This window comes from Pyrus communis, chromosome 7 (genome assembly GCF_041283825.1).
Source record: "Pyrus communis isolate YQ-2024b chromosome 7, ASM4128382v1, whole genome shotgun sequence".
NCBI lineage: Eukaryota > Viridiplantae > Streptophyta > Magnoliopsida > Rosales > Rosaceae > Pyrus > Pyrus communis.
The window spans coordinates 26,907,435-27,044,439 of NC_142571.1; the positions used below are offsets into that span (position 1 = coordinate 26,907,435).

At 38.0% G+C, this 137,005-nt stretch overlaps 16 protein-coding genes, 4 non-coding genes and 2 pseudogenes across 31 annotated transcripts; 15 read left to right on the top strand and 7 right to left on the bottom strand.

Annotated features, from left to right (window-relative positions):
* Window positions 1–4,841: 4,841 nt before the first annotated feature.
* On the top strand, window positions 4,842–8,558 carry PABN1 (polyadenylate-binding protein 1). Its single transcript, XM_068473880.2, has 6 exons — window positions 4,842–5,101; window positions 5,204–5,306; window positions 6,308–6,378; window positions 7,056–7,247; window positions 7,360–7,484; window positions 8,095–8,558. The coding sequence occupies exons 1-6, from the start codon at window positions 4,973–4,975 to the stop codon at window positions 8,138–8,140; spliced, it is 666 nt and encodes a 221-aa protein (XP_068329981.2). The 5' UTR covers window positions 4,842–4,972; the 3' UTR covers window positions 8,141–8,558.
* Window positions 8,559–10,118: 1,560 nt separating this feature from the next.
* On the top strand, window positions 10,119–13,290 carry MED31 (SOH1 family protein). 2 transcript variants are annotated; one of them, XM_068474263.2, is made up of 7 exons: window positions 10,119–10,277; window positions 10,466–10,563; window positions 10,671–10,767; window positions 10,882–10,960; window positions 11,057–11,331; window positions 11,458–11,519; window positions 12,891–13,290. In XM_068474263.2, the coding sequence occupies exons 1-6, from the start codon at window positions 10,231–10,233 to the stop codon at window positions 11,468–11,470; spliced, it is 609 nt and encodes a 202-aa protein (XP_068330364.1). In that variant the 5' UTR covers window positions 10,119–10,230; the 3' UTR covers window positions 11,471–11,519; window positions 12,891–13,290. The 2 variants fall into 2 exon arrangements, with proteins under 2 accessions (XP_068330364.1, XP_068330363.1); XM_068474262.2 differs by lacking the exon at window positions 11,458–11,519.
* Window positions 13,291–14,940: 1,650 nt separating this feature from the next.
* LOC137735609 (glutamate dehydrogenase 2) lies at window positions 14,941–17,654 on the top strand. The gene is made up of 8 exons (XM_068475043.2): window positions 14,941–15,202; window positions 15,346–15,459; window positions 15,900–16,196; window positions 16,305–16,421; window positions 16,514–16,764; window positions 16,882–16,957; window positions 17,041–17,127; window positions 17,227–17,654. Exons 1-8 carry the CDS (start codon window positions 15,095–15,097, stop codon window positions 17,410–17,412), a joined length of 1,236 nt encoding a protein of 411 aa, XP_068331144.2. The 5' UTR covers window positions 14,941–15,094; the 3' UTR covers window positions 17,413–17,654.
* Window positions 17,655–18,032: 378 nt separating this feature from the next.
* Window positions 18,033–19,361, top strand: LOC137734484 (light-harvesting complex-like protein 3 isotype 1, chloroplastic; annotated as a pseudogene).
* Window positions 19,362–20,363: 1,002 nt separating this feature from the next.
* Window positions 20,364–23,592, top strand: LOC137734868 (Mitochondrial import inner membrane translocase subunit Tim17/Tim22/Tim23 family protein). Its single transcript, XM_068474178.2, has 8 exons — window positions 20,364–20,889; window positions 21,202–21,341; window positions 21,453–21,552; window positions 21,666–21,764; window positions 21,901–22,248; window positions 22,583–22,675; window positions 22,756–22,962; window positions 23,135–23,592. The coding sequence occupies exons 1-8, from the start codon at window positions 20,554–20,556 to the stop codon at window positions 23,393–23,395; spliced, it is 1,584 nt and encodes a 527-aa protein (XP_068330279.2). The 5' UTR covers window positions 20,364–20,553; the 3' UTR covers window positions 23,396–23,592.
* Window positions 23,593–24,544: 952 nt separating this feature from the next.
* LOC137733205 (ankyrin repeat-containing protein BDA1-like) lies at window positions 24,545–26,338 on the top strand. Of its 2 annotated transcripts, XM_068472361.2 has the most exons (3): window positions 24,619–25,307; window positions 25,541–25,961; window positions 26,060–26,338. In XM_068472361.2, the coding sequence occupies exons 1-3, from the start codon at window positions 24,735–24,737 to the stop codon at window positions 26,194–26,196; spliced, it is 1,131 nt and encodes a 376-aa protein (XP_068328462.2). In that variant the 5' UTR covers window positions 24,619–24,734; the 3' UTR covers window positions 26,197–26,338. The 2 variants fall into 2 exon arrangements, with proteins under 2 accessions (XP_068328460.2, XP_068328462.2); XM_068472359.2 differs by having other exon boundaries at window positions 24,545–25,307; window positions 25,541–26,338.
* A 2,925-nt stretch (window positions 26,339–29,263) lies between these two features.
* Window positions 29,264–32,227, top strand: LOC137734486 (ankyrin repeat-containing protein BDA1-like). The gene is made up of 3 exons (XM_088696784.1): window positions 29,264–29,812; window positions 30,317–30,390; window positions 31,226–32,227. Exons 1-3 carry the CDS (start codon window positions 29,311–29,313, stop codon window positions 31,961–31,963), a joined length of 1,314 nt encoding a protein of 437 aa, XP_088552910.1. The 5' UTR covers window positions 29,264–29,310; the 3' UTR covers window positions 31,964–32,227.
* SRS2 (P-loop containing nucleoside triphosphate hydrolases superfamily protein) lies at window positions 31,136–40,082 on the bottom strand. 5 transcript variants are annotated; one of them, XM_088696774.1, is made up of 29 exons: window positions 39,807–40,080; window positions 39,094–39,700; window positions 38,833–38,996; window positions 38,549–38,747; window positions 38,350–38,406; window positions 38,160–38,265; window positions 37,942–38,075; window positions 37,734–37,808; window positions 37,472–37,597; window positions 37,242–37,373; window positions 37,069–37,152; window positions 36,644–36,757; window positions 36,392–36,492; window positions 36,187–36,253; window positions 35,790–35,840; window positions 35,546–35,623; window positions 35,172–35,381; window positions 34,998–35,036; window positions 34,703–34,774; window positions 34,498–34,584; window positions 34,369–34,425; window positions 34,037–34,242; window positions 33,847–33,940; window positions 33,522–33,572; window positions 33,300–33,362; window positions 33,018–33,077; window positions 32,680–32,742; window positions 32,449–32,571; window positions 31,136–32,327 (listed from the first exon to the last, which is right to left on the bottom strand). In XM_088696774.1, exons 1-28 carry the CDS (start codon window positions 39,959–39,961, stop codon window positions 32,482–32,484), a joined length of 3,342 nt encoding a protein of 1,113 aa, XP_088552900.1. In that variant the 5' UTR covers window positions 39,962–40,080; the 3' UTR covers window positions 31,136–32,327; window positions 32,449–32,481. The 5 variants fall into 5 exon arrangements, 4 of the variants coding, with proteins under 4 accessions (XP_088552900.1, XP_088552902.1, XP_088552901.1 ...); XR_015964172.1 differs by having other exon boundaries at window positions 32,309–32,571; window positions 34,696–34,774; window positions 39,807–40,082; XM_088696776.1 differs by having other exon boundaries at window positions 32,309–32,571; window positions 36,229–36,253; window positions 39,807–40,081.
* A 97-nt stretch (window positions 40,083–40,179) lies between these two features.
* Window positions 40,180–42,233, top strand: LOC137734104 (U6 snRNA phosphodiesterase-like protein). Its single transcript, XM_068473387.2, has 6 exons — window positions 40,180–40,375; window positions 40,474–40,566; window positions 40,655–40,904; window positions 41,031–41,127; window positions 41,775–41,840; window positions 41,976–42,233. The coding sequence occupies exons 1-6, from the start codon at window positions 40,213–40,215 to the stop codon at window positions 42,171–42,173; spliced, it is 867 nt and encodes a 288-aa protein (XP_068329488.2). The 5' UTR covers window positions 40,180–40,212; the 3' UTR covers window positions 42,174–42,233.
* Window positions 42,234–44,567: 2,334 nt separating this feature from the next.
* Window positions 44,568–52,247, bottom strand: LOC137733677 (disease resistance protein Roq1-like). The gene is made up of 6 exons (XM_088696778.1): window positions 51,668–52,247; window positions 51,291–51,487; window positions 46,797–47,704; window positions 46,251–46,550; window positions 45,018–46,150; window positions 44,568–44,928 (listed from the first exon to the last, which is right to left on the bottom strand). The coding sequence occupies exons 1-5, from the start codon at window positions 52,147–52,149 to the stop codon at window positions 45,065–45,067; spliced, it is 2,973 nt and encodes a 990-aa protein (XP_088552904.1). The 5' UTR covers window positions 52,150–52,247; the 3' UTR covers window positions 44,568–44,928; window positions 45,018–45,064.
* A 5,563-nt stretch (window positions 52,248–57,810) lies between these two features.
* Window positions 57,811–60,146, top strand: LOC137733287 (uncharacterized; annotated as a pseudogene). Its single transcript, XR_015964173.1, has 5 exons — window positions 57,811–58,738; window positions 58,779–58,811; window positions 58,945–59,041; window positions 59,690–59,755; window positions 59,891–60,146. The product of XR_015964173.1 is annotated as an uncharacterized LOC137733287 (transcript).
* A 749-nt stretch (window positions 60,147–60,895) lies between these two features.
* LOC137733679 (protein ORANGE-GREEN, chloroplastic) lies at window positions 60,896–87,436 on the bottom strand. 5 transcript variants are annotated; one of them, XM_088696781.1, is made up of 11 exons: window positions 87,358–87,436; window positions 87,183–87,245; window positions 72,101–72,129; window positions 63,164–63,280; window positions 62,805–62,919; window positions 62,579–62,695; window positions 62,300–62,386; window positions 62,025–62,101; window positions 61,806–61,933; window positions 61,545–61,681; window positions 60,896–61,271 (listed from the first exon to the last, which is right to left on the bottom strand). In XM_088696781.1, exons 4-11 carry the CDS (start codon window positions 63,244–63,246, stop codon window positions 61,194–61,196), a joined length of 822 nt encoding a protein of 273 aa, XP_088552907.1. In that variant the 5' UTR covers window positions 63,247–63,280; window positions 72,101–72,129; window positions 87,183–87,245; window positions 87,358–87,436; the 3' UTR covers window positions 60,896–61,193. The 5 variants fall into 5 exon arrangements, with proteins under 5 accessions (XP_088552907.1, XP_088552906.1, XP_088552905.1 ...); XM_088696780.1 differs by lacking the exons at window positions 72,101–72,129; window positions 87,183–87,245; window positions 87,358–87,436 and adding an exon at window positions 63,635–63,723 and having other exon boundaries at window positions 63,164–63,570; XM_088696779.1 differs by lacking the exons at window positions 72,101–72,129; window positions 87,183–87,245; window positions 87,358–87,436 and having other exon boundaries at window positions 61,870–61,933; window positions 63,164–63,726.
* Window positions 70,577–78,751, bottom strand: LOC137733675 (TMV resistance protein N-like). The gene is made up of 8 exons (XM_088696783.1): window positions 77,830–78,751; window positions 76,543–77,659; window positions 75,982–76,284; window positions 75,410–75,882; window positions 72,637–75,304; window positions 72,267–72,547; window positions 71,009–71,765; window positions 70,577–70,917 (listed from the first exon to the last, which is right to left on the bottom strand). Exons 1-5 carry the CDS (start codon window positions 78,306–78,308, stop codon window positions 72,637–72,639), a joined length of 5,040 nt encoding a protein of 1,679 aa, XP_088552909.1. The 5' UTR covers window positions 78,309–78,751; the 3' UTR covers window positions 70,577–70,917; window positions 71,009–71,765; window positions 72,267–72,547.
* A 5,648-nt stretch (window positions 87,437–93,084) lies between the features above and the next one.
* Window positions 93,085–95,130, top strand: LOC137735732 (cytochrome P450 77A1-like). Its single transcript, XM_068475174.2, has one exon. It carries the CDS (start codon window positions 93,246–93,248, stop codon window positions 94,857–94,859), a length of 1,614 nt encoding a protein of 537 aa, XP_068331275.2. The 5' UTR covers window positions 93,085–93,245; the 3' UTR covers window positions 94,860–95,130.
* A 2,367-nt stretch (window positions 95,131–97,497) lies between these two features.
* LOC137735831 (small nucleolar RNA Z107/R87) lies at window positions 97,498–97,603 on the top strand. Its single transcript, XR_011068733.1, has one exon. It is a non-coding gene; the product is annotated as a small nucleolar RNA Z107/R87 (small nucleolar RNA).
* Window positions 97,604–97,743: 140 nt separating this feature from the next.
* On the top strand, window positions 97,744–97,842 carry LOC137735796 (small nucleolar RNA R30/Z108). Its single transcript, XR_011068702.1, has one exon. It is a non-coding gene; the product is annotated as a small nucleolar RNA R30/Z108 (small nucleolar RNA).
* A 92-nt stretch (window positions 97,843–97,934) lies between these two features.
* LOC137735834 (small nucleolar RNA snoR31) lies at window positions 97,935–98,023 on the top strand. Its single transcript, XR_011068736.1, has one exon. It is a non-coding gene; the product is annotated as a small nucleolar RNA snoR31 (small nucleolar RNA).
* A 67-nt stretch (window positions 98,024–98,090) lies between these two features.
* On the top strand, window positions 98,091–98,187 carry LOC137735830 (small nucleolar RNA snoR31/Z110/Z27). Its single transcript, XR_011068732.2, has one exon. It is a non-coding gene; the product is annotated as a small nucleolar RNA snoR31/Z110/Z27 (small nucleolar RNA).
* A 2,676-nt stretch (window positions 98,188–100,863) lies between these two features.
* LOC148695987 (uncharacterized) lies at window positions 100,864–101,614 on the top strand. The gene has a single exon (XM_088696802.1). The coding sequence runs from the start codon at window positions 100,906–100,908 to the stop codon at window positions 101,311–101,313; it is 408 nt and encodes a 135-aa protein (XP_088552928.1). The 5' UTR covers window positions 100,864–100,905; the 3' UTR covers window positions 101,314–101,614.
* A 2,257-nt stretch (window positions 101,615–103,871) lies between these two features.
* On the bottom strand, window positions 103,872–106,161 carry LOC137735197 (cyclin-U4-1). The gene is made up of 2 exons (XM_068474598.2): window positions 105,701–106,161; window positions 103,872–104,463 (listed from the first exon to the last, which is right to left on the bottom strand). Exons 1-2 carry the CDS (start codon window positions 106,051–106,053, stop codon window positions 104,193–104,195), a joined length of 624 nt encoding a protein of 207 aa, XP_068330699.2. The 5' UTR covers window positions 106,054–106,161; the 3' UTR covers window positions 103,872–104,192.
* A 3,985-nt stretch (window positions 106,162–110,146) lies between these two features.
* On the bottom strand, window positions 110,147–112,897 carry LOC137734110 (peptide methionine sulfoxide reductase A1). The gene is made up of 2 exons (XM_068473395.2): window positions 112,318–112,897; window positions 110,147–110,681 (listed from the first exon to the last, which is right to left on the bottom strand). The coding sequence occupies exons 1-2, from the start codon at window positions 112,819–112,821 to the stop codon at window positions 110,430–110,432; spliced, it is 756 nt and encodes a 251-aa protein (XP_068329496.2). The 5' UTR covers window positions 112,822–112,897; the 3' UTR covers window positions 110,147–110,429.
* Window positions 112,898–116,690: 3,793 nt separating this feature from the next.
* LOC137733327 (Cupredoxin superfamily protein) lies at window positions 116,691–117,636 on the bottom strand. Its single transcript, XM_068472482.2, is given in 3 exon segments — window positions 116,691–116,838; window positions 116,841–117,179; window positions 117,462–117,636. Coding segments are annotated over 3 exon segments (543 nt in total). The 5' UTR covers window positions 117,628–117,636; the 3' UTR covers window positions 116,691–116,800.
* Window positions 117,637–137,005: the final 19,369 nt, after the last annotated feature.

The following is a 137,005-nucleotide window of genomic DNA, read 5'->3' on the forward strand; positions in this document are numbered from 1 at the left end:
AACAATACGAAGCGCAGCATCCATATGAGATATCCTTGGCTCGTGCATAAAACGGCTTAGAACATGCACAGAATAGGTGATATTCGGCCGAGTGATAGTGAGATATATTAACCGACCTACTAATCGTCGATACTTTTCAGGATCCTTGAGAAGTTCTCCTTTATCAGATAATTTTGTGTCATCCATAGGAAAAGCAATGGGTCGTGCTCCCAAAAAACCATAGTCCTTGAGAATCTCTAATGCATACTTGCGTTGAGAAATATAAATCCCTTGTTTGGAACGAGAAACCTCAATACCCAAAAAATATTTTAAATCACCAAGGTCTTTTATCCGAAAATGATCACGGAGAAAAGACTTCAGAGAATTAATGGCACTAGCATCATTGCCTGTAATCACAATATCATCCACATAAATGAGCAAAGTTGTGAAAGAAATACCAGACTTTTTAGTGAACAATGAATAGTCAGCTTTGGATTGTTGAAAACCGGCAGAAATGATGGCACTAGTGAATTTGGCAAACCATTGGCGAGAAGCCTGCTTAAGACCATAAAGTGACTTGTGAAGGCGACACACAAGATTCTCCCCCTGTCGCCGAAGACCAGGAGGAGGAGACATATAGATTTCTTCATGTAAGTCACCATGTAAGAAAGCATTATTAACATCAAGCTGCTGAAGAGACCAAGACTGACTAGCAACAAGAGCAAGAAGACAACGCACCGTAATCATCTTAGCAGTAGGAGAAAAAGTGTCATGATAATCAATACCTTCAGCCTGAGTGAAGCCTTTAGCAACCAAACGAGCTTTGTAGCGGTCAATAGAGCCGTCGGAATTGTGCTTGAGTTTGTACACCCACTTACAACCAATGGGAATTTTGCCAGGGGGCAAGGAAGTTAAAGTCCAAGTACCATTAGCATGTAAAGCTTGAAGCTCCTCAGTCATAGCACGTTGCCAATTGGGGTCAGTGGCAACCTCGGCAAAGGAGGAAGGCTCCACAGTCCGACTGACAGAGTTAATGTAAGAAAAATGCATGGGAGAGTAACGGTGATAAGAGAGAAAATTACAAAATGGATATCGCGTACCTTGTGTAGAACCGGGTTGCGAAGTCGAAGATGGGTGGGATGGCAAAATCACCTGCGAGCAAACGTAGTCTTTTAAATAGGATGGAGGTTTATGGGCACTGGAAGAGGTGCGGGGAAGGGGAGGATTGGTAGGTAGTGGGGGGGAGGGGTAGGGATGTCCGTGGGTAAAAGGGTGAAAGGTAAGGAAGTAGCGGGGGGCGGGGGGGGGGGGGGGGAGGGGGGAAGGAGGGGATGCCGAGAGGGCAGGGGCATGGGGAGGAACGGGTAATGGGGCAGCAAGGGAATCTGTGGGAGGCGTGGAAGGGGAGGAAGGTGGATGAGGGTGAGGCGTCGGGGCAGGAAGGGGTGGGTTATATGTAAAGTCCAGAGGGGGTGGGATGGGTAGGGTAGGCGAAGAGGATGGGATAGGAGGGTGAGAAACGGCATAAGGGAAAGTAGTTTCGTGAAAGATGACGTCTCGACTAGTGAAAATGCGGTGATTGTCGAGATCGTAAAGGGTATAGGCCTTTTGTCCATGAGGATAACCGAGAAAAATGCAACGATGAGCCCGAGGGGAAAATTTGGTGGTGAGAGTGACAGAGGTGGCATATGCCAGACAACCAAAGATGCGGAAGTGGTCATAAGATGGGGTTTTCGAAAAGAGAACCTCAAATGGGGATTTATGATGGAGAAGACGGGTAGGGAGACGATTGATGAGATAAGTAGCGGTAAGAACACATTCCCCCGAAAACTTGATAGGAAGATGGGATTGAAAACGAAGGGCGCGAGCGGTTTCAAGAAGATGACGATGTTTTCTTTCAACAACGCCATTTTGTTGGGGGGGGGTATAAATATAAGAAGTTTGTAAAAGCACCCCATGATCAGAGAAAAAACTACGAAGAGATAAAAATTCACCACCATTGTCAGTACGAATGCATTGGATGGTAGTGCGGAATTGGGTAGTGACATAAGCAAAAAAATCCTTAATTAATTGTTGAGTGTCGGATTTATGTTTCATGAGGAAGACCCACGTAAAGCGAGAAAAATCATCCACAATGGTTAAGAAATAATGAGCACCAGAAAGAGAAGATTGACGATTCGGGCCCCAAATATCACAATGAATTAAAGCAAAAGGGAAAGTTGATGAAATTGAACTCAAAAGAAAAGGTTGACGAGTTTGTTTTGCCAACGGACAAACATCACAAATATGACTAGAATCAAAAGTGCAATTAAGAGAGCTAGATGCTAAAGCTTGCAAACGAGTGGAGGAGGGATGACCAAGACGCCTATGCCAGAGGGAGGAGGGGATGGTAATGATGTTGCAGAGAGGTTGACGGGTGGGGAGAGAAGAGGTAAGGGCCACAAGGTAATACAGATCGCCACGTCGCTTACCCACACCAATCATCGCCTTCGAAACCAAGTCCTGCAAAACACACCAAGAAGGAAAGAAGGTTATGGAACAAGATAATCCATCTGTAAGTTTACCAACCGATAAAAGGTCCACTCGGAAATTAGGGACACATAAAACATCCTTCAAAGTAACTGATGAATTTAAAGGAATAGTGCCGGTAAAAGTAATGGGAGCGGAAGCACCACTAGGCAAAGAAACAGGCGGCAAATGTGAAGGAGAACGATTAACCAAACATGAAGCGGAAGAAGTAATATGATCCGTAGCACCACTGTCAAGAATCCATTGACCATGACGAAAGGTGACATGTAACAAACCTTGGGCAAAATCAGTAGTGAGAACGGCATTGGCCTGAGAAGGGGTGGTGGTGTCACGTAGAGCAGCTAGAACACGGGAGTGCTGCTCGGCAGAAAGGTCAGGCATGGCAAGCTGCAAGTCATGCAAAGTGGGCTGGGCCCCGTGCACTTGGTGGGTCGCTGGAGTAGAAGAAGAGGCGGGGGCCTGGGTGCCTTGCACGTGATGGGCCTGGGTGAAATTATGGGGCCGGGAAGCAGAAAACCGTGGCTGTCGGGGAGGACTGGAAGGTGCATGGCTGCGGGAAGAACTGGAAGCAGTGGCACGGCGCGGTGGTCGCCACGGTTGGCCATGGAGGGGATGGCCAACGGGATAGCCATGAAGTTTATGGCAGGTGTCTCGGGTATGATAATCAAAATTGCAGTAGGTGCAGTGGAGGAACTGGCTCTCTGCCCCATTGAAGGTCACCAAGTCTTTAAACTTAATGACATACGGTGGTGGTAGGGATAATTTTTAGGACACCATTGACGATACTCTTAGCTTCTCTAGAATAATACTCTTATGATATGTCCATTATATTTGTTGTACCATAGTTCGGCCTTGTTACTCGTCCATTTTGTGCATCAACAATATTTACATGTTGGTTAACTATAATAATTATTAATTAATTATTGATAACGTTGCATTGCTCTTCACTTCCCTTGAATGATTTTTCAGGTTAGAATCTTTCAATTTTTTTAAATGATTTGTTTTGAAAAGAAAAAAAAACATTAAATTATTAAGACAATTTTAGTGCATGAGCTCGCATGTCGACTTGAAAACCTAATGTTTTGAATCATAAAATACAAGGAAAACTAACAAAAAGTTAAAAAAAAAAAAAAAAAACTTTAGTTTTAATGAAAAATGACAAATAAAGGGTATTGAATAGTATCAGAAAAAGTTAAAAATGTGGTTTTTTTGTTAAAAATGAATAGTACCGGGAATGTTTCATTAAAGCTCCCTAAAATTAATTGAGAGAGGAGGGGATACGAATTCAAAACCTCGGCCTCTTCTAGTAATCTCAATATTTACCTTAACTTTCATGACTCTCATTGCCACCACCAGTTTTGCAATCTCAAAGGTCATAATCATCATTCCAAATAAGAGAAATGCTAAGAGAATATTTTTAAAAGTGAGATTTTCTATGGATTCTCTGTCACTTTACAGTTTAAAGTTAACTTTTGTACTAACATTATAAACATTTAAAATTTGAAAATGGTAACGATTATTAATAACTTAGCCATTAAAAGGTCCACACTAACCATAAAATTCTATTAAAATTCATGATAAAAGTTTTAAAAAGTTCATAAAATCTATGTAGAAGCCACTTAGAACTACATTCTAGTGGTATTCCTCTTCATTAGTAAGTCAGAGGTCTTAGGTTCAATTTTCGCCAAAGGCGAATTTGAACTACATTATTGCTAGCTCATTGTGAGGCTTAGACTGCTCTCCCACACCTTAGTGTGGATAATATCGTTTGTTCAAAAATAAAATAAAATCTATGTAGAATTCACTTAAAATTCACATTTTTATGAAAGTCAATTACGCTCTGCAAGCGGCTCTTTACCACAATGGTGAAAATAAGTTGAGCTCTTACGTGACGGCGTGAGTTCGAATTTCGTTTGTAGCTAATCTAACAAAATCAATCATTTGACACACACACACACTCAAAAAAAAAAAAAAAACTCTCTGAAATTCATGTATTGATAACTTATTCCTCTCTTCCCATACCTCATATAATTTGTACGTATTGTTTTAGGTCATGTCCAATTTGCGGGTAGCGGTTCTTAAAACGTGCCAATCGTCCCAACGACGCCGTTTAGAACACCTGCAGCAAAACGAAATAGAAGAAGCGAACTGCAGCCGCAGGATTTTCTTTCTACCACGTGGTTCAATCTCGGACGTTCATGATCTGCCGTAAAAGCCGGAATCTAACGAACTAATCAAACTATCAAAGACAAGTGGATAAACACGTAAAAACCCCAAAATACCCCCATAAATTTCCTAAAATTTCAAATTTGAGCCGCATTCTTCCTCAGCCCCAAACCCCCAAACACACCGACCGCCCGATCCCAAATATATAATATCCCCAAAACCAAAAACCTCAAAAACCAGACGCACGCGCGCTCTCCGAATCACACTGAATCCGACAAACACCGGGGGAGAGAGAGCTATGGAGGAGCAACATGAGCACGAGGTTTACGGCGCCGAGATCCCCAACGACGACGGCGAAGACGTCGACATGTCGTCCAGGGCCGACGGGGCCGAAGACGAAGACTACAACGACGACCCTAACTCCAAGGTACTCCCTCAATCGATTACACATCGAAAATCTGGTGGCCTAGCTTCTTGTTTGACCATGTTGGGCTGATTCGGGTCGGGTTCTGGTTTCCATGTGGTGTAGGAGCTGGAGGACATGAAGAAGCGGCTGAAAGAGATAGAGGAGGAAGCCGGCGCTCTCCGCGACATGCAGGCCAAGGTCGAGAAGGAGATGGGCGCTGTACAAGGTATCCAATTTTACTTTTCGTTTTTGTAATTTAATTTCTTTTGGGTGTTTTGGGCATGCTTTTTTTATCTAGGGTTAGTATGCATTGGGTTTTTTGGTGGGTTCGAATTGGAACTTAATGATGACTGTGTGGGTGATGCTGCTAGGTCATAATCCGCTATGTTGTCCCTTTGTGATGTGTGCTGGGGATATGCTGATTCACAAGAGCTTAAACGAATGGAAATATTTAATTGTTTTGAATTTTGATGCGTCTAACTGTCCCACGTAGTTAGTTATCGCTGATTGAAAGGATAGTGTACCCTAACTGGAAGGTTATTGATTTTGTACAATTGGGTTTTTGTAGTTTTGTTCTGAGTACATGTTCGCATGGTGAGATCCTGTTGTTAGTTGTTGCCGGTTGAATCGATGGGGTATCCGAATTGGGAGGTTATTGGTTTTGTACAATTGGGTTTTGGTAATTTTGTTCTGGGTACATCCACACGTGCTGTTTTGAATGGTTTACTAGGATTGTTCGTCATTGCCCTTTTATGTAAGCCAGCTTAAAGAACATGAAAGTTTTAATGATACGCGTTTACCGACCATGGTTATCCGTTGTTAAATGTATAAACTTCTTGATTCCAATGGTTATTCATTTTAATTTATTGGGTTTGTAGATTTTGTTCTGCATTTGTGTATGCGTGTCATTCTGAATGGTTTTACTAGTAGTTATTGCCCTGTTATGTAAGCTAGATTAATCCTTCTGTGTAACTATGTGCCCTTAATATGATAACTAACTGAATTCTCTTAGCTTCTGTCTAATTTTACATCTTTGGTCTTTCTCTGTTGGTCACACAGTAGGCTGACATAATGTGTACAAGTACTATTTCTGAACTGCTCATGTTTGTAATCAATGAGACATGATATCCCCTATCTAATTTTACTCTAAGGTTTAATGCTTCAAGTAATGATATCTATCAGTATAGCTAATAGTTTTTGTTTTATGTGTTTTGATTGTGAATGAAGATCCCTCGAGTGGTTCTGCGTCTCAGGCTGAGAAGGAGGAGGTGGATTCTAGATCCATCTATGTTGGTAATGTGAGGCTCAAAAACCCTCTCTCTTTTTCATTAAAGTTTGGACTTTATTATATAGTGCATATGTGTTTTAATGATCTGCTTTCTGTCTCTAATCTATTTCCATCCTGTCAAATTTATTTTGGAGGGACTCAAATCTTTCAGAATTTAAAGATATCGTAGTTTAGGATATGACTGAGTTTATCCTGGGAGAGACTTTCATTTTTGCTTTTGGCGTTCCCTAGGACAGGGTGCTATCCGCGGAGTTTGTTTGCTGTCCTTTTCTTGCACTTACTGGGTGACTGTATGTTTGTATAGACTTTTTTTTTTTTCCTTTTTTTTTTTTCCCGGTAGGCTACACATTATTGAAGGTTTTTGAGTGTGATTAAGTTCTTGTTTGAGATTTGAATTTCAAGTAGCCACCTACTGTCCACAATCTAACTAGTTTGGATAATTTCTGGTACAGATATAGTTGGGTCAGTTGACTTAAACTGAAACAAGTACTTAGTATTAGTTAATGTATAGTTCAATGTACTTATAAAATGCAGTCTCAAGTTTTAGTATGCTTTCCTAAGTCTTTGACTAAGTTCATCTGCACTAGGGAAAAATTTCTTTCTAAATTGTTACCTTGTGATATTTGCGATCCTCTCTGTAAGCATTAAGACCAAGAGTGAGAACCTATTGTTTGATTTCACCTTCAGGTTGATTATGCATGTACTCCTGAGGAAGTCCAGCAGCATTTTCAGTCTTGTGGAACCGTTAACAGAGTTACAATTTTGACCGACAAGTTTGGTCAACCAAAAGGATTTGCTTATGTTGAGTTTGTTGAAGTTGAGGCTGTTCAGAATGCTCTCCTGTTAAATGAATCAGAATTGCATGGCCGTCAATTGAAGGTACTTGATTTTTTGTTTCTTTTCTTATTTTATGTAGATAGGTCGCTCTACTTGAATATTGATTTTTTAGCTATCAATTGGGTAACAGTGATTGGTTTTGGTATATTAACAGGTCTCTGCTAAGCGGACAAACGTTCCTGGACTGAAACAGTATCGAGGAAGGCGTCCCAACCCTTTTTTTCGATCTCGGAGGCCTTTCATACCTGCTGCACCCTTCTATCCTGCGTTTGGTTATGGGTTAGTACAATGATCTCCTTTTCTACTTGTTTGCCTTGTAAGGAAGTCAAAAGAGGCATAGAATTTTGGAAAATTATATGTTGTCTCCATCAATAGGCCAGCGTATATTTGTATCCATTTAGTGAGTTTGAGTGTAGATTTTAGGTTGTTGATAGGATACAAGTAATACATGTGAAAGGATATATACTACCAAATGCGTGTGGCTGTTTAATTTATGATACTTACAGCTACATCATAACATGTGCTGCAACATTTTGGTTGTATGATATGACTTAAAGGTACTATTGTTCTTTGTATTCCTCACGCACTTTCCAAAAGAAAAAACAAATGAAAAAAGAGGAAAAAGCCGAAAATACTGAAATGTCAAAACTGGAAACTAGAATGACCTTAAGCGGCTAGGCCATTTCTCCTAGGCTGCTCTGTATGTCCTTTTAACAAGTTGTCAGTATTGCAGCTTGTTCAAGTTTATTGAAAATTTGTTTCAGTTATTTCATTAGTTGCACATCTCAAAAGTTGTAGCTTTGTTATGCTTTCTCTCGCTCACTCAGAAGCTTTGCATGAAACTCCTCATATTATGACATGCCATTGATTTGAATTTTCTTGTCTGCAGGAGGGTTCCAAGGTTCAGGCGGCCCATGAGGTATCGACCATACTAATGATGAGGTACATCACTAGCAGGTGGCCACATTGTACGAAAGGCCATGTATGACGAAGTTAAATTGCTAGGTGGCTACACTGTGTGAGGGTCATTTATGTTTTATTACAGTCGTATCTATAGTTTTGGGAACAGGAGAAAAGAAGTTGAACAAACCATTTGCATGGCAGAGGCCGACTTGATTCTTTCTCGAATTTGTAGTGCACGAAAAGAGTTTAGTTTATGTGTGGGGGGGATGAGAGAAGGCAGATGTGCAAATGCTGTATCAGAGAGGATTCCTTTTTACACATTTCTGTGCTTAGATTTGTAGTTTTAAGACCGGCGTCGATGTTTCATAACATTGAAGGATCCCCTATTCCAAGAACTGTTTCTGCATTCGATTTTATGATTTGAATAGTGAAATAGAACTATGAACTGTCTTCCTTTTGGGTCAAAACATAAGTTTTTATTGTTCTCGTGAATCGATTCGAGTATATATATCTGAACAGGGCTGTTCAACTCGGGCTGACCACGAGAATGTCTAACTTAACCAGTTAAGTTATAGTCTCGTGCAGGTTCAAAGTTGGGGAGGGGAGTTCACACTCGTGCATAGGGGGTAGTATAGTAGCTCCAGCTCGGGTCAATATGGGCTCAAAAACTAGGGAAAGAGATCCTCTCTGGATTTCTCACATCCCGAAGTCCACCAATCAATTAATCCGGGTTTTTGAAATTTTGATCCAATGATTAAAATTATTATAATTTTTAAAGAGTTTCATATTTGTAGCCGTTGAATCAAATTTAAAAACCTGGATTAATTGATTTGTGGGATTTGATGGAAAGGACTTGGAGGTGATTTCTTTCCAAAAATTAGGATCTCAAATTTGAAGAATTGTTTAATTGTACTTGATGAAACTGAGATTCTACTCAATATCAACAATATGTGAGCTCAAAAATTGGGATAAGGATCCTCTCCGGATCAAGTTATGTTGGCCGTTTGATTCAAAGCCTGCGATCAGAAATCTTTCTTCTCCTTCCTCTTCCCTTTGGAAATTGAAGACGAAGAACTCCTGGGTCTCACACAATGGGAATTCTTCGACGTCTCTGACGCCGACTCAGAGGAAAACCACCACCACTGCTCCGGCTCCGAACAAACAGATAAAGACAACCTTGTTGTGGCCGATCCGATCCCCGCCCAGTGTCATCGCCGGTGGTAGGGAGAGGAAGACGGGCATGCTGGTCGCAAGGGCGAGGGTTACAAAGTCTCCGCTGATTGTTAGTAGAAGTGATCCTTACCCGATGATTAGGAGGATCTAGAGTGAATTGATCCGGAGAGAATCCTTACCCGAAAATTGGACAATGAACATGCTATTCATACCAAGTTTTTAAACCATAATCATCATTTGAAAAATTTGTAAAACGCGTTTTTATACCACAATCATCATTTGAAAAATTTGTAAAACGCAAGAAAAAGAGAGAGAAAGACTCTTCCTATATCACAATCATCATTTAATTAACTAATTTTTCTTAATTATTAATTTATTAAATAATAAACTAAATTTAAAAATCTAATTAATTCGAATGATGTGGTTGTTCACATTAAATGCCACCTAGATGCTATAAAAATATGGTACAAAAACATGGTATGAATAATATTACTCAAAACATAATGGTTTCTTCTTTCTTTCTTTCATTTTTTTCTTCTGAGGAGTACACACAATGGTTTCTTAGAGCTAATTTGAATGTGATTTTAAAATGATTGAAAACATTTTTAGAGAAAATATTTTTAGGTTTTAAAATCATTTGTACAAATTATTGGTTCTAAAATTATTTTTACCAAAAACGCTTTCAGCCATTTCAAAAGCACATCCAAAGCTCTTAATTGTTTAGGGAAGACAAGTGCCCCAATGGGCTAAGTAGTCAGTTTGGGATTGAGCTCTGTATTGGTTTACCGGACCCGACCCATATTATTCGTTGCTTTAGTTGTTACGAACTGTTACAGAAGAAGCAATAAAAAAGGGGGACGACTCAGTCGTTAAAAATCAAGTAGAATAAAAACAGCAGAAAATTGCTCCCCAAATCTGGGTGCTCAGCGTTTGGAAGTGTTGATATTTAATGGCGTCCGGCACAGAGAGCGATGACACAGCCGATACTCCGCCGCCGTAAGCAAACCCACCTTCTTCCTTTCCCCTTTCACTTCAATTAATCGCTAAAATTTCTGCCTTTTCTCTTTGATTCCTGCACTTTCTCGACTGCCGAACACATCTTAGGTCATTTCCTAAATTTTACCCGTTTGATTGCAACAGAGAAGGAACTCGCTCAATTGATTGACTTGTGCTTGTAATTGCAGGACAAGCAGTATTTACAAGGACCCAGATGACGGGCGGCAGCGATTCTTGCTCGAATTGGAGTTCGTCCAGTGCCTCGCAAATCCCACTTACATTCACTGTATGTATACATCTCTTAGTATTTGGATTTGGATTTTTTCCCTAAAAATGTTTAGTGGGTCTTTCCGTTTGAGTCGGAGCAGCTTATATTTTGTATATGCAATGCAGATTTGGCTCAGAATCGTTACTTTGAGGATGAGGCTTTCATTGGGTACTTGAAGTATCTTCAGTATTGGCAGCGTCCTGAGTATACGAGATTTATAATGTGAGCGACAACCCGATAGCTTTGTGGTCATTTTGAGCCGATTGAATATTCTAAGCATTATTTTCTGAGGTTTTGTTTTTTTGACCCTCGAAGCATTTTCTTGTAATTGTTCAGGTATCCTCATTGCCTGTTTTTTCTTGAGCAACTTCAAAATGCAAACTTTCGCGCTGCAATGGCACATCCTGGAAACAAGGTCAGTTTCTGATGCATTTTCTTTCTCGAATATTAATGGTTTGGAACTGTATGTTGGAGCCAGCAGTATGTTCATCTGGTTTTTTGTGATTTCTAGGAATTAGCACATAGACAGCAATTCTATTTCTGGAAGAACTATAGGAACAACCGTCTGAAACATATTTTGCCGAGACCCCTTCCTGAACCTGTTCCCGCACTTCCTCCACCTGCTCCACCTCAGCAAGTTGTGCCTCCCGTTCCACCCGTTCCAGCTACAACTGTTTCTGTTACAGCTACTGCTCCAGCCCCTTCTCCTATGCAGTATTCTATGCCCCCCGGGTCTGCTCCAAAAGTTGAACCAAGGAATACTGGGGTTGATCGAAGAAAGAGGAAGTATGTTAATTAATTTTATTTATTTTACGCTAACTGTATTTTGGAAGCACAAGTTTTCCGCAATTTTTAACCAAAAAGACCAAACTAGATCAGTTTCCTGATTTATGCGTGTGGTTATTACTATAGGAAAGACGGTTAACTTGACAATATCATACATAATAACAGCAATGGAAAATAAATCAGGCGAGGTGAGTTTTAATTTCTTGGTCTTCAGACTTTTGAGAATAGCATTATGACAATCTATGGTATCCACCGCTTTTGCATTTTTCTCTTGTTTCTTTGATAGTGATTAGCTAATTCACGAAATATTTTTGCTCTATGAAATTATTGGTTAGCAGTATTACTTTATTGTGGCTTCTCGGGGTTTCCAGGGATCCTCACTGCCTGTTCGGTGGTCCCCTTTCTACATTCAATCATTTATTGAGCCTAGTGTGGAATCACCATAATTAAACATTCATTGTTGGTCTGGCTGCTGGTCTAGCGATCCCTCCGGGGTCCGGTCAGATCAACCAGCAACCGGTTTACGGCAAGACTCTCTTTCTCAAAGGCTTTGTTCATGCTAACCCCAAAGAGTCAAGTCACTTGTTCACAAATTCTTTCTTCTCTATGAAATTATTGGTTAGCAGTAGTGTTCAGTGACTTGTGTATTTCAATCTGCACATCCCATCAGATTAGACAATTTTCACTGCCAGTGGAAAAATGGGGAGGAGAACGGAAAAGAATCAAAGAAGTTTTCTTTTTCTTTTCTTTCATACTTCTGTTTTGTCTTTTTTCTTCGGGAGGGGATGGGGAGGAGAATACCACAGGGGGGTGGGAATAGTTCCTGGGGCAACTTCGAACTTCGAATTCCGACCAGGTCTTGTGAATGTCACTCCCAACTGTTCATGGTTTTTTGTTGTAGTCTTTGTTCCCCCTCCCACCTATATATGGCAATGATGATATGTGCTCTTGTTAAACTACACCTCTCAGGATGAGAACAGCTACTTTGCAGTTGTTCGTTGAGCAGATCTAATTAAAATCTGAGCCATCTGGTGGGAGTGAGTTATAAGATGTTTATTTCATTGATGTCAAAGTTGTACTAGTTTGATGTTTTCAAGTAGATGGAGCTACTCTATTGCATCCTGGTAATCTTGCCAGGCATCGTGCATATTTTTGCGCTGGCTTTTTTCTCATTTTCTGTTTCGGTTGGGAAGGATTGGTGTAGGGCACCTTAATTTTTGTCTGACCTACACGTTGGGAAAATCCTGTGTTGTAAGGGGACCTTTGTATCAATTTTTTTGCATAACTTTCGTTTAAATTAAAGTATATTCACAACTATTCTGTCACTGTATTTAAGTACAATGGTATGTTTACCCTATTGGCTGACCATTTGAGATTATGGACGGTCTGCGGTTTTCTTTACCCAGTGGCAGAATCTTGGCACTTTTAATTTTTACAGTATTATGAAATCATGGGAAGAATGGCCTTTGGCTGGGACATATAAGTTATGACAGTTAATTTTTTTGTCCATTATATTTCAGGCATTTAGTATGTGTTTTGAAAGTTGTCGTTGGTTGTAGGAAAATGGTCAAGAACTGAAGGTGCAGGACTATACATCTTTCAGAGAGATTCTGACATTATGATGTTAGAATCTAGCGCACTTATTATGAGCACGCGCGGGAGTTTGGTGAGATCGTGACATTATATCACAAAGCTTTGAGAAGAGCATTCGGTATTTTCTTTTTTAGCTTGGAAGATGGTTTTGTTTATGCCCTCTAGTAGTTTCGATTGAGTTGAAGATCCGATGAGGTGCCTTGCTAAGGGCCTAACTCAAAACTGCCCTTCAATCGGGTTGTCTATCGTTACTAGTAGTGTAAAATTTACTTTGCTTTGGTTGAGTTGGATGATTTTTCTTCGAATTCGAACTCAAGGATGATATAAAGTGTATGGCTTTACAAGGAAATCTGTTTTCATGAGTCATACAGGTGCTCTTGGTTTTTGGATAGTGCGATTCACATGCATTTTTATCTTCCACACACTATTATTAATTTTTTGTCATTGATCTTCAATTCATACAGCCGAAAGTAGAGAGATGCGTGAGAAGTAAAAATGGGTGTGGATAGCAATCATTGGCGACAAACTTGACTAGTAACTAAGGCAAACAACCAAAGCATCTCAAAAGGCAAAATGATAGATGGAACAGATCAATTTTGTTTCCGTTGGAGCCTCCAAGCTGACGCACCAAATGCCATAACATTCTAAAAATAGATGTCCTTTGAAGGGACTTGTAAATAAGTTAGTTACGAGCGTTTACCATTATACTCGAGGTCTTGAGTTTGACTCATCCTCTTTACTACCGAGTGTACAAAATGATAGATGTTCTCTAGGTGCTAGCCAAGCAAACAAAGTTTCAAGAAGAGAGAAATCGTACGTTTCGTGAATCTTCATGCTTGTGCCTATTTTGTTAAGAGGAGAATCATCAAATCTTGGATATTTACCAAGTGGTTTTTCAATCTCACATTGTAACATTAGAGCATATTATCTTCGTGTTTAGGCCGCTAAGCATGTTCTCATTCCAAATTATGTCTCGCTGAGACCGAGCTCTCGTGATCGACACCTCATTAAAGCAAGCTTATTCCAGCATTACATAACAAAATCAAGATCAAGCATGCTTAGTTTACTAAATAATACAGTGTTGGGAAAATAATATTATTCAGATGCATTGCATATCACCTCTTAAATTGGAAGCAAACAAAAAGGACAAAATCAAGCATATCTCTGTCCACCGTAACCAATACGCGGCGAAACGTCGGTACAATTTGGACAAGGATTGTCTGCCCTCCACTTCCGATGCTTTCTTGTTTTGTGTGGTCACAGTTAAGCTACGTCAACATTTTATATTGTTTTTTTTATAAAAATAATAAGATAAAAATAAATAGTAATATCAAATGTTAACATGGATTAACCGTGACCATATAAACAGAAGGCACAGAAAGAGCATGGGAAGTGGAGGCAGACAATCCTTGTCCTCAATTTAGTAACCAGGCGCGCGGACTGCCGCAGTTGGTCTCCACCTGGCAAAATCTCATTGGCTGTGGCCCATCTCCCTCCCATTCAACTCTGAGTTGTCGTGACGGGGAATCAACGGACTGGGATGCCAAATACGCGGGTGACAACTGACAAATACATGTACAAAATAAAATGGTAATTAAAAAAATAAAATTGTCATTAAAAAATATAAAATAATTCTAATTAATTAATTAATTAATTTGTTGATGCCATGCACATAAATTTCACGTCAAGATCTTGCCCCCCTTAAAATCAGCTAAATTAAGCTGGCTGCGCTTGACTGCTTACTCTACTGACCATTATGCCCTTACACCTTACGACTCGAGAAAGAACTGATTCAAGTGGCGATTTCGTAAATTCATAACTGTTAATACTAGCTAATTGCTTGACCGAGCTCTTTAATCTTATCCCTGTAATCCTGATTAGTGTATCCATCTAAGCACACAAACAGCACTAATCTGTCCCTCTCTCTCTACTTTCTCTCTCTAAAATCAGTGGCCGCCTTCGTTTTCCACCACCCCTCTCCCTATATAAGCTCACCAACCACTTCACCCTTTGCCCAACTCTATGTCTTCGTTTTTGACTGTCTCACTTACCCCATTTCACCATTGTTACCGCAGCCCATAAGTTACCTTCTTACAAATTTGGGGTTTTTCTGGTGCTTTGAGCATTCCCATAGCATCATTTTTTTCTTGTTTTCGAGTGATCAGCAACCATGAACGCCCTCGCCGCAACGAGCCGCAATTTCAAAAACGCTGCGCGTATTCTCGGACTCGATGCTAAGATTGAGAGGAGTCTCTTGATCCCCTTCAGAGAGATCAAGGTTGTTCATCAGCTGTTTTTTGTGTCTTTTTTTTTTTTTTTTTTTTTTTTTTTTTTTTAAATCTCAAATTTTGATTAAGTTGTGTTTGTTTCTCGAGAAAGTTTTGAACTTTTTTTCTTCTGTGTGTGTTGCGTTGGATTAAGGTGGAGTGCACGATTCCCAAGGACGATGGAAGCCTGGTGTCGTACGTTGGATTCAGAGTGCAGCATGATAATGCACGTGGACCAATGAAGGGAGGGATCAGATATCATCCTGAGGTAACGATGATGTCTTAATTTGGTTTTTGTTTTCGTTTTCGTTTTGTTAGTCTTATGTTTTTGTTCTTTTTCATGATCTGGTTGTTGAAATATCATTTAGGAGGGACGAGTAATCGTTAAAGATATTAGCTTTTCGAACCCAAGCGTCGAGGGAGGGGGTGGAGTAACGTGTTAGGATTATGATATGTTCAGGGTTCGATTCCCTTCAATAACGGAAAAAAAAAAAGATATGAACTTTGATTCTGAACTTTTGGGTACTAATCGAAGGTGTAATGATGCATGCATTTGCGTAACTTGTGATTGTGTTTTTGGCTTCTAATTGGTTTGGCTAAACTGTTCATATGTAATCACACAAGAAAACATCGGCATAGATTAGCGAAATGTATGTCTTTCTGTTGGTGGATTCTGTATCGAATTTGTTGTTGGTTTGTTTCTTAAAGGTTGATCCGGATGAAGTGAATGCCCTGGCTCAACTCATGACCTGGAAGACTGCCGTGGCCGACATTCCATATGGTGGAGCCAAGGGTGGAATCGGATGCACCCCAAGGGACTTAAGTTTGAGCGAGTTGGAGCGTCTGACTCGCGTCTTCGCTCAGAAAATCCACGATCTCATTGGAACTCATACTGATGTTCCCGCACCCGATATGGGCACCAATGCTCAGACCATGGCATGGATGTTGGATGAGTACTCCAAATTTCATGGTCACTCACCTGCTGTTGTCACTGGAAAGCCCATCGTAAGTATTCGACACTCAGAAAATTAAGCTAAAAATCGGTTTCCTACGGTTGGATCAAATACTTGTCACTGGAACTGTCTAAGTTTTCTCTTGTATTTGGGTTTTTAGGATCTTGGGGGATCACTAGGTAGGGAGGCTGCAACTGGACGCGGTGTCGTTTTTGGAACAGAAGCTTTACTTGCAGAATATGGGAAGTCATGCAAAGGCTTGACTTTTGTTATTCAGGTATGTATGCACATTTGATGTTGTCGTGTCTGTTAACAAGTGAAGTTTCGGTAAGCATGTAAAAATTTTGTGTTTTGGGTGAACTTTTATAGGGTTTCGGAAACGTGGGATCCTGGGCAGCAAGGCTTATACACGAGAGAGGTGGTAAGGTCATTGCTGTGAGTGACATTACTGGTGCAGTTAAGAACCCTAATGGACTCGATATTGATGAGTTGGTTAAGCACAAGGAAAGCACTGGGAGTTTGTTAAATTTCAACGGTGGAGATAACATGGACCCTGATGAGGTACTGATACACGAATGCGATGTTCTCATCCCTTCTGCTTTAGGTGGAGTTCTGAACAGGTTTGAGCTTTTTTTCGGACAAAATCGCTGCTTTCATTGTTTCTTGTACAATGTTGCATAGATTGGAGGCATAATCACTGTCACAGATTAATCTGTTCTAATCGTCTTATTGTAAAGGGAAAATGCTTCATCCGTGAGGGCGAAATTCATCGTCGAGGCAGCAAATCATCCTACCGATCCAGAAGCTGATGAGGTACTCTTACATATTAATTCTTCCGCGATTTTAAATACGAAAAAAGATGGTTGCAATTCTGAGATGATCTTTTATCGGTGCAGATTTTATCGAAGAAAGGAGTTATAATACTCCCAGACATATATGCAAATGCTGGTGGGGTGACTGTTAGCTACTTTGAATGGGTTCAGGTGACTGACAGGAGAAACTTTAGCTCGATTTTTCTGAGTAGCATTCGACGATTAGAGACATAATTTTAACATACTGAAATTCGGTTTATTTTGTCGCAGAACATTCAAGGGTTTATGTGGGATGAAGAGAAGGTGAATAACGAGCTTCAAAGGTACATGACTAAGGCGTTTCATAACATCAAGAACATGTGCAAGACCTATGATTGTAATCTCAGAATGGGTGCCTTCACATTGGGAGTAAACCGGGTTGCACGCGCCACCAACTTACGGGGTTATGAAGCATAAAGAGCTTCTTCTGTTAGCCCGTTGCATTTTTTTCCCCATAGTCATAGCTGAAGAAGGCAGATTTGAAGCCATTCTTAGTTTACCTCCAAAATTCTCGGTTCTCTTTTTCCGCAGCTGACTGTTTGCTTTCTTTTAGCAGAATCTGTATTTGACTAGAGGGATTGATTTATTAAGGAAATCAAAATCTGTTTTTCTTGCTCCAAACGTGTCTTAAATGATAAAATTAGTAGATGCTGTTCTTATACTCCTATCAGTATTGCTTATGCTAAATAGTTCCATGTGAGAAGACTCTCATAGGTGTGACTTGCGTGCCATTTTCTTCCCACGCACCCCTTTGTTTATATTTGGATTTCGATTGAATAAATCAAAGGAGACTCGAGGGACAAAAATGAGAAAATGGGAGTGCGGAAATCATTTCCCACTCCCGAGAAGTGTTTTCTTTGGCACTGTCATTTCTGGCAAAGTTCCCCAAAGCGGAGAAATTTTTCCAAGTGCCGGGAACACCATGACACATGGTGTTCCCTCACACATTAGGATTTGACATCTTGGATATCCTTCAATTTTATATTTCAATAAATAAATAAAACTAAATCCTAATGTGTGAGGGAACACCATGTGTCATGGTGTTCCCGGCACTTGAGAAAAATTTCTCCCCAAAGTGTTGGTTAAAGCAGATGCAGTAAAACTGCCTGCCCATAACTTCACTGATAAAAACAGAGGGAAGATAAGCTTTCAAATTCCCAAGCATAGGCCTTCCTCCCCACTTTCTGCAATTCTATCTACAAACTTGAAGGGAAGAAATCTAGAAGCTGAAGAACCAAATTACGAAAAACAACACAAAATAATCTGTCTCAGATAAGGCTATGGCTTCCATTGCCATTCTGCTTCACTGCAAACAGTTTGCAGCTCACATCAAGTCACAAAACAACGCCAACAGAAACCGGCAGCTCGCTCCTTGGGGACGAAAGAAGCAACCCGTATTGTTGCTCTGAATGCGGAAGCAAATGGTTTAAACGTATCTGCACAAGAGAAATCTTCTTTACGCGTTTAAAAACACGAGGCGGAGGATGCTGCTGACTCCAAATCAAAGGATGGTCTTGGGACGCAGAGTCGTCAGTCGTGAAATTCAGCGATGAGAGGTGGAAGAATGGGACATGGGATCTGAATATGTTTTCCAAAAACGGCAAGATGGATTGGGATGGCATCATTCTAGCAGGTCTGCAATTTAATCCAAAAATGTTTACAACATCGTTGGTACAACATCGTTGATTTTATGTGTGCTGGCATTGCAGAAGCAAAAAGGAGGAAGTTTCTTGAGCTTCACCGGGAAGCATCAACGAACGAAGACCCGGTAGTGTTCAGGAGCTCCATCATACCATGGTGGGCATGGATGATGAGATCTTATCTCCCGGAGGCCGAGTTGATCAACGGTTGGTTCCAATCACCCATCACTTCACATACACACACTTTCTTAGAACTACGTATCTCTTGCTGCGCGCATTGCATGGTTACTTGAACTTATACACCAGGTTCAATTTTTCGCCTTGTCTCTTTAAGGTCGAGCGGCAATGGTGGGGTTCTTCATGACATATGTTGTAGACGCTTCGACAGGGCTCGGCGTTGTAGGACAAACTGGAAACTTGATATGCAAGGCAGGAGTTTTTGTGACAGTCATTGCTATTGTACTCATTAGGCGAACCCAAGATCTCGAAAACCTTAAGAAGCTTGCGGATGAAGATACCTTCTACGACAAGCAATGGCAAGCTTCGTGGCAAGATCGAATCGATCAAAGTGGGAAGAAGATTTTGGCACAATCTAATCATTTTGCTTTTATGTTGAGGGTGGGATTTGTCCTACGTGACATTTATCGACACCATGATATAGCATTTTGGCACGCTTTATTTTTTAATTGGGCATATACTTTATTCGATATAAAAGAAATATCATAAGAGTAACACGACGAAGTACCAAAATGGTTCATCCAATTTCAGAAATAAAAATGTTATCTTAAAAAGAAGCATAGCCTGAAACCTTAACAAAGATAAAACAAAAAATAATACAAAATACACACGACATTTCAGTAAACATCACAAATCAGGCCAATTAGGTTCAAATTTAGTGGAACCGGATCGTACCCGTTCAAAAATAAAACGAGACGGGACATTTAAAAAAATGAAACGGGACCTAACCTGGCTCATTTGAAACGGGTCGGCTCCAACAGGTCTACGGGTCCATTTCCTGATCCAACCTGAAAAACTTGATGCAAAACCCAAATCAAAACCAATTCAAGTAAAACTCAACAGATCTCTTCGTAAGCTCTCGTGAAAGATCTCAAAAGATGGTGGTTAAGTCGAGGGCCATGTCTTCACATGTTTGAACCCACTCCTGCCCTGTTTTCTGTATAAAAATATATATACTCATCCTGATTCTGCCCCGACCTGCAAGTCCATGGTCCGTTTGCCCACCCCTTATTACATTGCACTAGGACTCTCATTAATAAAAAGGATTGAGATATTTTACGATCTCACATTCCGTAGTCTATAGATTAAGAAATTTGGGTCGTAAGATTTAAATTGAACAATTCAGATTTCTCGATTCGTGTAAGGTGAGCCAATAAAATAAATTAATGTAGACCGTAAAATTTAAATTGAACGGTCCAAAATTTATCGTTTCGTGAACTCCGAAGTGTGAGATCCATATTGCATCTCAATCTAATAAATAGGAGGGAAATGATCTGATGACACGAGAGATTTTTCAATATGATCAGAATACGAGATAATATATCACATATCATTATACAAATAGCGGCATATGTATGTTAAAAACTTAATAACTTTAAAAATATAATTTTCCACTAATTATATAAAAACATATGATTTGCCATCCATGTTCCGAATGAAAATTTTCTGCCATGACACCAATAAAACCCGCCATGACGATCCGGATAAACCATTTTCCCGACTTTATGACTTCTTTTTCGAAAATAGCAAATCGAATCGACACCATTTCCAATATAAAATAGTAACTGTAAACGCTCCAAACCAAATAGAATCCTCCTCCCCCTTCCCTCCTCCACCGCCGCGTCTGCGTCCTCGCAGATGCTAAACCCCCTAAACCCAACCTCTCCTCTCCGCCACGGCAATGTCTTCCTCTCTCCCCAAACCCCCTTCTTCCTCTCCCCCCTCTCCGCCTCCCCTAGACAGCTCCGATGCTGAGCGACGCCTCCGCGAGGCCGAGGACCGCCTCCGCGATGCCATCGAGGAGCTCCAGCGCCGCCAGCGCTCCGCCGCTGCCACTGGATCTCAGCACCACCCGCCTTGCGACCACGCCGCCGACGAGTCCTGCGTCGCCCACGCCATTGGTAATCTCTGCCAGAGCTTTCTCTTGTCGTATGGCGTTCGAGTCGGAATTGGCATCCTTCTTCGCGCTTTTAAGCTCGCGCGCCGGCAGTCCTACTCTTCTCTCCTCGATCTTAAGGTATGGACTGGTATAATCAGTAAAAAGATTGTGTTTTCGAATGATGATCTGAAGAATTGGAGAAATTATACGATTGAAATGATAAATTGCTCAATTAGTGATAGTGAATTTGAATTTCTCTTGCAAATTTGAGAGAGGAATAGGATACTTGTGAAGAATCGAAATTGGAAGCTTTTTTTTATGCCTCTAGGGTTTTATCGTGCACAAAATCGAAGCTTTCAACAAAATGTTGTTATCCAGCAGCTGTTGAACATTTCTAGATTGTTAAAATGGGCAATGAATTGAATTTTTTTCGATTTTATTGCTTTGCAGCAACTTGTCTCGGAAAAAGATCTCATTGTAAGAGAAGAAGCGTGCCGGATCGGTTTATTTTTTGGTGGCTTTAGTGGTTCATATCATGCTCTTAGATGTTTGTTGAGAAAATTGAGAAAGAAAGAGACACCAATGAATGCGTGAGTTTTCTTCTGTGTCTGTGTGCATGTATGTGTTTGTGTATATGATTTGAAATGTTTTGAAGCAGTTATTCCATATATATGACTTTGTTTCGGGGGATGATGGAGCAGAATTTTAGCAGGTTCAGTTGCTGGTTTGTCTATTTTAGCATTGAATGACTCAAACCGAAGGCGCACACTTTCTCTGTACTTACTGGCCAGGCTAGGCCAGGTAAATGAATGCATATTGTAATTGTATATTTATAGCTGTTCTTCAACAGGATGTGAAATGATTGGGGTTTTGTCGGTGGTTCCAACCTTTTGACCTTACTTTTCTTTCATCAGTGTGCTTATAATTCTGCGAAGTCTAAGAATAAGTTTCACTTTTGGGGAAGCCATTGGAAGCATGGAGATTCATTACTTTTCTCTCTTGCATGTGCGCAGGTAGCACCTCTCTTTGTTGATTTGTTTTGCTAGTAATTTGTCACCTTTCCCAAAAAAATTTAAATCTTTCTTGTTTTCTTTCTACTTCTCCCTCCTTGTTGTCCAAAATTCTAATTATTTGAAAATTATGTTTCAGGTTATGTATGCCTTTGTAATGCGGCCTGAGAGCTTGCCAAAATCTTATCAAGAATTTATTCAGAAGACTGGGCCAGTTGCCCAACCCGTATACAAGGCTGTAAGGGATGGCTGTAGAGGCCACCCTGTGGATATTGCCTCTCTATCTGATTATTTGTTTGAGAGAACAAAATCCAACTCTATACAGTTGGAAGAGTATCCATCCATACTTCCTTGTACAGTTATTCATCCAGACACGAATTCTTGTTTAGCTCATAATGCACGGGCAACATCAGCTACATTTAGGAAAACATTTCCGCTTTACTTTTCTTTGACGTTTGTACCATTTGTTGTTCTCCGCCTACAGAAGGTAAATTCTTCAAACTCAGCCTTTTCTTTTTCATTTTTCACTAGGATAATCCTTCTTTAGCAATGATTGTCTGAAGTGCTGCATTTACCCATTAGTTTCGCTGACCATGATAGTGGATTTATTGCCATCCATGCACATTTTCCCTCAAAAGGCAAATTGATGTTCCATTCTATAAGCTACTTTGCAACTATCTTAAGCTAAGTTCTAACTTTTTAGGAATAGGAGTCTTTTTTGTCATGATATTGTTATATTCATTGGGAGCTGAAAATATATGCTATTTTCTAAAATTCGAAGGAAAATCTTGAGACAAATTTTTAATTTTTCTTTCATTTAGTTCATGGAGGCCCCTTCTCGCACATTTTTAATTGCTCTTAAAGATGCTGTTCGCTCAACATCATTTTTGTCCGCATTTGTTGGAATCTTTCAGGTACTTTACTCCTCTGCTTCAGTATTTCGTACTTGTATAATACGTTGGCTACATTCTTAATGTTTCATTCTTTGTGTTAGGGTGTCATATGTTTGCATAGAAAAGTTGCTTCAAAAGACCACAAGCTTGTATATTGGTTTGCAGGTGCAATATCTGCTCTTTCAGTTTTACTGGAGAAAAAGCCTAGACGTGGTGAACTGGCTCTTTATGTTCTTCCACGAGCTGGAGATTCTTTGTGGTATATCTTAGTAAACCGCCACCTTCTTCCAGATATTAAGAACGCAGAGGTACTGTTTTTCTACCATGCCACTTATCCCTAAACTGTGATCATTGAGAAGGAAATCTATTTCAGCATTCTATACTTGAATCCTTTTTTCGTTCGCATTGGATCTGATCGAACAGTTGGCAATTTTATACTATTTAAAAAGTGCATTAATTTACGTTTTTGAATTGTTACAGGTGTTCATGTTCAGTTTGTGCATGGGAGGAATCATGTACTACTTGGAACATGAGCCAGACACAATGGCTCCACTCCTCCGGGGTCTGATCCGTCGGTTCCTTGCTAGCAGAATAAGCAACCCTGTGTCCTCGTCTAGTAGGAATCCTTCCTACACATACTTGCAAAATCTTGAAGCCATGAAGAAACCGAAGCCCTTAGAGAGGCGCGGTGCTGAATCACCTTCCGAAAAATATAATCTCGAATCAATACCAGGGCTCTGAAGATCGAGGCGCGTGCAGAACTCCCGACACCCGATTTTTTCCGTGGAGTTTCACTGAACTTTATATATCGAGACTGAACGTTTCGTTCGCTAATAAAAGAAAGATGATTTTTTGTTTAAAATTGAAGTTGTGCATTGATGTACTTGAATCTTGAGGAAAAAGAGTGATAATGGAAGGCAGTTGCCAATTTTTATTTAGCAGCAGATACATTTCGAAGTTGTTTCCAATTTCTAACCTTTGAGAGATTTTTTAATATGCCCCCAACACGGGCGGTACGCTATATCATATTATACAAGCAGATGGATTTTTTATTTTTTCAAGTCTCTTTATATATGATATATGACGTATATGCATGTGTTACTGATAGTGAGAAAATCTCTCCGTTTTCCCTTGTGTATATAATTCAATGGTCATCTTGAAATAATGTATATTACAATTAGGGTTATTTTTGTATATGAGAAATGCTAAGGAGAGGATGATGATCTTGTCCGGATCCTGCTTGTGAGGATCCCTCTGTGGAGTTCTTCATAAGGATAATGTTAAGGAGACCAAAATTTTAAACTAAATTTGCAAACCAAATGATGTGTCACCAGTAAAAAAACAAGTATTAACAAAAAAATAAAAATAAAAAACAATAATTAATAATCGAATCATCTACAACCATATCATTTGGTTTAAAAAATTTAGTTTGCCTACCTCTTTAACTCTCCGTTACTTCAAGTTTTTTGCACAATATTTATGTTGTCACGAGAACTGTCCCAAAAATATTTAGTGGTGAAGAGTTTATAAAAAGTTCCACTTTTGAGAGAATTTTCTTGGTATTTCTCATTTGTATACATGTAATCACTCTAATTTTGCGATGAGGAGTGTCAGCGAGATTCTCTTGCCATGGCAATTCCAGCCGGATTGATTGTTAAGTTTAATTAATTATAATTATTACTTTCAAGTCACTCTGTATGGTAAAATGTTTATTTTGTTACACAAAAAGTGTTAAGTTTAATTAATTATAATTATTACTTTCAAGTCACTCTGTATGGTAAAATGTTTATTTTGTTACACAAAAAGTTAGCGGGAAGAAGCTACCTACCCGCAACAGTGCCAATAAAGACAAATCAAAGGAAAGAGGTGGGGGTGAACACTCGAGCGAAAGCTCAACGCACCTTCCGGAAAAAGCGATAAATCGCAGTGAAGACAAGTGGAAGGAATGCGGAAGGAAGGTGGAAGAAACAGTGAGATTCGCAAGTCCACCTTTGTATGCTATCTATGTTTATTCTCTTACATAAATGAATTCAAGGGGAATCAATTCTTACAAGGAGCCTAACATAATCTGCACCAGTTGATGGATTCGAGGCTGTCTGAGGCTTCTAAAACAGGAGACATCCGGCTCTTGCACCAGTTGATGGCAGAGAATCCACTTCTGCTCCATAACCTTGCCCTAACTTCCATCGAGAACCCGCTACATGTCGCTTCGCTTGCCGGACACGTAGAATTTGTTCAGGAGATCGTGAAGTTGAGACCAGCTTTTGTGCATGAAATGAACCACGATGGGTTCGGCCCCATGCACATCGCGGCAGCCAACGGGTATTTGGAGGTTGTAAGGGAGCTGCTGAGAGTTGACCCGAGACTCTGCCGGATGAAAGGAAGAGACCAATGGACTCCTCTTCATTATGCTGCTGCTAGAGGGAGGGGTGATGTCGTCGGAGAGATGGTTTTGGCTTGCCCGGAAAGTCTCGAAGACGTTACTCTGCATGAGGAGACTTCGTTGCACCTTGCTGTTAATAACTGCCAGTTTGAAGCAGTTAAAATTTTGGTTGAGTTGGTCATCGAACTGAGGAGGGACAACGTTTTGACTATGAAGGACAAATATGGCAACTCAGTTCTTCACGTAGCAACCTGGAAGAAACAACACCAGGTTAGTACACTATGATCAACTAGTTTTCATTTGAATTTTTATGTTTTTTTTTTGTTTTACAAGTCGATATTTTAGACTACTCTACTTAACGAATAGGGTGATTATGGGTACAAGAGGGCGGGGCAGTGTGTCCGTCTCCTAACACTCAATTTCGAATTCCTATACCTGAGTAGTATAAAATATTGTTTTGCCAAAAAACAAAATATGGATTAAAAAGCTCATAATCTTCACAGGTGGTGGAATGGATAGTTGGCAATAGAACAACTCCAAGTGCATTGGAAGTAAACATTGTAAACCAGAGTGGTCTAACACCTCTTGATCTGCTACTAATCTTCCCGAGTGAAGCTGGCGATAGGGAAATTGAAGAGATCCTTCGTGGTGCCGGAGCTTCGAGAGCAAAAGACATACACCATACTTCCTCTAATTGTCCCATGGAAACAAATACCCTTCAGTTGCAGCAGCCAAAAGACCCAATGCAATACTTCAAGTTCAAAAAGGGCAGAAAATCTGACGACGATCCATACACCACGGTGCTGCTAGTTGTCGCTGTACTAGTGGCCACCACCACCTTTCAAGCCGGAATCAGCCCTCCGAACGGCGGTTTGCACTACACCACTGGATCAAATAAGAATGGGATTGGCTGTGGGAGCAATGGTTTAGTAGTTGTCTATATGTTTTTCAACACGATTGGATTTTCGGTTTCGCTTTTCATGATCGACTTCCTCACGCGCAATTTCCCTCTGCTGTTTCAGCTTCGATTTTGTATGGTGATGATGTACGGCACGTACACCGTAGCAGTTATCAGCACTGCACCGAAAAGCATGCTGCTCTGCATCACTTCGTCAACTCCATTATTTGTAGTGATTTTACAGTTGTGCTGTTGTACTAATTTTAAGGTGCCTTGGCAAAACCTAATAGGCTCTTAGGCTCTCTTACGAAGTTAGTTATTTTCAGGCATGTTATTGCTAGCTAGACAGCTTGTTTATAGGTCATTTGCTTGCCCCACAAATAAATTGTGCCTCTTATCAAAAGATTATTCTATGGAGGGGTTAAATCTATATTAGGTTCTTTTCTATGCTTTGAAGACAAGAACTTAATATTTTTCTTGCGTTGAATGCTAAAACAATGACCACAAACTGATCAGAAATGATTCAAGCCAGTTTGCAATCTTTGTTAAAAAAAAAAAAAAAAAAAAAAGAAGAAGAAGAAGAAGAAGAAGAAGTAATAACAGAAAGTAAACCGCTAGAAATAATAGTAAAAGCTGAAGGTAAACTGCTTATAAATACTCGTAAAGTGTGAACCAAAATGACAATAAATTACAGGAAAAGGTAATAACTTGAAAGTAAATGATAAATACAAGCGATTGGGCATAATTTTAACCTATTCGGGCAAGTTTGGATGCCAGGCGAGCAAAGTCTTGCAAGTACAAGACATGTTTTGAGAAGTAAACATTAATGCAAGAAATCAATACTACAAAGGAAGTAGCAGAGCTATAAATACAGAAGAATGTTTGAACTACAAAGGGAGTATGTGAAGAGTAGGTTGCAAAGCTTTTTAGAAGTCTTTTTTGTATGTTGAGTTGAGAGTCCTTTTTTTCAACCTTTCTGCTGCCTTTTATAGAACAACCCTTTTCTTCTAGAGTAAGCCCTTCCTCCTCAGTTCATTCTCTCTGCAAGTAGCTGATATGATCTATTGTCAAAGGATGAGTTCCCACTTGGATACTTGAGCTTTTGATCCCCTTAAAACATATCCTTGTTGGTGCATTCATCATAGAAGCTCCAGCTTCGTACTATCATAAACACCGTACATTTTCTATGTATTACGAAATTTTCCTTTCTTCTTTTGATTTTTCTGATCAAAAAATTAAGTTTGAACACAACAGGCTTTGTGGTTCGAAAATCTAATGGATTCTTTGAGAGAAGAGTGGGATTGTTAACTTTGGGTTAACAGAAAGTTAACGAAAATATTAATTTTGGGCTTCAATCTTAACGAACTTCACCACAATGGTTTAATTCCGATTTTTTTACCACGGGGGTAATCTTTTGATTATCCTATCACCACAGGGTCCATTAATCCAATTTAGTCACTAAATTAAATTGCATCAACCAAACGAATCCATTTTTAGGAAAACTAATGAAAAATGTTTGAAAACTTTGAGTTATAACGAAAATGACAAAAATGTGTTGTAAGTGAATAGTACCAGGATTAACTTTTTAGAGTAAAACTGTGGTTTTTCATTAAATTGAACAGTATCGGGAGCTTTTCGTTAAAGTTCCCTATATTTTTTGTATTGACGAAGATAGATATAACCGTTAATCGATGGAGAATCCTTTATCCGGTGGTTATGGATAATTACCGATGATTAATTTGCGGTTATGGATAAAGTTAGTTTTCATGGTTATTGAGATGAATATAGCATTTCCTGCCCCAAACCAAACCGTTGCCATCCCTAGCACTACCACATGTATGTTTGATCCTTATATTTGTATATGAGAAAAGTGAAGGAGACTTTCTCAAAATGAGACTCTCCTTAAACAATCTCTACTACCTCATGTTTTTGGTACAATACTTTATAATGTTGGCACGAAAATTGTGCCAAAAACATTTGATGGCAGAAAATCCATAGATAGTTCCACTTATGAAAGAGTCTTCGTAACATTTCTCATTTGTATATATGATGGGTGATGCTAGGAAGACTAAATTTGGATATAAAACTAGCAAACTAAATAATGAGTCATCAATAAAATGAGCATGTTTATCAACGATTAAGTAATAAACTAATCATTAACTTTCATGTCCCTTAATTTGTAAAATTTTATCTCCAAATTTAGTCTCCTAACATTACCTTGAATGAAATCACTCTAATTTTGAGATTAGGAGCGTCAGTAAGATTCTCTTGCCATTGCAATTCCAGCAGAATTGATTGGCAATTAACATGAATTGATTGAGTACCATTAACTTTAATTGCTTAGTGCAAAGGGTTTGTGTCACATCTCGATCAGGGCCCCATCACATTCCGAGCTCGACTCTACCGTAGCACGATATTGTCTGCTTTGGGCCCCTATCACACCCTCACGGTTTTATTTCTGGGAACTCACACGAGAACTTTCTAGTAGGTCACCCATCATGGGAGTGCTCTCGCGTGTTACTCGCTTAACTTTGGAGTTCCCATGAAACCCGAAGTCAGTGAGCTTCCAAAAAGTCTCATGCTAGGTAGAAATGAGAATATACATATAAAGATCACTATCCTAGACGATGTGGGCTTACAATGCCTATTTTGGTATTCGAAGAATATTGAGATCGGGGTTGTCAGTTTGTCAGTTTATCTTAAAAGTAGATAGTATAAAAACTCTTTCTCTCTCTTGTATTAACTAACTTTTGTAAGAATTCAGAAACAGCAAATACAGAGCTCTATAGCTTTCTTCTTGGCAAAGCTTCTTCGTTACGACTTCTGCATCCATTTCATGATTTCATTCTACACTGTTAATACTGTATACTATGTTTATTTTATTACACAAATCGAACGAAATTAACGAGCAGAAGTAACCCATAGCAACAGTGCCGATAAAAGCAAACCAAAAGAAAAGGTGGTGTAACATCCGAGCCAAAGTTATACATACCTTCCGGGAGAAGCGAAAAATCGCAGTGAAGATAAGTGAAACCGATTCGAACTGTAAAGTCAATGATGGATGAAGCCGATCCGAATTGAGGAACTTGGAGGGAAACAGGTGTAAAGGTGGAAGAAAATAGGGGGAAAAGATGGAAAAGGTGGAAGGAAACACGGGGAAAAAGTGGAAAGGTGGAAGGAAGGAGGAATCGGAGAAAAAGGAAAAAGGGGGCTCAAGCCAAAGAAAGCAGACTTAGGCCTGAGTTGGTACTGAGGTGATTTTGAAAAAAGCTGGTATCAAGTCCACCTCTCTATATACTATATATGTTTATTCTATTACATAAATGAATTCAAGGGAAATCAATTCTTACAAGAAGCTTAACATAATCTGCCAGGATGGATTCGAGGCTGTCTGAGGCTTCTAAAACAGGAGATATCCAGCTCTTGCACCAGTTGGTGGCAGAGAATCCACTTCTGTTCCATAACCTTGCCCTAACTTCCAGCGAGAACCCGCTACATGTCGCTTCACTTGCCGGACATGTCGAATTTGTTCAGGAGATCCTGAAGTTGAAACCAGCTTTTGTGCATGAAATGACCCAGGATGGGTTCAGCCCCATGCACATCGCGGCAGCCAACGGGTATTTGGAGGTTGTAAGGGAGCTGCTGATAGTTGACCCGAGACTCTGTCGGATGAAAGGAAGAGACCAATGGACTCTTCTTCATTATGCTGCTGCCAGAGGGAGGGGTGGTGTTGTCAAAGAGATGGTGTTGGCTTGCCCGGAAAGTCTCGAAGACGTGACTCTGTATGATGAGACTTCGTTGCACCTTGCTGTTAATAACTGCCAGTTTGAAGCATTTAAAACTTTGGTTGAATCGGCCATGGAACTAAGGAAGGACTGTTGTGCCTTGGCTGATTATCTTCACCAACATACAAACCCACAGTTGAATAGTTTAAAAATACAAGAAATAAAGACACCGAGAAATTTACGAGGTTCGGCAAAAACCTGCCTACGTCCTCGGAGAGATATTGCTCTTCACTATGAGAAAAACAGTACAAGTTACACATGAGTTAAATCGACATAACCCAATCCCATATCCCTTGTACACTCACTCACAGAATTTTCCCAAGAGCCTCACTCTACCCCAAGAGTTCTTTCACAAGAGACCTTTCACTCTAGCTCTCTTGATTTTTCTCTCCAACTCTCTCTACACCCGTGCCCTTCTCATCCCAAATGCTCTCACCATCTCTTTTTATGCTTTTCTTAATCCAAGCCTTCTCCCACCCGAAAGCCACAAAACATGGCTTTGAAAAGGCCACAAAACATGGCTTTGAAAAAGCCACAAAACATTGCTTTGAAAAAGCCACAAAACATGGCACTAATTTGGCCACTATCCAACAAAGACAACGTTTTGAATATGAAGGACAAAAATGGCAATTCAGTTCTTCACGTAGCAACCTGGAAGAAACAACACCAGGTTAGTACACTATGATCAACTAGGTTTCATTTGATTTTTTTTGTTTGTTTTAGAAGTCGATATTCTTAACTACTCTAGTTAACGGATAGGGTGATTCAAACTTGGGTACAAGAGGATGGAAATACTGTCTTTACCAACTAACCTAATTTGCGTTTGCGACCTTCCCTTCAAATTTGAAACAGAATATATTCAAACCTAGAAACGTTGACTTTATTATTGACATTTAGCCAAAATAGTTTTTGAGATTGATATAACTCTTTACTTGGGTTCATGAGATTTGAAATCAATAGAAGTGGTCTTTAAATTTGTCCACCATCAACCTTTTTTTTGTTTACAGTAAGGGAGAGGGATGAGCCAAAATGACAAAAATACCCTCTGTTTAATAAACAATGGGCTAAAATGATTTGACAAAAAGTAAGGGTATTTTTGTTATTTTCTTTCTCATTTAATAGTGATTTTTCATGGAATAATCAAAATGATTGATGGTGGACAAACTCAGGGACCAGTTCTTAGATTCTAAATCTCAAGAACTAAAGTGAGAACTTATGTCAATCTCAGGGACTATTTTGACTAAAAAGTCATTATTTTACTAATGACACCAATTTTATTAATCTAGGAAGAGGTGACTCACCAATTTGATCTGATCAAACCTAAAATGAAAAACAATGTAGTTTGGTCATAGCACAAAAGAAATTGTGAGGTAAATCAAATAGGTGGAGTAGTGTGTCTGTATCTTAACACTTAATTTCGAATTCCTATACCTATATATTTGAGTAATTTAGAATATTGTTTTGCCAACAAAATATATCGATTAAAAAGCTCATAATCTTCACAGGTAGTGAAATGGTTAGTTGGCAATGGAAAAACTCCAAGTGCATTGGAAGTAAACATTGTAAACCAGAGTGGTCTAACACCTCTTGATCTGCTACTAATCTTCCCGAGTGAAACCGGCGATAGGGAAATTGAAGAGATCCTTCGTGGTGCCGGAGCTTCGAGAGCACAAGACATACAATATACTCCCTCTCATGGTCCCATGGAAACAAATACCCTTCAGCTGCAGCAGCCAAACAACCCGATGGAATACTTCAAGTTCAAAATGGGCAGAGACTCTCCCAGCGATGCACGCACGGCGCTGCTAGTTGTCGCTGTACTAGTGGCCACCACCACCTTTCAAGCCGGACTCAGCCCCCTGGGCGGCGTTTCGCAGGACAGCACTGGATCAAACAAGAATGGAACTGGCAGTGGGAGCAATGAACCAGCACACTCAGCAGGGGAGTCCATCATGGGTTCTGACGACAATATTTTTTTTATCTGCTTTGTGACTTTCAACTCGATGGGATTTTTTGTTTCACTTTACATGATCTGTGTCCTCACCACCAATTTCCCTATGCAGTTGGAGCTTCTAATGTGTATTCTCGCGATGTACGGCACGTACAACACTGCAGTTATCAGCATTGCACCTGCGAACCCGATGGTGTGCGTCTCTCTGTCAATTTATGGTTTGCAAACTTTGCTTTCACTTGTTGTCCTACTTCGGCGGCTTTTCAGGATCAGGCTTAGAGAACTGCATTAAGTGGTTCATTTATATTTGTTCATAATAAGTCTATTTCCGGGATCAAATCATCGTTGCCGCATTCATCATAGAAGCTTCAGCTTCGTATCATAGAAGCTTAGGCCACCGTTTGGGAGGTTGCGGTGCTTTAGAAAAAGGAAAAAGTAAAAAAAAAAAAAAAAAAAAATCTGATTTATGATGGTGTGTTTTTTAGGTGTGTTTTTTGTACTACTTCTATTTCGTTTATGATAGTGTGTTTTTTGTTTATTTGACGGAGATTTATGATGATGTTTGTTTTATATGTCGACATCTTTACCGGCCGCAATCGATACCGTCGTTTGATACTGCAAATTAGAACCCCGTGGATGCGCAAATTCGAGCCAACCTTATGTGTTGTAGGAAGAAAGGAACAATGTTGTTGGTAGCACAAAAGTTCATAATCTTCTAGTTGGAGTAATCTAATTAAGGCTTTAATATAGGTGCAGAAAGTTTTACCAAATGATCACCTTTCAGACATGTATCACAATGGCGATCTTTGATCACAATGACTTGTACTGCTCGATCAAACGAGAAGCATGGAGGCGCGACGTAGGAGCCACAGTGCAGCCCAAACTTTGCAGATAAGAAATCTGGTAATTCACAACATGAGAAAACGAATTACCGGGTCTGAACCATCCTAGATACCAATGTGCGCACAAGAAAAGGTGTAAGGTAATCAAAAGCTGAGTCTTGCGTACCTGTTTCGGTGTTGGTTCGGATGAACCCATTGAGTTCTCAATCCGTGACTTCTGGAAATGCTCCTGAAAGCATAAATATATGTATGGATTAAAACCAACGACAAATGACCATAATTTACGGACAGTGCTTGAAGAAGATACAGATATAACCGCCTCGGCATTTCATTAACGAAAGTTCTAGATTTTGATGTATCAAATGTCCCACGTTGAGACCGCGTTAAGGAAAATGGTTCTAGAATTTGGCTCAGAACTTGAATCATAAGTTCAGACAACGAAAAGTAATAGTTTGCCACCGAAAACAATCAAAGTATGGCAAAGTGAACCATCTTAAACCTAACCTGTTTCTCCCTCATCAAATGAGCACGTTGATCTGCAGGTATTTTCTGCCATCTCAAAACCTGTTACAAAGAAATATAACATTGATGTCAAGCTGGCTAGCATATTATACCAATTATGTGCACAAACCTATTGAAATGAAGTAGATGTAGTTGCATATTACGACAGATGTTAACGAAAACAACAGAAGGCTCGCCTGTTAGAGATGCTAAATCCAGCGATCCTTTTGTTTTTGGTTTCAGAAATTTACAGAGCACAAATTGGAAAGTACCAAGAATACTTACATATTGGGCATAATGAAATGCATCTTCATCTTTCAAGCAAGATTTGAGTGAGCGCAAACCGTCCTGAGAGTTACATAGAGTCAATCAGTAATATAAAAACATAGATGCATCACACCCAAATAAAAGTATTCAAACACTGACAACTTCTTCATGTGGTGAGGCATGTTAAAATATAGGGTAGAACAATTATTGAATAGGAAGTTAGAGGACTAAATTTATGACCTTGTGTTTGTAGTTCTTGGCTCGTATGCGTTCATCTATTACAAAACCGACCTGTAACAGGTACAACAGAAAATATAAGCAGTAGTCAGAACATTAATCATCGCCATTCACATTGCCTCCAATTCAAAGTTAAAAGTCTAAAGGCTAAACAGTATGATTCTTATCTCTCAAACAAAAATGAAACTAAACCCCGGCCTCAGACATGCATAATCCTAAAGATATTGTTAAGCTTTCATATCTCAAGAGTCAAGACTGTATCACAACTCACAACTACACACCATAAATGAAATAAGTTCTACTGCCTTAACTGAGTACTCCAATTCACCTTGTCAAGTAATCTCTTAGGATCTTGAAACGCTTGCTTCTTAGCCCAGTCATTAAATAAATGCGAGATAATCGATCTCTCATCCACACTGAATCTATTGCACAGTGACACAAGCATAAAGTTAGTCATGAATATAACCAACCAAAAATGCTAATTATAATAGTATACCCATCACAATTGGAAGCTAAACCTTTTTAAGAAACCATTTCCATGGTTTTCCTCCCCAAATTCCATCAATTCTGCAGAAGCATCGTCAAATTTACTGTGATGGAGATCATTTTGCACCATAACAACTTCAGGAGGTAGGAGGTTTGGTTTGGGATCATCTGTCAATGGAATAGATTCTTTTGAAGTATCATGATGCTTTGATTGTAAGCCTTCTGTACTTACGTCAGCCTACAAAATAAAAATTTCACTCATCCACACTAGACTTAATATGATTCAAAACACTTCAGATTCTTCATTATTTGTAAGTTTGGCTAAACAGCAGAACAACCGAGGATAATGAACAGTAAAACACACCTGGACTTCTCGTAGATGATTTGGAATTTCTTTCAGAAATCGCGAAGGTTGAAGCATCTGAAGGAGTCAACTTTTCAGTCAGAGCGACAATAACAAATAAGGAGGACAGGAATTCAAGCTAAAACGAACCTGCCAACTGGAATCCATCGTAACATAAAGAATGAAAAGCTTTTTTCGAGCACGAGTCATTGCAACATATAAGAGGCGCCTTTCCTCCTATGATTAGAGTGGGATTATTGAGTTATTGACCAAAAGAAAAAAGAATGGGATTATTGAGTAAAACACTTCAAAGCTCTGTATATAACTGACAAATGTTGAACAATTTACCACACACCTCAATGGAGGTCCCATTCTCTTTTGCAATGCCATTGAATTCATGCAACAACGGAATCTCAGATTCATTTACCTGTGTTATTGGCATGAGCGTTAAAGCAAGCTAAGATGACTTTGAAGAGGTTAATATCATCATGAATATAGTGGAACAGAATACTAATTTCAAGCCATCAGTTAGGTATAGCATCAGCATGTTTAATCCATAAATCTAATGACGAAACACATCAATTCTGCACATGAATAAATAAATATAGTAACAACTAGAAAACTATTACAGGCACTGTTAAGGCAAATACCTTAATTATGAAAACTATATCCCACTCTAAACCTTTTGACTGCAAGAGAGTGAAAAAGAAAGAAAGTAAGCCAAGAATGTTTTGTAGAACTCCGAAGGAAGACAAATAGGGAAATCATCGCAAGTATAAGAATTAGGAAGGTTTGCAAAAGAAGAATATCAAAAAGATCAGAACCTGATGAATGGTAGTCAAAGTGACAGAACTTTGGTTGTGATGTCTTCGGGAGCGAAAATTTTCACTCTCCCGCTCAGATATGTAGTCGATGAAAGCTTTGAGTAAATTAACACAGCCTTTTTCTTCTGCTATGACTTCTCTCTCCCCTTCTCCCGCAACAAAATGAGTTGATAAGAAATCAGATATGTCGTCCAGTAGGTACTGAAGAACCTGCAATGAGAATAATCGCATCGCAACAAGATTTAACTGACAGCAATGATTAACTAAATAAAATAGAGCAATTATTCATTTAAAACCTTGTTGACTGAAAAAAGGGTTTTTCAAATAGTGGGTCTTTTAAGCTTATTGTATAAATGACAATCATCATAACTTACAGATCTCATGTCATTGTCTTCATTCAGCAGTTTTCCTCCATCTACATCCACGACCGCACGTTGCTCAAGAAGGTACTTCTAAAAATTGAAAGTCAAACGAGAAATTAAATAAGAAACATTGAATATAAGCATGAAACAAAGAAAATGTTATGGAATGGTGATCCTCATCCTCAAAGATGATTAAAGGCAATTTGATTAAAAAATGCCATATCAGCATTCAACAGTGGAGAAATGGAAGACAAACCTGTGGTACCATATTCGCAACTGAGGTTATGACAGCTGAAATCGATTGTTCCTGTGTGCATTGATAAGTGAGACAATCATATAGATTCAAAACTACATAAAGACAGATTCCATGGAACAAACTATATCTCCTTGGAAACAAAGATCTAACAAAGAGTATAACATTTTGGATTAACATTAATGAATCAATAATAATGCATGGGAGCAAAAAATACTCTTCCTTCTGATAACAAGAAGGCAAAAAGTATATAACCGTCCAATAAAACTAAAAAAATCACCAAGGAAACAGAATCTCACTTGAAGCTATATCCTTTTTATCTGTTGAGATTCGCAAACTACTACTAGTACATCATGCCAATAAGCAGTAAGAAGTGCTACACTGTACCAAATATATTTACCCTGAGAACAAGTTTTGAAATCATCTCTAATGTTAACAGCACCTTGCGTCCCTGGGTAAGCTGAGTCCTATTATCAAGTAAAGAGACCAATCAATATATATCCAACAGATTTTAAACACTTGTAATACCAAATAAGAATGAAACATGAGTATATTTTGAGTTAACCATGCAAAAATGTATGTTAAAACATCTTTGTTATACAGACCTCTTCAAGGTACCAGAAATTTTTGCACTAAAGATGTCACAAGCAGCTGATATGAAGCTGCATTTTCTATGAGTCAAAATTTTGTCGATATAATCGATCACCTGAAGAGAGAGAGAGGGAGTGATTTCCAGAGATGTGAGCCTAAAGGTTGAGTGTGTAAAAAAGATTAGATGGATAACAAGAACATACAACTGTAATGCTGAAAAGAACATTAAATATGATGCTCATTCATCATTGTCATCGAACGTATACCTTCTTCTTTTCCTCTTTTTCAAAAGGAAGTAAAGCCTTGAAGACTTGCCTATATGATCCATCATCACAACCAGGCAAAGTTGTTTTAATCATAGCAATAATGGCTCTAACTACCTGCCATAAGAAAAGTGCTACATCAACAAGCATTATCAGAGTGTACTAAAACCTTATGTAGCAAAATCTTAGATAGAATAGCTGGCCAAAAGGCAATGAAAAAGCAAGTACAAAAAACAATGAAAAGGACCAGTGATGCCAAAATTCAGGTGGAAAAGGCGAAAAGCTTAAGTCTATTACAGTTCTTGTGTGCCTTCTTTCTAACTTGAGTTCTACATAGCAAAAACCACCTTATGCAAAACAATATTAGCAAAATTAGGTGGATAAATCTGAGAAGATAGTTTTTCATAATCTGGACAAATGCTAACTACCTTCTTCCTATAAACGGCCACTCCATGAACATTAAATGGTATTTTCCTTTCACGCAAGGCTGTCTGGAAGACTTTTCCTGATACCTGTAGTATAAAATACAAATGAAAATATGTCAAAAATGTCTTATATGATTCACCTCATTCACATTAGTACTAGGGAAAGTAAGCTTGACCTGCCTCCGGTAAAGGATTGCTATGCTTCCATAGGAGCACCCTGCTTCTGACCGTTTAGATGCAGTCTCCAGGATCTTGTCTACAACAAAGGCGCATTGTGCATCCTCATTGTGACTTTCCTTGATAATTACCTACATTTTGCCAGTAAAACCATTTTCAAGTGTCACTAACTAAAAGGACTGAAAAATGACATCAAATGTACTTGTTGGAGCAAGGAAAGATTCAGTACCTTAGACCCAGAAGAATTGTCGGTGTCAACATTCTTTAATTGGCATCGCTTCTTATTGTTTTTTATAACAGAAGATGCAGCTTCCACAATATAGCGTGTGGACCGATAGTTTTTATTAAGCCTAATCTGAACCATAAAGTTATGTCAAATCTCACAGATCCCATAAGATAAACTGTAGTTATACAATATATTTGCTCTATATATAATAAAAAAGACACTGTGAATGACATAAGATAACATAGCAGTCAAGTGCGAATCGTACCTCTTTGTAATTTGAAAAATCTTTACGAAAGGACTCAAAACCAGAAATGTCTGCCCCATTGAAACTGAAAATGGACTGCAGCAGGATATACATTATTTAATGCAGAACAGCTAAGGGCTTGATTAGAATGAGCTGAGAGAGAAAGAGGGACAGAGAGAGAGAGAGAGAGCAATAAAATTGAACTTCGATTAATAAATCAACAACATACCTGATCATCATCACCAACAATGGTTATATGGTTATGAGATGAGAGAATCCGCAAAAGACTATATTGCATAGCACTTGTGTCTTGAAACTCATCTATTACAATAGCTTTCCATAACTCCTGGCACTCCTTCAACACTAGTTAACAGACACCATGTATCAACATTTAGCTTTACTTGTTAAATGAGATGAATCAACTAAATATACTTAGATGATACAGACCTTCAGGAAAATCACTTAGCAGCTTCACAGAGCAGCTAATTAAGTCGTGGTAGTCTAAAGCATTGCACGATTTTAAGATATCATTGTAATTCCTAAGAATTTCGCCCTGATTCAGATTGAGAGCTAAAACTCGTAAGCAATAGTATCTGAGAACTGAAAAGATATCTGAAATATCTAGTTATGAGCTTACTTCTGTCACATCACCCATTCTTCGGCATTCAGCAGGAGTCTTTCCAGAAGCTTTTGCCTGAAACATAAATAAATTTATTGCCTAATGCCACATATTCTAAGACAGAAGAACCCTTATATTGGTCATTATAGCTTGACTGTAGCTAATTTTTTTTTAATCCACTATAATCTGAACATTAAATTTGGTATTCAAGGCTAACCTGTGTCACAAACTTCAGCCATTTCTTTGATGCATCCTTAAAATGATGTGGAGACGTTACACCGTTAGATTCTTCCCCATCTATAGCAACATTAAGGTTCGTTTTACTCTTTTCGTCTTCTGATAACCGCACAGCTTCAATGATTGCTCTTCTCTGTTGCCCATGTCCATATATCAAAAATTCTGGTGTGCGTTCGAGTCTAAAACATAAGCCAACATATCAGACTCAGCTATACCACCATATGTATGCTGTTCAAAATCAAGGGAGGTGAATCTATAGCTTACTTCTCAGCATGTGATCGGCAAAGTTGCAATGAAAATGAATGAAATGTGCTGATTGTAAGTAGTTTTGCCGTTGGTTTCCCAGTCACGGCTCCAATTCGATCTCTCATCTCGGAAGCTGCTGCTGTAGTGAAAGTCATTGCTAGAATGTTTGACGCGCTAATGCCCTAAGAACACAAAAGAAAACAAATAAGACTTCGATCATAAACAGGAAATGTAGATAAACAGACATCAAAGAAAAAGTTGGAGGGAAAGTGGCAAGACCTCATTGAGCAGCATTAGAACGCGCCCAACCATCGTTGAAGTCTTTCCACTTCCAGGGCCGGCAACAATCATCAAAGGTACTGAAATATCGCTGCAAGCTGCCTCGCGCTGCCTTTCATTGAGAGATAGCAAATACTTCGAATACTCATCCGGCATGTTAGGCAATCCATGGTTAACAGAATCTGTTTGGTTTTCACTACTCAAAGGCGGCGCTGATGCGGCACTAACATCACTACCACAACTCCCAATATCATCACGCTGAATGTCCACACTCGGTTTCTGCTCGATTAAAGCGTCAATTTCCTGCAAAATACTCTCATCGAAATCATCATCGCCAAGAATTCCACGTGCAGAGAAAGAACTGAATGAAGTCGGAATATGCGGTTGTCCGATTGGAGTTGTGAAAGAATCTGATTTTGACACGCTTGATTCAATCCGGCTAATGCTTAAGCTCCCGGAACACGAAGCACTGCCATATTCACCACGCGCTGAATTGTACCGGCTTGCTGAAATCGGAGGCGGTGTGTTCATCGGTAGCTCGGCAAGAGGAGTTCTTTGAACTCTATTGAGCTGACCTGGCGTTTGGATTCCATTTCCGCCACAAATTCTGGAATTTTAAAAACACAATTGAATTGACTTAAATTGAAGCAAGAAAACAGCCGAGTACCAAAAAATAATAAGAAGATGAAATCTTTGATTCCTGAACGACTTACTTGGTATGAGGGAGGTGATGATCACGTGAAACGGCGTCGTTGCGGGGGCGTTTGCGATCAATGAGGGCCTTGGCGGCTCTGAAATTCCGAGAGATGCGGTTTCTTTGTTCCGCCGTGAGCCCTCCGCCGTACGTCTGAACGTTTTCTTTGGACATTGCTTTGAAGATTCCGACGGAGGATTTGGCCTGACGGCCTGACCAGGCAACCCTAGAAAGAAGAGGGAGCGAAGAAGACCAAATGTGTCCGTTTATTCTTCGGTTTTTTTCCCTCCTAATCGCGCTGTTCGAAATCCTTGGGCCTGGGCCTAGTGGGCCCAATTGTCAGGCCCATTATCTCCGGTCTTCTAGTTCTACTTCTAGGTACCCAAGTTAACAACGTACCGGTTCGCTTTTAGCGCGAGAGAGAAATGGAGGCCCTGATTGCCTCGTACGGAGACTCGTCGTCGGACTCAGGCTCCGAGTCGCCGGCTCCACCTCTGCCACCACCTTCAGAGCTCAAAAACTCTCAAGAACCGACCACTGCGCTGCCTCCACCTCCTCTGTCACTTCTCGACAGCCCCAATTCCTTCGGTAACCTCTGATTCCCATCAATTTTCTATCTTTTAGCTTTCTGTTGTGATGGCTTTTTCCGAGTTGCCCACCAAGTGTTTGGTGTTTTGCATCTGAAGGATTTCTGGACTTCTCCCCAACCGCCCAGCCGAGCAGAGTTCGGAACTTTGCTCACGTCGAAGGAAACTACGCAGTACATGTATACATCCCAGGTAATCAAAATTCTCGAATTTTTCAGCTCTATTAGCAAATGCCATCGCTTTGCACTTAGTTTTTGCTTGTTTAATTGTGTGGTTCCAGTTCATATACCACCAGCACCGAGGAAAGAGATGGCCTTGTTTTTGAACAAGCTAGCTTCTCTGGTGCCTGGTCTCCATGCCGTTGACGTTGACGTCCCGCTTGACGTTCTGCGTAAGGACGAGCGTAAGCTTGAACAGGTTGCTTTAGGCAGAGAGTTCCATATAAGTCTCGGAAGAACTGTTCCGATTCGGGTGCACCAGATTGATTCCTTGGTGACAATGCTGCGGCAGAAGCTTCAGATTCAGAGGCGGTATGGTTACATTTACATTCTCTTGTCTGCATTGCGTGAATTTAGTTCTGTTATTTAACATAATTCTGTAAGCCTGCAAATTTTTCGTCCATTTTCGGTTTAACACATTTTGTTATTGTGAAACAGGTATTGGATTGATTTTAGCAAGTGGGAGGTTTTTGTTAACGATGATCAGACCCGGACCTTTGTGTCTATCGAAGTCATTGCTGCTGGGTTAGCTGAGGTATGATTGCTAGCTTTCTCTCTTGGTGCAATTCTAAATTTTTTCAGTTCTTATATGGGCTTAAGATTTAGTAAGTACTTGCGGAAAGTCATGGGATTTTGAAATATTGATATCTTGCTTGCTTATTAGCTTAGATGTTTGGTCTTTGATGCACTTGTAACATGAAAAACACAAACGAAAACTAATGCATGATATGGTCATGGTTTTAACATGTGTTGTCCTGGCGTAAATCATGTTCCTAATCCTGTCATGTGAGTATAAGCCTATGAAACTTAGGGCACGTTTGGCAGGCCGGACAAGATTGGAATTGGTATTTCATACTAGTTAGGTTAGGATTGAACTGGATAGGTTAGGTTTTTTGTCTAATGATTGGTGTAGACTGTCTCAACTAGACTAGGAACGATGGGATTTAAAACGTGAAACAGATCCGCGACATCCCAACGATGACCCACCCACCCAACAACTCTGCTCGTGACTTGCAACACCACTCGTACCCTCCACACCCCTTGTGGCCCATCATACCACCCTGATATCCTGGAGGAATAAAACGTGGTTACTAGAAGCATTCCTGTTTTCGTATTAATGCACGGTTGAATCAGCTTTCATTGTCTACAAGTTTGAAATATTTCAACTTCCATTGATTTCAGATAACAAAGCAGATTCAAGCTGTGAATGAGGTGTATAAGCTTCACAATCTTCCTGAATTTTACAAGGTTAGCTTTTTCGTGCTTTTCGAACTTGAAATTACTTACTGAATATATGACAATATATTGGAGCAAATGATTGTGTCTGAATACTACTCATTGCTCAAAAAACTAAATCACTTCATGGGGTGTTGGTGATCACAGGATCCGCGCCCTCACATATCGGTAGCTTGGGCATTGGGTGACATCAGCAATTCCGTGAAGAAAGTGGTTGAAGAAGAAAGACGAAGGTCTACCATCGGAGGATCGTTACAGAAATGTATTTTTACCAGTAACTTCAATGGTATCGAATGTAGGATTGGTAATAAAACACACAAAATATGTAAATTTTCTGAAGAATAATGTAGCCATTTGACTATATTGTGAAATTCCGAGAATATATCGCTGAGCGTTGGATGAGAAGACATTTCTTCGTTGGTGTCGAACTTCATGTCGAAGGTATTGACACCAGTGTAAACGCCATCATCCATGCAGATGGTAATTACTTCCCAGCAACTAAGGGTGTCGGAACAACCTTGCACGCAGCCTCCTGTGCATTACTTAGTATTGTCTCAGTTTCTCCAAACTTGAATACTCCTGTAAACCCACTCGAGTCTTGACCTTTCCGTCATCTGTGATTACCGGAATGCCGGCTTGATGTTGTCGTTGACCAACCCAGGTTAAAATACCGACGAAATGTTGTAGTATTTCAGTGTACTTGTTTTTGTATGCGAGACCACCTCTATCGTTGTAACAGCATCTGATGCGGACTAGTCCTTCATTCCCGTTACTCTTTGCCATCTCCACTTCGAACTTGGCGTAAGGGCTCCCAGCCTTCTCTCCGGTGAAATTGAGAAACCCCGGAGCTGGCGTACCATCAAGATTTCCGTCGTGTGTGGCGAAAGTATTTGCTGTTGTGGTTTGGTTTCACCACTATAAATCTTGGCAGAGTTGGCATTTTCATTCTATTGTCTGTATATATCTTGATATAACAAGTATTTGTGTGTGCAATATGCATGCTATGTTTATGTTTATATATATACACACAAGTGGCAACACACATATATATGTGTGTTACCACTTTTGCCAACGTTTTCTCCAAAATTTTGATTTTGGTGATGTTCTAACTTTTGTGAATGCTAATAACAATTCCCTCGATAACCGTTGGGACGAGCAACAAAGCAGTTTTGATTCAAAGGCGATCCCTCGGAAGAAGTCGATTCTTCAGTTTTTTAAAACAAATTTGAAGGGAAGGAAATATTTGAATCGCATTCAGATGTTTGGTCAAGTGTCTACGGACAGATAGAGGGGGTGAATTCACCTCAACTGAATTCACTAATTTTTGCAAAGAAAATGGAATCAAGAGGCAGTTAACCACTACCTACACGCCGCAACAAAATGAAGTGGCTAAAAGGAAAAATCGAACTGCCATGAATATGGTTCGTTCTATGTTGTCTGATAAGAAGCTCCCAAAAACGTTCTGGCCAGAGGCGGTGAACTGGACTATCTATGTTCTGAATAGATGTCCCACATTATCAGTGAAGGATATCACTCCACAAGAGGCTTGGAGTGGAGTAAAACCCTCAGTCGAGCATTTCCATGTCTTTGGAAGCTTAGCACATGTTCACGTTCCAGATGTCAAGCGAGGTAAATTAGATGATAAAAGTTTTCCTTGTGTTTTATTGGGAGTTAGTGAGGAGTCCAAGGGATATAGATTGTTTGATCCTATAGCCAAGAAAATTGTTGTGAGCAGGGATGTTTTTTTTTAAGGAAGAAAAACAGTGGGATTGGGATGTGAGTTATGAGGGACAGATCATGTTAGATTTAGAATGGGGAGAAAATGAAGAAAACAGTGAGGGAGAAGGAAGGGTGAGTGAAAATGAAGATGAAAATGGCAGTGGGGCTAGAGAAGAAAGAAATGTGGGTGAGAGCAGTGAAGACACACAGGGTTAGGAGGAGATGTGGAGGATAGGAAGAGCACCAGTGGTTATGTGTTCTTGCTAAGTTCGGGTGCTGTGACATGGAGTTCAAAGAAGCAGCCTATTGTTACACTGTCTACTACAGAAGCAGAATTTGTAGCAGCTGCAGTGTGTGCATGTCAAGCAATATGGATGAAGAGGGTGCTGAAGGAGCTTGAGTACAACAATGAGGCGTGTACTCTAATTAGATGTGATAACAGTTCAACCATTAAGCTGTCAAAGAATCCGGTGATGCATGGTCGCAGTAAACATATTGACGTGAGATATCACTTTTTGAGGAATCTCACAAAGGAGGGTTCGATTGCTTTGATTCACTGTGGGAGCGAGGATCAGGTGGCAGACATAATGACCAAGCCGTTAAAGGTTGATGCTTTCCAGAAACTTCGAAATATGCTGGGGGTTTGTGAGATTGTTAGTATAAACTAACTATTTGATGACAGTAAGTTTAAGGGAGGGATTGATAAGTTTGATTGTCCTTTTCGTTGTAGGACTCTATCACTTAGGATTGTTTTGTTTTTCAATAAGTTCCTATTATGTAGGAAGACTTGTTCTACGTAGACTATTTCCTCGTGCATGTTACCACTTTCCGTTAGTGTGGATAGTGGGCTGTTTTTTAGGGTTTAGTTAACTATGTAAGGCTATATAATAGCCAACGTTTCTATTCAATAATTAAGTTATTCTCCCAGTTTGCTTGAGTCAGTTGCAGTATTGCATTTTTGTTCTGGTTCCCAACATGAATACCATGGTTTTACTGATGAATGCAGATTTTGCTGAATGATTCATACCAAAAAAATAGTCATTTAAACAAATTCAGAGCGTTCACCCACTGTAATTTACAGATATACAAACGTTAAGATAAAAGGAAATGCAAAGTACCCTTCACCCAAATTGGAGGAGCACCGGTGGCATTCGCAAGTTAGCAACGGGAATTGACATACGAATATCTTCACAGTTTCTGCACAAGCACAAATCAGAAGAATCCGGCGGTGGAGTTATGCACCTCTCCTTGGAAAATGCCACCTCTTGGGATTTCAAAATATGCGGCCGTGGCTAGCCGTCTGACCACGCCAATTCCACCAAAGCTGCCGCAACGCGGCGTAGTGTCCGATTGATTGCTTCAAACAGAGTACCCAAAACCCCTGAAAAGTATTTCTTTATTCAGATAATAAAATTTCCCAAATTTCGAATTTTAATTCCGAATCAAAAATAGGGTTTGAATTTTGATTACCTAGAAATTGGGGGTTGGGGTGGAGAGGGACAAGGGCCAAGACAGAGCTATGTATATATGATAAGGTGTGCCAAATTACAGCGTGTGTCGGGAAGATGTACAATGCTTTTGCAGTTTCTCAGACTTAAATACCGAAGCCCCATAAGCCGTTCAATCCAGGGGGAAAGCTCTTTAATAAATGTTCCATCCAAGAAAAGACTTCTTAATCCTTCCATATTTTCTTCAATGCTTGGAAACCACTCAAATTTTGTACAACCGGAAAGAAAGAGAGAGGCAAGGGACTTGAGCTGACAAATGCTGCTTGGAAGACTCTTAAGTTCCTTACAATTTTCTAGATTCAAATGAATCAATCCCGTGAGATTATTAATTGACGAGGGCAGTTCTTTAATTTTTGACCCGGATAAATCAAGAATTTGTAACCCCTCAATCACTTCTGAAATCTCTGGAAAGAACTCAAGACTCCAGCAACCACGAAGATTAAGGGTTTTGAGAGATTTCATACAAATGCTGCTTGGAAGACTCTTAAGTTCCTTGCAATCTTGTAGATTCAAATGACTCAACCTCGTAAGATTATTAATTGACGGGGACAGTTCTTTAATTTTTGAGTGTGGTAAATCAAGCCTTTCTAACCCCTCAGTCCCTTCTGAAATTGATGGAAACATCTCAAGACTCCAGCAACCATTAAGATCAAAGGTTTTCAGACATTTCATATGAATGCAGCTTGGAAGACTCTTAAGTTCCTTGCAATCATCTAGGCTGAAATGACTCAACCCCGTGAGATTATTAATTGACAGGGGCAGTTCTTTAATTTTTGAACAGGATAAATGAAGGATTTCTAACTCATCCATACCTTCTGAAATCTCTGGAAACATCTCAAGACTGAAGCAGCCAGAAATACTAAAGGTTTTGAGAGATCTCATACGAATTTTGCTGGGTAGAATCTTAAGTTCATGGCATCCATTCAAATTCAATAAAACAAGCTTTGTAAGAGTTGAAATAGACGGGTGAACCTCAACTAAACTTACACAACTTTGAAGAATTAGCCTCTCAAGATTTGGCACATTTGTGAAGTCAGGGGTTTCCTTAAGGTATCGACAACAACTTAAATTGATGAATTTCAACTTTTCCTGCTTCTGTTAAAACATTCAGGAAAACATGCATTACTTAATAAGACATCTCACTCAAAGCCCAAACATTTAAAAGAAACAAATACATGTAAATTATTGTACATACCTGGGTTCCTTCCCAAAGTCGGTCAATGAGACTATTTCGCATGTCAAGTTCAACAAGATTTTCGAATTGAAAGTTGGATGGCAAAGACTTGAGAGGGAAACCAAGCCAGGAGAGATACCTCAGGTTGAGCAACTTTAAGGACCCAAACAGGTGTTGTTTGAAGTACTCATCTTTAAAAACGAAGCCTGGACTGATCTTGAGAAGTCTTAGTTGAGTCATTCTAACAAAAGCTTCAGCATTTAAGCATGGCCAGTCTGAGTACGAGAAATCCACAATTATGCTTTCAATTGTTTTTGTAGCCTGTGCAAATCAAAGTAAAGGAAAATATAGAGAACCTTAGTTTTGATTATGAAATTAATGCTTGTTTCTTAAGAAGCCGTCTGATAATCATTTCATTTTCTGTTTAATTGTTTTCAATTTTCATTATTAAAACAATGATAACTAAAAATTGAAAACAAAAATGGTTATCAAACGAGCCTAAGAAATTGATTTTGATCAATAGTTGAACCTTTCTACTAACAATTGCATAAGAATAAGATTTCTCACCGTATTTTCAGTTAGCACCTGACGAACATCTTCATAACTCCACAACCTACTTCGTCTCCCAGGATCTTTGAAAGATTCTTGGCGGACAATTTCCCGACCCACTTCCTCTAATGAATCATGCATCTCCAGTTCCTCCTTCCATGAGATAGTAATGAGAGCTCGATCAATTAGAACTCTTATTCCTGTATGAGGATGGAAACCACAGCCGTCCAGAATTTCAATTGCTTGGTCTTTATTCATCCCTTTAAGGAAACATGCAATATCTAGAAAGATGTCCTTCTCTGTGTCATCTAGTCCATCGAAGCTTGTTTTAAGCACATCATGAATTCCCCTTTGCGGGATTTTCCTTATTTTTTCTAACTCATCTTCCCACACGCGTATAGTTTTTTTACGAAGAAAAGCCCCCAAAACTTTGAGTGCTAAAGGCAGACCTTGAGCATATTTTACGACACGATTGGAGAGATCATCATAATCTCTGGTGGGTTGGTTTTTTCCGAAGGCGTGCTGCCTAAAGAGTTTTAGAGCTCCAGAATCACTCAGAATCTTGGGATTATATATCACATCAGCTATGCTTAGTAATTGTGAATCTCTAGTTGTTATAATAATTCTGCTTCCACCACCAAAGGAATGTGGCTCTTCAAGTAAAGCTTCAATTTGTTCTAATTTATCCACATCATCAACAACAATAAGAACTTTTCTCTGACCAAGGCTTTTTAACATCACTTGAAATCCTTTACTCGATATGTGAGAACTCCCCACCTTGTTGTCTGAGATACTCAATAGAAGTTGTTCCTGCATATGTAGTTTGCCATGCTTCATGAAACCTTCCTTGACATTTTCAAGAAAGCAACAAGCTTCAAATCGACTATCGATTTTATTATAAACAGCTCTAACGATGGTTGTTTTGCCTAAACTGTTGAGAATCAATGTCAATTGTAGGTGAAGTAGGTGGATGTTGTAGGTGAAGTAAGTGTGTGGTGTAGCTTTCATTTGGTTTGCTATAAATACCCAAGTCCTCAAGCATTGTAAATCATCCAAGGAAAAACAAAGCCTAGAGCTAAATAAGAAAAGTTTTGCTAATTAGTTTGTTTTGTGAGCTTTCTTTAAGAGTGTGCTCTATTTTCTTCTTCTTGGGATCATTAGAGTTATCTTGGATACTCTTCTTATTCAACAATTGGTATCAGAGCCAAGTCGGTCAGGGATCGTTCTTGGTAGAGCATTGGTTGTAAAGTCTCTTGAAATTCCGAGTATGCTCTGTGGTTGCAGTTTTGACTGATCTTCCACATCAAAAAAAATTTCTTGAGATTATTGTTGGGGTTATCACAAACCTTGAGAGGGAGCTTCTTTGTGTCGAGAGTAGTGTATTACTCTGCACGGTAGTCACTCAAGCTTGTTCGGTGTAGTCAAAGTCTTGCCGATACGATGGGTGATCTTCAAGTTGTTGGAGGAATCAAGAAGCTCAACAACCAAAACTATAACACTTGGGCAACGTGTATAGAGTCTTACCTTCAAGGTCAAGACTTGTGGGAGGTTGTCGGTGGTAGTGAAGTTACACAACCGGCAGCGGAAGATGCTAACGACGTCTTGCGGAAGTGGAAAATTAAAGCAGGCAAATCAATGTTTGCCTTAAAGACCACAATAGAAGAAGAAATGTTGGAGCACATTCGGGATGCTAAAACGCCAAAGGAAGCATGGGACACTTTTGTTACACTCTTTTCGAAGAGGAACGATACAAAATTGCAACTTCTCGAGAATGAGCTGCTATCGATGGTACAACGCGACATGACGATTGCCCAGTACTTTCACAAGGTGAAGTCGATATGCCGCGAAATTTCAGAATTAGATCCAACAGCTTCTATTGGGGAAACCAGGATGAAGAGAATAATTATCCATGGTTTGAGACCCGAATATCGAGGCTTCGTTGCCGCTGTACAAGGATGGCCGACCCAACCATCACTTGTTGAGTTCGAGAATTTGCTTGCCGATCAAGAAGCTTTGGCAAAGCAAATGGGAGGGGTTTCGTTAAAAGGTGAGGAGGAAGCACTCTACACCACAAGTAAAGGCAGCTTTAAGCAGCGTGCTGGTGGTGGATCTAAAAGAAATGGTGACAAGGAAAAAGGTCATCAAGGAGGAGGGAGTTCTCGGCCAGGGGGAGCTCTGAAGTATCACGGCAACCGTGGTCAGTCCCAGAATAATAAAAGATTTGAGGGCAAGTGTTACAATTGTGGAAAGAAGGGTCATATGGCGAATGATTGCTGGTTCAAAAAGCCAGTAGAAAGTAATGTTGCCAACTCAGAGAAGAAAAGTGAAGATGATTGGAATGCCATAGCATATCTAGCTATGGATGAAGAAGGGGATGCTGAAGCATCTTCTTGGTGGTGCTCAGAAAAGGAGGCGTTGCCTGATTCAAGAGAGATAGAAGATAAGTTGCAGCAAAAGATAGGGGAGCAAATTGTTCGAATCCAGTCGAGACCTGATGAGTCTGAAGATTTGCTTGATGATGATGATGTTAAGCAAGCAGTGCCCCAAAACCCTTACCAAGCTAACATATATCAACAACCAGAAGAAGATAGACCTAGTGAAGTGGAAGTATCAACTCCACGATCACAACTAAGGAGGTCAACAAGAGCACGGAGACCAAATCCCAAATACGCCAATGCAACCATAATTGAAGAAACAACTGCAACAGAACCTGAGACGTTCGAAGAAGCATCGCAGAGTTCTGAGTGGATGACAGCTATGAAAGAAGAGCTTGATGCACTTCAGCAAAATCAGACTTGGGATCTCGTGCCAAAGTCAAGAGATGTGAAACCCATATCCTGCAAGTGGGTTTACAAGATAAAGCGTCGTCCAGATGGGTCAATCGAGAGGTACAAGGCACGATTGGTAGCTCGTTGTTTCTCTCAACAGTACGGACTAGACTATGATGAAACGTTTAGTCCAGTGGCGAAGCTTACAACAGTACGAGTCTTACTTGCACTTGCAGCTAACAAAGATTGGAATCTATACCAAATGGATGTGAAGAATGCTTTCTTGCATGGAGAGTTAGATCGGGAGATCTACATGATGCAGCCAATGGGCTTTAAAAGCGAAGCTCATCCTGAGTACGTGTGCAAGTTAAGGAAAGCACTCTACGGTTTGAAACAAGCACCAAGAGCGTGGTACGGTAAGATTGCAGAGTTTCTAACACAAAGTGGTTATTCAGTAACACCTGCAGATTCCAGCTTGTTTGTCAAAGCCAATGAAGGAAAGCTAGCTATTGTGCTAGTGTATGTGGATGACTTAATCATAACCGGTGATGATGAGGCAGAAATTCTTCAGACGAAGGAGAATTTATCAGTCCGTTTCCAGATGAAGGAACTTGGTCAACTCAAGCATTTCCTTGGTCTAGAGGTTGATCGCACACAAGAAGGAATATTTCTCTGTCAACAGAAGTATTCCAAAGATTTATTGAAGAGGTTCGGAATGCTCGAATGCAAGCTGATCTCTACACCGATGGAGCCAAATGTCAAAATGAGTGCACATGAAGGAAAAGATTTGGAAGATGCGACAATGTATCGACAATTGGTAGGTAGTCTGATCTACTTAACCTTGACTCGACCTGACATTTCTTATGCAGTTGGTGTGATGAGTCGGTACATGCAAAATCCAAAGAAGCCTCACTTGGAAGCAGTTCGACGAATACTGAGATATGTGAAGAGTACAATTGACTGTGGTCTTTTGTACAAGAAAGGTGAAGACTGCAAGTTAGTTGGTTACTGTGATACTGACTATGCGGGAGATCATGACACCAGGAGATCAACAACTGGGTATGTGTTTAAGCTTGGTTCTGGAACCATCTCTTGGTGTAGCAAGAGACAGCCGACGGTATCATTGTCAACCACTGAAGCAGAGTATAGAGCAGCAGCAATGGCAGCTCAAGAGAATGCATGGCTAATACAGTTGATGAGTGATCTACATCAACCAGTAGATTATCCAGTACCATTGTACTGTGATAACCAATCGGCAATTCGCTTGGCGGAAAATCCAATCTTTCATGCAAGAACTAAGCATATGGAGGTACATTACCACTTTATCAGAGAAAAGGTTCTGCAAGAAGAGATTGAGATGAGACAGGTCAAGACGAATGATCAAGTTGCGGACTTGTTCACAAAAAGTTTGAGTACAGGCAAGCTCGAAATTTTTCGCTGTTTACTCAGCACAGTGCAAAGAATGAGAGCTGACATTGAGGGGGAGTGTTGAGAATCAATGTCAATTGTAGGTGAAGTAGGTGGATGTTGTAGGTGAAGTAAGTGTGTGGTGTAGCTTTCATTTGGTTTGCTATAAATACCCAAGTCCTCAAGCATTGTAAATCATCCAAGGAAAAACAAAGCCTAGAGCTAAATAAGAAAAGTTTTGCTAATTAGTTTGTTTTGTGAGCTTTCTTTAAGAGTGTGCTCTATTTTCTTCTTCTTGGGATCATTAGAGTTATCTTGGATACTCTTCTTATTCAACATAAACCACCCATACCGCATATTCCAACAACTCGAACATTATTCGTTTCACCTCCGGGAGGATATAATAATGAAAGCATTTCATGCATGTGAGAATCCATGTCAACCAAGCCATTATCTTCGCTTGATGTTGATGAGATGTCGATCAATTTCCTATAAACATCTTCTACAATTTCCTCAATAAGCACCACATCATTCCTGTCAAATTAAAAAAAACAATATAATAACACCACCAAATAATAATTAATGGGTCTTTTTCATCTGACAGTTTTCAAAAAAATAGAAATTAAAACTAAAAACTAAATATTTATCAAATTACCACTAAACGTTACAAAAATCCCAAAAATTAATAGGAAACTAAAACAAATTAGAATTTACTCATATTTTCGCGAATCCCAGCCGGATAAACTGGTGGCAGTTGTAAGAGCGGATCTCCAGCCCTTAACCTCTTCCCTTTCAGCGTTAGAATCACGATCGTGCTGAGCAAAAGCTTCCTCGAATTTTCTCTTGAGTTTACGAACGTCAGACGGATCAACTTCATAGAAAATGGGGAGTACAATCTGGTTATTGGTATCCTTGCATTCCAAGATTTGCACGAGTTCTTTCAAGCACCAAGTGGAAGAGGCATAGTCTTGAGAGAAAACTACAATCGAAAGCCTTGACTCTCGAATCGCTGTCAGGAGCTCGGAAAGGTCGTCGCCTTTTCTGAGCTTTTCGGCATCCATGAAGGCGTTGATTGGTTTCTTAACCAGAGCGTTGTAGAGATGGCTGACGAAGCCCTTGCGAGTGTCATCCCCTCTGAAATTGATGAACACTTCGTATTTCCAACCAAGGCCAGACGAAGAACAAGCAGCATCCATTAATCGATCGCACCTGGTCAGCGATGATCGAGCAGCTAAGACTAAGAGAATTGTAAGTACAGAGATACTCAAATAAAACAAAAAATAATATGTGAGAAGGGGATGGGAATAAGAGGCAGAGAATCCTCGTTCCCGAAAGCTATCTCCGTTTCTTTGTTGAGTGGACAGCTGTCTCTTTGTCTTCTTTTGGTAGATAGCTCCTACTGGCCGGCCTATTTTCCACAGCTGGTTATAGGACTCAATTGCCATATAAGAAGTGTTACGTTGTAATTCAATATCGATGGAAATCCAACACGGATCTTTTTCGAACTTTTGTGATGATTTTAGGTATTCGTACATCGTATATTATGTGATCAGTTTTTATCAAATATTATTTATGTTTAATTTTAAATTAAAAAATATAAAATAATTTTTTACCGCACAATATACGATGAACGGATACAATTCACAGATCTCCGAAATCCTTACAAAGAGGATCCATAAAGGATCTGGATTCAATGGAAATAGGGAACTTGAACGAAAAACTACCGGTACTGTTCACTTAAAAAAAAACCCATATTTTTACACTAAAAAGTTAATCATGGTATTATTCACTTTATCCTTTATTTTGTCATTTATCGTTAAAACTTAAATTTTTCAAATCATTTCATTAGTTTTCCTATGAAAATAAGCTAATTTTGAATCAAATAACATTACTTTATTTTGTGAGTAAATGAACTTTAAATCAAACAACATTCATTTATTATGTAACTAATTAATTTTGTATGTATCATCCTATATATTAGGCACATTTTATTACACATGATTTTGTAAAAAATCTAAAAAGTTACAATATTAACAATATATCAACACTATTTATGTTAATTATAAATAGGTCAACTATATATTGTGATACTTAAATTCATTTAAAATCAACAAAAATTATAAAATTTGCCACTAAAGCTGGCACCATCTTCAACTAACACACTCTTTCTCATAAATTTTATATTTGGAATAAGTCATACGAATCAAATATTGCAATGTAATGTCTATTTCCTTATTCTATTTTTTACATTTAGATTCAGACACTGCATTGTAGTGTCCATATACTGGTTTCGTTTTTTCCATCACTCACATGCCTCCCGTATGTTCCTTTGTACATTTGGACTGAGACACTGCAATGCAGTGTCTGTTTCCTGGTTCTAGTTTTTCCTTTTGGATTTAGACACTACATTGCAGTGTATCCTAATTCTATTTTTTTCATCACCCACATGTCTCCTACATTTCACACTTCATGCGACTCCTGATTTTTACATTTAAATTCAGACACTGTAATGCAATGTCCATTTCCTAGCTTTGATTTTTACATTTAAATCTATATTAGGTTCTTTTCTATGCCTTGAAGACAAGAACTTTATATTTTTCTTGCATTGAATGCCAAAACAATGATCACAAACTAATCAGAAACGATCCAAGCCAGTTTGCAACCTTTGTTATTAAAAAAAAAAAAAAAAGTAAAAACAGAAAGTAAAGAGCTAGAAATAATAGTAAAAGCTGAAAGGTAAACTGCTATACTCGTAAAGTGTTAACCAAAATGACAATAAATTGCAAAAAAAGGTAATAACTTGAAAGTAATTGATAAATACAAGCAATCAAGCATAGTTTCAACCTATTCGGGCAAGTTTGGATGCCAGGCGAGCAAAGTTTTGCAAGTACAAGACATGTTTTGAGAAGTAAACTTTAATGCAGGAAATCAATACTACAAAGAAAGTAGCTGAGCCATAAATACAGAGGAATGTTTGAACTACAAGGGGAGTATGTGAAGAGTAGGTTGCAAAGCTTTTTAAAAGTCTTTTTTGTATGTTGAGTTGAGTGTCCTTTTTTCAACCTTTTTGTTGCCTTTTATAGAACCACCCTTTTCTTCTAGAGTAAGCCTTTCCTCCTCAGTTCATTCTCTCTGGTGCAAGTAGCTGATATGATCTGTTGTCAAAGAATGAGTTCCTACTTGAATACTTGAGCTTTGGATACCCTTCAAACGTATCATCGTTGGCGCATTCATCATAGAAACTCCAGCTTCGTACTATCATAAACACCATACATTTGCTATGTATTACGAAATTTTCCTTTCATCTTTTGCTTTTTCTCATCAAAAAATCAAGGTTGAACTCAGCAGGCTTTGTGGTTCGAAAATCTAATGGAATCTTTGAGAGAAGGGTGAGATTGTTAATTTTGGGTTAATGGAGAGTTGACAAAAATGTTAATTTTGGGCTTGAATTCTAACGAACTTCACCACAAGGATTTAAATCCGATTGTTTTTCACCACCGGGGTAATCTTTTGTTTATCCTATCATCACAGGGACCATTAATCCAATTTAGCCACTAAATTATATTGCATCAAATGAACGAATATATTTTTTTGTATTGACAATGATAGATATAACCGTTAATAGATGGAGAATCCGTTATCCGGTGGGTATGATTATGGATAATTACGATGATTAATTTGCGGTTATGGATATGATTAATTTTCATGGTAATTGGGATAGATATAATATTTTTGTCCCGAAACCGAACCGTTGCCATCCCTATCACTACCACATGTTTGTTTGATACTTTTTCAAAGTGAGACTCTCCATAAACTCTCTGCTATCTCATGTTTTTGGTACAATACTTTATAATGTTTGCATGGAAATTATGCTAAAAACATTTGATGGCAAAGAATTCATTGATAGTTCCACTTATGAAAGAGTTTCCATAACATTTCTCATTTGTATATATGATGGGTAATGCTAGGGAGACTAAATTTGAATACAAAACTAATAAACTAAATGATGTGTCACAAATAAAATGAGCACGTTTATCAACATTTAAGTAATAAATTAATCATCAATTTCTACATTCCTTAGTTTCTAAAATTTTATCTCCAAATCTAGTCTCCTAACATTACCCTGAATGAAATCTCTCTAATTTTGAGATTAGGAGTGTCAGCAAGATTCTCTCGCCATCGCAATTCCAGCAGGATTGATTGGCAACTGCCATTAACTTTAATTGATTATATCATTACACTTCTCTTTGGGCTTTTGCCCTTTTTATTTATTATTTACTTACAAAAAAAAAAAAAAAAATTAACCTCGGTATACTATGTTTATTTTATTACACAAATCGAAAGAAATTAACAAGAAGAAGCAACCCACTAGCAAAGAAAAGGTGGTGTGACCATCAGAGCCAAAGTCAATGATGGATGAAGCCGATCCGAATTGAGGAACTTGGAGGGAAACAGGGGTAAAGGTGGAAGAAAATAGGGGGAAAAGATGGAAAAGGCGGAAGATGGAAGGAAACACGGGTAAAAAGTGGAAAGTAGGTGGAAGGAAGGAGGAATCGGAGAAAGAGGAAAAAACCAAAACTCCACCTCTGTATACTATATATATGTCTACTCTATTACATAAAGGAAGGAGGGAAATCAATTCTTACAGGAGATATCCAGCTCTTGCACCAGTTGATGCTTCTAAAACAGGAGATATCCAGGTCTTGCACCAGTTGATGGCAGAGAATCCACTTCTGCTCCATAACCTTGCCCTAACTTCCATCGAGAACCCGCTACATGTTAAACACGTAGAAATATAGTTAAAGTATAAATGTGATTGTAATCCTAATTATATTGTATTCCTAACTTGTAGGGATAATATCTTGCTATGCAAGGAATGTAATTGTATATATTCTTATTCACATATCAATGAAATATACTTTTTAGCCCATATATCTTCTTCTACATGGTATACAGAGCATGTTTCAAAACCCTAGCTTTTCTTTAAATTTTTTTTTTGGCAACCTTCTTTTTGCAAACAATTCTCCCAAAACAATTCTCCCAGACCAACCTACAGCCATGGCGGTTCGTAAATCATCCCGTGCTTCCTCCAACCGTCCTCATTTCCACTGCATCTATTACAACTATGACTTTCACAACCTCGAAAATTGCCATAAACTTCACGGTTATCTTGTTGGTCATCATCTCCATGGACAACCGTGGAGGCCACCCCGTCGCTCCTCCACGTCCACTACATCTGCTGGTTTTTCACGCAGCAATGGCGCTGCCAATCCTGCTCGTAACACTAACAATGCTAGTCCTCAGCCTAACAACAGCCCTCAGGCCCGTAATTCTACAATACTTCCTTCAGCTCATCACGTGCAAGGGCAGCCCACTTTGCATGATGTGCAGGTTGCGATGTCACACCTCTCAGCTGAACAACATTCTTGTGCCCTTGCTACCCTAAGAGACACCGCAGACTCTTCTTCGTCTCTTCAGGCCATGCTGTTTTCAGTGATGACTTCCAAAGGTTTGTTACCCGTAGTTTCTCGTCATGGTCAATTGATCCTTGACAGCTGAGCTACAGATCATATTACTTATTCCGCTTCATGTTTGGTTAATACTTCTGCTTTGCATTTGCCACCTGTTTCTTTGCCTAGTGGTGCTACCGCTCCAATTACTTTAACTGGCACTCTTCGTTTAAATTCCTCAGTTAAATTGAAAGATGTTTTATGTGTCCCTAATTTTAAAGTGGACATTTTATCAGTTGGTAAGCTTACAGATGGATTATCGTGTTCCGTAACATTCCTTCATTCTTGGTGTGTTTTGTAGGACTTGGTTTCGAAGGCTATGATTGATGTGGGTAAGTGACGTGGCAATCTATATTACCTCGTGGCCCTTGCCTCCTCTATCCCCACCCCTCAACCTCTATGCAACATCATCACCATCTCGTCCTCCTTATGGCATAGGCGCCTTGGTCACTCTTCCTCTACTCGTTTGCAAGCTTTAGCTTCTAGTTTTCTTAATTGTTCTTTTGATTCTAGCCATGTTTGTGATGTTTGTCCTTTGGTGAAACAAACTCGTCAACCTTTTGGTTTAAGTTCAATTGCAACGACTTTTCCTTTTGCTTTAATTCATTGTGATATTTGGGGCCCGAGTCGTCAATTTTCCCTTTCTGAAGCTCATTATTTTTTAACCATTGTGGATGATTTTTCTTGCTTTACGTGGGTCTTTCTCATGAAACATAAATCAGATACTCAACAATTAATCAAAGATTTTTTTGCTTATGTTAATACCCAATTCCATACTAAAATCCAATGCATCGTACTGATAATGGAGGAGAATTTTTTTTTTCTCTTCATAATTTTTTCTCAGACAATAGTGTCCTTTTTCAAACATCTTGTGTTTTTACCCCTCAACAAAATTGTGTTGTTGAACGAAAACATAGGCACCTCTTTCAAACTGCTCGCGCCCTTCGATTCCAATCTCATCTTCCTCTAAAATTTTGAGGTGAATGTGTTCTTACAGCTGCGTATCTAATAAATCGTCTCCCTACCTGTTTTCTCTATAATAAATATCCTTTTGAGGTGCTTCATAACAAAACCCCAACCTACGATCACTTCCGCATCTTTGGTTGTCTAGCCTATGCCACCATTGTCATTCCCACCACTAAATTTTCCCCTCGGGCACATCGTTGCATCTTCCTTGGTTACCCTCATGAACAGAAAACATACAAATTATACGACCTGGACACTTATCGCACTCTGACCAGTAGGGATGTAATCTTCCATGAAGATTCCTTCCCTTTTGCCATTAAACACACCTCTACCCCATCCCCCATGCCTACACTGCATCTTCCCTCTCCTCTGGATTGCGAAACCAAGCCCTAAACTAACTGTAATATCATTTAACAGGAATTATGAAACTACCTTTTTGTCCCCTATCCACTACCCAATCCGGTTCCCTTTTTCGATTTCTTCCAAATTCTTTCTCTCCTTTGCTCACCACGTGGCAGCTCCCTCCACCTCCACCATTCTTTTCTTCTTTTTCTTCTTCTTCTCTCTTCTCCCCCGAGCACTCTTTGTCAACTCTCACTCTTTGATCTCTCTCATTATCCCCGAGCTACACACACCCAAAAATCGAGACATGACACGACAACAGCACCATCTCCTGCGTCGACTCTCTCTCCATCATCCTCCGTGAAGCACATAGAGCACATCAAACTTTTCTGGTGAGCCCCGTGGCTTTCGAGCCAAAATCTGGCCAACTTCGGCCACCTCACGACATGATATTGGTACGAATCTCTTCCTCTCATCCTAAGCTTCAATTTGATAGCTAGATCGCACCCTAGGGTTGAGAATCGGTGTTGAAAGGAGCTCGGGAAGCTCCAGCCTTCCTTTTTGTTGAAACCAAGTCAAAATGACCCAAACCCAGTAACCCTTAAGCCCAAACCCAACTCAGCCCAAAACCCAAGTGGAATCAGGACTTTGGGCCGGGCTGCTGAGCCCAAAACTTTTTCGAAGCCCAAGCCCAAACCCTAGTTAAACTAAACCCTTTGAACCCTAGGTCTTTGGGCCTTACAAGCTTGGGTTTTCGGCCCAAGGAACCCAAGCCCATGATGGCCTTGTTTTTGAACAAGCTAGCTTCTCTGGTGCCTGGTCTCCATGCCGTTGACGTTGACGTCCCGCTTGACATTCTGCGTAAGGACGAGCATAAACTTGAACAAGTTGCTTTAGGTAGAGAGTTCCATATAAGTCTCGGAAGAACTGTTCCGATTCGGGTGCACCAGATTGATTCCTTGGTGACATGGTTACAGAGGCGGTATGGTTACATCTTACATTTACATTCTCTTGCGGCAGAAGCTTCAGATTCAGAGGCGGTATGGTTACATCTTACATTTACATTCTCTTGTCTGCATTGCGTGAATTTAGTTCTGTTATTCAACATAATTCTGTAAGCCTGCAAATTTATTGTCCATTTTCGGTTTAACTCATTTTGTTGTTGTGAAACAGGTATTGGATTGATTTTAGCAAGTGGGAGGTTTTTGTTAACGATGATCAGACCCGGACCTTTGTGTCGATCGAAGTCATTGCTGCTGGGTCAGCTGAGGTATGATTGCTAGCTTTCTCTCTTGGTGCAATTCTAAATGTTTTCAGTTGTTATATGGGCTTAAGATTTAGTAAGTACTTGCCGAAAGTCATGGGATTTTGAAATATCGATATCTTGTTTGCTTATTAGCCTAGATTGTTTGGTCTTCGATGCACTTGTAGCATGAAAAACACAAACGAAAACTAATGCATGATATGCTCATGGTTTTAACATGTGTTGTCCTGGCGTAAATCATGTTCCTAATCCTGTCATGTGAGTATAAGCCTATGAAACTTAGGGCACGTTTGGCGGGCCGGACAAGATTGGAATTGGTATTTCAGACTAGTTAGGTTAGGGTTGAACTTGATAGGTTAGGTGTTTTGTCTAATGATTGGTGTAGACTGTCTCAACTAGACTAGGAACGATGGGATTTAAAACGTGAAACAGATCTGCGACATCCCAACGATGACCCGCCCACCCAACAACTCCGCTCGTGACTTGCAACACCACTCGTACCCTCCATGCCCCTTGCGGCCCGTCAGACCACTCTGATATCGTGGAAGAGTGAAACGTGGTTACTAGAAGCATACCTGTTTTCGTATTAATGCATGGTTGAGTTAGCTTTCATTGTCTACAAGTCTGAAATATTTCATCTTCCATTGATTTCAGATAACAAAGCAGATTCAAGCTGTGAATGATGTGTATAAGCTTCACAATCTTCCTGAATTTTACAAGGTTCGCTTTTCCGTGCTTTTCAAACTTGAAATTACTTACTGAATATATGACAATATATTGGAGCAAATGATTGTGTCTGAATACTACTCATTGCTCAAAAAACTAAATCACTTCATGGGGTGTTGGTGATCACAGGATCCGCGCCCTCACATCTCGGTAGCTTGGGCATTGGGTGACATCAACAATTCCCTGAAGAAAGTGGTTGAAGAAGAAAGACGAATATCTACCATCGGAGGATCGTTACAGAAATGTATTTTTACCAGTAAATTCAATGGTATCGAATGTAGGATTGGTAATAAAACACAAAATATGTAAATTTTCTGAAGAATAATGTACCCATTTAACTATATTGTGAAACTCCGAGAATATAGCGCTGAGCATTGGATGAGAAGACATTTCTTCGTTGGTGTCGAACTTCATGTCGAAGGTATTGACACCAGTGTAAACGCCATCATCCATGTTGATGGTAATTACTTCCCAGCAACTAAGGGTGTCGGAACAACCTTGCACGCAGCCTCCTGTGCATTACTCAGTATTGTCTCAGTTTCTCCAAACTTGAATGCTCCTGTAAACCCTTTCTTGACCTTTCCATCATCTGCGATTACAGGAAAGCCGGCTTGGATGTTGCCGTTGACCTACCAAACTTAAAATACCGACGAAATGTTGGGAGTACTTCAGTGTACTACTCGTTTTTGTATGCGAGAGCTCCACCTTCATCGTTGTAACAGCATCTGATGCGGACTAGTCCTTCATTCCCGTTACTCTTTGCCATCTCCACTTCGAACTTGGCGTAAGGGCTCCCAGCCTTCTCTCCGGTGAAATTGAGAAACCCCGGAGCTGGCGTACCATCAAGATTTCCGTCGTGTGTGGCGAAAGTATTTGCTGTTGTGGTTTGGTTTCACCACTATAAATCTTGGCAGAGTTGGCATTTTCATTCTATTGTCTGTATATATCTTGATATTACAAGTATTTGTGTGTGCAATATGCATGCTATGTTTATGTTATGTTTATGTTTATATATATAAGTGGCAACACACACATATATGTGTGTTACCACTTTTGCCAACGTTTTCTCCAAAATTTTGATTTTGGTGGTGTTCTAACTTTTGTGAATGCTAATAACAATTCCCTCGTTAACTGTTGGGACGAGCAACAAAGCAGTTTTGATTCAAAGGTGATCCCTCGGAAGAAGTCGATTCTTCAATTTTTTAAAACAAATTTGAAGGAAAGGAAATATTTGAATCGCTTTCAGATGTCTGGTCAAATTCTTGAACAGTTGATATACACAGAAGTTCCTTGTTCATGTCACGACTTATAAAAGGATGTACGTATTGCATTTGCATCAAAAGAGAGAGAGAGAGAGAGAGAGAGAGAGAGAGAGAGAGAGAGAGAGAAGATTGTAAGTGGTAAGGGAACGACTAACGATGGCGTTGCGCTTCTAATCAAAGGGGTCGATCCGAGGGTCGTGTTCACTTGCCATCGCCATTCCCGTGCAAAGGCATGTCGGGCACATTACCTGCCACATTTGCAGATGCAATGTTAGATATTTGCCATTTGGAAGTCACCTCTCAAAAATTTGCTACTAAATTATCTTAAAACTCCATTTCCAGTCAATTATTTTTCTTCCGAAATGTCTTTCACGTGCTCGACAAACACAACAGTCACCAAACATGTGAATCAGCTATTCCTCAATGTATATGATGAAACAAGTGCTTCTAAGCGGCAGGCAAGAAGAGGAATTTAGTATGCAGTAAACATTCAATTCAACGGCCATAATTATATGTCTAACCTTTCCCGCTCCTGAGCAATTTGAACATCTTTCAGTTTTTGGCAGTGAAAGGGGCTGGTTTCCGCCATCAACTGTTGAAACTGGTTCGGTAAGAACAAGGGTTCCAGTGCTGGAGCAACGAGCACAAGCAAGATATCCTGCATAAGTATCAAATACACTGGGTAGTTGACATACGAAACCAATCCAAACATCTTTCCATCGTATATATTTAAAGCTACAGTACATATGACTAAAAGTGAGAAACATAGGACATTATCACACCAGTTCCAAGACAATATTTGAATCGCTTATGCTCCTGCTGTTTCACATTGTTTATTTCAACTACCATCAATGCTGAGATCACTCCGACTGCTCCTCCAGAGAACGATGCCACTATGGGATCAACTTGACTGCAGTTTGAAAGTATATGAGATCAATAAACCAAACTGGTAACAATATAGTATTAACATTATTTAGCTTCATGTCAAGATAGTGCCATACCTCAACTGCAATGGCAGATGCATATTTACTATAAAATCTTTATACGATGTGCCTCCTATTCCCAACTTCAACTCCAACTGAAGATGTAAGGGTAATTGTAGGAAAGAGTTACAAACCGAATCCATGTTTTATAAGCAACAACTACACTTATTCGATATGTTTCCTCATTTTTCACTTGCAAATTCAGAACTGTATTGTCAGACCGGTAAATGAAAACAATGTTTGTGAATAACTGTTATAACTAATCACAACAAGTTAATGCATAAAGAACTTACGGAGGGAGCTATGAGGCCACCAAAAAGGATAAACCCCGCAATAATTGAATAACAAAAAGCATAATACAGCTTAAGGTTGTCTGAACTCTGCAAGCAATGCATTCACCCTGTGATTAATACTTTGCACAAACTCTACTTTTCACAGATTTTTTATGAATCAACAAAAGGCTACAACAAAATACAGGTAAAAACATCGGGGGTACGAAACGGCCAAGTTTACTGAAACATTTATTAACCATGGAAATACATTTCTTCACCGGGGCGGGGGCAGCAGCTTACCAGGGGAGGCAAAAAGGGAATGAATGATGGAAAACTAGGAAGTTCGTTTTCTTGATCTTCATTTACCGCTCCAATCTCTGCGCGTTTAATCCGCTGTTGTATCCTCAGCCTGCGAACCTACGCATATCGAAGCTCATTCTTAAAGAACACATTTCTAATGGCAATTGGAGAGTAATTTAAAACATGCTAAACTGAGAAAGTGGTAGCAACAAGCAATTGCTCTCACCTCCTCCATATGCAAGAAAATTTTGTTGCGCCGATTCCGAATATAATCTTGAATTTCCTGCAGCTCCATTGTGGCAAAATCCTGCACCGTTTCAGGCCCCTCTATGATACAAAATCTGCACAATTAACCATGTAAAAACTAAAAATTACAGGCTACAAAGAAATTTCCGTATAATTTTTGGGTTAATTAACATCAACAGCAGATAAATCACATGGGTTTTTCACATAAAGTTACAAACTTTCAAAGACCAGTAAGCTGTCTGCAATCTCATAAATTTCACAGTGCAAAGTAACAAGCCAAAGCTTGGAACTTTAAATTTCCATTTTCTGTTAATTTCCTAGATAGAGAGGGGGGAGTACCCGGCGGGGCTTGTATCGGCGGAGGGATTGGGATCAGAATCGACAGACGGAGCGAAAGAGGAGGAGTCGGGCTCCGAAGCCATGGCCAGGGATCGCCATCTGGAGCTGCTTGTTGATATGGGGCTTCTTGGGTAACTGAATTTGGAGCAGCCGGCGCTATGCAGTTCGTACGGACTGCACCGATTTACGGCGAAAGAAACGGCCAAGAGTCTGCTGGAGCAGAGCATCTCTCTCTCTCAAACCAGAAGGCAGAGCTTTCTGTTTCTCTTCAGGTTTCTTTCGCTGGTAAATTCCATAGAAGCAGAGAAGAAGGCTCTCTGAGAAATGGAGATGGTGCAGGTGGAGACAAAACAAACGTAAATCTTGAAGCACCGAACATGTGCAGAACACTTGTCAACTACCGAACTCTGGGAATTTTTTTTTTTTTTTCTTTTTTGGTCAACTACCGAACTCTAGGATTAGGAGAGAGACAGGGCGAGAGAGAGAGAGAGAGAGAGAGAGAGTGTGACCGACCGGAAAAAAAAAAAAAAAAATGGAGGGAAGTGGCTGATTCTTCTCTCATTTTTTTCCCCTTGTTTTTCGGATTTAAAATTTTATTATAGGATGATAAACGTCGGAAGCACAAGGTTAGGCCATCTCCAATCGAATTAGGTCTAAAATATCATGTTTAGCCCTATAGTTTCGTAATAAATTATATTTTAATAAACAATGTAGGTCATATTTTATGCTATCCCCAGCCGATGGAGCCAAAGAGCCATGGGCCAAAGATAGCCCCTTGACAAAAAACGCATCTCCAATCGAGATGGCCAAAAGGTCATAGACAAAACATAATCCCCTCAATAATTTATTATTTTAATTGAATTAATATGGTTAATTACATTAAACTAACGTATTAAAATAAGGTTTTTTGACATATTTTGAGTGTCACTTGCCACAATAACGAAGAAAGCATGGTATTGTTGCACTTGCCATAAAGTCAAGCTTGACATTCTGCCGCTGGAGGGTTGGCTGGCTGATTGGAAATGGTCAGCCCGTTGGCTTGATTTGGGGGTTTTGGCCAGATGGGGCCTAAGCCCTTTGGCCTAGCCTCCACTTGAAGACGGTTTTCATGTCATTCCAAGCTATTTTTAGCCCTATAGCCCTTTGGCTGGATCGGTTGGAGATGGTTTTAGGTGCTGTGATTATCTTTGAGATATCGAGGTTTTGTGTGATCGAATACTTCGTCCTGCTCCAGAGCCGCCACTGGCCCACTGGTGAGAGGGTTACTTGCCTCATGCAAACATTATGAGTTGCAAGTGATGAATTGTCCTGATGATGATGTTTATTTTTTAACTCATTATGTTTCGAGTTTGAACATTTTTCCCTCTTTAATGTATATATTAGTGTAAAATATTGTTCGTAATAAAAAAAATATAAAAATGATACATTCTCATTCATATATAAGATGATCAAGTGTGGAATTAATACTTTTAATGAGTGACTCAGTTAACCATTTTCATTTCTTACACGTTCAAATTAGACAAATTCTTTGCATACATTTAAAAAATATACATACATACATACATACTGTTGTGCTAGGATAGCACCAAACCACGCGGAACCAAATCAAGCTAACCCACCGAAATTTATCAAATGAAATGCAAGAACAATATAGAAAATAACACCAAGATTTTAACGAGGTTCCTCCACAGTCAGTGTAACTGGAGTACGTCCTCGGAGCAGTAGGAGCTCACCCAATAATCCACTATCAACCAAATGGGAGTTTACAAAGTGTTGGCAATCTCACAACCCAAAAGCCCAATACACCCAATAACTCTCACACACACCAAAGAAACAAATAGAGAAAGAAATATAATGAATAATTTCTTCTCTATACATATAGCTCAAAGCTATTACAACAACTACTTTGGTGGATGATTACTAACCAATTGAAGCAGCAACTTGTTCTTCTTTTTGGGCTCTCTGCAACTCTCCCCTTACTCTCTGCAAAAAGAACTTTTCTTTTCTCTCTTGTTTCTTGCCACAACCGAACTCTTTCTTCTTTCTGCTTAAAACAAAACTCTTTCTTCTCTCTATTTTTATCATCAACCGAAACAAGCTCTATCATATCTATTTCTTTTTTCAAAAGCAATGGTCTTTTCCCTTATTTTCTCCCCAAAACAAGGAAAGGTGTTTCCACCTTTGGATTGTTTAATCACCTAAAGTTTTCTTGGACATTTGTCCACTTGGCCACTTGGCCAATTATTCAACAATCTCCACCTTGGCCAAGTTCCGAAAAACGCCATGATAAGCCAAACAACACAATTAACACACAACATCACTCCCAATCACTAGCAAGAGAACAACTCATGCCGAGCCAAATGCTCCAAAACTCCTACTGCTCAACGCCTTCTTTATATAGGCAAAATGTGAGCCAAGTTCAAGCAATGAACAAACTTGGCTACACCAACAACCTTAGTCAACATATCAGCGGGGTTGTCTTTAGTTGAAATCTTCTGGAGAATGATTTCTCCTTCACCAACAACTTCACGAACAAAGTGATAACGCACATCTATGTGCTTGGTCCTCGCATGATGAACCTGATACTTAGCCAAATAAATGGCACTCTGACTATCACAATGCACCTCCACCTGCTTCTGATCAACCCCCAAATCTCTAATCAGTCCATGTATCCAAATGGCCTCCTTTATAGCTTCAGCAACTGCCATATATTCAGCCTCTGTAGTAGACAAGGCAACAGACGACTGCAAAATGGACCTCCAACAAACTGGCCCTTTAGCCATAGTAAACACATAGCCTGTAGTAGACTTCCTTCCATCCAGATCACCTGCATAATCTGAATCAACATAACCAACAGCAAAATGACCAATACCAGAGTCATCTCTCTCAAAGCATAAACCAACGTCTCGAGTACCATGGAGATATCTCAATATCCATTTAGCTGCTTGCCAATGCTCTTTACCTGGATTATGCATATATCGACTCACCATGCCAACTGCATGAGCAATATCCGGTCTAGAGCATACCATTGCATACATCAAACTACCAACCAAATTTGCATATGGTATATCTTTCATTTGCAGCTTCTCCTTATCAGTTTTAGGACACTGTAGAGAACTTAATTTAAAATGAAGAGCCAAAGGGGTACTAACCGGTTTGGTTGAATCATGAACTCCAAACTTCCGAATCAACTTCTCAAGGTATTGTCTTTGATTCAAGCATACCAAACCTTTCTCTCTATCTCTAGTGATCTCCATGCCAAGGATCTTCTTTGCTTCACCAAGATCCTTCATCTCGAACTCATTCTTCATTTGCTTCTTCAATTTATCAATCTCTTCGACATTATTTGAGGCAATCAACATATCATCAACATATATCAACAAATAAATGAAAGACCCATCTTGCAACTTCTTGAAGTACACACAATGATCATATTGACTTCTAGAATAATTTTGGCCTCTCATAAATTTATCAAACCTCAAATACCATTGTCTTGGAGATTGCTTCAAGCCATAAAGTGATTTCTTCAACTTGCAAAACAAATTCTCTTTCCCTTTCACTTTATACCCATCCGGTTAACACATATAAATCTCTTCATTCAAATCACCATGTAGGAAAGCCGTCTTCACATCAAGTTGCACAAGTTCAAGATCATATTGTGCAACAAGAGCTAACATAATGCGAATTGAGGAGTGCTTCACAACTGGAGAAAAGATTTCATTGTAGTCAATGCCCTCCTTTTGTGCATACCCTTTAGCAACTAATCTTGCTTTGAATCTGACATTGCTTTTCTCAGCAACATCTTCCTTCTTGGCATACACCCATTTGCAACCAATAGCTTTCTTACCCTTAGGCAATTTAGCTAACTCCCAAGTCTTGTTTTTCATGAGAGAACTCATCTCATCACCCATGGCATTGCACCACTTCTCCTTTTCCTCACTCTCAATGGCTTCCTCAAAATTGGATGGAATCTCATCAGTGATAATAGGAAGAGCAAAAGCAACATAGTCACTATACCGAGCTGGCTTGGTAATTTGTCTTTTTCCTCTATTCTTGGCAATAGACTCTTGAGGTGAAACTTGCTCTTCAACTTGAATAGAATCTTCAAGTTCAACTTCTTCAACATCCTCATGGTCTCCCACTTCTTCACTTGTAGTGGCTTCGACATCAGCGGAAATAGGATTTGAAGTACTAGAGGCAACTTTCTCAAGCTCCACCTGTTGGACATCTTTCACATTCTTTTCAGAGTCTCTGAACATATTTTCTTCATCAAATGTCACATCTCTGCTGATTACAAGTTTTTTCATCTTTGGGCACCACAACCTGTAACCTTTGACACCACTACTAAAACCAAGAAAGATAGCCTTTTTGGCTCTAGGATCAAGTTTATTTTCAGTTACATGAAAATAAGCAGGTGAACCAAAAATACGAATATAGTCATAATCAGAAGAAGGTTTTCCAGTCCATACCTCCATTGGCGTCTTACCCTGAACAGCAGCTGAGGGTAATCGGTTGATGATGTGACATGCATAAGTAACTGCCTCTGCCCAAAACGACTTGCTCAAACCCGACTGAGACAACATGCATCTAACCTTCTCAAGCAAGGTTCGATTCAATCTTTCTGCAACTCCATTTTGTTGTGGAGTTCCCCGGACACTAAAATGTCTCACAATCCCTTCCTCTTTGCAAACTTTAAAGAAAGGGTCGGATGTGTATTGACCACCATTATCCGATCTCAAAATCTTAATCTTTCTCCCAGTCTGGTTCTCAACCATTTTCTTCCAACCCAAGAAAATGCTCAACACCTCACTCTTGTGCTTCATAGTGTAGACCCAAGACCTTCTTGAATAATCATCAACAAAGGTCACGAACCAATGTCTACCACTCAAAGAGGGAGTCTTTGTAGGACCCCAAACATCCGAATGCACATAATCAAGAATGCCCTTTGTCTGATGTACAGCAGTACCAAACTTCACTCTAGTTTGCTTCCCCAAGACACAATGCTCACAGAAATCAAGCTTACAAGTCGTGGCACCTTTTAGAAGACCTTGTTTCACAAGCCCTTGTAGAGCTTTCTCACCGGCATGGCCTAATCTCATATGCCACAATCTAGTAGTATCAGAATCGGATGTGCCCATATTTTCTGAGACTACAGATGCTTCACCTGTCACAGTGCTTCCTTGCAATAAATACAAATGGCCACATCGAGGAGCTTTCATCACAACAAGTGCACCATAAGTCACCTTCAATGTCTGCCCATCTGAATGAAACCTGAAGCCCTTGGCTTCCAAAGTTCCCAAAGAAATAAGATTTTTCTTCAAATTCGGTACATACCGAACACCTGTCAACTCTTTAACCATGCCATCATGCAACTTCAAACGAACTGTACCAATCCCTTTTGTTGTGCAAGGATTGTCATCTCCCATGAACACAACACCGCCATCAAACTCTTTCAAGCTTGAAAACCAATCCTTGTGAGGAGTCATATGATGAGTACAACCCGTATCCAACACCCACTTAGTAGCACAATCAAATGATGAGGAAGTGGTTAAAGCGAAATCAGAAAAATCAGTTTCAACCTCAGCAACATTAGCTTCAGAGCTTTCTTTTCCTTTGGTCTTCAACCTAGGACAATCTTTCTTCCAATGGCCCTTATTACGACAAAAGGCACATTCATCCCTTTCCAAAGGTTTTCTACTTTTAGAGTTTCCTCTAGGTCGAGACTGTGATTTTTTTCTGCTAGAAGATGATCTTCTCTCCGATGATCTACCTCTAACAAATAAAGCTTCAGAGGTACTATCATGATTTTTATCTCTATGCCTCATTTCATAATTCATCAAGGCATTTGACACATCTTCAAATTTCACAGTTTCTTTACCATGCATAATAGTGGTAACAAAATGCTCATAAGAGTCCGGCAAGGAATTCAACAATATTAAGGCCTTATCTTCATCCTTAATATCCTCATCTAAATTTAACAAGTCGGCAATCAACTTATTAAAAGCATCAAGGTGTCTAATCATTTTTGTACCTTCTTTGTATTGGAAGGGGTAGAGCTTTTTCTTCAAGTGTAGCCGGTTCTCTGCACTCTTCCTCATATACTTGTCTTCCAATTTTTGCCACAACACACTTGCCAATGTCTCCCGCATCACAAAATACTTTTGAGTTTTTGCAAGGCACAACCGAATTGAAGAGCAAGCCCACAAATTTAATTTCTCCCATTCCGGCTTCGACATAGCTTCCGGCTTCTCTCCCAAAGCGGCAAGTAGATCTTGTTGAGCCAACACATCTTTGACCTCACATTGCCACATCCCAAAGTTGTTTGTGCCATCAAACTTTTCAACTTCGAACTTTGCATTTTGCACCGTAGTTCTTGCAAATCCGGAGCTACTTCCAAAAGGATTCTCATCTTGCCCGTCTGACATTTTTGCCAATTAGACAGTACCCAAGAGCAACCAGTGCTCTGATACCAATTGTTGTGCTAGGATAGCACCAAACCACGCGGAACCAAATCAAGCTAACCCACCGAAATTTATCAAATGAAATGCAAGAACAATATAGAAAATAACACCAAGATTTTAACGAGGTTCCTCCACAGTCAGTGTAACTGGAGTACGTCCTCGGAGCAGTAGGAGCTCACCCAATAATCCACTATCAACCAAATGGGAGTTTACAAAGTGTTGGCAATCTCACAACCCAAAAGCCCAATACACCCAATAACTCTCACACACCAAAGAAACAAATAGAGAAAGAAATATAATGAATAATTTCTTCTCTATACATATAGCTCAAAGCTATTACAACAACTACTTTGGTGGATGATTACTAACCAATTGAAGCAGCAACTTGTTCTTCTTTTTGGGCTCTCTGCAACTCTCCCCTTACTCTCTGCAAAAAGAACTTTTCTTTTCTCTCTTGTTTCTTGCCACAACCGAACTCTTTCTTCTTTCTGCTTAAAAGAAAACTCTTTCTTCTCTCTATTTTTATCATCAACCGAAACAAGCTCTATCATATCTATTTCTTTTTTCAAAAGCAATGGTCTTTTCCCTTATTTTCTCCCCAAAACAAGGAAAGGTGTTTCCACCTTTGGATTGTTTAATCACCTAAAGTTTTCTTGGACATTTGTCCACTTGGCCACTTGGCCACTTGGCCAATTATTCAACACACACACACACACACACACACACACACATACACACACACACACACACACACACACATACATACATACATATATTAAGGAGACTTTGAAACTATTACATTACAGGAAGGGGAATTTCGAACTCAGAACGCATGAGTAGAACCCAAACGCTTCTCCACTAGGATATTAGACTAGTGCCGGTCTTGAATTTTTTGGTGCCTGGAGCGAATAACGTGCCCTTTTCCAGTACAACAACATAAATTAAAAAGAAATATTTAAAGAGGGCTGGAACCCAGTCAAAGCTGGGGGCTAGGCCCTCACGCCCATATTATATTACTCTGAAAACCAAAAAACATACAACAGGAGAACATAGTACCAAAACCTCAACAATCAAAAGCAAAATCAAATACAACCACTCCAAGCAGTCAACATAGCCATCACATATTGAATCCAAAAGGGTGACAACCCATTCGCTGCATATAATGTACAGAAGATAACAAATTCTGAAGTGATATGCTTCCAAGTATGATATTAGGCAGAAAAGAGCGGCGGCTTCAACCACTTCTTCAGCTATATCCGGCTGGGTGAGAGCAGCCAAAGACATGATTGTTCCCTAATAACATGAATACATGGAGTAAACACCAAAAGTAGCAGCAAGGGAAGGAGATTTGAAGTAGATGAAGAGGTGTAAAGAGTCTAAAGACCTGTGAATGTCCAACAACAAAGACTTCGGAGCTTCTTGTCGAATATATGCAGCGTATCATTTCTGACATATCAAATCGAGTCAATTCCTGCCAACTCCAATCCCAAAAATCCTACAGTCAAGCATTAAATTTTATTCTTTTCTGACAAAAGATGTGCCCGACTCCAATGTGTTTGACGCACATTTCCTACCCATACATCGAAACCTTCATCTGCAAAGACGAATTCCAGTGATTCTTCTGGAGAATTTAAGAGCCATCCATCACCTGGTTAAGATCAAGAAAAGCCAGTAACCAAGTTCAATTGAGTTTGAAGCACATTAGAGCCTAATTTAAAATGTATCCCATGGATGTTCATCAATTTACACAATAGTTAGTTTCAAGAAAGGAAATTTCAACAGAACCTGAAAACTTCAGATCAGGGGGCACCAAATAGTGAGCTATACATTCAAAATTTGAAATAATCAACTTAGTGGGACCAATATATTGAAAAAATTGGAAGGAGCTATGAAAGTAAGGCTTTTCACTAATCAGGCGTCCAGAGAAACAGTATTTTACTCACGTATCAGTTACGGGGAACACTCCCACCAGAGCAATCTCATTAGTCCTTCACATCTCAAACCGTACAGAAATTGCACTAACAAACACGACTCTTATTAGTCCTTCACATCTCAAATCCAGGAAGTACCCATCTTTCGTCTGAATCTGGAAATTAAGCAGCACTCAATTTCTCCAGACGATCCAATCTCATACATCTTCCCTGCAAAAGCACGTGTGCCAGACTTCAAGATCAAATTTTTCCAACAAAAGAAACTTAAAGATCAAACTCGTTAGCGGAATAAATGGTGCACAAAGGGAGTTAAAATCTTGACATATGTATATTTTTGGCAGATTTTATGTGAGCATGCAACTAAAACTGGCATCACTATCAATGGTGCACAAAGATTGGTGGAAAACTTTAACAGTTTGAGTTGTAACTTCTCCATTGTATTTGTTAAGGCAAGACGGATGTCATCCATGCAATTTTCTGTAGAACTTAAAAGGCTGCATAGCAGCTCTTGTTCGTTGTATTGAATACGATGGTTTTACTGATGAATGCAGAGTTTGCTGATGATTCATACGACAAGCAATTGAAAATCCCATCATTATGCCCCGCATATACCAAAAAAAAAAAAAAAAAGTCATTTACACAAATTCAGAGCGTTCATCCACCGTAATTTGCAGATATAGAAACGTTAAGATAAAAGGAAATGCAAAGTACCTTTCACCCAAATTGGAGGAGCACCGGTGGCATTAGCAAGTTAGCAACGGGAATTGACATACCAATATCTTCACAGTTTCTGCACAAGCACAAATCAAAAGAATCCGGCGGTGGAGTTACCTCTCCTTGGAAAATGCCACCTCCTGGGATATCAAAATATGCGGCCGTGGCTAGCCCAATTCCATCAAAGCCGCCGCAACGCGGCGTAGTGTCCGATTGATTGCTTCAAGAAAACAGAGCTTCGTATCCATGTGTTTATCAGCACAGAGTACCCAAAACCCCTGAAAATTATTTCTTTATTCAGACAATAAATTTTCCCAAATTTCAAATTTTAATTCCGAACCAAAAATAGGATTTGAATTTTGATTACCTAGAAATTGGGGGGTTGGGGTGGAGAGGGACTCAGGCCAAGACGGCGATATGCGTCCTCGAGAGGGTCATACAAATACAAATTACAGAGCGTGTTGGGACGATGTACAAGGCTTTTGCAGTCTCTCAGATATAAATACCGAAGCTCCGTAAGGCGTTCAATCCAGGGGGAAAGCTCTTTGATAGATGTTCCATCCAAGAAAAGATTTCTTAATCCTTCCATATTTTCTTCAATGCTTGGAAACACCTCAAATTTTGTACAACCGGAAAGAGAGAGAGAGACAAGGGACTTTAGCTGACAAATGCTACTTGGAAGGCTCTTAAGTTCCTTGCAATTTTCTAGCTTCAGAAGATTCAATCCTGTGAGATTATTAATTGACGAGGGGGAAAGCTCTTTGATAGATGTTCCATCCAAGAAAAGATTTCTTAATCCTTCCATATTTTCTTCAATGCTTGGAAACACCTCAAATTTTGTACAACCGGAAAGAGAGAGAGAGACAAGGGACTTTAGCTGACAAATGCTACTTGGAAGGCTCTTAAGTTCCTTGCAATTTTCTAGCTTCAGAAGATTCAATCCTGTGAGATTATTGATTGACGAGGGCATTTCTTTAATTTTTGATCCCGATAAATCAAGACCTTTTAACCCCTCAATCTCTTCTGAAATCTCTGGAAATTTCTCAAGACTCCAGCAACCATAAAGATCAAAGCTTTTGAGAGATTTCATACGAATGCTGCTTGGAAGACTCTTAAGTTCCTTGCAATCATGTAGATTCAAATGACACAACCTCGTAAGATTATTAATTGACGGGGACAACTCTTTAATTTTTGAGCAAGGTAAATCAAGCTTTTCTAACCCCTCAATACCCTCTGAAATTGATGGAAACATCTCAAGACTGGAGCAGCCATAAAGATTAAAGGTTTTCAGACATTTCATATGAATGCAACTTGGAAGACTCTTAAGTTCCTTGCAATCTTTTAGGTTGAAATGACTCAACCCCGTGAGATTATTTATTGACAAGGGTAGTTCTTTAATTTTGGACCCGGATAAATGAAGCTCTTCTAACTCCTCCATACCTTCTGAAATCTCTGGAAACATCTCAAGGCTGGAGCAGCTAGAAAGATTAAAGGTTTTGAGAGATCTCATACGAATTTTGCTGGGTAAAATCTTAAGTTCCTTGCAATTTGATAGATTCAAATGACTCAACCTTGTGTGATTATTAATTGACGGGGGGAGTTCTTTAATTCTTGACCCGGATAAATCAAGCTTTTCTAACCCCTCAATCACTTCTGAAATCTCTGGAAACATCTCAAGACTGGAGCAGCCAGAAAGATTAAAGGTTTTGAGAGATCTCATACGAATTTTGCTGGGTAGAATCTTAAGTTCCTTGCAATTCGATAGGTTCAAATGACTCAACCTTGTGTGATTATTAATTGACGGGGGGAGTTCTTTAATTCTTGACCCGGATAAATCAAGCTCTTCTAACCCCTCAATCACTTCCGAAATCTCTGGAAACATCTCAAGATTGGAGCAGCCAGAAAGATTAAAGGTTTTGAGAGATCTCATACGAATTTTGCTGGGTAGAATCTTAAGTTCCTTGCAATTCGATAGGTTCAAATGACTCAATCCCGTGAGATTATTAATTGACGGGGGGAGTTCTTTAATTCTTGACCCGGATAAATCAAGCTCTTCTAACCCCTCAATCACTTCCGAAATCTCTGGAAACATCTCAAGACTGGAGCAGCCAGAAAGATTAAAGGTTTTGAGAGATCTCATACGAATTTTGCTGGGTAGAATCTTAAGTTCCTTGCAATTCGATAGGTTCAAATGACTCAATCTCGAGAGATTATTAATTGACAGGGTTAGTTCCTTAATTCTTGACCCGGATAAATCAAGCTCTTTTAACCCCTCAATCACTTCTGAAATCTCTGTAAACATCTCAAGTTTGGAGCAGCCAGAAAGATTAAAGGTTTTGAGAGATTTCATACGAATGCTGCTTGGAAGACGCTTAAGTTTCTTGCAATTTGATAGGTTCAAATGACTCAACCCCGTGAGATTATTAATTGATGGGGGCAATTCTTTAATTCTTGACCCGGATAAATCAAGCTCTTCTAACCCCTCAATACCTTCTGAAATCGATGGAAACATCTCAAGATTGGTGCAGCCACAAAGATTAAAAGTTTTCAGACATTTCATATGAATGCAACTTGGAAGACTCTTAAGTTCCTTGCAATTTTTTAGCTTGAAATGACTCAGCCCCGTGAGATTATTAATTGAAAGAGGCAGTTCTTTAATTTTTGACCAGGATAAATTAAGCTTTTCTAACTCCTCCATACCTTCTAAAATCTCTGGAAACATCTCAAGACTCGAGCAGCCATAAAGGTTAAAGGTTTTGAGAGATTTCATACGAATACTGCTTGGAAGACTCTTAAGTTCCTGGCAAATTATTAGGTTCAAATGACTCAACCCCGTGAGATTATTAATTGACGAAGGCAGTTCTTTAATTTTTGACCCTGATAAATCAAGCTCTTCTAACTCCTCCATACCTTCTAAAATCTCTGGAAACATCTCAAGATTGGAGCAACCATAAAGATTAAAGGTTTTGAGAGATTTCATATGAATGTTGCTTGGAAGACTCTTAAGTTCCATGCAATGTTCTAGGTTCAAATGACTCAACCCCGTGAGATTATTAATTGACGAGGGCAGTTCTTTAATTTTTGACTAGGATAAATTAAGCTCTTCTAACTTCTCCATACCTTCTGAAATCTCTGGAAACATCTCAAGATTGGAGCAACCAGAAAGATTAAAGGTTTTGAGAGATCTCATACGAATTTTGCTGGGTAGACTCTTAAGTTCCTTGCAATCTTTTAGGTTGAAATAACTTAACCCTGTGAGATTATTAATTGACGGGGGCAATTCTTTAATTCTTGACCCAGATAAATCAAGCTCTTCTAACCCCTCAATCACTTCTGAAATCTCTGGAAACATCTCAAGGCTCCAGCAGCCAAAAAGATTAAAGGTTTTGAGAGATTTCATACGAATGTTGCTGGGTAGAATCTTAAGTTCATGGCATGAATTCAGATTCAATAAAACAAGGTTTGTCAGAGTCGAAATAGACGGGTGAACCTCAACTAAGCTTGTACAACATTGAAGAATTAGCCTCTCAAGATTTGGCACATTTGTGAAGTCAGGGGTTTCCTTAAGGTATTCACAATAACTCAAATTGATGAATTTCAACTTTTCCAGCGTCTGTTAAAACATTCAAGAAAACATGCATTACTTAATAAGACATCTCACTCAAAACCCAAACATTTAAAAGAAATAAATACATGTAATGATTGTACGTACCTGGGTTCCTTCCCAAAGTCGGTCAATGAGACTAAATTGCATGTCAAGTTCAACAAGATTTTTGAATTGAAAGTTGGATGGCAAAGACTTGAGAGGGCATTCAAACCAGGAGAGATACCTCAAGTTAAGTAACTTATAGGGCCCAATCAGAGGGTGTTTGCAGTAATCATGTTTAGAAACAGAGTCCTTAAGATTGATCTTGATAAGTCTTAGTTGAGTCATACTAACAAAAGCTTCAGCATTTAAGCATACCCAGTCTGAGTACGAGAAATCCACGATTATGCTTTCAATTGCTTTCGTAGCCTGTGCAAATCAAAGTATTAGAAAATACAGAGAACCTTAGTTTAGATAATGAGATTAATGCTTGTTTCTTAAAGAAGTCGTTTGATAATCATTTCTTTTTCAGTTTAATATTGTTTTCAATTTTCAATTATTAAAACAATGAAAACTAAAAATTAAAAATTAAAAACAAAAAATGGTTACCAAACGGGCCTAAGAAATTGATTTTGGTCAAAAGTTGAAGCTTTCTACTAACAAGTGCATAAGAAAAAGGCTTCTCACCGTATTTTGAGTTAGCACTTCATGAACATCTTCATACCTCCACAACCTACTTCGTCTCCCAGGCTCTTTGATAGATTCTTGGCGAACAATTTCCCGACCCATTTCCTCTAATAAATCATGCATCTCCAGTTCCCCCTTCTCTGAGACAGTTATGAGAGCTCGATCAATTAGAACTCTTATTCCTGTATAAGGATGGAAATCACAACCGTCCAGAATTCGGGTTGCATGGTCTTTCTCCATCCCTTTAAAGAAACATGCAATATCTAGAAAGATGTCTTTCTCTGTGTCATCTAGTCCATCAAAACTTGATTTAAGCACATCATGAATTCCCCTTCGCGGGATTTTCCTTATTTTTTCTAACTCATCTTCCCACTCGCGTATAGTTTTGTTACGAAGAAAAGCTCCCAGGACTTTGAGTGCTAAAGGCAGACCTTGAGCATATTCTACAACACGATTCGAGAGATCATCATAATCTCTAGTGGGTTGGTCATTTCTGAAGGCGTGCTGCCTAAAGAGTTTCAGAGCTCCAGAATCACTCAAAGTCTTGGGATTATATATCACATCCACCACCAAAGGCTTGCTGCTTAGTAACTCCCAATCTCTAGTTGTTATAATAATCCTACTTCCACCACCAAAGGAATGTCGCTCTCCGAGTAAAGCTTCAATTTGTTCTAATTTGTCCACATCATCAACAACAATAAGAACTTTTCTCTGACCAAGGCTTTTTAACATCACCTGAAAACCTTTACTCGATATGTGAGAACTCCCCACCTTGTTGTCTGAGATACTAGACAGAAGTTGTGTCTGCATATGTAGTTCGCCGTGCTTCATGAAACCCTCCTTGACATTTTTGAGAAAGCAACAAGCTGCAAATCGACAAGCGATTTCATCATAAACAGCTTTAGCGATAGTTGTTTTGCCTAAACCACCCATACCCCATATTCCAACAACGCGAACATTATTCGTTTCACCTCCGGGAGGATATAATAATAAATGCATTTCATGCATATGAGAATCCATTTCAACCAAGCCATTCTCTTTCCATGATGATGATGAGATGTCGATCAATTTCCGATAAACATCTTCTACAATTTCCTCAATAAGCACCGCATCATTCCTATCAAATTAAAAAAAAAAAAACAATATAATAACACCACCAAATAATATCATCTGTTAGTTTAAAAAAATATAGAAATTAAAACTAAAAATTAAATATTTATCAAATTACCCCTAAACGTTACAAAAATCCCAAAAATTAAAAGGAAACTAAAACAAATTAGAATTTACTCATAGTTTCGCGAATCCCAGCCAGATAAACTGGTGGCAGTTGTAAGAGCGGATGTCCAGCTCCGGACCTCTTCCATTTCAGCGTTAGAATCACGATCGTGCTGAGCAAAAGCTTCCGCGAAACTTCTCTTGCGTTTACGAACATCAGACGGATCAACATCATAGAAAATGGGGAGTACTATCTGTTTATTGGTATCCTTGCATTCCAGGATTTGCACGAGTTCTTTCAAGCACCAAGTGGAAGAAGCATAGTCTTGAGAGAAAACTACAATCGAAATCCTCGACTCTCGAATCGCTGTCAGGAGCTCGGAAAGGTGGTCGCCTTTTCTGAGCTTCTCGGCATCAATGAAGGCGTTGATTGGTTTCTTAGCCAGAGCGTTGTAGAGATGGCTGACGAAGCCCCTGCGAGTGTCTTCCCCTCTGAAATTGATGAACACATCGTATTTCCAACCAAGGCCAGAAGAAGAAGAAGAAGCCATTAATCGATCGCACCTGGTCAGCGATGATCGAGCAGCTAAGATTAAGAGTAATGTAAGAACAGAAATAATCGATTGATCTATAAATTGAATCACCGAAAAAACTGGTCTGATCGGTACGAAGTCAATGAGGACAAAGAAAATTATGCTTTATGTGTTTTCACATCTTCCAGGAAATTTAACGAAAATAATTTTTTTCTTGCAGGCAAAATTGACTTCAAAATATGAAAATATTCTTCCAGGTATGGACTTGGACATATGAAGTTTCAGTGTGAAACGAATCTGCATACTTTGGTTTGGTTTTGACCCAAGAAAATGCTAAGAAAGAATGGTTTAGCAGCTTTGCATGAGGGGACTGGGTCAAAAGTACTCTATTGAATCTACTCTTGCCTACCAACAACTTCTTTGTAAGCCGGAAATATATCCCGATCTTCCTATTCACACGAAAAATGAGTAGGGCGACGGGAAATATTTCTAGTTAAGTGTAATTATCTCACACATGTGGCATATTCAACGGTATTGTGGCGACAAACAAGCGATTAATAGTTGTTTGGTTTTTTAATTTGATGTCACGGTAGTAATGGTACTATGAAATCTTTGATATATTTGCTTTTAGCTACAAAACTACTAAAACTCCACAAATTGCTTATGAAATAAAAATATTGACTAGATTTGAACTTGTATAATCTACATCTTCACTACACATTGTTGCTCCGCTCGTGTTCTAAAGTTGACAATAGCTAGAAGGTCACAGCAAAGAAGCAGAGGAGGCTAACTATTACAGAAAATTTGTTTATTCAAAAGCATTAATAAAAACACACATTGAAATTAATTCGCGCCAAAAATAAATAATACAGTGAAGGATTTACAGTGGTGGCAGCCACACTACAACAATAGGGCATCTGACCCTATGCATTTTTATATTGGCTTTTATGTTACCGGTTGCAACCGTTTAGGAGAGAAAACATTTTCTATTATGAATAAAAATATCATTGCGTAACAAAATAGGAGATCAATAGTGGAGTGATAGTTTGTAATGAGAAGGATGTTTTTACTTTTATTAATAATGAGTCTATATATGCGATGTTTTCATAGCATAAAACCTCGCTGACAATAATTGTAACTTGTTTGTGTTGATAAATTATGAATGACATTAATATTGTCTAATATCTAAAGAATTTGGATGTCGATATTTTTTTAGAACCTTTTACCTTTATAAATTTCGCGCCTCTCCTGACAATTCCTAGCTTCGCTGCTGCTTCATTCAACTCCAAGTCCTAGGGGTTCTTGTCATTGATATCAATATCCCTACTGTAAACGGTGACTTCAATATAAGCTACACTCATTATAACAAAAAGTGTGTATAGAGAACATATATGTATGAAAAAAATGGCAGTGGTTGTGTTTGTGTTGCCGAACGGATGATACTGAAATACTTAAACCCAAGTCAAGCTCCTTCAGTTCACAAAAATGAAAGTTTATAATACTATAATGTTTGCATATAGACTTGAGAAATGACACACCGCCAGCCTGGAAGGTGTAGTGAAAGAGAGAGAAAAAGAGGCCGAAAGGACAAAGACTATCAAATAGACTATAACAATGACTTCTTAGCGGTGGTTACAGTTATTCAACTATCGATAATGCATTATTTTAGGTTGAAATGTGAAAGCATTTGAGAAGTAGCATGACAACAACTACTATACAATAAACAAAAGTGATAAGAGAAAAGATCCAAATGTGAAAGGATAATAAAGAACAGTTATTCAAGATCAGCATTTTACAAGATTTGAACTTAGAACCACAATCTACTAGATCGTTGTATTAACTATTTTTTTGTATTAACTAAAGTGGTGTTCTAATATAATTCTTAGGAATTTCAAGGAGGCATGTGGGGGTGAATCATTTTTTCTCTAAATTCGGTGGTACAAAAGAGAATTTTATTGATAACAGAAAAAGAAATTATATATCAAGGTAGACCATATAATAGACCCAAATTGATAAGGCTCCACTGCTAAGAACTATTGCAAAATGCGCATTAGGATTAAACTTCTAGCATAAAGTAATTACCCTGTGAACTAACCTTGCACGCCAAGCCTCCACACTCAGTCCGATATGTTGCAGCTGGTTTAGATACATGTCCCCTGCGTGTTAAAGAATCACAAGAGCAAGCTTACAAAACTGCAGTTTTGACTTACAGTTATTGCAAAAGGAAAATACAGGTTGGTGCCAGCAATTACCAATGTAATTACTGTGGCAACCGCTAGAACTAATATGAAATGAAACTGATTCCCAGTGAGCTGCAAGTTTGGCCATGGCATGCCAGCACGTGAAGAACTTACGTGTATTGGACTTATATGAATGAAACTGATTATCGGTCAAAGAGATGCTCAGATTAGAGTTAATGTACCATGAAACTGGTGTTATTTGGAAATAGCACGAGCATTCACTATCCGACGGTAATTCTCTCGTCTTCTCTTGATAAATTTGGACGTGACATGTTTAAGATGACACTTCCAAACACATTTCTTATGCCTAATTTTTAATACCACCATATCATATCATAGTAAATCCAAATAACTATCGAATGACATTTAGGCATCTGGAATATCAAATGCATTACTTTACATTGAAAAATTATTTATTCAACAGCATTAATAACACACGCATTGAATCTACACTTGCCTACCCAACAGCTTCTTTGTAAACTGAAATATATTCCGATCTCCCTATTCACATGAAGAGTGAGTTAGAGTGACTGGAAATATCTCTGATTACGTGTACGCATACCACATATGTACCATATCCAACGGTATTGCGGACATAAAGCAAGCGATTAATGGTTGTTTGGCTTCTAATCTGATGTCATGGTAGTGAAGGTACTACTCTGAAATCTTTGATGTATATGCTTTTAACTACCAACTACTAGAACTTCACAAATTGCCTAAATACAAGTCGAAGTGATAACAAGAATATTTCTAATGGAACACCTTTCACAATCCCTGGAGAGCTAGTTCACTAATAGACCGAGGGATAAGTAATTTGACTCATTCATATATCAAGATCATGAATGCATGTTTGGAATCCATATTATGTAAGGAGACATTGCTCTTGCTATTATGAAATTTAAAAAAAAAAAAATTTTGACTAGATTAGAACTTGCATAATCTACGTTTTATTCATGGCATGCGATTATTAATGATTAAAGCTAAGCTTAATGCTATAGGAGGCCTGGTTTGGTATTGAGGTGATTCTGAAAAAGCTGGTATAAAAAAAAGTTGGGAGTTGTTTTTGTGTTTAGTAAACTTTCAGCTTCAGCTTTTTTTAGGGTTTAGCTTCAGCTTCAGCTTCAGCTTTTTTTCACAGTTTTGGGTGAAAAAAAATCAAAAATAAGAAGCTGCAAAACCTAGCTTTGAAAAAACCGGCTTTTTTTCACATCTGTTTTACATAAAAGTTTATCAAACACTATAATACTACTTTTTTTTTCTTCTCAAAAGCACTTTTATAAAAAAGTTTACCAAACACTCTGCTGCTTTATTTCACAGCTGCTTATTCTCACAGCACAGTAGAAGCAGTTTTTTTTCAAAGCACAGCAATACCAAACCAGCCTGTAAAGTAGTGGAAAGCAAATCCATGGCACTTATGGAGAAGATGAAGAAAAGAAACTTAGGTCGTATTTATATACAAACGTGTTACTAAATCACATAAATGACAACGAGAGAGTTTGTGATTATTGACAACCAGTGACATGTGAAATTGAGAACACATGCAAGAGTTACAGACTAGTACATGAATCATAGCTTGAGCCAACAACTCAGCTCTCTTTTTCCCGGATGGATGGGTTGAAAGATAACCTCTGATTGCATAGTCACTGCCAATAACCTTGCTCAACTTCTCGTACACAGTTAGACACACTTTGAGGTCATATCCATCAGAAGCCCAATTCCATCCTGTGTAAGAGAGAAAGCATGAGAACACGAACGTGAAAAAATGAAAGAATTGTATTCAGCATCTTGTCAAGCTATCAAATTGGTACACAAGCATTATGATGATCTTGTCAAGTGTCAATTGGCACACAAGCATTATGATGTAATAATCATGTTAAAATAAAATATAAAAAGAAAAACTACACATCCAAGCTTTAATCCAAAGAATTCTCACTTAGTAGTCCAAAGCTAATTCTCACTTATGTAAAATGTAGGTTAATTAATTGAATCAAATAACATGTCTCTATTTTCGTACAAATTAACTACCTATATATAAATTTATTTATATTAGCACGATATTTATTTTTGTAAGTAAATTATTTTATCTGCAAATAATTACAAAATATAAGTAAATTAGTTTTGAATCAAATAATTCCATATTTTTTAGGTAAATTATTTTGTATGCATGTTTTCATATATATTAGGCTTTATTTTTTAATTATACGTGTGTGTAAAATAATTTCCTAAATTATATGTCAAATATAAATTTCGTGACTTAATTAACATGTATTGTTAAATATATTATGCATGTTTTATTATTATAATATATTAGGCAATGAATGTTAACATTATTGTTTTTTCCTCTTTTTGTAAAAGTATTAATTCTCCTCTATAATTTGCATGGAATTAATTGTGTACATCAATCATCCAAATAGAGGTATTTTAGGCATCCAAAAAAATTTTAATGTATAAAATCACACATAATTAATGAATTTACTGATGTGGAATCTACTCAATGAGTTTTATTCAAGCAAAAAACTTATGTCAGGTTTCAAGGTCTGTAGTTATATTTTCAATTTTTATAATACTTAGTTCAAAAGATGTTCTGCTCTTTAAAACCCTGAACCAGGTCTGCATATGTGCCTTTTAAAATTGGGAGTTTTACAAACACTTCTGGTACTATTCACTTTTAACGAAAAACCACATTTTTACCTTTCCTGATACTATTCATTTACACATTTATTTGTCATTTTTCATTAAAATTAAAGGATTTTTTTTACTTTTCGTAAGTTTTCCTTATAAAATTTGAGCACGAAAGTATGTGGTCTTGCATATGTCCCTTCAATAACATTAATGACAAACATTTTATACAATTTTGGTCAGGCACAAGCAAGGCTTTCGTGCTCTTTGATTTAATATAAGTGTTGTTATTCTCACTTTAGTGTCTTGTCTCCCCACTCACTTTTTAATGAAATTTTTAATCACAAGTTTGCTCATTTGTAAAATGACCAATAAAGGCCTTAAAAGATAGCACTTTGTTCCCAAATGATTTATCTACCGTTAAACCCCAACTCAACGATAAAATCCCAGTGCGACTTAGCTTGAAATCGTTCTAGTTCCACACTATATTCTACATTTTCTGCAAATTAATTCTCATAAAATTTTTGAAGACGAAGACGAACAGGCAATCATAGTGTGCTTCTTCTCTGCTTTCATCGGCCACTCTCCGGTTCAAATTTAATGTTTTTGTTTTGCTTGGATGTTCAACAATGGATATCAGCCTGAATTGATTGTAATGTGGACTTGCTGCATATGTATAAGATGCTGATATTTCTAGAAGAATAACTGGGGAAGGGTAGTCTTCTGTAAAGGGTATCGAGTTCGATCAGTATTTAAAAAAAAAAAAAAAATGGTGCAAAGTCACTGAGCACTCTAAAACTATTTCTCCACTGGTGCAATAATTTTAGAGACAAGCTCAAGATGGAGAGATAGTGCTAATTAATGAGGATATTTTAGGAATAAAAGTTGGTGAGAAAATAACATCTTAATTTTGTAACTTTTTATTGTGAGTGAGATTATAATGTGGATGGATAAATAGGATGGATAAATAGGACAATGAGGTGGATCTAGAAACTCTCTTTAATATATTCAAATGAAAAGTAATTTCGTTGTGCCCTTCGATTTAATATATTTAAATGAAAAATAGTTTAAAGGAAGAGATGGCATCTCCTTTTCTTCTCTCTAAAGTAGTGGAAAGTAATTTGATATTAGCTAAAAAAATAAAGCTAAGCTTAATGCTATGGGAGGTAAAGTAGTGGAAAGAAATGTTGGCTCTCCATTAGCAGCTGTGTTTGCCAAAATCATACCAATGGATCCTGCATCTTTCATCACCTGTCCTTCTTGCACTCTGAGCCAAATACCACTGTCACAAATCACATTCTTCCCGGCAACAACGCTGCAATCCAAAGTTCCTTCCAAATACAAGGAGCTGGGATCGGAGCAAGTTGAAACGACTGGTTTACTACTGGCTTTCAGCCCTTGGACAGCTATCCCTCGCTCCTCTGTAGTGGTCGGCCTATAAATTTAGTATCATTTAATATTTTTAATGAGTCACTCATTTAACTATTTTCATTTCTTATGCGTTCAAAATCAGACAAATTCTTTGCATACTCTTTTTTTTTTTTTTTTTTAAGAAAATTTTCTATTATTAAAAGAAGAGTTCGAAACTATTACATTAGTAGATAGAGAGTTTCGAACTCAAGACACATGAGTAGAAACCTGACACCAAGCCATTAGGACATTGGACAGGGCTGGTCCTGAGTTTTTTTGTGTTCGGGGCGAACACTCAAAATATACATTTTTCCAATACACCAACATATATTAAAAAGAAATATTAAAAGAGGGCTAGAACCCAGTGGGGGCTAGGCCCTCACACCCATATTATATTACTTGAAGAATAAACATACAACGGGGGACATAGTACCAAAACCCCGATGATAAAAAACAAAATCATATACAACCACTCCAAGCAATCAACATGGCCATCACATATTGAATCAAAAAGGTTGACGCCCCATTCGCTGCATATATAGTAAAGATAACAAGATTACTACTAATATAATCTCATAACATCAAGTAAAAAGAGTCATCTGAAAAGATGAACATATGTCATCTGAAAAGATAAACATATGCATCAATTTTATTACAGAAGCTATTCATGCGCTAAACTTTGAAGAAGGTAAGGAATACCTGATCAACATATATGTTAACCACTCTAAGCAAATTTAGAAGTGATATGCTCCAAGTATGATATTGGACAGAAAAGCGCGGCAGCTTCAACCAGTTCTGCTATATCCGGCTGGGTGAGAGCAGCCAAAGACATGATTGTTCCCTGATAACATGAATAAATTGAGTAAACACCAAAAGTAGCAGCACGGGTAGGAGATGTGAAGTAGATGAAAAGGTGTAAAACCTGTGAATTCCAATAACAAAGACTTCGGAGCTTGTTGTCGAATATCTGCAGCAGATCATTTCTGATAGATCAAACCGAGCCAATTCCCGTGAACTCCAATCCCAAAAATCCTACAATAAAGCATAAACCTTATTCTCTTCTGATAAAGATGTGTGTCCATGACTCCAACGTGTTTGATGCACATTCCCTACCCATACATCGAAACCTTCATCTGCAAGGATGAATCCCAGAGATCCTTCTGGAGAATTTAAGAACCATGCATCGCCTGATTAAGATCAAGAACAGCCAGTAACCAATTTCAATTGAGTTTGAAGGACATTAGAGCCTAATTTAAAATGTATCCCATTGATGTTCATCAATTTACCCAATAGTTAGTTTCAAGAAAGGAAATTCCAGCTGAACCTGAAAACTTCAGATCAGGGGGCACCAAATATTGAGCTATACATTCAAAGTTTGAAATAATCAACTTAGTAGGACCAATATGTTGAAAAAATTGAAAGGAGCTATGAAAGCAAGGCTTTTCACTAATCAGGCGTCCAGAGAATCAATATTTTAGTCACGGATCAGTTATGGGGAACACTCCCCACCAAAGCAATCTCAATAGTCCTTCAAATCCCAAACCATACAGAAATTGCACTAGCAAACACGACTTCTAATAGTCCTTCACATCTCAAATCCAGTAAGTACCCATCTTTCGTCTGAATCTGGAAAACAAGCAGCAGTGGATTTAACAGTCTGGATATCTCAAAGTTACTTTAATCACAAATTTAACAATTAAACATATAAATGGGCATTTTTTAGTGAAATATTAGTATAGTACTCACTGTGTGCTTGGAGCAAGAGTACCCAGAATGCTCAATGAGTTGCACGCAGAGGACTGCAGCAGTGAAGGACAGTGACCAATTCTGTAAAATTCAGTCGAGTTTTGGGCAATTTCTGCAGCGATTTTGGAGGTCAAGAGGCTGATAAGGAAAGCTGCGACCAAAGGGCACTGGTCTGGAAAAAAGGCTCTGGTCACCGCTGTAGCGATTCGCGAAGGAAGAAGTGCCCCAAAACAATTTCGGCCCTGGACAGGTGCACTGTTTGCACTGGGCCAGGGCCAGCCCTGAATAGCGATAACGTCCTTCTCCAAACAGTACTTATACAGATGCTAGAAATATCTACCAGAACCATTCAATTCTAGCGTCTAGAGCTTTAGCATTAGTTGGTACATTCTTCCAAAGAGAGATGAAATCGTTGAGGCTCTTATTTATTCCTCCTCTTGTTATGCCCTTTTAGACTGCTAATTCCAGACAACGCAATCTCATGCATCTTCCCCGCAAAAGCATGCGTGCCAGACTTCAAGATCAAAATTTTCCAACAAAAGTAACTTTAAGATCAAACTCGTCAGCGGAATAAATGGTGCACAAAGGGATTTAAAATCTTGACAAATGTGTATTTTTGGCAGATTTTATGTGAGCATGCAACTAAAACATAAAGGGAAGCAATCACAAAGCAAAATGTACGAAGTAATCTGTCCACATATTGGGAAAACTTTAACAGTTTGAGTTGTAACTTCTCCATTGTATTTGTTAAGGCAAGACGGATGTCAACTATGCAATTTTCTGCAAAACTTGAAAGGCTGCATAGCAGCTCTTGTTCGTTGTATTGAATACCATTGTTTTACTGATGAATGCAGAGTTTGCTGATGATTCAAACAAGAAGCAATTGAAAATCCCATCATTATACCCCACATCATTTACACAAATTCAGAGGGCTCATCCACTGTAATTTGCAGATATAGAAATGTTAAAATTAAAGGAAATGCAAAGTACCTTGCACCCAAATTGGAGGAGCACCGGCGGCATTAGCAAGTTAGCAACGGGAATTGACATGCCAATATCTTCACAGTTTCTGCACAAGCACAAATCAAAAGAATCCGGCCGTGGAGTTATGTACCTCTCCATGGAAAATGCCACCTCTTGGGATTTCAAAAAATCCGGCTAACATTAAGTATCAGACTAATCCAACATTAAGTATCAGACTAATCCAACGGTATCACAGAGCATATATCGATAAGAAAAATAAAAGAAATATTACCGAAAGCTCCATTATTCTGTAAGGTAATATTGGATGTCACTATCATCTTTCCCGTGATCAGTGAATAAAAGCCTAAGATCTGACTCTTGGATTCAAGTCATGGGTTTGGGTTGCATTTCTCTAGTCTAACGTTTGAGTACCATGTTCATCTTAACATACTCCTTTTTTTTTAATCAAACATCTTAACATACTTAGGGTTGTGTTCAATTGGGGATTTGAGATATTTTAATAGATTTATAAATCTATAAATTTTTATGGAGTTTAATTGATTTATAGATATTTCATGTAAAATTTTAATTTAATTCCCGTGAAATCTCATAGGGAGATGTGAGGCTTGAGAATGCTTAAAATACACTACGAAATCTCTCCAATTGAATTCCTCAACTTTTTCAAATTCTTTAAAATTAATTTCTAATTGAATACACGTTGAATGTTGTAAACTTCTTTGAAATCGTAATTGAATGCATCCAGATTTATAAAGATTTTTAATAAACCATCTTAAAATTCTTATTTAATACTTTGAATTTTAAAGAATCACTTAAAATTTTGATTGCATACCCTTAGATTCATTAAAAAAATTTAAAAATTTTCTAAATCCCATTTAAATACATCACCCTTAACAAATTGTACATTATATTATATCATGACAGAAATAGTCACACAAGGAAAGAGATACAACCAAGTCGGGAATACCAAGGTCTTGAGCACATTAGCTCATGCCTCTCGATTCTGCAATTCGAGTCGGGTTCCGAAGTTCGAGCTCACATTTGATGATCAAATTCATCACATGTGATCCAACGGTGGCAATTGGCAAACCCACCTCGGAGTCAAAAAATGCGGCTCACGCTCCCTCTCTTTTACAAAACCCTAGCAAAACCTCGGCCCTATAAATCCCTTCACATCCGCCGCAGGAGGCACCCAAACGCTCCTTTCTCTTCCCTTTCACGCACTAATCCCTCGCAGGGGCGATGAGATTCCCAGTTGCTTCTCCGTCGGAGAAACCTTTCCAACTGCTCCATCTTTTTGCACCATCGCCTCTGTTTCTTTTTTATTTATGTACTTTAATTATTTGAGCAATTTCCTTTGTCCTTGCTATTCATATTTCAGATTTTCAGCTTGTTTTTTTATCCGAAAAATAAAATCAAAGTGTATGGTTTTTTTGCAATTTTGTTGGGTAAGGCCGGTGATGATCAAAACATATTTTGCCTACATTGCTTGATTATCTCATTTTATTGAGATAATGATAAAATCATATGTATCTGAGGCCTTCCCGGAAGAACGAGCTTTATTTTATTTTTTGGGTAAAATGTATTATTTCAAATCTTAATATTTCAAAAACCTGAAAATTTTTAAATTTCAGTTAAAATGATAGGTTTTGTTGATATTTTCGATATATCACTTAAATAGTGGAGAATTTCTTAATTTCGTCTTATTAAATATTCTGTTTGACATTTGCAATACATTTAGATATTTTCCCGATGTCAAGAGTCAAACTTAGAACTCTTAACCATAGGAATTGAAGTGAGCTACACCTATGTTATAACAAAAATAAATAAATTGAACTTAGAACCATAAGAATGGAATTAGATACACCTGTGATATAACAAAAAAAAAAAAAAAAAAAAAAAAAAATAAAAAATAGTATTCCGGTGCCAGGATTCGAACCTGGATGAAAACTCTTACCAGTAAGACTTTTTGTTGTGAGCTACACCGGACAACTTGATAAATCATGATGAAACAAGCAATTTAAATCTACTCCTTAAGTTGTGCAGCGCGCATACCGGATAAACAATTAGTGCACATAATGTAATCTGATTTGTGGGGGAATGGTGATGCTCACCGCTTAATTTCATCATTGGTTTAGTTTAAGTTTGAGATATGTGAAGTGAACAAATACAAATTTTAAAATTTAAATTCATCAAATAATAATAAATATGATAGTAAAAAAAAAAATGCACCACTTGTGGTTCAAAGACACACTCTCATACTTAAATAACAATTTTCATGCTTTCCAACAAGACAAAAATTTTATAACTAAGAATCAATCAAAACATAATATTTGAATGAACGAGGATTTCTTTTATTTTTTCCAAATTTCCTGAAGGTTTTTTCTATAAAATTTATGGTGTCATGATTGCCTTAAAAGAATCATAAATGTGTTCCTTGAAAAATAATATGAAACCATATTTTGAGTTCTTATGTTTATTGTTTTAACTCGATCTATTGTTTGAAGCCGCGCCTCCACCAAAAGAAATTCATACCTATATTTTTTTCTATAACGAGTGACTAATAAGTCCAACCGTTTTTCAACACCACAAAATAAGCTACAACCCGAATACTAACCAGCGATTAATGGGTCCAACCGTTTTGCCATATATATATATATATATTTTTTTTTTTTTTTTTCTTTTTATCAAAACATGCAAATATCTTATTTACCAACTTGAACCTCCCATCGTTTGTTTTCTCTTCATCCACAGATTTGATCTGTCTTTTTGGGTGATCAAACCAAAAATTTCTTGGACATGATCGTACGTACCGTGGAGCCTAAAATAATCTCAAAAATTCTAGAGATGACACGTGCAGCTCACATTCATGAAGGTCTCAGCAATTGAATACGATTATCCACAGCTCACCTACCATTGGCAAGGAAAAGTCAAAGCTTTAAGGATAATGATTAATTACCCAAATTCTATCTTTAATACATCCGCAATTGAAGATTGACTCCTTTAAGTAAGTAATCCCTATCTAAATCAATTAAGGATAATTACTCCATTATCTCAAGATATTATTTCCTATTTAATATCTTGAGAATATTTCTCTATAAAACCTTGGCCAATAGGATGCTGCCATGTGTAGGATAAATCCCTAGCACCATGGCCGGCCACTCCTCTATATATACCCCATATTTTACCAAATTTCGTAAGCTTTTACAATCTTAAAAAGTCCTAAACACTTGAGAAACTAACTTAGGCATCGGAGTTCCATTGGCAGTGGGCACATGAGGCTTGGGTCCTTAATCAAAGGTGTTAATTGTTTTGCAGATGCATTTTTATTAAAGTCAAAGACGACGAAAATTTGCATCAATACATACAACCATAAAATTTTTGTGAGCTGGCATGGCCGCATGCAGTTGTTACAGTCCTTACCAACTCACCAGTTACACAAACTTATAGCAAGAATCTCAAATTACTAGTAGTAGTACGCGCGGTGGTAGTTGATGAAAAATATATATCCCACCATCCCCATTTATGATAAATTGTAAGATATGACCATCAATTAAATATATATCCCACAGATTTAATAATTAATTTTTGCACCGAATGTTCCATGTTTAATTTCCCTTCCTCCAAATTGCTTGTATAAAAAATACATTGTGAGTTGTTCAATATTTAATATATCAATATCGGTGGAAATATCAATATGCAAATTTGTGGAATGTCGACAAATGTATAGAATATCGATATCGGTTGCCTTTGATAGAAATGATGAAAATTTAAAATGAAACTTTAGGAATTGTCTGACATTGGTTTGGATGAAATATAAGAGTTTTTCTAATAGTTTACATATGTGTCGGAAATAGCGACAATATTCGTCGATTTTAGCCTAAATATAAGAGTTTTTCTTATATGAGGTGAAGTTTAATCTTCACCCTTTTTTCATATCTTTCTCTTCTTTTTTTTTTTTTAAATATTTTCATCGAAGAAATTTTAAACATTAGAGTTTCTTTATCTTGTCCTCATGAATAAATATTTCACAATCCGGCAAGTGGTTCTCCAAGATGACTTGAAGGAGAAGATCATGGACACCTATGAAAATTAAAATTGGTGATATCATGTGTACTTATATAATGCCATTGCCCTTCTCTTTTCTTTTTTGGTCCATTAGGGAAGCCATGCCGTTGCCAAATGTGAGTGAAGTCGTGCCGTTGCCAAATGTGAGTGAAGTCGTGGCGTTGCCAAGGTGAGTGAAACCATGAGCAGTGGAGGTCATGGGTAAAGCCATATGCGATGGTGGATCTAAGAAAAAATATTCAGAGGGTCATATTTAAAAGTTTAAAACCTTACCTAGACATATAATAACTTTAAAAATTAACTCATAGTTCCATCATTCATAATTTATAGAACAAATAACAATACAAATTATAATTGTCCAAGACGTGTTTTCAGTATAAATTAGCATGCTATCACTCAACCCCCATTAGGTTATGCAATGAACTTTCACAATATTTATAGCAAAAAAAGATCTCCATTGAAGTAGTAGGAACCAGTATAATCAAAATCAATGTAATTAGTATAATCAAAATCAATGTAATCAAAATCAATGTAAGTAGTAGGAACCAGTATATAGAAATTACATGATATCAACTTAAACTTTATCCAACATATTAGACCATCTCCGACAAAAGCCTAAACATAATTCAGTCTAACATTATAATCTTGCAAAAAATTATTTTTTGATAAACGATGTCAGGTCATACTCATATACTATTTTTAATCAAAAAGGACTAAACCTAGCCCCTTAATAATTTATTATTTTAAACCTTATACTTCAAATTTATTGATTAATTTAATTAAATTATTGTTGCATGTTTTCAAATTTAACCATTTAATTTGAATCAATTATTGCAACTGAAGAGCTAAATCCCCAAAAAGGGCTAAGAGGGGTCTATATTTGGCCAGCTTGATACCACTTTGGCCAATAATCGTTTGGTAGTGTCCATAGAATTATATCTTAGTCATTGATTGGAGATGAATTTTTAAACAAATAAGATCATTTTTAATTTTTGAATATTTAACCTTCTCAGTTGACGATAACATTATTCTTGCTGTTTCATATCAAAAATGTTCATTTGACCCCAATGATCACTCATTTCTGTAGTGTTTATCTAGACTTACACGAAATAAAAGTTGGTAAAGTGATAGTGTTTTAAAGTCGTATTCAAAAAAGCAATAGTCATGTTTCTAATCCTCCAATCTACCGACAAAAGAATTATACCATTTGATCCTTTATCATCCAAAAAATTGTAGGAAAAAAAAAAAAGAATGCATCATATAAGGATTTTACCATGAATCCGTTTTTCTTTTACTTACAAATTTTACAAAGAGGCATGCTTGTGAGTATTTTACGTGTCATAAAATAAGAGAGGGATACATAAATTTATATCATTTTTTTCATTTAGAGGAATGCAAACCAAAAAATGTATAACCAATAGAAATTGAGCACGTCAATACTTTAGTAATAGTCCAGCCATCAACTTCTATATCATTTAGCTTACAAATTTACAAATTTAATCTTTTATTACTCCTTCACTTATATATGATATGTGGAGTATCTTGTAAAAATCTCTGTCCTTTACCAGCCACAGCTAATCAAATTCATTGCTCTGTCAGTAAAACAAGCGGAAGCAGGTGGCAAAAGATGAGTAGGTGAATCCATAAATATTACAGCAGTTAATGCTTTTATGATGTATAGCAAAATTATCCAGTATATTAGGTTTAGGATAGATCACATCCATAAGTTTCATTCTTTGAATATGTTGTACAAGCGAATACAAATGCCACTCGACTTTCTCTATATAAAGTGCTCAGCAACTTCATCAACCTAATCATCTCTCTCTTTCTCTGCTTTTAAATTTGTTTTGGTTACAGAGAGAGAAGTTGATAATCTAAGCTAGGGTTATCCATGGAGGGGGTGATGATGGACGTCGTTCTGGTGTGCTTGGGGCTTGTGTTTTTCCGGCTATGGTGGCGTTACTGGTCAGTTGCTGGCGGTGGGCGTAAGAACCTTCCGCCGGGGCCGCCGGGGTGGCCAATAGTGGGAAATCTAATCCAAGTCATCCTTCAACGTCGGCACTTCATCTACGTCGTCCGCGACTTACGTCCAAAGTACGGACCAATCTTCACCATGCAGATGGGGCAGCGGACTCTCATAATCGTCACCAGCTCCGACCTCATCCACGAGGCCCTCGTCCAGAGAGGTCCCGAGTTTGCGTCCCGCCCTGCTGACTCCCCCATCCGCCTCCTCTTCAGCGTCGGAAAGTGCGCCATCAACTCCGCAGAGTACGGCCCTCTCTGGCGTACCTTGCGAAGAAACTTCGTCACCGAGTTGATCAACCCAGCGAGGATAAGGCAGTGCAGCTGGATCAGAAACTGGGCTATCAAATCCCACATGGACAGGCTGTTAAAGTTCGACGGCGGCATTGTCCATGTGATGAGCGAATGCCGGCTCACCATCTGTAGCATCCTCATATGCTTGTGTTTCGGGGCGAAAATCTCTGACGAGAAGATCAAGACTATCGAGAGCGTGTTGAAAGACGTTATGATGATGACAACTCCGAAGCTCCCCGATTTCCTGCCAGTGCTGACTCCGTTGTTCCGCAGGCAGGTCGGGGAGGCGAAAGAGCTGAGGAGGAGGCAGTTGGAGTGTTTGGTTCCACTTGTTAGAGACAGAAAAGCATTTGTTCTTGAAAGTGATAATGTTGAGGATGAAAATGTTAGAAAGATAATGGTAAGTCCAAAGGGCGCTGCTTATATTGACTCCTTGTTTGAGCTGGAGGTGCCCGGAAGAGGAAAAGACGGCAGCCGCAGGCGGTTGGAAGAGGAGGAGCTGGTGACGCTAGTCTCCGAAGTCATTAACGCCGGGACGGATACGAGTGCTACTGCGTTGGAGTGGGCTTTGTTTCATTTGGTGATGGACCAAAAAATTCAAGAGAAGCTCTACAAGGAAATCGTTGATTGTGTAGGGACGGATCGCAGTCCTTATACAGATCAACAAAAGCCGCAAGAAGAGGTGATCACTGAGAGTGACGTGGAGAAAATGAGCTACCTTTCCGCGGTGGTGAAGGAAACATTCCGGCGTCACCCGCCAAGCCACTTCGTCTTGTCACACGCAGCAGTGAAGGACACGGAGCTCGGCGGGTACACCGTGCCCGCGGATGCGAGCGTGGAGTTTTACACTGCATGGCTGACTGAGGATCCGGAGATGTGGGAGGACCCGGGTGAGTTCCGACCAGAGAGGTTCATGGCGGGAGGAGACGGGGTTGACGTGGACGTGACGGGGACCAAAGGGGTGAAGATGGTGCCGTTTGGAGCAGGCAGGCGGATCTGCCCGGCGTGGACGTTGGGAACTCTGCATATAAACCTGCTGCTTGCCCGGATGGTGCACGCTTTTAAATGGTTGCCAGTGCCAGATTCCCCGCCGGATCCGACTGAGACGTTTGCTTTTACGGTTGTCATGAAGAACCCTCTGAAGGCCATCATTGTTCCTAGGTCGTCAATGTCGTCAACCAAAATCTAATGCTTGAAGACCAGTATTAATCAACTTGGTTTATTAATTGCTTACTGTTATTATTACGCAAGATTGTTTACTGTTAACGTATTCTTAATTATGTTCTAGACTTATGGGAGAAAACTGTACAAGTTGGTATTGTAAGAACTAACGAGGATGTGATATGAACAGATTCATCTGAATTTGTATTCTGAATAATAAATAAAATCCACTGTACACTTTTGCTCTTGCTAGAAGCGAAGAGACAATCTTAATAGATTTAGAGCACTGTTTTATTTTATTTTATTAATTTTTTTTATCTTTAAAAAAAGAAAAATAAAAATAAAAATAAAAAGAAAAAGAAAAAAAAGGATCAGTGGTTTTGTCATGAAAATTCACTATTCCGGTAGCCGGGAATACTCACAAGGGCATTTTAGCCTCTGTTGGCCACATTCGTGCGATTCTTCAGCGTCAATAATGGAATCCAAGATGTGTTGTGTAGAATACGAGCTTGAAATTCATCTACAATCATTGGGTCACACCATGGTGGTTAGATTTAGAACACTTTTAAGTTGTAACAATGTTATCTATCACTTGCTTTGGCCATAAGACCATCACCAATGGTTAGGGAAAAAATATATATTTTTAGTTATTTGCTGACTGAATTTAAAGTTTTAGTGATTAGGAGGTATATCTGATGTCAATTTCAAATTTATTTTTTATTAGCTTAATGGGAGATTCTTTGTTCCACTTCCATTCGATCAATAAAAATTTTGTTTCAACAAATTTTTTTAATAAATATAACCACTTAAAGCTCTACATTAATAAGAAAATAATATTGACAATTTGGTTGGAGAAACACAAAATTTGACATAAGACTTTAGATTGACACATCAACCATGAATTGTATTTTGACTATTATAATGTGACATTTATATTGTAGATGATCTTTTTTTTTTCTTTTAATAATAAAGGACTCATATTATAAATTGTTTTATTTTTATTTATATGCATTTTTTTGTTTACAATTTTCAGTTAATTTTTGAAAAATGCTTTTTAGACTATCATGGTCAAACATATAATATGACTGTAGATGGTTGAACTCATTTTTTATGATTTAAAGAAGAAGTCAAACCATCATTAATCGCCACACCATACAATTTACAAAAAAATAATTTAAAATTTTAGTATCTTTAGTATCCCCTCATTTTGATACAATCTATCTTCTTTTTTATTTTTGGGAGTTGTTATTAGTATTTCAAAAATCACATTCTATAATCCAAATTTTCTATATTAGGAAATAAAAATACATTTGTGTACAATGAAATTTTTGAAATATGAATAACACTTTATCTATTTTTTTTTTAACAAACATTTTCACTAAAAAAAAATTGACTGTGGCCATAGAGAATTGGAGGGATCGTGCTTGTGCTCCAAAAGACAACGCCACGACATAAAAAAAAAAAGAAAAAAAATTGAACGCAAGGGCCTGCGTCACCATGTGGTCGGACCCCAGTAAGTGACCGTACGATTTCAACCTTTCACTTAATCCAGACCCTTAATTATCTACACGTTGTGGTCCGCGCGCTCGACATGGGTTAGATGGCTTTATTGTGCGCGCAGGACCAGCGTTTTCTCCATTGCAAATGGGCAAAAGCTGACTCATTTCCACTCATATTTTACCCCGTTTAATAGCAGGAGAAGGCCTTAGGTGCGATTATCATTGGTGGTGGGCTCTTCGCCTTGTGAGAAAGGGAATGAGACACAATGGAATTGGCCTTGTGGCGTAGGGATGTTTTTCTGTGTGTGTGTGTCGTATAGCCCCCGGAACCGGTATTTGGATCAAAGAATTTCTTCAATAACACTTGTATACCCACCCCAAAACTAGAAAACTAACATTATTAACCCTTAAGTACATGCGTTGGAGAAGATTTGGGGGCAAAATTTTCAGTTTTCAAGTTTCTCATCGCCATCGGAGAAGGTCTTGGGTGTGGGCCACCATTGGTGGTGGGCCCCATTGTGTAGTGCAAGAGGGGCTCGAGCACCAATGGGCCCAGGTGAACATGAAAAGTTCAGAGGGGTGAGGCATGGAGGATTTTGTGTGTGTGGGTTGTACTGCCGCATGGTTCGATTTTCGAGCTGAAGAATTTCTTCCATTGGAGATGGTCTTAGTAACCAGGGTATATACATTAGTTTTTCGAACAATTGTAAACTCTAAACTAACTATAAACTCGTTTGAAAATACTTGTAAAGCAGCAAAAAACTCTTTTGATGAAAATATTTTTAAAACTAATCATTCGTAATCCTGAAAAAGCACTATCAAATTTGAAACCCTTCTTATATCAAGTGTTACCGCAATATAAAAGTCGAAAAGAAATTATGTGGCCCATTGAAAGCCCATTCGTTTTCAAAGCCTAGTTCGTTGCTTTGGTTGATAATTCGGCCCATTGAAATCCCGTGGTTCCCTCAAAACCCTAGTTCTTTCCATCTCTATAAAACGATGGCAGACGCCCACTTTCCAGTCAACCCGGCAGCGCCTTCTCCGTTCATGTTCATGTTCATCTTCTAGGGTTAACTATTTCTCTGTTTGGATCCTCCTGATCGCCATTTTTTTTAGCAGAAATCTAATTTTTGGTAGCAAAAAGTTTAAGAGATGGAGAGAGAAGGAGATTGGCGGTGATGACCCAATGAAATTCAAGCTCAACAGACCGGATTGTAGGCTTCTCTTTTCAGAGAATGTTTGCGTGTCGACAACCCCGCTGAACTGAGCCTTCTCTTTCTCTTCTTTTCTTCTCAATTTTAATATTTATTTCTCCAAAAAAAATTTCAAGATTTGGTTTTTCCTTTTTATTTAATTTGTTTTTAATTATTTTCTTTAGCTTAATAAAATTTCGGTGGGAAATTAAAGAAAAGGTGGGATTGCTATGAGGATACCAAGCTCCCTCTTCTGAGTAAGGTTGAGGAAACTTGCCGGCAGAATCGAACCTAATATTTATTAGCCACCACTGAGTATTTCTCCCCTTTTTTCCCACTTTAATTTTTTTTTTAAATTAAAATTTCGATCTTTTTATTTTGTTTTAATTGTGAATTTGGTTGTGGGAATGATGGATTGGGATGAAGAAATCAAATTATCCAACACTTGATCTGAGATATTTGTTATCGAGTGATGTTAATTGATATACTTCTGAATCTGAATTAAATATTAATTTAGATTTATTGTATTTTATATTTGTGATTGTTTTGATGGTTTGAAAATAAAAATTCATCAGGTGATGAAAAATGGAATAATCTTAGGACACCTTCCTACACAGCAAAAATCTTGCTGTGGATGAGAACAACTTTCCATTCTGATGATGATTTTTTATTTGAATTTTACTGCAACATTCGATATTGCCACTATTTATTATTTATTATTTAATTTTTCTTGCAACATTTTTATGTTGCCAAGCTTTCTGCACTCTAAAACTGTTTCGAAAACTGATTTGTTTCTGTTTAATTGTAGATTTTCTTCGCATTTAGATTTTAAGTGGTTTGAAATCGAAACCAAAACGAACCGAATTGTAATGAATTTCATTGCGTTTCAAGCTATAAAACCACCGGTCGACATCGAACCGCAACTGCAACTGAACCACATCGAACTGAACTGCAACTGAACCACTCTACATTGAACCACATCCAACTGAAACTTAACTGCTAGGTTCGAAGAAAAAAAAATTGGGGACCTATTGGGAAAGTCGTGTGCCAAGATCATGGCGAGAGATTGTTTGGATTGGATTTTGGGGTATAGTGGACCGTTAGATGTATTTTGGGCTTCGTCGTATGGGTGTTTTTTTGTTTTTACAAAGTTCCATCCGATTTTTCAAACAACACAAAATAGTCCAATTCATGTTTGAATACCTTTACTGCACCTCCATTCTGGATTCAAAAACAAATGCTGGATTCTGTCAAGGCTTGAGTCTATTTGTTGAAACCTGTCATATGGTGGTACTAATTCACATTTATTCACGTAATATAAGAGCATGAAATGTTTATATTTTCATCGAAATAGTGTTAAGAAAAAGATACTCAATGTATAATACAAGCAGATTGTATAACACTATCTGTAACACAGAGAAATGAAGATTTAAACTGTGCTGATGTTGTGTTATGTGGATCACTAGGCCCATTGGGGTCCTTGGCAAATGCGTCACAGTGAGGACGTCCCCACAGTAACTAAAACCCATATGGCCGACTAAACCCTAGAACGAGCTTGGCATGTGCAAATATCTGTGCATGGCACTAACATTGCTCTCTGGATTCCAGACAAATCCAAGCTCCCGGATAACACACTTTTTACAACTTTGTATAAATATCTGACATAATATCCAATGTAGTGTATGATATGTTTCGGATTTTTAACCACCTAACCTTTAACTTTGGTAAGATTTTGAACCGAAAACTGAACGGTTCAAAAACCCAATATTCTGAAGCATCATAAAAAATCTCATACTTTCCATATCTTGTTTCCACTTTGTGAGTAACATTCGCTGTAATATTGTTCTCCCAGATTCTCCAAAGAAAGTGTTTAAACGTGGTCCAGTGTTACTGTATATGCTAAATGTTTTTGTGAAGTGCGAAGTAAGCCACTTGGCCACCAGACTTGGCTATCAGAAACTGTACGTGCACCCTCAGATTCTCATCAAAGACTCGAAGATCATTCATCTGACGTACACGTATCATGATCAAGACACTTTTGTTTAAATGGATCAGGACGAGTTGAACATCCAAATGACTCAAACCTTAGGTGGTGGAGGTGAAACAGGGTACATATGGCATGGCAGCCACTACACCACCATAACAAGAACAGAAGCTAAAAGCAACTTTAGCTGCTCTCAACTAAATGAAAATTACAGCAGGTGTTGTTTGGTTAGCATGCTTTCGTTGCCATGTGTCCCCAACGCAACACAAAACTGATACACTTGTAGATCTAATGGTCTCGTTCGGTACAATGGATGGGATCAGAATGGACAAACAACTGTTATCAAGATAGGCTGAAAGAAGAAATGAAAATTTTTGAACCAACTTGAAGATAGCAGATGAATTATTCAAGAAAATCAAATTGAAATGGAAGGATCCATTTCAATTCTCCTCAAAATGGGAGGACGAGGGAGAAGTTCTTCATGCATGTTTAATCCTTTTCCAATCGCTTCAAAGTACCTCAAATTTCGAAAGTTATTCATTTTAATTTAATTATTTATATCAAACAAGACCAATATTTTCTAATATAGATGAGCTTTACATATAATAAATCGCTATTTCTATAAATTAGCGTGTCAGTAAGTTAGTTTTGTGTGTCGAATAATTTATTGTCTCTATAATCGCATTGTTTTAGTCTACAAGGAAAACTTATCTAAACGATACTTCAATTTGATCCTCACGCATATTTTTTACCTAACAGTGCTTGATTAATATGATTTACAATAATCCCGTGGCATGAAACTCTTCTACACTATGTCACTTTTCCGTGAATCAGTTGGAGGGTGATTCATGTGCATGTAATAATCAGTTGAAGGGCGGTGGTGGGAATTATAATGATCTGTCCTTCTAGTGCTTTTTTCTTGGTAAAATATATTTATACCATATGCCGACCTCAGAACCACATTAACTAATCCGAGTTATTTAATTCAGAGTAATGTTACATTATCATATTTTTTGCATTATATTTGTGTCATCTCTTTATGAGAAGTTTTCGGTGTTTTGAGAAACGACCTGTACACCAAGTGTATAATACAAATGGTTGGATATTTGAAATAAAAATTTCAAACCCTTGTATTATAACACTTGGTTACCGGACCATATTCATGACACATTGAAAAATTTCTCTAATCGAAACAAAACTTACCAATGCATGTAGGTCCCTCCTTTGTTACAGATAGTAAAAATATCATTTTTGTTAAACATGTGAATAGGTCATGTCATCATGGAAGTGCAAGTGCAATTGTGCATATCCATCAAACTCCATTATAAATACCCACTCACGCGCATGCAAAAAAACCTAACTCACACACACTGGCTTTCATACACAACCTAACCGAAAATGCAGCTCAATATTTTTCATTTCACGCTCTTCCTTTTTCTTTTGATCGCTGCCGCTTCTTGTTCTAGGGAAATCTCCTCAAGGAAGAACGAGGAGACCCCAAGCAGCGGTAGCGGTTCAGCCTACGGGCCGAACTGGGGCTATAATTGGGGGTGGAGTACGACCCCGGATGGCGGATCGGGTTATGGGTCAGGATCCGGGAGGTCGCCAACTGGGTTTGGAAGGGGGTACGGTTTTGGGTTTGGTTCTGGGGGTGGACATGGCTCTGGGTCAGGCTACGGGTCTGGGAGTGGTGGGGCTCATGGCGGCGGCTATGGGTCTGGGGGTGGTGGAGCTCATGGTGGCAGCTATGGGTCTGGGGGTGGTTATGGTGAAGGTGATGGTGGAGCTGGTGGAGGTGGAGGTTGAGGAAGAAACAAGCACGGCTGATAAGATATTGGCCGAGAGTTTAGGGTTTCATGAGCCCCAGAGGCCAGTGTGTAGTGTGTACTATGATAACCATATTATAACTAGCTAGATATACATGTGTGTAAGCTTTTCAATAAATAATCACAAGACTTTGACAAAGAATATAAGTATTGCTAGTATATTTATATTTTCGTGTAGCAGTTCATAGTTTGTTGAGTTGCCATCTCTCTGGCTTATGTCTGTGAAACGATCACTGATATTTCTCTTCGCAATACTAAAAGAAAGTTTCACATTTGACTAACCCTTTTTTCATATACTTCGTGAAATTTTGTTGTAGCTATTTGGGTTATATCACATTATCACTAATTGCTTTTGGTCGATATACTGATATTTTTCTTCTCGGAATTGAAAGAAACCTTCTAGTTTGGATCAACGACGTTTTTGTATATTAAGATCGAATCTCCTCTTACATAATAGTGTTTGTTGTAGGAAGTGAAATATTCTTCCCATTAAGAACAAAAAAAAAGGGATAGTGTTTAGGTAGGATGGATGTAGTACCCTATGAATAAACAAAAATGTTACTCTTACTACTTATTTGTGCATCTCTCTAATAGAAATAGAAGCCACATTCGTTGGCGGGGCTTACCTCTATTAGAGAGATGGTGGAGCCGGTGGAGGTGGAGGTTGAGGAAGAAACAACCATGGCTGATGAGATATTGGGTGAGAGTTAAGGGCTTCATGAGCCCCAGCCAGAGGCCAGTGTGTAGTGTGTACTATGATAAAGCATATTATAAATTTATAACTAGCTAGATACATGTGTGTAAGCTTTTCAATCAATATTCACAAGACATTGACAAATAATATAAAGCATTGCTAGTAGATTTAATATTTTCGTGTAGTAGTTCATAGTTTGTTGAGTTGCCACTTCTCTCGCTTATGTTTTTCATTTAGCAGATAACTTTCAATTGATTGATATTTTTTTTCTCAATCCTGAAAGAAAGTTTCAAATTTGATTCACTCATTTTTTATATACTTCGTGTTAAATCTTCTTTTACATAATAGTGTTTGTTGTAGCTAGTAAAATATTCTCCTTAATATTTTGTTGTAGCTATTTGGGTAATAACACCGATTTTTTTTTTATCGATCTATTGATACTTTTCTTCTCAAAATTGAAAAAAATTTCAAGTTCGGATCAACAATGTTTTTTGTATATTTATATTTGTATCGGATCTCTCTTACATAATAGTGTTTGTTGTAGGAAGTGAAATATTTCTTCCCGTTAAGAACAAAAAAAGGGTTACTACTTAGTCCAATGGCTAAAGCCCTGCCAGCTTGTTGCGGACTGAACTCTTCTATAGGCTCAGAGTTGTTTTGAGATAGGATGGCTCAAAGTTGTTCGTAATTAACATCAAGGTTTTCCTTTTAGGACCGAGCTACAACAAGCCAAGCTCGCGACTCTAATAGAAATAGACGGTAAGCTCTCTGCCCTATTTGCTTGCAATTTTATGCCTTATAAAAAAAAAGTTGGTTAACGCATCTATAACCTTAGACTCTTGAGATATACCCCTTGTTCAAAAAGGATTACATTTTGTTTCCTCTTGTTTTTTTATCTGTCCGTACTATATCTTCTCTTGTTCAAAAATAATGTTAAGACTTTATACATATTCAAAATAGTAAGTTAGATTGTTCAAGATTGTTCAAATCGAGATCTTGCAAAACAACCACCACGCAACGTCTGGATCTACAAGAATGGCTATGTAGGTGAGGGGATCAGTGTTATGGTCACTTTGAGTTATGCTTGAAATTTGTGTATATGTTCACGTACAAGTTGCTACTCGCCTATAGACCGGGTTCTCGGTTCTTTCCTCAAACTTCCTAAGTGGTATTCGTATTGTAAAGCTATAAAGCTAGTCTAAAGTAGATTTAGGAACAAGGTGGTGGGTGGGGGTAAGAAGGTAGATGAGTTGTATAGGGATGGAAGTGCAGATGACTCGATCTTCTTTTTTGGAGCTTCTATGGATCAAGAACAATGAACAATTATAAAATCATTTTAAGATATCATGTCGTCTTATGTCACAAAAATGGTTGCTGGTCTGTTGTCCTCAAATTTTATGTCTCCTTCGTGTCTCTTCTCTAGAGAATATATCATCTCCGAATCTCTTCCACCAAGGCCACCAGTTCAAATGATCTGGGCCTTTGAAATTTCATCTAACGGCCAAAAATTATTGTAGCTTTTAAGGGGTTAAAACATGTAAGTTGTTGGATGAAATTTCAAAGGACCGGATCACTTGATCCGGTAACCTTGGTGGAAGAGATCCGAAGAGGATCTCTTCTCTCTTCTCTAAATGTTTGACACAAATAATAAAGTTAATAGTGTTAACCCTTTGGTAAGTTGAAAGACATGTGTTAAGCAATTAGAGAAGATACATAAAAGAGATACAAAGTTTGAGACCTGCGGCCCCCGCATTTAGTTAATACTCATACAAGTTAACAATAGCATAAATAATAATAAAAATTTAAAAACAAAAGTTAACAATAACATAAATAATAATAATAAATTAAAAACGAAATAATTATTTTTCCTAAAATTTATAAATCGAATCAAAATTAGTCGAAAAGTACAAGGAAATATGTGGCAATGGGAGCTCGAGCACATTACACAAATTTACTAGAGCATGAATTGGGCTCTAAGAAAAGCTTTTGACTTGTTGCTTTTGCTGACACCATATAGGCTTTTCAACAATACACACCCAAAAACTCCAATGGGGCTCTGAGCCCATATGCCCCAAAACTTTAAAAAACCTATATGTTGGAATTAAACCAAATACAGAAGAAACCCACACACATTGACCCCACACTTTTCAAACACCAAAAAGTGCTTAAACAGCAAGCTGCTTTTGATGGGTGGATTCATCTTCATCAAAGGAGCAGTGAAGCTTTAAACGTCTTGCCAAATCCACAGGAGAATCTGCAAATTGTAGAGGAGATTGCAGCAGCATTTCTCTCTGAAGGTAAGAGCAGTAGGTGTAATATGTCGCCGGCGTCACGTTCATTTGGAACCCTAATCCGAACAAGAAGTCCACCTCAAGAAGGTTCATCTCTTGTGTGCTGATCCCTCCAACTCTGGCATAAAATGCATTGTTGTAGTAACTGCAAGAAACAAATGTAGATAAAAAAATATATTAATTACACTTTCTAACCAAATATTTTCAATAATTGCAGTAATAAATTAAATTAAAAACCATAAATTAGAGATGCTAATCTTTGCTGTTATATTGGACCACTATATGAGTTTATATAGGACCAAAGATTAGCTTATAATTTAAATCAACATATATATATGATTGATGAGAAGCAAAGACAAGTGGATTTTGTTAACTTTTGGCAAACCATACAAACATCCACATGGCCTTTGACTGAGCTGTCATTAGCATCAATAATGATGCCAGCAGTCGTTTATTCTCGTAAACTTTGCGATGAGAAAACAAGCAATTCTTCATATATTACTAATTCACGTGTAATACTACGAGCAAACGATTATGTAACCGAAAAATTAGAGACTTTTAAGGGCACAGACAGCAACCCAGATCTTTAGGTAGGCTGTCTAGTAAAAGAGTGGAGGCATTCACATGGCTATTGCTATCCTCCTTTTTGGCGGTGGTTGCTTCCAAACGGGGACGTCATTTACAATAACAACAACAATCAAACCGTATCTCATTAAATGAAGTCCGCTATATCAATCTTGGAACATCACTACGCCCGCAAAAGTTTTGCGCAAGTCTAATATGAACCTGCCTTTGTCTCATTTTCCTAAATTATGTTACAGAATTAAGAAGAAGAAGAAAAGAATGCAGAACTGTGATCACAAACTTTGAACGTGAAACATTACCTAATTTCCACCAAAAAACACTTTAATTTTCTACTTAAAATATTAAAATGTAATTTCCTAAAGAACCATATCCAGAAGAAAAAAAATTATTTAAAAACAGAGAGATCGTAAGAGTATTCATTCACCAAATTTCGGATGAAAAAAAAAACCCTGAATCTTGAAACACCCATATATAACAAAACCCAGTTCAAGACTTAAAGAAATAAGTACTACCCACAAAGAAAAAAGAATCAAAACTTGATTAATTTGAGCTAGTTTAATTAACCCATTTAATTAAGTAAACAAAACCCAGTTCAACAATTAAACAAATTAGCATTCCCACCAGAGGGAAGAATCAGACGTTGATTAACTTGAGCTAGTTCAGTTAAACCATTTGATTAACTAAATAAAACCCAGATTAAATGAAACCCAAAAGATCAAATCTTTGAAAGAATCTGAGTAAAAGAAAACAACCCAATTCAAGAAATCGAAAAGAAAAAAGAAGAAGAGAAAGCTTACATGTCGTCCATGAACTTTGCAGAGACCAAGACGCTGGTGATGAGCAAGCGATGGACATTGAAGGAATCGATGGGCAGCAATGGCTGCATCTGAGTGAACCGGTCGAGGTAGACGTAGGCGACGATGAAGCAAGATGGGCTGCAATCGGCGTACTTGAAGATCCTCTGGAGGTAACTGTGGATTGAGATGGTGGGCGTGGTCAGGGAGTGGAAGACCGACAGCCTCTGGGTCGGGTGAAACCGCCGGTTCAGGTCGTTGAACTCGGAAACCCGCTCGAGGACGGAGGACATGAAGGCTATCATTCTTGGCATGGATTCTGGGCTCGTCGTCGTCGCCTCGAGCTGATCAGCCATTGCTGTGTTTAATTTGCTCTGTTTTCTTCTGTTGGCCGCCGGTTATATACAGGCTTTTCCTTTTTGTTGTTATTATTTTGTTTTATTTTTTGCTGTGTTACATGTCTGAAGGGTTACATTTTCCTATTTAACTTTGGTTTAGAGAAAGATTCAACAAATAGTAATTCCATTGGGAAAAATAAAACCGAATCTTAGGGAAAAAAAGGAAAATATGAAATTTAAACAAATTTTAGATAGAAGGAAAATAATCAAATTACAAGTATGTAATAATATTTACGTCTTCGAAGAACATAAACATCTTTTTTTTTCAATAATAAAGGGATCAGGTGGTGACTTCGCCACAACAATTTACTCTTTTTGGGGCCCAAAATACTTACAAAAACATTTTAGTCTTCTTCTATTTATCATCGTGTGATTCACCAGTGCAAATAATCAAATACAGAACATGTTGTGTGTAATACAGACTTGAAATTCATCTCTAACTGAGCTACCAAACGATGGTTAAAGAACATTAACATCCTTTTAGATTACCCTTACATTTTTTCACAATTCCACTACATTTGACAGATTAGATTCAAGTGTAATACTAAATGTTGTTAATCATTTCGACTTCAAATTTAACTCAATTCTCTCCAATTCATAAAAAAAAAAAAAACTTGTCATATATGACTGGAGTCTAAGTACAAAGTGATTCTGCATTTTACTTTAATAGTCATGTATGACTCTGAATTTGACTCCAAAATTTTATTTGGCTCTTATCTGATGTGAATTTGAGATGATATAACATTTAAAGTCAAATTTGACTCAAAAAATAACTCTATAACTTGAACTATTATATTGAAGATAGTCTTAGGGCTTGTTTGAAAATACTATTAAAATGATTGAAATTACTTTTGGTGAAATTGATTTTGGGTTTGTCGATTCTAGGCCGGTCTCTTGCCTGGTGTGGGCTGGGTGCTAGCCTATTAGGTTGGGGTGGAGCAAATTGAAGGGAAGCTGGTCTGTTTTTTAGCCTAGGTGCCGGCCTAAGAGCAGCGGTGGAACTGCTTTAAATGTTTTTTTAAAGAAGCACACACCAGATAAGTGCTTTTTCATGAACCACTTAAATTTTTACAAATGATTGATTTCAAAAATATTTTCATCAAAAACTCTTTTAGTCATCTTAAAAATACTTCCAAACGGGCTATTAATTAAATGTCTGCATGCCTTTACGGGGTTAAGAAAAATACAAGCTTGAATCAAATTGTATAAAATCATTGGTTAAATTTGCATTCAAGCTGGCAATACTCATTTAAAAAGCAGTGCAATCCCCATTACTTGATGCTTTGGATATGGAAGTCACACATTGGAGATTTGAGTTAAAATTGGTTCTAAAAATAATTTTTTTAATCAAAGTTTAGAGAAAATGAAACTGATGACAAAATAATTAATGTACCTAATTGAATCTTTTGTAAGTTTAAGATTTGGTGGAAATTTTTTTTATTGTGCTCGGAAGATAGAGAAGAATGCCAAACTGAAAAATCTCTAGTTGGGTGGGTGAAAACAAAAAACAGTAATCCCCTTATTTCTGAACCAAATCCATGAAGTAAAGGTGAAGACATTGGCCAAACTTCCTATGAAAATCCAGCTGCAATAATTTCTGAATAGGTCTTCTTTTCCACTCTTGGTCATTGGTATGAACTTTTAATCATCACCCACATTGCCACCTTTCCTTACCAAACAAACAATATATATATATACACACACACACACACACAGAGAGGGATTATATGGCACCATTCTTTCTACACAACCTTTTACGCATTTTAATAGGACTCGCTCGGTAATGTATGTAATAATTCGAACCGTTCATGTTTTAGAACATCATTCATATATCATTTTTGCTAAAAATTAGACATATTCAAAACCATTAAAATATTCATTTGTAGTAGAAAAAATGAACGAATATGGTTATACACCCTAAACCCTTAATCCAATAGTCATATGATTTCAGATTTGGGTGATTGTTGGTAGACATGATTTATAAATGATGTTCTAAAAGATAGACGGTTCGGATCGTTGAAATACATTACAAAGTGAGCCTCACAAAAACGTGTGTCAACAATTATGTAAACAAAATAGTGTTATGAATCCATCCTATACAAACACACACACACACACACAAAATTAATCTTGATCCCCATAACCTAAAGTGCGATTGCATGCAGTAAGTAATTAAAAATAGTCCTGTTGCAAAATTGAGAGCTGCTTGGAGTTACATTTATATATTTAACCTAACAAAAAAATAGTCCTAATAATGTTCACAATCATTAAGCTGATTAAAGGAGGACTGAAATGTTGGTTTTGTTGATTAGGGTTAACTAATAGGGCTAATAACAAGTAATAATTAACCAGCAAACTACTAATCACTGCAGCTAATTAATCAACTTGTTGCTTTCTTTGTAGACCCAGTCCAACTATATGCAAACCCCACGATGGACCACGATTTGATGGTTATGCGATCTGAAATATTAATTTGTTCTATATGTTGTCATCTATTATATATATATATATATATATATATATATATATATATATATATAATCAGTAAGAAAACTCATAAAGACATTTCAGTTTTCTCAGGCTAACCATGAATGTACCGTGTGAAATACAAACTTGAAATTCGTTCTCGATTACTGAACCAAAAATAAAAAATTAGAATGTTCAGGAGAGAAACTTCTGTGGAAATGATCTACCTATGACTTTCAACTAATAATTCGAAACGCTACAGTGATGGATAACTTGCTTTAGATAAATCATTTCTCGATTGAGCAAGAGGGGTATCACATACCTAATACTTCTTTTCCTAACTTCTAACTTTCTCGATTCACGACTTTCTCACTTCCCACAACACCAGGTGTGTACGTGTACATGTATATTGGATTATATACAAAAGGGAATGAACATGAAGCATGAATTGCTGTGTTGGGCTCATAAGTGAGGGAAAAGGGCAAAGTACAGTAGATATACATGGTACGAAAGGCAGGCATATGTCCCCTTCAGTCTTCACATCCCATGTGTTGGTTCTGTATTCTCATGTGAGATCCAGAACCATCCACCAAATCCAAATACAAAACCCACATGATTTAGTATCTCTCTCTACCATATTGCTAATTCTAGTATGTTCCTCTTTACTTGTAAATGAAAAGTTCGATTCTCGTGAAAAGTAAATTTAAACCACATTATTGTTAGCTCATTGTGATGCTTAACCTACTCACCCACCTCCTTAGTATAGATAATATTGTTTGCTTAAAAAAAAATTAAATTACCTACTCACTACACATATAATTGAGATTTAACATCTAATTTTTTTAATGTACAAGAAACACGTAATAGTACACTACATGTCATTATACAAGTGATGGAACATATAAAAAATAAAATTTTTCTCCACTTATATGACGACGTGAAATACCAAAGATGTTCCAGGTACACGAAAAAATTTCTTATCTCTAGATTCTAGTACTTTGCTTCTATATCTCTATTTAAGCCAAAGGAGTGGGTGTCACATGAACGTCCCTACCCCAATTTTTGTTTGCTCGTGCTCACTTGTAAAATATATAGGTATGTAGGGCAAGTTACTACTTAACAGTTCTCTCCATTTACCCTAAGGAATTCTTATATTCTAGGCCCCCTCCTTCCCCATACTCAAAGTGTGATGCCGAGAATTAATTTCTTGACCCAAAAAACCTGCATACCCCGAGTTTCTACCACACTCATCACGTGAAGTCAAATAACAAGTGCAATTGAGACACGATTCATTTCTTGTGATGCATGCTAAAGAGACACGGGGTTATGATTATGAAAGCCATCAAAGACAAGTTTTACTCTGCAGTGAAGCAGTATGTACTGGAAACTCGAGCTTAAACTCTTGAATTTCAAGTAGTAGGGTATATCGAATGCCTATCATCGACATACCGATCATTTCTACTTCAAATGCTATCGTTTCCAAAAGAAGATTATATGTCCTACATATACTAACCACAATTCTAATAGAGGTGGATCCTATTTATGTACACGGAAACAACCTATATTAAAGAGGTGATCGAAAATGTGGCCCAAATAGCAACTATGCTTCTAAATATCGAATTCACAGAAACCTTAACAAAAAAAGTGAAGACAGCAGTTCATCGCTTCCAATTTATCCAATAGCAGATGCTGCAACAGACGCAAAAGTACAAATTATTCTCGATCCAGGTTCATGACATGGATACGATCATAGCATACTTCACTCAACAAAGTACGCAGAAGCTAGTTACATGTCAAACATACGGCAAAAGCACCAATCTATGAACAATAACGAGTACGGTTTGCCTTTAGAGACATAACCAAATAGATTAGCCGTAGCATCGGATTGGATCATTGCATCCTTTCTCAGTAGATTGCCTAAAACCAAAACGTCCCCCTTTTGCAAGGTACTGCTGGTGGTACTCCTCTGCTCGGTAGAACTTCTTGGCAGGAAGGATCTCTGTGACAATCTTTCGGTTCACTTTCTTCTGGTGTTGCTCCAGAGATTCGCGTGCTTCCTTCTCTTGGTCAGGTGCATAGAAGTATATTCCAGATCTGTATTGTGTCCCAACATCACCCCCCTGCTCATTACAGATGGATAAACTGTTATGGTTCTTTTCCTTGAGTCATAAGAAAAATATAAATTTTCGATTACGCACAAATTAGAAAAATCAAATCACATAGTAGAATTTTTCTTTAGGAGAATAACTAGGACAAATATATAACAGTATGGATTCGCTAAGAGAAGGACGGATTATGGGTTCACTAAATAAGAGTTTGATAAATGAAACAGGGAATTATAAACAAGCCAAGTCCTACAAATGATCTTCTATCATGAAACTGAGATCCCATTGACAAACGCTGCTACGTGCAACTCATTGAAGTCCTGCTCAAGAACTTGTTCTGCTATTTTTATCATTCCCTTCTTTGGTAACTTGAACCCTCAAGCAAAGTACTGGAACCGGCCACGTGTTTTGGTAACTTACCATTACAAAGAAAGTAGTTACGAGAATTCATAGCAATGAGGCATCTTTTTGTTGGGTGTATTACACTACGAGTCTAATGCACTAGGCTTCCCTCTCTATATATAATTTATTTCAACATTTTGGTAGGGCAAACTGAAATTAGAGACCAATTGGACTACGCCTTAAGGCCTTACCACGTCGGGCATCCACTCATACAATGTCACATATGTTCTTAATAAATCTAAAACAAACCTGTCTACTATTCCTTTGTGTTCCCCAATGCTTTCTTTAACAAAGAGGACTATACCATTACCAGAACTCTTGTAAGCAGTTAAAACTTGAAAGGTAATAGTTCAGGAGCACTTTATCAACACAAGTTACACAACAGGTGAAGATAACCTCATCGATTGCCCGAAATGGAACTAGTGCACCCTACTTCCGTTTCTAATTTCATCCTCTAACAGGCTTCCCATTTAACACCAGCCTATGCCATCTATTTTCAAGAATCTAAACGACCTCAAGTAACTGTACGAACTCAAAGGAAAAATCCAGCAATTAAGCAAACCACTCTAAATTGAACATAACACAAACATAAAAAGTGTATTGCTAATCGATTTTTCAATAAGATAATGTTTACTCATGCTACTAACTTTCCACGAGTCCAAAAAGAAAGAAGCCAAATTCCTAAAGTGAATGCTTTTAACACTCAACGATGGGATATTGACCGAAGCAACTGCAAGAGGGCTTCTTAGATAAAGTTCCTATCATGACCTTCTTCATTACAATTTCAGATCATAGCGAACATATTCTAGTGAAAACAGTCACTCCTATTTCCGAATAGCAAAAAAGACTGAAACGTAAAGAAGTACTCATAATCGGAGCATCTAGACAGAGACGTTCAAACATTTGAATTCTCAGTAGTAACTTGATTAAAAAGAAAACAGCTTCTCTACTAAGCTAACAAGTTAACATCAGTTAAATGAATGAGAAAATTAGGATTAACTATTTCAGTACAAGAAATTGTATACTCAATCACAATCTCCTTTTGCTTGTCATGCTTTTTTTTAATGCGATTGATAAGTAACTTACAGAGATCAAAACCTCAACCTCTTAAAAATCTCAATAAAACACACATAGAAAACACCACCTAAAATTCATCAATAAACACAAACGATTATCGACCCAAAGCAATCAAATTTCACAAAAACTCGTCCAACCCACAACAAATTATCAAAATTTAGAGCAACCCTACCTGGCGATTGAGCGTGGTGGGGTCGTGCCTGGACCAGAAAAGATCGAGCAGGCTCTCAAAGTTGCACTCTTTAGGGTCGTACTGCACTCTCACAACCTCCGAGTGCCGGGTGGTGCCGGTACACACGTCCTCATAACTCGGGTTGTGCAGAAACCCCTGGGTGTACCCAACCTCCGTCTTCGTCACGCCGGGTACTCGCTGAAACGCCAGCTCGACACCCCAGAAGCACCCGGCTCCAAACTGGGCGAACTGCTGACCCGGCGCCGGAACGTCATCGTCGGGGCCCTGGGCGATAGAGGAGGATTCGGAGTTGGGGTAAGCGGTCTTGGGGCCGAAGCCGAGCTTGTTGAGGATGTTCATTTGGGGGGTGCGGAAGGAGATGGTCCTGTGGGTCTGCGGGAAATTGGAGGCGGGTTTGTGTCGGAGTTTAGGGAGAGAAAGGAAGGGGTTAGAGAGGGAGAATTTAGGTACCGTTGCGGTGGTGGTGGTGAAGAATGTGAGCATCTTTGGGTGTGACGTGTTGCTGCTGGACTAAAATGGAAGTTTCGCCCTCCGTAACGTTTCTTTCTTCTTGTTTACTATATTATTTTTGTTGGATTTTATTTATTTATTTTTTTTTCATGATTATTATTTTGATCCAATAATTGAAAAAGAAAATATGTTCATATACACACACCACAATATTGGCCGTGTTCAAAATATTTACAGAATTGTTGATATTTCAGTTGAAATCTTCGACAACAAAAATCGATATAAAAATGAAGAGTGAAATGCAAAATTCAAATGTATCGATGAAATATTAAAAAAATTAATAAATATCGACGATATTTACCGATTCATTATATAAATTTTGTTGAAACTCATTGCAGATTTTAGTTTTTTTTTTTAATTTTGATTAAATTTAATAGGTTGATATATTGCAAATTTTCATAATTCTGTTGAAAATAACATATTGATATCAATATATTCATAAATATTTTCTCATAAATTTGCATGTTGAAATTTTCACCATTTCAATATTTTAAACATTAATAAATATTATTTCATTTTCTCAGGAAAATAAAAATGATGGCTTTTAACAAACAAGATTTCATCAACTTATACGTGTTTTTTTAATAATTCAATTTTGTGTTCTAGGAATTGTGTGGCGCCTTCTGGGAGCTTGGCGGGTAGTTTACCCGTATGAGGTGGGACCACGGGAGGATAAGAATCGATAATGAACATTCTTCTTTTAAACAATGGTGTGACTTGTGAGCAATGATCATTACTTTCACAATATCATTTGACTCCTTTCAAATTAGGAAATATCTAAAAAAATCTCATTTTACAACCTTATAAGTATATTTTTCATTCTAAAAAAAAATTGAAGCATAGAATGAGAACTTTTGAGTGTAACTAACAATTTTCGTAAATTAAGAGCTCGTTTGGATGTGTTGTTAAAATGACAGAAAGTGCTTTTGGCGAAAATGATTTTGGAATCAATTCTTAGTAAAAATGCAAGTAAATCCTGAAAAAATCACTTAAAGTACATCCTTGAATAAGCACATAACTGGTGCTTCTTGCAGAAAGCACTTCAAGTGCTTTTGGAATCCAAAAACATTTTCTCTAAAAGCGCTTTCAGTTATTTTAAAAATATATCCAAATGAGCCATAATTGACTTATACTTTGACTAATAGAAGCTAATCAAATTCTGATTTTGTTGGGTGAACGTGAACGACATGATATTTCCAAAGATACTGCTCCAAAGAAAAGTTAATTTAACTACAAGTTATAATGAATTAGAATTTAGTACTCAAGCATGTACGTCATTGCATTAGTGTGAATCGAATCTAGACATTCTCCAACTGAATAGAAATCCAGTGACGCTAAGCAAACCAGTGGTTCAACTTTTTTTATTCAATCATTTTTTTTTCTTTTGAACAAGGTTATTCTATCATTTATCTTTAGATTATTTACAGATTAGAGAACAAAACGTCAAAGCTTTGCTTTGGTCATTTGATGTAACCTAAGTTGGTTTTAGCAAAATCACAGGTTGCTGATGGTAGTTAATACACCTACAGCCAAATTGTTTGGGCCCAAAATATTATTGTTGGGCCGAGCAGCAGGATGTGCTCGGCCCAAGGTAATGACAAATACTATGGGCTGAATAATAAATCTCGGGCCAGTTGGCAGGGTCTGCCAAATCCTATCCTAAGTAGTCCGGATAAATAGAAAAGGTCGAGGAAGTCCTGGTGCGACCAGGATTCTCGACCGGCAAGGAATAAAGCCTCGAAAAGAAGGAAAATTCAGAATCCCAGCGGGAGTAGGTTTGTTCGAGTTAGAGTCGAAATGGGACAAGGACTCCCAATCCAATTCAGAATTGGTCTCAAGGAATGGGGTGCTATAAATACAAGAAATCATGCAACAAAAAAACCCCTTCAAATCAGCATACAATTGCCCTGCACAAACCTTCTCAAACACCTTGAGATTTTTCCTTTTCTTTTCCTGCCGACACACCTTCAATTTGGATAAATAGCATTGTGGAAGCACCCGGCGAACATCTTCAGTTTGGATAAACAACATTGTTGCCGCAGAATCAGCCGACCAAGAAGCACCTTCAGTTTGGATAAACAGCACTGCATCGAGGTCGACCGGTTACCTATCTAAGTTTCGGCCGAGAAGGGTTTTCGAACCTTTGTTGGCAGAGGTCACCTTACTAGCCCTCTCGGCATAGTCAGGTGTTACGAATTGCATTGCTCGGTGTACTGGACGCCGAGTGGTTTTATGATTGGATACTCGCAAGTAAGTTTCAGGGTTTGGCATTCCGACGGCCGAACTACGTTTACCATCAAGACATACATCACGTTTGAGTACCTGTGCCCATATAGTTTGGTCTCGATTCGACGTGCTTATACTCTTACGAATATAATCACAGTAACCGAATCGGGCTCCGACGATTTGTGAACTCCGCAGAATTAGTAGCCTTGTCTTCAGGCTGTAGAACCCAGAGACCGAAAGTGTTCCTTCCTCGGTCGCAATCGCAAGATAGAGAAGTCAACGACGCGCTCAACGCGACATCAAATTTTACTCTTCGGCCAAGCTCGGCCGACGAGTTGGCACGCCCCGCATTCAACCGAATGACGTAGTTAGCTTATTAGTTACTCGGCCTGCGCGCCACGTAGGTTTTGTAATTTTTAGAGTCAACACAAATACAAGAAGATAATGAAACAATTTATTGTAATTTTGACAAGTTTCTTAATTTAATATCAATTGCCCCTCAAAATTGTTCATTTCCTGATATGGAAATAGACAAGCAGAAATCAGCAGACAGATTTGGATTTGGCGAATTCCCCGATTTGTTCTTAACAGTGCATAACAAATTTGGATTTGGCGATAACCCTCTCAGTTATTTTCCGTTATTTAGCTAGTGTTCTAAAAATCAGCCTATGCGGCGGAGCACCGGTCCGATTTAGACCAAAACGTTCAGTTAGGCGGGAAGGACATAGGCGGCCTCCTAGATGCTCACTAGGTGCCTGAGGCGGGCTAGGCGGCGCTAGCAGTAGTTTAGGCGGTTTGAATCTACAACTTCCGATCTTGTACGTAGCAGTAGAGCCCCGAAAAATTTCTGTAGCTCGTCTCTGTGAAGATGAGGGAAGACAGAGTGCGGAGAGAGAGAGAGAGAGAGAGAGAGAGAGAGAGAGAGAGAGAGAGAGAGAGAAAGAGAGATTGCCGATAAATTTTTGCAACTCGTCTTCCTGCCAACGAACTGCAGCTCGTCTGTGAAGATGAGAGAAGAGAGAGCTCGAAGAGAAAGAGAGAGGGAGAGACTAAAACATTTCAGACGGTTTTAATTAAGAAACCATCTACACTGGTTTGTAGAGGTGAGGTGTGGTTTCAAATCCAAGGTCAAAAGCAAATGATTTTAAGTATGAAAACCATGGACAGGTGATGGTTTGAAAACCACCCGAGTGGACGGGTAATGTGAAAGAGCAGAGGTGAGGTGGACGGTTTGAGTGGGTGGGCTTTTTATATTTTTAAAAATTTGGGATATTTATTGTGTGTGTGTGTAAATCTTATATAAATTATAAATTATTTAGATAATATTTTGTTTTTTTTCTTCTAGGCAAGCATATCATATATGTACATAAAACATTCACATATGTATGTTCTTCTAAGAAATAGCATATTAGTCAATAATTATTTACATTTGATATAGTAAATTTAATTAATTCATAAAATATATAAAAAAATTTACCCAAATCTGCCTAGGCTGCCTAGGCTCCCGTCTAAACCCCGCCTAGGCATCTAAGCACTAGGCGCTAGTCCGCCGCCCGACTAACACCTAGCGTTTTTTAGAACCTTAAATAATAACTTGAATGTAATCAAATCTTAAATTTTGAGAAATTAAAACGAAATTTATTATTATTTTTTCAAAAACCTGCAGGTGCTAGCCTGCTATACATATGCAATATATATTTATATATTCATCACAAATACAACACACTCAAATTGTCACATCCATATATAGCATGGCAGCAATAGACCAAAGATGGCCAACACAAAGGCATTAGGTCCTGCATGGATGAAAGCATCTGAAGTAGGAATGTTGCCCTTAGAAGAAGGGTTTGGAAGGTCGGAACCAGTTGCTGCCTCTGGTGCGCCGATCGGTGCATAATCCTGGTTGTTTTCTACTTCTGCCATGAGCTTCATTCCTCCCAAGCAATATAGCTTGTTTCCACTCACAAAATACCAGTCACCAGGTTTTGTCAACGTGACTGTTGTGTTTCCTCCTGTATAAGTTTCTATAACTTTTGCTGTGTTGCAAGCATCAAAGCTTTCCTTGGTCACTTGGCACACACTATTAGATGATGAGTACTGAAACCCTGAGAAAATAAACAAAAAAAGGAAAAATACGTTAAACGGAAGTAATTTACCTAATTATTTTTTGTATAATTTGCTTGAAATCAAATCGACAATTTATTCATCAAATTTTCGTTTTTTTCAATGACCACAAGTAACCGAGGGTATCCATGATAAAAGACGTACAATAAAATTGTTTTTTATATATGCAACCTTTCAATGGGATTATTCAAGACGTGCTCGTACCATTAACAGAAAATAAGATCTTTGGTTTTGAGTCATGGGAATAATGTATGCATACTTACACAGAACATCGCCGACGTTAAATTTCTTGTCACTGGACCATGAATTGAGGTCGGTGCTTGTGTCCCAGCCGGAGGTGTCCCCAACTGTGTAAATTGAGGCGGAGCTTGTTAATGCAAATCCAAGGACAACAAGAACACAAGCTAGAATTTGAGGCAGCTTTGCCATTGTTAATGTGTGAGATAAGATGAGAAATGGTAAGAGGGAGAAGTTTCATTTATAGAAATATTGATGAATAATTAGATGACCTAACTTCGACTGTGAGAAGGATATGCATTTCTTGCTGAATTCCTTGATTAAATATTTTAAAAGTACAGACATTATTGTAATCTTATACTTTTTTTGAGTGTGGGAGAGCAATAATCTGCCTTAATTAACTAGTACCAAGTAATTAAACTTAGTCATAAGGTCATGATTGGTAGATGATGACTTAACCAACTTATGTGCTCAAATTCCGGTGTGAAAAATCTCTATATATTCCTCACAAGGAAGTTGGTGAGCAGTTAAAGACCTCCATCTCCAAACCCTCTTTCTGGTGAAGTTTGGCAAAGAAGTATATGGAGATATAGACATGTTTTTTGCTTTGCACAAGAAATTAAGATAGGAAATATGTTTTGCTTGTACAAACACTCAAACAAGTCTTGCAGTTTTCATATTTCATGTGTGAAAAAGTGTTTTAGTTCGGAGAATATAAATTTTACCTTCATGGGAAATGCCCCTCATTGCACATATATGATATTCTTCCTAAACCTTTTTTTTTTCTCTCCATTGACAATTTGACCCTAAAATCAATAGACTGCAGCAACTTCTCTTTTTTTTTTTTTTTTTTTTTTTTTCCAACAGTCCATGAATGTGGGGATGCATATATCTACTAGGGACCCTCCTCAATTATTTGATTTGTAACAGAAGCAGCAACCAAATGACAAATTGCTGATTCCCATATTCAATTATTTGTGGAAAAAGGGAAAAATTATATGATCTCATCCAGTTGAATTCCCAATTCTTATGATAATGCAAAAGTGGGACACTGTCTTTTATTGAAGTTGATCTTCTGCTATCAATAAACTATATTGCATCCCATCCCAGTCCAATGTCCAAATAAAAGCAAACTTGTTTCTTTTTACAGAAAAAGTATTACAAGAGATTATGGGTTGCATTGTTTGAGTGATGAAGTTGTTAAAATGTGAGTATTCAACACCCCTTATATGTGCTCGAGTTTTTATTGAGTGATATTGGAGCATATATGGCTGTAATAAGACCTAAAATATGAATATGTGGCTCTAATAATGTGTTAGAATGTAAACTTTATTAGCAACTAGTGAAGCTGTCCAAAATAATTTTAAGCCTTTTACATATGCAACATCCATTTTCAATATGAGAAGCCAAGCAATGTAGAAAGTGTAAAAGCCCATAGCTATGTTCATTTGTACTATCATTTTTTTTCCCTTCTCCTCGACAATTTGATCCTAATAATGCACCAATTTTTTCAAAATTCCATGAACGTAGGAATGCATTTATCAACTTTGGTACCATAAATAATGGTGTTTTGAAGCAGGAGAGTAATATTATTCATATCATGTTTTTATACCACCTTAGATGGCATCTGATGTGAACAGACACATCATTTGAAAAATTTGCAAAACCCAAGGAAAGAAATGAGAAAGACTCCTCGTATATCACAATCATTATTTAATTAATTAATTTTTCTTAATTATTAGTTTCTTAAATAATGAACTAAATTTAAAAATCTAATTAATTCAAATGATGTGGATGTCTATATCAAATGTCACCTAAAATAGTATGAAAATATAGTACAAAAATATGGTATGAATAATATTACTCGAAACAAAACACTGCACATAATGACAAATTGATGATCCCCACATTACAGTATACGGGGAAAAATGGGAAAAAGTTAGGATCCCGATCCACGCAAGTCAAGTTTTTGAGTTTCGAAATTCCTTTGATATTGCAAAAGGGCGAAACTGTTTTTTTATTGAAGCAGATCGACAAAACTAGGTTGCATCCTATCCTTGTCCGAGGTCCAAGAAAAGCACAAGGTTGTCTCTTTGGAATTGTAGTACCAACATTTAAGGATTGCATTGATTGTGTAAAGTGCAACTCTGCAGGATTCCCGATCTGCTCGGAGAGAAATATAATATGAATTAGCTATATAGCTAGGTGTAAATCCTAGCTAGAATCAAGGAATAAAACATAAATTCCACCAAAAAAATTAAAAAAATAAAAAAAATTTAGATTAACACGGAACCAACGACGAATTCACATAAAGATCAGTGTGTGGATTGTTCTCATTGTCTAATATACACATGAAATTGTCCAATGTTCTATTGATTTTCTCATTGTGGACGGTTCTATGGGGCAAAGGCAACTGGCTAGCTAGCCAAAGTGATATTAAGAAAAGTTTTGATCCACCACTATACATACATATTCTCATTAAGCATGATAGCTATGAGGCAAGTTTGTTGGAAAAAAAAATACGTGGGTAACGGCTAGGGAAAAGGACGAAAAATTGTTGCTTCAAGGCTCCTATAAATATTTCATAGGAAAATTAATAAAAATGATTTGAAAACTTTTACTTTTAACGATAAAGACAAAATAAAGGGTAAATAGTACCAGGTTTGACTTTTTAGTGTAAAAATATGATTTTTCGTTAAAGTGAACAGTATCACAGACTTTTCGTTAAAACTCTCATATTTCATCTTTTAGACACTATTTACTCCAGTATTTGTGTGTAAAGGGGAATTGCAAATATACTTTGTGAAGTATGGACTCCCTGATCCGATGTTCAATAATATTTTGCTCTATCAAAGTTGAATCAAACATTCAAAGAAATAAACAAGAACGCTCAAGATATAACTAGTAATTAATCTGCAGGTTTTAATTGTATAAAAAAAATATTTAATACATATGGAGAAGACTTAATTAGAGAACTGGATGAAGAGAAAGAATGAACAATTATTATTTGAAGGCAGTAAGCCCCTCTATTTATACAGGTTTATTTGCTCTTTTAAAGAGATGTATTTTTCCCACCACCACCACCCTAAGTGGTGGTAATGTTTATTACCTTGTGTATCATGGTTGGATAAGTTTCATTAAATTTTGAGATTTGTACCTATCTATCTTACAGACCTCAAAATTTAAACTCATATAATGATAATAAATAGAATGGTGAACATCACCATTAGTTGAGAGTGGTGAGCAATATTTTTTTTTTTTAAAGAGGTGCAATACCTCTTCAAAGATTGGGTCACAACTCTTTGATTAAGAGTTGCCTATTAATGCCACTTAGTACTATGGTTTTGTAGTATTTCTCTTCATTTGTAAGTGAGAGGTCTTATGTTCAATTCTCGTCAAAAGTGAATTTGAACCACATTATTGCTAGTCCATTGTAAGGTTAATTAAGTCTAACCTCCTTCCCATTAGTGTATATCATTTGTTAAAATAATAAAAAAAAAAAAAAAAGAGTTGCCTATTAATAGCCATCCGATTATTTGAAATAAATGATCTAGGGCTATTATTTAATTTTGTAAGAAGGCACATCTGTTCCTTCATAAATCCAAAATCCAAACGGTGGCTTCCATTGAAACGTGACAATGGCTGCCAATCAAATAAACGTACTGTGGCTGGAAAATCAATTTCAAATTGACCACTGTCAAACCGCTTGAAAGGTAAGCTGTTGGCATTTGAACCCTGCACCGCTTCATCTTTTGCCACTGCTTCATTTCTCCATCGCTAGTTTTCAATTAATTCATATTTTATGAAAACTTTCCAACAAAATTTAGTCACAAAATAATTCGAAGACGCTGACGCATAGTTGAAAGCCAAAAGCAACTGCTCATAATTATGCATGAATTTTGATCATGTTTTCAATAAGGATATTTTTTGAATCCGCCACGTACGTAACGTTACATAGTATGAGCGGACATTATTAATTTAATGGGAATGTGGTTCTGTTCTAGCTCCTTTTCTCTTCTTATCTAGAGTCAAGCTCAAAACTACCCGAATTTAATGAGAAAAGACCAGTGACACTGAAATTAAGGTGGAGGATAAAGGGTCCCTGATTCAGTTTCCATATCTGCCAAATTCCCACTTTTCCCAGTCACGACTTCCCCAATTTCCACAACATTTATTTTTCACAAATGAACAAATGTAGTGGTATATTTCCTTTGTTTTGTAGGAGAAATTTTTCGTTATGATCGGAATACGTATGGTACATTACGTGTTTTTATATAAGTAGTGAGAAATTTTACTTTTTAAGTTATTATCTTTTTAACATACATATTCCACTATTTGTATAGTGACACATGGTGTACCACTCGTGTACCGGTTACACTAAAAAATCTCTGTTTTGTAGCCCCATGATCTCTCAAGATATACACCAAAGCTATTAATCATATTGAGGCAAATGCTTTAGTATCCAAAACTGTTAGTTTGTTATAACAGTAAAGTGTTAGTTGAGATGAGTAGTGGTACAATATGTAATTAGTCATAGTTAGCTAAGGGTATTGTTGTACAAAGTCAAGGGCTATATATATACTTTACTGTAATAACATTATCAATCAACAAGAAACATTTTATCCCAATCTAATATCTCTCTACTTTTTTTTCTCTCTCTCTGATCTGTTTTCTTAGTCAGGAAGATATTGGTTTCTACATGATATCAGAGTCGCTTTGCCTCACGTCGATCGATCATCTTCCGCTGTTCAATCGATGAATGTTCATTGATTTCTCTACTGATTTGTCCTTTCTCTCTGTCATTTGTGTTCTGATTTGATCTTTATCAGCCATGGTGTTGCCCTCAGATTCATCTTATCTGATTGAACCGACATTGCTAAACCCTATTTCCTCTGAAATTTCTGGAATTTCTGGAATTTCTTCTGCTTCGAATTCATATACCTCTCTGACAATTCAAAATATCGGTAGTATGATCCTGATCAAACTGAAGCGGTCGAAGTATCTTCCATGGCGTGCCTTGTTTATGCCGATTCTCCGCCGGTACAAGCTCGTTGCCATCATTGATGGCACTAAATCATGTCTGCCACCGTTCTTGCCTGATCATTCTCTTAACCCTGCCTTCGAACTGTGGTATGAAAAGGATCAAAACCTTCTCATTTGGTTGAACTCTACGCTGTCTGAAGAAATTATTCCCTTCACTGTTGGTGTTTCATCATCGCGCGATCTCTGGATAAAACTTGAGCAGCGATTTGGGGGAGTATCTGATGCTCACATTCATCAATTACGCTATCGTCTTCAAACTGTCCAAAAAGGCTCTCAATCGATCTCAGAATATATGCAACAAAATAAGGAAATTTCTTATTCTCTTGCAGCTGCTGGAGATGCAGTTCCTAATTGTGATTTAATTGCAGCAATTCTTCATGGTTTACCTGAGGAATTTGAGTCCTTCATTAACTCGAATGCTTCGAATCTCATCTACTTCCCTAGACGAACTTCATGGTCTGTTACTTACAAATGAGCTTTCTATGGTTCGCCGAAAGCAAGCTATGACATCCATCACCACTGAGCCATTTCAGGCATTTTCGGTGAAGTCTCAAGCACCTCTCCTCCTTACTTATCCACAGGCATTTTTTGTTCAACAGCAGCCTCTGCAAAATTCATTGAGGCATAATTCCAATCGAGGTCGCAACAATAATCGCAATTATAACACCAACAGAGGGTTCAATCAAGGGAATTTTTCTCGTAATACTTATTCAGGCAACAATCACAACAACTTTTCTCATGGCAACTATCAAGGTTCTCGTGGCAATTTTCAGCACTCATAATCTCCCACCAGTTCTAAAGTTCCTTGTCAGATTTGTGGTTCCACCAGCCATGAGGCCATTAATTGCTTTGATCAGATGAATCCTGAGATCTTTGGAAAAGTACCACTTGCAAAATTGGCTGTTTTCTGTGCTCATTACTCTTCTAAATCAAATCATTCTTGGCTAATTGACTTTGGTGCCACATCTCACATAACAAATGACATTGCAAATATCTCAGCTGCTTCTCCCTATACCGGTGAAGATAAGGTTTATATTGGCAAGGGTAAATGTTTGTCCATCTCTCATGTTGGTCATTCATCTTTGAATACCCCTCATGCTTCCTTTAAACCGAGCAATGTCTTACATGCTCTCACATGACTCATAACTTGTTGTCTACTTACCAATTCTTAATAGACAATAATTGTGCATTATCTCTTGACCCTGATGGATCCATTGTAAAGGATCGTATTTCGGGGAAGATGTTTTTGCAGGGTCCGGTTAAGGATGGATTCTATCTCATTCAAGCATCCAGCTCAAAACCTACATTTCCTTCAGCTTTCTTAAGTGTCAAAGCTTCTGTCCAAGTTTGGCACCAACGACTCGGACATCCTTCTTCATCAATTTTTCGAAGAATCTTGTCTAGTAATAAAGTAGCACTGCATGGAAAATCTGTTGTTGATTTCTTTTGTAATGATTATGCTATTGCTAAAAATCACAAACTTCCCTTTTGTGTTTCTAGTTCTTCATCCACTCATTGTTTAGAGCTGTTTCATTGTGACTTGTGGGGTCCTACCTCCAATGTTTCACTTAGTGGTTGTCGGTATTATATGTTACTTGTACATGATTACAGCAAGTATAGCTGGTTCTTTCCCTTAAAAGCTAAGTCTGAAGCTTTTCATACATTTGTTGTATTCAAGTCCTATGTAGAGAACTCTTTTGGTAATAAAATAAAGACTTTATGTACAGATTCAGGTGGTGAGTTTACTTCTCATGTTTTTACCTCGTTTCTCCAAACTTATGGCATTCTTCACCAGTTAAGTTGTCCCCATACTCCTGAACAAAATGGTTGTGCAAAGAGAAAGCACAAACATCTTGTTGAAACTGCAATAACTCTGCTTGTTGCCTCCAAGGTTCCTCATCTCTATTAGGTGGAAGCTTTCTCCACAGCTTTATATCTAATTAACAGGCTACCAATTTCTGGTTTGTCAAAGTCTCTATGAGAATTACTCTTTCACAGGCCTCATCACTATTCAAGGCTTAAAGTTTTTGGTTGCAGCTGCTATCCCTGGCTTAAACCTTATGTTCAATCAAAATTGGATCCCAAAAGTGAAGCTTGTGTATTTCTTGGTTATAGTCTACAACACAAAGGCTACAAATGTCTCAATCCAATTACTAGCAGAATGTATATATCTCGACATGTTCTCTTTGATGAAGGTACCTATCCATTTCACAAGTTCACCAAACTATTCCCACTGCTTCCATTAGCTCACCATCAGTTGATTTGCAATTTTCTATGCTATCTCTACAACTCCAGATAGTCCTGCACTTAATCTACCATCTAGCTCTCACATTGGATCTCACAGTGCCTCTTCTACATCTACCTCTACTAACCATCATGTTCGAAGTGATTCCACTACAAATTTATCTGTTTCTGCTCCAAGTATTAGTGATCTCAACACCCATCCTATGGTCACAAGATCGAAAGTTGGTATATACAAGCCCAAGGCATACTCAGCAACCAAACATCTGTTGGAAATGTGCCCTAAAACCAATCATATGATGATACTTTATGGACATTTCACATGTTAAACTAATCTAGTTTAATATTAAGGGCAAACATTATTGTTTGAGCCGTCTCATATAAATGTTATATGCTTAAACGATAAGTCCAAGGAATATGTGATTGGAAGAATGCGATCTAAAGAAGTTAGATTCATGAGACCATTCTTTCGTTGACACATCCTAAACGTTCCTGATCATAGGATTGTCAATTGGGCATTGACAGTCCGTTAAGATCAGTACGTGCTATGTCTTCTCTCAGGGAGAGTGACTAGTCTCGAGTCATTGGTGTGTGTGACATCATGACAAGTACGTAGGTGCTCAATAGAGAATGAGTTCACTGAACACGATCAACGAAGAGTTCTCATATTCATGTCACATGAGAACTCATGGTTGGGATAATGCAAATTAGTCTTTTGACCTGAGGCATCACAGTTGTCTTGTGGTTAGGTCCTTAATCTTTGATTATGTCAAAGTCACTCCATCAGGAGGGTGTCCACGGCATCGTTGGGGTTAAGCCACTTAGCCATGGAGGCAAGTGAATGCGCAACAAGGGATCTCTAACCTTCAAACTGTTTGAGGGAGAATACTCTATGATATGATTAAGAATCTTTGGCCAAAGTATGAATGAGATTTAGGAATGTGTTCCAAATCACATTCAAGGTAATCATATAAGCACAAGACTCACATTGGATAGTAGACATGAATAAACTATCAAACCAAACAATGTGGTCAAGAGTATTGTATTAGAGAAAGACCGTATTGCATTTGTAATCCTAAAACTGAATAGGTTCTCCACCTCTTCTGATTAGCTTGGGTAACCATGACATGCTGCTAGGCGTCAACCATGGTTTGTGGAAGCCCTAAAAGTGTATTATCACTAACGGGAGAATTGAAAGTAAGTTCCAATTCACAATCGATTTGAAAGAGTTTGAATCGCCCACTGCCTCGCTAAAAGGAACCTAATGGATCGTACACCATGTAAGGTAGAGATTGAGGATTCAACGGAGATGAGTAAGAATAATTAAATGGTTTAATTATTTATGGCAAGGATTAATTAATATGATTATTAATCAAACGAATAAGTTCGTTAAAAGACCTCGGGATAGTTTTGGACCTTAAGGCCCAATGGGCTTCGAACGTCAAGTCCATTGACTTAAGTTGTGTGACAACTTAATGAATAATGATTCACAAAGGCCCAAATAGCCCAATAAATCCCATGTTAAAGAAGGAGTGGTTTTGGACTTATTTACAAGTTTGCCACTCAAATGAATTAAGGAATAAGTATGACTTTATAGCTAAAATTCATTAAGGGTAATTTTTGGGGGAAAGGATGAGAACACAAGCTCTCTTTTCTCTCTAAAATTTCAGCCACCTTGGAGGGATCATCTAGCAATCAAACTCCTCCAAGGTCACTCATTTTCTTCTACAATATGCCTTGGTGTGGAGACTTAGAGGTTTTCAATTTTGGGAACTTGGAGAAACCTTTTCATCCATCCAAATCCATGGATCTAAGATGCAAGGAATGAAGGCCCTCTCTTTGGGTGATTAGCCTTTGCTTATGCAAAGAGGAATCTACAAAGGTATTGATTTCTCAACTCACTTTGTTTTGAGTTGAGTCTTGGTTCACCTATCTACTAGGCTTTGAAGTTCATGGGTTAAGTTTTGTTTTTGAGTGCATATAAACATGATTCCGCCTTTTAATTGTTAATTGCATGTTGTTGATGTTGCTCAAATGAACTTGTTTTTCACAAATTTTCCTTCAAGTGGTATCAGAGCCTAAGTCTAGTAGTTGGTGAATCCTTTTAGGTTTTGTAGTTCATAGTTTGTGATTTGAATGTTGTAATTGTTACAAGCTTTATTCTTGCTTCTTTGAATGTAAATTTTGTTAGAAAATTTGCCATCTCAAATGTTGTAGATGTAGTTCATATGAGCATGAATTTTGGAGCTAAAATTTGGTGCCATGTTTTTGGGGAAATTCGGCCAAATCCAAAGGGTGGATTTTTGGGTTCTTGTTTGACTTGTTAAAAGTGTTTTAAAGTGACTTTTGGAACCTCTATGTACCCTAGTATGGTTGTATGTTATTTCCCTTAAGTTTGAGTGGTTTTGGTATGTTTTTGGGTGAAGAATGTTCATGGAGCTCTTATGGGTTTTCATGGATGTTCTTGATTGTTCTTGATATGTTCTTGCCAAGAACAAAAGGTTTGGTGTTTTGATTCAAAGTTTTGATTTATTTCATAAAGTTTTTGTTTTGAAATATTTCTTATGTTTAAATATATTAGATATTTATTTTGAAAAATTAAAGAAATTTTAGTGGGTAGGTGTGTAATGATTTATTCCATTTCACCCACCCCACTTACAAAAACTTTGAAATTTTTTTTTATTACTTTGCTTCAAAACCGGCCACCCTACTCAATTAGGGTCCTTGTGGGGCTTTTATGCAATTACATAAAGTTTTGATACTTTTGTGTATTTGTACTTTGACCCAAAAGTTTACGTTTTTACGTAAAGGTCCAAAATCACTAAAAGGACAAATTGTTTTGCTCCTTTAATGAAGTTTTAGCTTTTGTGGAAATTTTTGGGTTCTAGTTGTAATTACATGAAGTAGTGGACTTTTGTGTTTTTTACAAAGTGACCCCAAAAGTTTAAGTTTTTGCAAAATGGCCCAAATTAGGTAGAGAACAAAATTGTTTTGTCTCTTTAAATGAGAATTGGATTTTCATTTCATTTAGCTCCATTTAAATCAATTCTATGGATACAAAAACTAAATGAAAATGTTGCATTCAAGTTTAATTAGTTAAAGCGTTAATTAATTAAAGAAAGGGTGATTATGAACCTAAGCCTACTATAATTGAGCTATGTGAAAGGCCGTTTCAAATTTGTTTGAACCATGGGAATGTGTAGATTAAATTTTGGTTGTAATTTGATATGATCAATTGTTGTAAAAGAGCATAAGCTCTTCTTTACTTTAAAGTAATTTGATTTGATCAATTGTTGTAAAAGAGCATAAGCTCTTATTTACTTTGAAGTACTCCTTTCTTGTTTTATTCGATATGCATGAAATTGGAGTAGTTGGGTCCAACGCCCAATAAGACAACACGCCTTAATGTGATTAAACGCGTAACTAAAATCAATCACCATCCCTAGACCGAGATTCAACACTAGGCTCGTGTTGAATCGAATCAAAGGTTCATAGTCATCCTAAGGCCCTAAGGCAACTATATAGTCCATCAATGAATGCAAATCTTATGTTAGTAGTACCATATAGTCTTGCTTTAAAAACCGTTTTAAAAGCATAGTGGGAGTATTATATACTACTAAATCAATCAAATGGACCAATAGTTGTAATAGGATCAAAATTGTTTTAATTAGATTAAAATGAATATTTATGTGATGAGACCTAAAACCCTCAACCAAACCATTATTAAGTTGATAAGCGAGAGATGCTTTGAATATCTCTTCGTGGCCTTCCACCGTGGTAGGCTCCAATCGTTTGTGACTTGTACACCGGCTTCACCCTATCATGGGGGAGTACAAAGTGCATGCTTACACTCAGGAGGAGTCTATACGCATATGATGAGGTGAGTGTAGGCAACGAGGATGGCCAACATCATATCATTGTGAGGCTATTCTTGAACCCCTTCATGAACTAAGCATGGTGGGAATAACTTAACTAAGTGTAATGGCGCCGATATCATATCATTGTGAGGCAACATTCTCTAGAGGCCAAATAAGATGGGTACTTGCAAGAGATGCAAATGAGTAAGCGTACTCTCTCATTATTATTAATGCTAGCCAACATCGTATCATTGTGAGGTGGGCTTGGTAATAGTGAGCCTCCCATACCCTACTAAGAGTTTCCTCCAAAACTCTCGAATTCCGATGAGGGATATGGAATTTGCCAAAAATAGTGGGTGGTGCTATTTGATTTAAAGACCCGAATCAAATGGCTTAAAATCAATCAATTTATATTCGTTATGTATTTGTTTACCAATATATTTGCAAACGCTATCCAAAACTTGACAAAGAAAAGCCGAATGCTTTAATTTCCGAACTTAGTTCTACAAACCCATAGATTGTCTTTAATGGCTTGTAGATGTAACTAAGTAGTCTCATCCTCACAATCTTCCTATTGATAATGTATCATTGGAAGAATATGTTAGATAAGTCTAACATGAGAAGGACAACACTTTTAATGTCATAATTCTTCAAATACAAATTGTTGTATGAAGAAATGAGAGTTGCCTTGAACAACTCTTGAAAGTTTGTAATTATGTTTAGAACATAATGGTTGGTTGACAAAAATAGTCCATCAACATGGACTTATGATGATTTTGAATCATTGAGTGTTGAAGTGTTAAACCACTTAACGAGACGGAAATTAGGCAAGGACTTCACCTTTGTGTCCCTATCCTAATGGTTCACTAAGTTTATTGTAAACTATAAAGTGAACAATAACCACACACTCTCCAAATTGTTTGATGTGTATAACACAATTGAAATAAGTTTCAAGAGAGATAGTGGGAGTTTAGGGACCATGACTATTGTAGTCAAAGGAGAAGTCAAATGAAGAAGGCAAAATAACTCAAAGGGAACAAACTTTCTTTATGAAAGGATGGACATTGGAAGGGTTATTTGCAAGAAATGTCTTGCAAGTGTCAAGAACACACATTTCGAAGGTGTTGTAATATGTTCTTGAAATAGTTCAAAACAGTTGGTTCTTCTACTTGAATGCTTGATTCCGTATTAGTAACTATGTTTTACAATTGTTGTAAAAGTGTGCTAATAAAAAGTAGAAGATTAATGAGAGAAGAGAAAGTACTTCACATTCGGAAAGTGAATAAAATATAGATCTCTGCGAAAGCGGATTGTACTTACTTCCTCATATGAACTACCAAAGAAATTGGAAAATACTAAAGATTGTCTTTACATTCCAATTTTAAGGAACTTAAATCCGTCACTATAGTAGAGATGGATGAATGTTTTGTTTGACAAAACATTGTTCTTTATTAATCAATAATTAGATTATTGTAATTTAATTGGTTGTCTCTATAGTAGAGATGATGTGGTAGTTTAACTGTTTAGAATACGATGATACTTAAAACCCAAAAGGTTGCAAGGTAGTGACTAATCCCAACTGAGTTGTGATACCTCTAAAACATAAGTTACGAGTTGGTCATAGATGGATGCTTTGGATCGTTAGATCCGGATCCAATACCTTCTTGTTAAAATTGTATAGAGGCGAAATGTTCGAATCTTTATTCTTTTGGAAAGAAGAAAGAATCACAAAGTTGTTGAGGTTAATTCACTTAGATGTTAGTGGCACTTGTCCACAACATAATACTACTCATGTTGTATGACATTCACCGAAGATCACTCTCGGTTGGACTATAGTTTATTTTGAATAAACACAAGTCCGAATACTTTGCAAAAGGTTTCAAAGAATTCAAGAAATGTAAGTAGATGAGTAAGACGTCTAAAGTATTTACCTCCTTAGATTTGATCCAAGGAAAAAGTAACACTTTAGATTAATTTCCTTGAAAAATATCAAGGAAAGTAGCATCGTAAGATAATGAATTTCTCCATTAGGAGAAGAATGAACATGAATAAGATTTAGTTCGTTGGACATTATCAATTACCCATATATATATGATATATACTTCTAAGACAACCTAGTTCCTATACCACAAGCTCCAAGGTAGTCCAGAAGGATTTATAAACCGTCTCAGTTGAATGGTTTGAACTTTATGACTATGTCATAGAGTTGCACCTCTTAATTCGAAAGAAATAAGAATGAAAATCCTTATGACTACATTGAGTGTATATACGATATATACTCAAGGAAATGGTAAAGTACCATTTGACCCGAAATAATGAAACCTTCAAAGCTAATTGGTAGCTTAAGGTGACTACACTCAAAGAGAATGGTTGACTTTGAAGAAACCATCTTTGACGTAGTCTTGATTTCAATTAATTCGAAAATTGCTAGCTACAACTAAATGGTGATTTAATGTTTGGACATAACATGGGTTTCCGAAACCATTATTAAGATAGTCTTGATAATATATGTCTAAAACTATAAATCACAAGACAGGTTAGTTGTAGAGATCCATCCATCATGGATCTTAGCAAGCTAGTGGGAGCTATAAGCGTCTTATGAGAAAAGATCAATTGTTTGATTTCTCATAAAGATGTAAATGAATCTTTTGTTTACTAGGTTTACAAAAGATTAGTGGGAGTTAATCGTATTCCTAAATTTAAATATATATATATATATATATATATATGATATATTAATTTTTGGAAATGAAAAGAGTACTTCTTCGTTAAACTTATTCTATAACGATAGAATGTATATGGGAGATATAGTCTATATAATGGAATGGAAATCTATAATGATATATTTCAAGATATAATTGGATTATATCAATCCCTAAAATAGACAAGAGATGCTAGGAAGTTTCTCATTTGATGATAAACTTCAATTAGAATGACAATTCTAGTGAGACTAGGAAGTTGTTCTTCTCAAAGGGAATGTACCCTTTGACTCCCAAAGAAATAATGCGTAAATAGAATCCTTTATGCATAAGCAGAAAGGTGATTTATGTATTTCATATTGTATGAAAAACATTGATATAAGATGTACCTAGAAAGGTACAAGACAATATCAGTGCAAGCCTAGGATCAGAACCATGGCAACTGTCAAGTGAGTCCTTAAGTATTTGAGAAATACTAAAGGATATATTACTCAATAATTGAGAAAGAATTAGAGTAACGTAATGGAAGCGTAAATGTATTAGATTATGAATCTAATCCATCATTGGATATTTCTTCATTATGAATGAAGAGATAAACAGATATCTCTTTATTATGACTAAAAAGATATTTGGATGGAAACATTAAAGTAATGACTTTAGTGTGTTCCATTATGATTGCAAAATATATTGCCATATAGAAGTTTACAACAATGTTGTTTGGATGGGAAAGTTCATTTATGAACTCTCTATTCGGTTCCAACCAGAAAGTGTATGACACTAATGGGGCGATAGCTCAAGCCAGGGAATCAAGGTCTCATCAAGGTCCGAACTCAAATGAGAGACTGAACCACATGATTGAGAATCATGTATAATGGTGACGTCGTTATTCTCAAGGTTGCTTCTATGGATAACATATAGATATCCATTGTCTAGGCCTACTACTCAGCCATTTATGAAATGACTACAGAAGAGGTATCATCACTGATGACTAAGCTGATTGGCTCTAGTGCAAGTGGGAGATTGTTGGAAATGTGCCCTAAAACCAATCATATGATGATACTTTATGGACATTTCACATGTTAAACTAATCTAGTTTAATATTAAGGGCAAACATTATTGTTTGAGCCGTCTCATATAAATGTTATATGCTTAAACGATAAGTCCAAGGAATATGTGATTGGAAGAATGCGATCTAAAGAAGTTAGATTCATGTGACCATTCTTTCGTTGACACATCCTAAACGTTCCTGATCATAGGATTGTCAATTGGGCATTGACAGTCCGTTAAGATCAGTACGTGCTATGTCTTCTCTCAGGGAGAGTGACTAGTCTCGAGTCATTGGTGTGTGTGACATCATGACAAGTACGTAGGTGCTCAATAGAGAATGAGTTCACTGAACACGATCAACGAAGAGTTCTCATATTCATGTCACATGAGAACTCATGGTTGGGATAATGCAAATTAGTCTTTTGACCTGAGGCATCACAGTTGTCTTGTGGTTAGGTCCTTAATATTTGATTATGTCAAAGTCACTCCATCAGGAGGGTGTCCACGGCATCGTTGGGGTTAAGCCACTTAGCCATGGAGGCAAGTGAATGCGCAACAAGGGATCTCTAACCTTCAAACTGTTTGAGGGAGAATACTCTATGATATGATTAAGAATCTTTGGCCAAAGTATGAATGAGATTTAGGAATGTGTTCCAAATCACATTCAAGGTAATCATATAAGCACAAGACTCACATTGGATAGTAGACATGAATAAACTATCAAACCAAACAATGTGGTCAAGAGTATTGTATTAGAGAAAGACCGTATTGCATTTGTAATCCTAAAACTGAATAGGTTCTCCACCTCTTCTGATTAGCTTGGGTAACCATGACATGCTGCTAGGCGTCAACCATGGTTTGTGGAAGCCCTAAAAGTGTATTATCACTAACGGGAGAATTGAAAGTAAGTTCCAATTCACAATCGATTTGAAAGAGTTTGAATCGCCCACTGCCTCGCTAAAAGGAACCTAATGGATCGTACACCATGTAAGGTAGAGATTGAAGATTCAACGGAGATGAGTAAGAATAATTAAATGGTTTAATTATTTATGGCAAGGATTAATTAATATGATTATTAATCAAACGAATAAGTTCGTTAAAAGACCTCGGGATAGTTTTGGACCTTAAGGCCCAATGGGCTTCGAACGTCAAGTCCATTGACTTAAGTTGTGTGACAACTTAATGAATAATGATTCACAAAGGCCCAAATAGCCCAATAAATCCCATGTTAAAGAAGGAGTGGTTTTGGACTTATTTACAAGTTTGCCACTCAAATGAATTAAGGAATAAGTATGACTTTATAGCTAAAATTCATTAAGGGTAATTTTTGGGGGAAAGGATGAGAACACAAGCTCTCTTTTCTCTCTAAAATTTCAGCCACCTTGGAGGGATCATCTAGCAATCAAACTCCTCCAAGGTCACTCATTTTCTTCTACAATATGCCTTGGTGTGGAGACTTAGAGGTTTTCAATTTTGGGAACTTGGAGAAACCTTTTCATCCATCCAAATCCATGGATCTAAGATGCAAGGAATGAAGGCCCTCTCTTTGGGTGATTAGCCTTTGCTTATGCAAAGAGGAATCTACAAAGGTATTGATTTCTCAACTCACTTTGTTTTGAGTTGAGTCTTGGTTCACCTATCTACTAGGCTTTGAAGTTCATGGGTTAAGTTTTGTTTTTGAGTGCATATAAACATGATTCCGCCTTTTAATTGTTAATTGCATGTTGTTGATGTTGCTCAAATGAACTTGTTTTTCACAAATTTTCTTTCAACATCCACTTCCCATTGATCTTGAATATGTTCCTAATACATACTTGCAAGCATCCAAGTATGCTCATTGGAGATCTGCAATGCAAGAAGAATTCAATGCATTGCAATCTACTGGTACCTAGTCTTTAGTCCCTACCTCAGATTCCCAGAACATTGTTAGATGTAAATGGGTTTTTAGAATTAAAAAGAAACCAGATGGCACTATAGACAAATATAAAGCTCGCCTTGTGGCAAAGGGCTTTCATCAACAGGCTGGTATTGACTATCACGATACTTTTAGTCCTGTAGCAAAATCGGTTACAATAAAAGTTCTTTTATCACTTGCAGTACAATTCAATTGGTTTTTAAATCAATTGGATATAAGCAATGCCTTCCTTCATGGTGATTTAAAAGAAGATGTGTATATGGAGTAACCTGCAGGTTTTATTGATCCTTTAAAGCCTTAGTATGTTTGGAAATTGAGAAAGTCTCTTTATGGCCTAAACCAGGCACCAAGGGCAAGGTTTGACAAATTATTTCAGATCCTACATACTTCTGGTTTTGTCTAATCTTCTTCAGATGCATCCTTATTTGTTCTCAAATGACCTACTGTTGACCCTAAAAATTACAAAACCTACGTAGCGCGCAGGCCGAGTAACTAATGAGCTAACTATGTCATTCGGTTGATGCGGGGCATGCCAACTCGTCAGCCGAGCTTGGCTGAGGAGTAAAATTGGTTGATGTTGCGTTGACCGCATTGCTGACTTCTTGATCTTACGATTGCGGCCGATGAAGGAACAAGTCTCGGCCTTTGGATTCTCGAGCCTGAAGACAAGGCTGCTAGTTTTGCGAAGTTCACGAATCGTCGGCGCCCGATTTGATCACAATGATTATATTCGTAAGAGTATAAGCACGTCGAATCGACACCAGACTATATAGACACAAGTACTCAAAGGTAATGTATATCTTAATGGTAAATGTGGTTCGGCTGTCAGAATGCCGAACTCTGAAACTCACTTGTGAGTATCCAATCATAAAATCACTCGGCGTTCAATGTGCCGAATGTCACAACTCGTAACACCTTACTTCGCCGAGAAGGCTAATAAGATGACCTCTGCTAATAAGGATTCGAAAACCCTTCTCGACCAAGACTTGGATAAATAACCAGTCGACCTCGACGCAGTGCTGTTTATCCAAACTGAAGGTGCTCCTCGATCGGCTGCTTCTACGGCAACAGTGCTGTTTATCCAAACTGAAGATGTTCGCTGGTTGTCTTCACAGTGCTGCTTATCCAAACTAAAGATATGTTGGCGGAAAAAGAAAATAAAAATTTTCAAGATGTTTGAGAGGTTTACGCAAGGCAATTGTGTGTTGAATTGGAGGGGTTCGATTGTTGCATGATGCCTTGTATTTATAGCAACAAATCCTCCTTAAGATCAAGCTGAAACCATATCCGGATTAGGACTTCTTATTCTGTTCCAACTCTATCTCGACCAATCCTACTCCTATTAGGACTTTGATCTTACCCCTTTTTAAGGCCATATTCATTGCTGGTCGAGAATCCTTATTGCACTATGACCCTTTATCGTATTAGGACTTCTTCGACCCATCTACTCGTCCAAACTACTCCTTCTTGCAATAGGACTCGACCACCTTTGCTGAACAGCCCGAGACTACCAGGCAGCCCACATAGTACACTTGGAAAAGCTTTGGGCCGAACCAACGCTCGGCCCAATAACATTTTGGGCCCAAACACCTTCCTTGGTAATAGTCCTAGTATATGTAGATGATATACTTGTTATAGGTTCCAACACTACCCTCTATCAATCCTTTATTTAGAAATTGAGTGCTATTTTTCCAATCAAAGATTTGGGGTCTTTGCACTACTTTCTGGGACTAGAAGTTCAAAGAACACTTGAGGGTATCTTTCTTCACCAAATCAAGTATCTCTTTGATCTACTTCAAAAGACAAATATGGAAGGTTCTAAACCTTGCTGCACTCATATCATCTTTACCAAACTTGATCACAATGGTCTTTTTTTGTCTAATTCCACTTATTACAGGTCTATTGTTGGTGGTTTTCAATATTTGACTTGGACAAAACCTGATCTCTCCTTTGCAGTGAATCAACTTTGCCAATTTATGCATGCTCTGAGAGAACATCATATGCAGGCTGCTAAACGAGTTCTTCGACACTTGAAAGGAACAATTTCTCAAGGCATTTGGTTTAAGAAAAGTTTTCTTCATCTCACTGCATACTCAGATGTTGATTGGGCAGGTTGTCTGTTTGATCACAAATCCACTAGTGGTTATAGTGTTTTTCTTGGTTTAAACCTAATCAGCTGGAGTGCAAAGAAACAAGCTACTGTAGCTCAATCATCCACAGAAGCTGAGTATCGGTCATTGGCACACACAACTGCTGAGCTTACATGGATATGCAAAATATTTCATGATATTGGCTGCCCTCTCAGTTCTGGCCCTACTTTATGGTGTGATAACATCTCAGTTATCTCTCTTGCTTCAAATCCTGTTTTTCATGCAAGAACCAAACACGTCGAAATAGATTATCACTATATTCGAGAGTTGGTTTTTGCACATCTTATCAAAGTTCAGCTTGTTTGTAGTGAAGATCAATTGGCCGATATCTACACTAAGTCTCTGTCCAAAAACAGGTTTTGTTACTTAAAATCCAAGCTTCCCATTGGCACTCTTGCTGAGTCCAATATTAGCTTGAGGGGGTGTATTGAGGCAAATGCCTCAGTATCCAAAACTGTTAATTTGTTATAATAGCAAAGTGTTAGTTGAGATGAGTAGTGGTACAATATGTAATTAGTTATAGTTAGCTAAGGGTATTGTTATATATACTCTATTGTAATAACATTATCAATCAATGAGAAACATTTTATCCCAATCCAATCTCTCTCTCTCTCTCTC

Bases quoted from the DNA above. Each gene is read 5' to 3' on its own strand.
- LOC137733675 (XM_088696783.1), bottom strand. From the start codon at position 78,308: ATGGCTTCTTCTTCTTCTTCTGGCCTTGGTTGGAAATACGATGTGTTC. The intron at 76,285-76,542 runs GTGAGAAGCCTT...TGATTTGCACAG, and splicing joins AAGTGCTAACTCAAAATACG to GCTACGAAAGCAATTGAAAG. The intron at 75,883-75,981 runs GTACGTACAATC...ATGTTTTAACAG, and splicing joins GACTTTGGGAAGGAACCCAG to ACGCTGGAAAAGTTGAAATT.
- LOC137734110 (XM_068473395.2), bottom strand. From the start codon at position 112,821: ATGCTCACATTCTTCACCACCACCACCGCAACGGTACCTAAATTCTCC. The intron at 110,682-112,317 runs GTAGGGTTGCTC...TGTAATGAGCAG, and splicing joins CCACCACGCTCAATCGCCAG to GGGGGTGATGTTGGGACACA.
- LOC148695987 (XM_088696802.1), top strand. From the start codon at position 100,906: ATGCAGCTCAATATTTTTCATTTCACGCTCTTCCTTTTTCTTTTGATC.
- PABN1 (XM_068473880.2), top strand. From the start codon at position 4,973: ATGGAGGAGCAACATGAGCACGAGGTTTACGGCGCCGAGATCCCCAAC. The intron at 5,102-5,203 runs GTACTCCCTCAA...CATGTGGTGTAG, and splicing joins ACGACGACCCTAACTCCAAG to GAGCTGGAGGACATGAAGAA. The intron at 6,379-7,055 runs GTGAGGCTCAAA...TTTCACCTTCAG, and splicing joins GATCCATCTATGTTGGTAAT to GTTGATTATGCATGTACTCC.
- LOC137733677 (XM_088696778.1), bottom strand. From the start codon at position 52,149: ATGGATGCTGCTTGTTCTTCGTCTGGCCTTGGTTGGAAATACGAAGTG. The intron at 47,705-51,290 runs GTTGAATAAGAA...TCAACAGTTTAG, and splicing joins ATGCGGTATGGGTGGTTTAT to GCAAAACAACCATCGTTAGA. The intron at 46,551-46,796 runs GTGAGAAATCTT...TGATTTGCACAG, and splicing joins AGGTGCTAACTGAAAATACG to GCTACAAAAACAATTGAAAG.
- MED31 (XM_068474262.2), top strand. From the start codon at position 10,231: ATGGCGTCCGGCACAGAGAGCGATGACACAGCCGATACTCCGCCGCC. The intron at 10,278-10,465 runs GTAAGCAAACCC...TTGTAATTGCAG, and splicing joins ACAGCCGATACTCCGCCGCC to GACAAGCAGTATTTACAAGG. The intron at 10,961-11,056 runs GTCAGTTTCTGA...TGTGATTTCTAG, and splicing joins TGGCACATCCTGGAAACAAG to GAATTAGCACATAGACAGCA.
- LOC137734486 (XM_088696784.1), top strand. From the start codon at position 29,311: ATGGATTCGAGGCTGTCTGAGGCTTCTAAAACAGGAGATATCCAGCTC. The intron at 29,813-30,316 runs GTTGTGCCTTGG...TATCCAACAAAG, and splicing joins CATGGAACTAAGGAAGGACT to ACAACGTTTTGAATATGAAG. The intron at 30,391-31,225 runs GTTAGTACACTA...TAATCTTCACAG, and splicing joins CCTGGAAGAAACAACACCAG to GTAGTGAAATGGTTAGTTGG.
- LOC137734104 (XM_068473387.2), top strand. From the start codon at position 40,213: ATGGAGGCCCTGATTGCCTCGTACGGAGACTCGTCGTCGGACTCAGGC. The intron at 40,376-40,473 runs GTAACCTCTGAT...TTGCATCTGAAG, and splicing joins CGACAGCCCCAATTCCTTCG to GATTTCTGGACTTCTCCCCA. The intron at 40,905-41,030 runs GTATGGTTACAT...ATTGTGAAACAG, and splicing joins AAGCTTCAGATTCAGAGGCG to GTATTGGATTGATTTTAGCA.
- LOC137735609 (XM_068475043.2), top strand. From the start codon at position 15,095: ATGAACGCCCTCGCCGCAACGAGCCGCAATTTCAAAAACGCTGCGCGT. The intron at 16,197-16,304 runs GTAAGTATTCGA...TTGGGTTTTTAG, and splicing joins TTGTCACTGGAAAGCCCATC to GATCTTGGGGGATCACTAGG. The intron at 16,422-16,513 runs GTATGTATGCAC...GAACTTTTATAG, and splicing joins GCTTGACTTTTGTTATTCAG to GGTTTCGGAAACGTGGGATC.
- LOC137733205 (XM_068472359.2), top strand. From the start codon at position 24,735: ATGGATTCGAGGCTGTCTGAGGCTTCTAAAACAGGAGACATCCGGCTC. The intron at 25,308-25,540 runs GTTAGTACACTA...TAATCTTCACAG, and splicing joins CCTGGAAGAAACAACACCAG to GTGGTGGAATGGATAGTTGG.
- LOC137733679 (XM_068472845.2), bottom strand. From the start codon at position 63,390: ATGCTCTGCTCCAGCAGACTCTTGGCCGTTTCTTTCGCCGTAAATCGG. The intron at 62,696-62,804 runs GTGAGAGCAATT...CGATATGCGTAG, and splicing joins TTTTCTTGCATATGGAGGAG to GTTCGCAGGCTGAGGATACA. The intron at 61,682-61,805 runs GTGTGATAATGT...ATACTTATGCAG, and splicing joins CAAATATTGTCTTGGAACTG to GATATCTTGCTTGTGCTCGT.
- LOC137735732 (XM_068475174.2), top strand. From the start codon at position 93,246: ATGGAGGGGGTGATGATGGACGTCGTTCTGGTGTGCTTGGGGCTTGTG.
- SRS2 (XM_088696774.1), bottom strand. From the start codon at position 39,961: ATGTCCAAAGAAAACGTTCAGACGTACGGCGGAGGGCTCACGGCGGAA. The intron at 38,997-39,093 runs GTCTTGCCACTT...TTGTGTTCTTAG, and splicing joins TTCTAATGCTGCTCAATGAG to GGCATTAGCGCGTCAAACAT. The intron at 35,037-35,171 runs GTTCTGATCTTT...ACTCTCTTGCAG, and splicing joins CTTTGACTACCATTCATCAG to TCAAAAGGTTTAGAGTGGGA.
- LOC137735197 (XM_068474598.2), bottom strand. From the start codon at position 106,053: ATGGCTGATCAGCTCGAGGCGACGACGACGAGCCCAGAATCCATGCCA. The intron at 104,464-105,700 runs GTAAGCTTTCTC...TGTTTCTTGCAG, and splicing joins GCAAAGTTCATGGACGACAT to TTACTACAACAATGCATTTT.
- LOC137734868 (XM_068474178.2), top strand. From the start codon at position 20,554: ATGTCTTCCTCTCTCCCCAAACCCCCTTCTTCCTCTCCCCCCTCTCCG. The intron at 21,342-21,452 runs GTGAGTTTTCTT...ATGATGGAGCAG, and splicing joins AAAGAGACACCAATGAATGC to AATTTTAGCAGGTTCAGTTG. The intron at 22,963-23,134 runs GTACTGTTTTTC...GAATTGTTACAG, and splicing joins CAGATATTAAGAACGCAGAG to GTGTTCATGTTCAGTTTGTG.